Source organism: Pinus tabuliformis, chromosome 5_2, assembly GCF_031772625.1.
Source record: "Pinus tabuliformis cultivar Carrire ecotype Pingquan chromosome 5_2, CPIR1, whole genome shotgun sequence".
Taxonomy (NCBI): domain Eukaryota; kingdom Viridiplantae; phylum Streptophyta; class Pinopsida; order Pinales; family Pinaceae; genus Pinus; species Pinus tabuliformis.
In genome coordinates this window covers 75474843-75619021 of record NC_142306.1, presented here as the reverse complement: position 1 = coordinate 75619021, position 144179 = coordinate 75474843, and the positions used below count along the sequence as shown (strand labels likewise).

The 144179-nt window shown below is 40.1% G+C and overlaps 1 pseudogene; it reads right to left on the bottom strand.

Moving 5' to 3' along the window:
- Nucleotides 1-34806: 34806 nt before the first annotated feature.
- LOC149157616 (homeobox-leucine zipper protein HOX9-like) lies at nt 34807-143779 on the bottom strand (annotated as a pseudogene).
- Nucleotides 143780-144179: the final 400 nt, after the last annotated feature.

Below are 144179 nucleotides of genomic sequence, written 5' to 3'. Positions count from 1 at the left end.
TACAAATGAATTCTCTATGGTTTTGTTGAGGCCTCATATTTTTGCTGCTCCAACATGGGGGATAACCACCCAGTCCGGACTTTAAGACAACTCCTTTTCTGTTTAAAGTAGTGGCTCCGACTGGGGATGATGGGACTAGTTTCCCAAAATGGGTTTTAAAATGAGAGTGGGTGGTTTTTGAGTGATTGCAATAGAATAATGATAACTAAATGACCTATTCTATCATTCAAATCTCTAGCTAACTTAATCTAATATAAACCCGGGTATTTTTGTATAATATGTGATCTACAAATATATCTGCTTGACATATGATAATAAAGATCAATCACATTAAAACAAAAATGATAACGTGTAGAGATAATTTGTTTGATTAAATAGGTAGTCAAAGAAAGGTATGAACTATATCCCATATATGATGATTTATATATGAAAATAAACAATCTTAGCTAGGCATCATACAATAGTGCAATAAATGCTTAACAGAAAGAACATATCTCATATACAATTCATGAAACGAACGTGTTGTCACTAATTAAACAGAAACAATACTAATCATACAAGATAGAAGTACCATATATGTGAAGTTCTGCTCATTTGACTAATGACATAGATTTAATCCTTTCTTCAAATCAAATTATCTTCCAAGTGTACAATAGTGCATCAAGAAAGGAATGTAGTCTGATATTTAAAAGAAACGATCATGTTCCATAATTTCACCAAAGCATTCACAAACTTACAAAAGTGCATTCTTTGCAAATGTTTTTGATAAAATTCTAGACCCTTATCTAAATGGATGAGAAGGGTATAAATACTATTCTAACTAATGTTCAAAGATAGATTATACAAAAATTTGAGGAGTTTTCAAACAACCTTCCTCCTAACTAGTTAACTAAATCTAAAAATAAAAAATGACTTGATGAATAGAGGCTATGATGATGATTTGATGTTTTCCATCTTGTCTTTCAAATCGCATATATCGGCCATTAGTCTGACTTGATGAGATGCCCCTAAACTATGTTCTGACCTATCCTACGAAAATATCGTCTGTGAGAGGTGGAAGCATCCATTGAGTTGAATGGAGTGAGAAGTTAAGGGTCATGATTTGACTGTGTGATTTGAAGAGGTATTGCAAATACGACTCCCAATTAGTCTTTGCTAACTTTGCGATTGCTTCCCTTTGAGTTTTTGCTCCTTCCTTCCAGCTTTTATGCAAGTCATTTAAATCAGACGACACTTTTGGGTTTCCTTCTCTCACCAGGTTGGTGGCATACAAAGTGTGGTTTACCACATTCACTATGTTCTTCGACACCCCAACTACTCTTGCCACTACTAGTTCAGCTTGTTTCATCCTTGCATCCCAATCAATGAAAAGAATTTCCTTGTGTGTATCCTCGATCTCAAACAGATTAGCCTTCCTCCCCTCTTCTATTTATTTCCATTCAATGAACTCTGAGATTCTTATGTTTATATCAGTAAACTCAGTTCTCTAGTCAATCGCTTTATCCATTAGTTGGTCACTAGTGATTAGATGAGGAGCAATATGTGATATATTTTGGCAAAATTGTTCTTGATGTTTTAATAGGAGGGAATTTAGTTCTAGTGCCTCTTTGATGAATTCCTCAATAGTAGGAACATCCTTATATTTTGCAATGGCTTGCTGCAATTCTTTGAGTTGCATGATTTTGGCTGATATGTCTGCTTTATGGCTTATCTTCATCACCTCCATCTTCTATTGTAATTGGGCTAGTTCCTCAATGGCCTGCCTATTCACACTTACCTTCTCTGTTTCAAGTTGTTTCTTGAGCTCTGCAATCTTCTCTTCCTTTTCCTTTAACAAAACAGATATCTCAGTAGCTTTGTCCATGGTGGCAGTTGCATACGCTCTCATAAACTATGACAATCTGGTCAAGTTTTCAACTGGGTTGGAAGGGATGTCCTTCCAGACTATGTCCATCAGCTCATTCCCAGGTGGGAGCTTGGGTGTTTCTATCCTTCTCCTTTTCCTCTGTCTCCTTACTACAGCCTTATGCAACAGGCTGTAGAACACATGAAGAGGAGGTATTTCAGTCACCTTTAAGATAATTTCAATGTGGGAAGAGCAGGAATGATTTCACTCTACTGAGACGTCGTTGCTTTCTCATCCATTGGTTCAGACACTGTGTTTTTCTGAACATGCAGAGGAGTTTGATACTCCATAGTTTCCTGGGAATCTATTGTCTTGGGAGTGTCTTGTAGTTTCTTATTGAATTGATCCCACTCCTGCTCCAAACTGCTGCTTTTGATCTCTAAACTGATATCTTTAGGTAGGGTGCTCATACCCTACTTTTCGACTGACTTTTTGTTGGATTCTGTTGTATTCTTGGTGTCTTGGGCCTTCCCTGTATCCACTTGAGACTCTATGCGAGAATTAGGTCCCTCGTTGTTGACAGTCACACTAGGCGTAGGCTTGTCCTCAATTTTTAACAAATGCAGTGGAATTATTTTGAGCCTTTTGTTTCTAAACTCCTGAAAGCTTTCAAAATTTTCAGGACTCAGATTTGTCCTTGCCCATTCGAACAATTTTTCGAAGGATTCAACCGACTATAAAAGGTCTTCAAAATAATTAGCCTCATGGTTATAAGGCTTAATCTTTACTGCAATAGTGATGTTATATGCTATCTTGTCTGGATCAAATTTCCTTTTTGGCAAAGTATGGAGCCTGAGGCTTTCTAGTCTTACTGACTCCTTGATTGCATGGTTAAAATTTGCTAATGAAAAGGAACCGCACCTAATAGGAAAATATGGCTATAATAACTTCTTGTTATCTTTTAGGAGCTTGTTCAAGCCTTTTCCCACAGTCTAGTGGGCTATTTCTCTTACTAATAATTTATTAGAGACATACAAAGGGAGGACATGTGGGTCTATTGTACTACCAAAAACACTAATGTATGTAAACCATTCTTCAACAAAATATTTTCCAACTGCGAGAAGGTCTGTAGCGACTTCTTTGGAAAAAATGGGGACTTTCTTATAGAAAATTAATTGATGCAATGACAAAATAACAACATGGCATATTTTATAAAAATGGGGTATATAATGGGATTCCCAAATTTGTTTATGGTTGAAATGGATAGGGTAGGGGTCCTACAAGGTCCATTTCCAACCCATGATTGGAAATTTAGTGCAGAAACAAATGGAATCCATGATGTAGGCATTGAAATAGAATGGAGGAAGATTCTTTCGAGAGGAGGATCTCTTCTGTCGATATTCAGTGATGACAGTGCCTAGGTTATCAAATAGGATGGTGGCCCAATTCATAATGTGGGAAATGACACAGGCATCAATCAAAGGAATCCATTCTATGGAAAACTTAACATTATTATGTAACCCGTATAGTCTACATAACATAACAGTTGCATAGTTGTAGGGGTTTGCCAAAGAGGATATAGGATACATACCTATTTTATCAAATTTGAACTTGTTCTCCAGTACCCTCCAGCCCTGGATCATCTTGAAAGGTTCTTCATTCTTTTTTGTGAAGTTGCCCACGTATGATTTATCATATATGTCATAAGGGTCAGGTATATGGTACATTTTCTTCAGATCTTCCACTTTGAATGACCCCATGAGTTCCATTCTCAAGTTCCTGAATTGCCTATCTTCAATAGTGAGGTTTTCCACCACCCACCTAATCATATCAGTGTATGGGAGGATTTTTTTCTCTTGCTCCTATTCTTTGAAGGAAAGAATAGGCAGCATCCTTGAATTGGAATCTTGAAGGTTTTATTGAGTTAGTCGTCACTTTTGTGAAAGTAACCTTGTGACGCTCATCCTCAAGCCTGTTGTATATGACCTCCTAAGTTGTTTCTCCTCCATCGGTGCTACAGACCATATCAGAGAATATAAGAGACATTTTTGATGGCTCAGACTGTGTAATGCTCTACTTTTCCTGTTTCTACATCACTTTCCGCAATGACATGTCTTTTGTAGCTTTCCATAAATGGAAGAGATGTATTCAATGCAGACGGTATAAGGAAATTAAGGTTGAAAACTCTCTAAAATGACTTTGAATCGTGGGAGGATTTCGAATGAGATATTCAGCGTTAACTAGCCATAACTTGAAACATCATTACCTCTCCTCGGGCTGCTAAACATTAATTACCCTGTCAAACAATTCATTATTATATTAAAAAACAATTACTTCCCACGCTTGGTGCTTTATTCCCACATCGAACTCTTTAAATGATGTCATATAGCGTTTCATGTTTATAATGTGAAATGCAATTGCGAATATCGCATTTCGCAAATCATTAATGGATGACACAATGGAATGGCTTATTTATTTGCAACTCCTATGAAATGCAATTGTGAATTGTTAAGGCATTTTGATTGGAATGTCACAGCAGGGGGGTTGATTGCATATCGCAATTTCTTTCAGGTGTTTATGATTATCACTTGGAAAAGTACGATTTGCGATTTGCGATGAGGATCCTAAAATTGGGTTGTTTTCTAAGAGTTTTCAAGGCAATTTCTTAGAGTTAGGATTTATTTTTCAAAGACTAAAAATTTAGAAAGGATCCCCATTTATACGTCTAATATTAGCTATTACTATATATAAATGGGGGGGTTGTTACATAGTACAACAATTGGCGATTCACTTGGCAGAACTAGTTATCTTTGATTGGTTTTATGAAGAGTTATAGGAATAATAATTACATGAGTTATAAAGTAAACAACATTTCTCTAGAATCATAATCACTTACTCAATCTGTTTATTCAACTACTTTACTATTGTAGTGATAAAAAATTGCAAATGCTTGCATCAGTCAATATTAAGATTTAAAGAGATATAGCAGGTGTATTCTACATATTAGTTTTTGGTGTTTTCTCATTTATCACAGATAGATCCTCTACTGCCAGTAGGTGTTCATAGCCTCAACAGGGTTATCTTTTAACCAAAAATGATTCATTTTCCCATTTGAAGCAATTTTCAAAATTCAAAATGATATTCACTCGCTTTCAATCTCATTTGGATCTTGTCTTATTTCCTTTTATATAATATTTCCTTTTAAGTTTCTTAAAAGACATTGTCTAGGCTTGGTAACCTAATAATGACAATGCCACTCACTGGTTGTAATTAAATTGAACAAGATGGCTCTTGATGAGACCCCTTGTCCTTTGATTGATTAGATCATTGGCTATTACCCTGTTTTGGTATGTAGTTTTGGTAATATCAGTTTAATTATTTCCCTATGATCATGGTAAACAAGCTCGTAATGAGACTTATTATCTTCTAAGTTTTGCATATTTTAGAATTACACTCTGAAAAAGGAAAATTTTATTAGATGGGGTGAATCATTGGCTCTTTTAAGAGTTTTGGATGATAATGATAGAGTTTTAAGATACTCATATGCAAAAAGTCCTTAGTAGGTTAAAGATTTTTTTCTTGACTGAAAACAAAACATCTATACTTAGCAAAGGTAAGAGCTTGTTCATAGAATAAATGTTTCAACAAGATAAATTCTTTCCAAAGAACTTAGGTTTACTTTGATACTCAAATGTCCTAATTATTTCTTCAACTTTTCCTACTTATAGAAGCGAAAAATCAAAAATATTATCAAATATTTGATTTTGAAAAGCCAAAAGTAAATACTACTTAACCTTTATTTTCTTAAGAATTTTAAAGGCTATATGATACAAAATTAGAAGAGATTATCTTCTAGGAAAAGTTTCAGAATTTTCCTATTAACGGGCAAGGAATCTATCCTTCCTAATAAGTCTTGTAAAAGAAATTTTGACTGACCAATTTTCTCAATGATTTGGAAAGGGCCAAGCCATAGTATTTGGAATTTGGTATGTTTAGCTTTTTCCTCATGTGCTTTGCCCCATTTCAAAACAAGGTCACCTACTTCAAGAGTTTTATGACTGGCAGAAGTTGTGTCAAAAGAGGCTATGACTAATTGTTGATCATGGAAGTGGGTTGCTTTAGCCTTTTCTCGTTCTTCTTCGAGCTTAAGAATCTGGAATTGTCTTGCTAGGAGAGAAGAGGAAGGGTTTTCATCAATGAATTGCAATAGGGTGAGAGATGGAATTTCTATGTTTGTGGCGAGAATAACTTCTTTTCAATAAACTAAAGAAAAAGGAGAAGAACTGATGGAGGCCTTCTATGTAATTTTGCCTGCCCAAAGAGCAAATGTCAATGCCTTGTGCCAATTCCTATGATTTTGTTCAATAGTCCTTTTGATGATTTTGATGAGGTTTTTGTTTGTTGATTATGCTAATCCATTACCTTGTGGATAATACTTGGCTGAATACTTTAATTTAAAGCCTCACTTTAAAGAAAATTCTACCATTGTATTTCCAAAAAAATAAGATGTATTGTCAAACATTAAAGATGTAGGTAAGCCAAACTTGGTAATTATGTACTGATCAATGAAGTCTATTACACTTTTTGTATTAGCTACCTTTAGTGGGATAGCTTCAACCCATTTTTTAAAATAATCAGTAGTTGTAAGGATGTATTTGTGTTTCTTGGAAGAGTTAGGAACAATCTCACGAATTATATCTAAGCCCCATTGTTCGAATGTTTGTTGGATGTTTACTGGTTGTAGAGGGAATGCTAGCTTCTTTTCTCTTTCGGCTACAGTTTGACAAGTTTTACACTTTCTTGCATATTCATGTGCATCCTTGAATAGTGTTGTCTAATAATGACCTACATGCAAGATTTTGTGAGTTATGGTGTTTCCTCTGAAATGTCCTCCAGCTGGTCCATCATGTAATTCCTACATGACCTTTTCAGCTTCAGGTTTTTCTAGGCATCTTAACAATACCGAATCATAATTTTTCCTAAACAATACATCATTGATTAATTCATACTGATTTGATTTCAACCTTAAAGCATGCTTTGTTTTATAATTGAGATGCATAGGAGCATATCCATTCTTCAAATAAAACTTCAAATCAACATATTGCGATTGTGCATCATTGAGGCTTACCTCTAATATTTTCACTTCATTACCTTGGTCTTCTTCTACTGATAAGTGGGAAGCTCCAGTTAGCATCCTGCAAAAACCTTGGCCCCTAACAATTTTAGCTGGCCAGATTTCTACATCGTACTCTTGAAGCGCAGTAACCCAATTGGCTCTTTTCTCCCCTACTTCTCTTTGAATCAATAATTGCCTTACTACAAGGTAAGGTACTACTATCTTTGTATGGGTTTTGAGAAGAAAAGGTCTGAAATGTTTCAAGGTTTTAAAAATAACAAAATCTTGTTTCTCAACAGTTGAATAATTTAACTCGGCACCTTGCAAGTTGGAACTAAAAAAAGAGATGGGTGCCTTGATATTTTGATCATTCAGTTGTGTTAAAACTATTGCATATGATGTATCGGATGAAAAAGTGTACAACACAAAAGGTTTGAGAAAGTCAGGAGTTGTTAAAGAAGGAGCATTGATAATGGCTTTTTTAATCAACTCAAATGACTCTCTTTCATCTTTACCCCACTTGAAGACTGCATTTTTTCTTATCATTTCTTGAAGGGGTAGGACAATCTATGAAAAATCTGGAACAAATCTTTTTACAAAATTAATTTGGCCTAGGAACGATTGCATGGTATTTTTGTTATGTGGGATAGGAATCTTTTCAATCTCTTGGACTCTATCAAGATCAATGTAAATCTCTTTCTTGGACACTATAAATCCAAGGAGTTTTCCTTCTGGTAAAGTGAAATAAGTTTTTTTCGGATTTAAAGGAATGCCATATTTCTTGCATCTTTCAAAAATGTGCTTTAGGTCATTTAAATGATTGTTTCTATCCTTAGAATAGTCTGTGATGTCATCTAGGTAAATAATAATTGATTTATTAATCAAACCTTTGAAAGAAATATCTATAGCACGTTGAAATGTAGCACCTACATTTATGAGTCCAAAAGGCATCTTCTGATAAGCGTATGTCCCCCACTTGGTCCTGAATGTTGTCTTCAATATGTCATTTGGATGTACAACGATTTGATTGTATCCTAAAAATCCATGTAGAAAAGACATTAATTTGGAACCTGCAACTGATTGCAATATTTGCTCCATAGTAGGCAGAGGAAAGTTATCCTTTTGACAAGCTCTATTCAGGATTCTAAAATCAATACAAATCCTAATATCACCGTTCGTTTTCCTCACAGAGACCATATTTGATACCCACTTTGAGTGTCTAATAGGAAAGATTATTTTGGCTTTGAGAAACTTGTTCAATTCAGATTTGATTTGACTTTCAAGGTTTGGGTGAATTTTCCTAAGCCTCTGCTTTATTGTCTTTTAATTCGAATTCATTGGTATGGTATGTTGAATTACAAAGGTATCATAGGTCTTGAGATCTGCATAATCCTAGGCAAAGACACCTTTATATGTTTTTAAAAACTTAATGAATGATATCCTTTCTTCAGATGATAAACCAAGACCTAGGTTGACATTCTGAGGTTTTTCAATTGAACCTAGGTTTACTACTTCAAATCTCAGAGTGGAACTTTGAGTTTTGGAGTTGGTAGTCTTCTTGAATCTATCCTTTAAATCATAGAAACCTTCCATGTTAACAACAGACTTCAAGATTGGGTTTTGATCTTGTTTATGGTCTATTTGTAGATCATGCTCATGTTCATCTATGATCTGTTCCTCATAAGACCCTTCTAATGTAATGAAATTCATTATATTAGCATCATTATTAAACACTCTCCAATTTGTTACATTATCGGGAATGGATGGCCTAAAAACTAAATCTATTGAAAATCTAGTTGGACTAAATTCTTTTGAAGGTATAAGGTTGGATGCCACATTAGCAAGTAAATCAACACTTGCGTTTTGCAATCTAGGAACTAAAGAAATGTTAAAAAGCAGTGAAATGAGAAGTAAGATTCTAGGCTAGAGATTGATAATGTTTAAGGTGCCCAGACACACAATGAATTGTGTTTCTTACCTATTTAACGATTATTTCATAATATCCATATACTTGTAAATATTTGACATTAAGGCCAATGTATTTATACATCCGTTGAAACAATGATTCATATTATATGGTTTTGTTAGTGCATTGAAATTCAAGTCTACAGGCCAACATGGTTTTCTCTCCTTGTGGGTTGATTAAAATGCATCCTGCACCTGCATCATCTTCAGATTTGGAACCATCAAAATAGAGAGTCCAAAATAATGAATTATCTAAAATCTTATCTACTATATTTACACACTTGGAAGCATCTGTTTGTGAAAAATTCTCTATTTTAGACACTACAACATCATTCAGAAAGGGAGACCTTTGAGCATTAAAGGATCCTAGGAATGACTCAGCTGAATAATTTCCAATGATATTATTGGTGAAAGCAACAGGTTCATTTCTTCCCTCGAGATCAGTGACTTTGTATTTCATGAGATTTTCTCGGTCTACTTTGATTTGGTTTGGTTTACCATTGTGTGGCAACCACATGTGAGACCAATCAGTTGTGAAGTATCCGTGCGACTTTTCAGACCAATCCCTAGTTAGAAATAAACCATAAAATTCAGCGATATCAGCCACTAGAATATCGATTATCTACGAAACTTTTGGATTAGAGGAAAGCCTAATTGAAATTGATGCTATTTCTCCAAGTACCTCTACTTTTGTCCTGCCTAATTAAACTATGTGTACTACGTATTTTTGAGGTGTAATATTCAATTTGGTGCACACGGTCCTTAGCATAATATCTAAAGAGGCTCCTGAATCAACAAGGAAATTGTGGAAATTTATGTTGAAAATATCATAAGTAAGAGGAAATGGAGGTGTATGAGAGATAGACCTATCACCTATTAGGACTAAATCTGTCGGATTTAATTTATTTGAAGAAGAGGGAGGTTTTCCCATATCGTAGGCAGCTTGAGTAACTACAGCAAATGGTAGAGGGGATACGGGAACTTCTTTTAACTCTCTTAATAGAATTTTCTGTTGTTTCTTGAGTTTAGTGAGTTCATGTAATGAAATGTTTTCTCTCATCTTTTTCATATCTTTGACTATCTTATATTCCATTGTATCCGAGATTACCATGTTTTGGAAGCATTTGGAGGATCTAGTGGAATAGCATTAGTTTGACTAGTCTTAGACTTATTACTTACTGTTTTCTCCTTTACAGGAGTAGTAGTTTTTTGTTTTTGATTTGTTATAGACATATAAGGAGAGTTTTTACTTCTTGTAGTTACTGGGATAGCTTGTGCTTCTTCTTCAGTTGGAAGAATGAAATCCCGCATTCCATTTAATTCAAATTCGTCTTCCATTTTAGCTTCCTCTTTGGATGGTGAGTATTATTTTGTTTCTTGATCAGATTCGGCATTTGAAATAGTATTCAGTGGTTGTGATGCAGAAGAAAGGTTTCTTTCAAATGAGTGAAAAGGTTTCTTGGGAGCAGAGGATTCTACGACCTGCTTCTTGACTTCGACCATTTCATTGGACATGGTTTTTATCACTTTCTGAAGGCCTTTGAGATCGAAAGGGTACTTGGAAGCTTTCTTTTTTGAATCATCCTTAAATGTTACTCTCTTTGACTTCCTTTTGTCTGTCTGTGATCTTTTTTCTAAAGCTATAATTCTTCTTTCTACACATAGGGCTTCTTTCATGTTTTCAACAAGGGTAGCCCTATTGACTCTATCTACAAAAATTGCAATATTAGAAGGAAGGGAGGATATGTATGATTCTATTTGTACATCTACTGCAGGTTTTGAGGCAGCTAGGATTTTGTTTAGTAACTTGTTAAATCTAGAGTTGAAGTCCTTGATCCTTTCATCTGAATTTTCTTTTATGTTAGAAAGATCATTTATTAAGGATGCTATGGTCCTATCATCACCAAATTTTGCAAGAAATACTTCTTGAAAAGTTTCCCAGTCTCTTATTGAACCTGCTAGAAGGGAAAAGTACTAAGACCCAGTAGATCCTTGGAATTTATAAGGAATAGTCTGATTACAACCTCTTCATGTGCAACTCCATTAAGATTCATGGCTAACATAAAGTTATTTAGATGTTCTTTAGCTAGAAGACCATCATCAGGATCTTACTTAGGTAACCATTTTGCTGGGTTTGCTGGGAGAGAATTTGGATTAGCAACCAGAACAGCACCAGGATTTGTCCAAGGTTGAGCAGGTTGATTGGCCATAACTTGAGTCGGATACTAGGAATATGCGAATGCTGGTCTAGAAGTAGGTATAGATGGCGAAGAACTTACTATTGGGTTAGTACTACTAGTAGCAATACTAACCAGAGAAGTGGATAGTTGAGAAGAAGTGGATTGAGTAGAAATGAATGGAGAAGTGAATGGATGGAAGGGTGATGTGATCTCATTGGTATCTAATTCAGACCTTGATGTGATAACTTTCCTACATCGTGGAGGGATGGGAAACTCAAAAGGAGTTATTGTGAGCCTTTCACTTTGCAATCTAGTTAATACACCAGTTTCTAATAATAAGGAAGCAACATTTTCTTCAGAAGCTTCGGGCCTCTCTGGTTTCTCGGCAGAAATGGATATCTATTCCAATTTTTGTATCAAAGAATGGAATTGAGGAGACTCGAGAGTGTAATCTAGAGAAGGTTGTTATATTACTACTTTAGGAGATGAGGGAGATGTTTCTACAACTTCATATTTCTGATCCAGAGATTTTGAACAAGCTCTAGAAGGTGTAGAAGTGGTGGAGGGGTTTTGACTCTTATGAATGTTTGTCGATTGATCTTTAGGTTTATATGTCACTCATAATCGGATGGCCCTCCTTCTAGCACCAAAATGTTGAGGCCTCAAATTTCTATTACTCCAACATGGGGGATAACCATCCAGTTTGGACCTTAAGACAACTCCTTTTCCGTTTAAAGTGGTGGCTCTGACTGGGGATGATGGGACTAGTTTCCCAGAATGGGTTTGAAAATGAGAATGGGTGGTTTCCAAGTGATTGAAATATAATAATGATAACTAAATGACCTATTTTATCATGCAAATCTCTAGCTAACTTAATCTAATATAAATCCAGGTATTTTTGTATAAAATACGATCTAAAAAGATATCTGCTTGACATGTGATAATAAAGATCAATCACGTATAAAACAAAGATTATAACGTGTAGAGATAATGTCTTTGACTAAAGAGTTAGTCAAAGAAATGTATAAACTATATCGCATATATGATGATTTATATATGAAAATAAACAATCTCAGCTAGGCATCATATAATAGTGCAATTAACGCTTAACAGAAAGAACACATCTCATATATAATTCATGAAAATAAAGTGTTGTCACTAATTAAATAGAAACAAGACTAATCATACAAGATAGAAGTACCATATATGTGAAGTACTGCTCATTTTGCTAATGACATAGATTGACTTCTTTCTTCAAATCAAATTATCTTCAAAGTATACAATAGTGCATCAACAAAGGAAAGTAGTCTGATATTTAAAAGAAATGATCATGTTCCATAATTTCACCAAAGCATTCACAAACTTACAAAAGTGCATTCTTTGCAAATGTTTTTGATAAAAGTTTGGACCTTTCTCTAAATGCATGAGAAGGGTATAAATAATATTCTAACTAATTTTCAAAAATAGATTATACAAAAATTTGAGGAGGTTGCAAACAACCTTCCTCCTAACTATTTAAATAACACCAAAAATAAAAAGTGACTTGATGAGCAAAGGCTATGATGATAATTTGATGTCTGTTAGCTTGTCTTTCAAATCACATATATCGGCCATCAGTTTGACTTAAGGAAGTGCCCCAAACTATGTGCTGACCTATCCTGCGAAAATAGGGTCTGTGAGAGGTGGCAACATCCACTGAGTTGAATGGAGTGAGCAATTAAGGGTCATGATTTGACTATGAGGCTTGACGAGGTATTGCAAATACGACTCCCAATCAGTCTTTTCTAACTTTGTGATTTCTTCCCTTTGAGTTTCTACTCTTTCCTTCAAGCTTTTATGCAAGTCTTTTAAATCGGGCAGTTCTTTTGGGTTTCCTTCTCTCACCAGGTTGGTGGCATACAAAGTGTGATTTACTACCTTCACTATGTTCTTCAACACCCCATTTGCTCTTGCCACTACTAGTTTGGCTTGTTTGATCCTTGCATCCCAATCCGTGAAAATAATGTCCTTGTGTGTCTCCTCGATCTCAGGTAGATTAGCCTTCCTCCCCTCTTATGTTTCTTTCCATTCGTTGAACTCTGAGATTCTTGTGTTTAGATCAATAAACTCAGTTCTCTAGTCAATCGCTTTATTTGTTAGCTGGTCACTAGTGATCAAATAAGGAGCAATGTGTGACATCTTTTGGAAATATTGTTCTTGTTGTTTTAACAGGAGGGAATTTAGTTCTAACGCCTCCTTGGTAAATTCCTCGATAGTAGGAACATCCTTATATTTTTCCATGGCTTGCTACAAGTCTTGGAGTTGCATGTTTTTGGCCAATATGTCTTCTTTATTGCTTATCTTTAGCACCTCCATTTTATGTTATAATTGAGATAGCTTCTCAGTGGCCTGCCTGTTCACACTTTCCTTCTCTATTTCGAGTTGTTGCTTGAGCTGTGAAATATTCTCTTCCTTTTCCTTTAACAAAACAAATATCTTGGTAGCTTTGTCCATGGTGGCAGTTGCATACACTACTATAAACTTTGACAATTTGGTCAAGTTTTCAGCTGGGTTGGAAGGGATGTTCTTCCAGATTATGTCCATCGGCTCATTCCCAGGTGAGGGCTCGGGTGTTTCTATCCTTCTCCTTTTCCTTTGTCTCCTTACTACAGCCTTATGCATCGAGTTGTAGAACACATCAAGAGGAGGGATTTTAGTCACCTTTAAGACAATTTCTGATGTGGGCAAAGAAGTAATGATTTCAGTCTACTGAGACATTGTCACTTGCTCATCCATTAGTTCAGACTCTATATTTTTTTGAACATGCAGAGGAGTTTGATATTCCATAGTTTCTTGGCCATCTGTTTTCTTTGAAATGTCTTGTAGTTTCTTATCGAATTGATCCCACTCCTGCTCCAAACTGTAGCTTTTGATCTCTGAATTGATATCTTTAGGTGGGGTGCTCATACCCTGATTTTCAACTAACTTCTTCTTGAATTCTGCTATATTCTTGATGCCTTGGGCCTTCCCTGTATCCAGTGTTTTCCTTGTATCCACTTGACACTCTATGTGATAATTAGGTCCCTCATTGTTGATAGTCACAATGGGTGTAGTCTTTTCCTTGATTTTTAACAAATGCAGTGGCTTCTTTGGAGAAACTGGGGGCTTTCTTATTGAAAATTAATTGATGCAATGGAAATATAACAACATGGCATATTTATAAAAATGAGGTATATAAGGGGATTCCCAAATTTGTTTATGGTTGAGATGGATAGGGTAGGGGTCCTGCAAGGTCCATTTCCAACCTATGATTGGAAATTTAGTGCAGAAACAAATGGAATCCATGATGTATGCACTGAAATAGAATGGAGGAAGGTTCTCTGGAGAGGAGGATCTCTTCTGTCAATATTCAGTGATGACAGTAGCTTGGTTATTAGATAGGATGGTGGTCCAATTCATAATGTGGGAATTGACACATGAATCAATCAAAGGAATCCATTCTATGGAAAACTTAGCATTATTAGGTAACCCGTATAGTCTACATAACATAACAGCTGCATAGTTGTATGGGTTTTCCAAAGAGGCTACACGATACATACCCCTTTTATCAAATTTGAACTTGTTCTCCAGTACCCTCGAGCCCTAGATCATCTTGAATGGTTCTTCATTCTTCTTTGCGGAGTTGGCTACATATGATTTATCATATATGTCCTGAGGGTCAGGTATATGGTACATTTGCTTCAGGTCTTCTACTTTGAATGACCCCATTAGTTCCATTCTCGAGTTCCTGAATTTCCTATCTTCAATAGTGAGGTTTTCCACCAGCCACCTAATCATATCAGTGTATGGGGGGATTTTATCTCTCACTCCTATTCTGTGAAGGAAATAACAAGAATCATCCTTGAATTGGAGTCCCGAAGGTTTTATTGAATCAATTGTCACTTTTGTGATAGTAACCTTGGGATGCTCATCCTCAAGCCTGTTGTATATGACCTCCCAAGTCGTTTCTCCCCCATTGGTGTTGTAGACCGTATTAGAGAATATAAGAGATATTTATAATAGCTTGGACTATCTAATGCTTTGATTTTTTTGTTTCTGCATCACTTTCCACAACGACATGTCTTTTGTAGCTTGCCTGAAATGGAAGAGATATATTCAATGCAGACGATATAAGGAAATTAAGGCTGAAAACTCTTTGCAATGACTTTGAATCATGGGAGGATTTCAAATGAGATATTCAGTGTTAACTAGCCATAACTTGAAACATCATTACCTCTCCTTGGGTTGCTAAACATTAATTTCCTTGTCAAAACTTTCATTATTATATTAAAACACAGTTACTTGCCAAGCTTGGTGCTTTATTCGTGCATCGCATCTCTTTAAACAATGTCATATAGCGTTGCCTATTTATAATGCAAAATGTGATTGCGAATTGTTAAGGTGTTTTGATTGGAATGGTGCAGCGGGGGGGTTGATCATATATTGCAATTTCTTTAAGGTGTTTATGATTATCACATGGAAAAATTTGATTTGTGATTTGCAATGACGATCCTAAACTTGGGTTGCTTTCTAAGAGTTTTCAAGGCAATTTCTTAGAGTTAGGATTCTTTTCAAAGACTAAAAAATTAAAAAGGGTCCCCATTTATATGTCTAATATTATCTATTACTATATATAAATCGGGGGGTTGTTACATAGTACAATAAGTTCCAAATGATCAACAAAAAAGATATCACTTTGCATGAAATTGTATAATGAGCATGCAAAATCAAAACTTGAATGCACAATCTCCACATTCAAACAGAATATAAGAAAACTAATCAGACTTATTCAACATATTTAGCCAAGGCAATCCTATATTCCATCTTTAATGTATGAGCCTTCGTAAAGTAAGGTTTTTTTATCCTATCATTAGAAAACAATGAAATCATTAGAGAATCCCATCAAAACATGCCAAAATTGGGAAATAGAATGAGCCCTATGGTTTACCAAAAGGCATTTCTCTTTAAAAAAAAAAAAAAAAAAAACCAAAACTTTATTCAGGTGAAGGTGGTTTTTTTTAATCGGGAGAATTGATAGACCTACTTGTCATTGTGAAGTCTTGGATCAAGTCAATGAGACTACCACTATACTCTTGAGCCTAGAGCAACTGCCCACAAGCCTATCTAAAGAGATAAGCTAAGTTTGAACGTAAGTGAGGAAGCCCTTTATTGGTTGGGAAAAACCTTGGATTTTATTCAATTGAAGGCTATTATTCAAAATCCACACAATGCTAAAGACTTTATATATGAAAGTTATACATGACAGTGTTTTAGTCAATGTTTATATTATGATTGCCAATAAAATCAACCATTCATTTTTGTCAAAGGCCTTTAATTTTGGACATCATTCTAATAGGCATTGAATGTCATAAATTGGTTTTGTATAATACAAAAAATTATTCGCAAATTACTTTAAAAGAGACTGTTGTAGTGGCTACAACCACCCTCCAAAATTTTCCCTCGGCTTCGTTTTGGAGCCTCCCTTCCAACCTTCACAACAACATGTCTTTCTTCGTCAAGTGCACAAGCTTCATTGTTTCTCTTGCACAAAGGCAGCCTGTCGATGAGAGCTCGATGCATTCCCCTCACAGGCTGATCACCTAGACTTGGTCCAGTTGCAGGTTGAGCATCTCCCATAAGAAATTGCACAATTCTAGAGGAAAATGAGCCTTCCCTCCAGAAATTGTGCAATCCTGACTGGCAGCCTACTGGGCACCAAAATTACGCAATTCTGGCAGTCAACACTCATAGTGAAAATTGGACAATTTTCCCCAGCAGGATTGCTCAGCGCATAATTTGCACAAATATGGGAAGCAGTAAGCTTCTCTACCCAGAAATTGCGCAAATCCCCTAGGAAGCCAACCAGCTCCCAGCTAGAAATTTTCATTTTCTCCCAGAAGTCGAGCAATGTCTTGCATGTGCAGCTGAGTTGACCGATTCCCTCTAGGACCAAGAAAAAATGACTTGCATGCATGGGTTTCTTCTCCCATGGAAGCATGCAAAGGCATCCCTTGTTTCAAGGATATATTTTTAGAAGTTGGAGGTTACATGCAAGGATCATTTCAGAAGCCTCCCACCGAGTGTCACCTTCCCTAGATTTGTGGCATGCACGTCACAACCTTGATGTTATCAAAACTCATCAACAAGACTTTGTAGAGCTCATTCCTCACATCAACCTTGTAGCTTTGACATCCCACATCACATCTAGGAGTTGTCAGAACACTCATCTCATTTGTTTTGGGGTAAGCCCTCTTTCCATGACTTGTGTTGCATTTCTGGCACTTTTTGTGTTTCTCTTCATATGAATGTTGTCTACTTGATTTCAGTGAGTGCTTGCTGTCATTTTGATACATTCTAGCTTGTTCTAGCACCGTTTCAATTTTCGTCAACATCTCACTGCTGTCGCATGCATGAAACTATTTTTCATGAATGGCCGCTGATTCGGAGACTTGCCTCATCTCATGCGGAAAGAGTCGATAGTGCGGACACAACTGACCTCCCTAGAAGCAAAAGCTTTCTAGTGACAAACAAGACAAATAAACACTACCTTTCTCTAAACATGCATTGCGAATACAAGTAATCAAGGGATCTTTAACATACCTTTAGTCCAATGCTTTGTAGTAGTCCAGCCTCGCCGATCTGGATGAGCTCCTCCTTCTCTTCGAAACCTGCATTCACTAACAAGCCAAAAGATTAAATAGCACCTGATAAACTCATAAAACAATACATATCCAACATACAGACCAAGGAGTATATGAAACAAATCATGAATAACAATATGTTGAGAAAAATGAGTTCATTTGTATTAAGAGGAAACAAAAGGAACCATTACAACCTGAGCCTTGGTGTTGTGCAAGTCCCTCCTAGGGTCCAGCAAGAGTTTTCCTTTACTTTGATCAGCTCACCCACTCTCAAATAAGGCTAGAAAAGGATGGGAATCTCTCCTCTCAAGCTTTACAAGGGAGTCCTAATTCCAGCAACATCTACCCTTAGAAATGTTTAGCTTTCAACCTCCCCTCCCTCTGGCCCAATGCCTGTATTTATAGTGCTCTAGAGGAAGTTATTCAGGTCCACCATCAATGGGATAAGCCCCTCTTTGGATGGGATAGCTCCCCTCTTGCTGGGATAAGTTCCTCTTAGGTAGGGATACATGAACCATCTAGAGGCGCTTCATACACGTCAAACAAGCTTCTAGAATGCTCTAGAAATGACCACAAGTAACTTTTTTGGAGTGAAACTTGTGCCTTTTGACCTTTACAGGAGTACGCACCCTCCTCTTTACATACAGAGCGTACAAGTATGCAGGTATTGTGAACTTGGGGTGCGTACAAGCAGGTAAGGCTAAGAGAAACTGCGTACCCAGAGATATATAGATTTTTAATGACTTTCTCTCTTTCTTGGAGTTTGACATGGAGAGCAGAGGTATGAGGCTTGCCAAGGAGGATAGTATGACAGTTGATGGAGCCATACTAACTGCAAATAGTCATGGTGACAAATTTTAGTGTAACAGATTGCCCCCTAAAGTGTGAAGCCTGTAGTAGATTAGGGTTTCATATCATCTAGGAAGGGTGAAGTACTTTATCATTTCAAGGATTATCTTGTGGAGAGCCCAGTCGGAACCTGCAAGTATTCAACACAAAATACATATATAAGATTATATCATCACTGAGGTAGGCATTCCCATACTCAGATTGAAAACTTTAACTAATTAACTATCTACTGCTCTGATACAGGAATGATTTTGCAGTACATCATAATCATAAACTTTTTGTAGACACAAGTATGGACGCAGCCATTTGTTTATAGTTGGTCTACTATATAATGAATACAAAACTCCTCGCAGCCTGGATGGTGGAAGCTAGATCCAGGGTCTTCATTTCTACTTCCCGAACAGGTACGATTCTATCCATGCGAATAAATGAGTTGATGTCGAACATGGTAGAAACCACTTGATTACCAGTCGATGATGTAAACTGTTAACAAGTGTGAGAGAGACCACCAGTGATGTCAATGGTTCTCAAAGTACCCAGTACAATCCATGAGATGTGAATGAATGAGTTGATGTCGAACATTTCACGGAATCCTTCGATCGAAAGTCAATGATGTAAACCGTCGTCAAAGGCGAGAAACCTGCCATTGATGCATGCAGATTTCAAGGCACTGACGATTCCTAGGTCATCTTTCTAGATAATGTGCTGATGTCGATAGAAAGCGACCCGTTGCAGGCAAGCCCACAACACGAAATCATAGATCAAGTTGAAGAAATGTAGCTGTAAGGACTGACTCAGGGATGGTCAAGATGGATGACGGGTATTTTGCAGATGAATGGTTTATATGCAGAGACCTCTTGAACACATAACGACACGACAGATGGCTTGGTGACATTTGACCCAAAGTTAATACCCGGTTGAAGACTTTCAATGTGGTTTAATCAACTGTGAAGCAAAGGATTTCCCAACCCAGGTAAATGCAAAGTGTCATGTTCAAGGGTGGTAATAAGGCTTCTTTTGAGACAAAGGATAACAAATGGGCTCATTTTTCTCTCTTTTCCCCCACCATTTCTGGCAAGTACCTCTTTATTTTTTACAAGCTTGAGGAGGATAACATATGCTTGATTATAAGCTCATCCTTCGGATGAGTCCAACTTAGTTTTGATTCGAACCCTAAGAAGGAGTGGTCTGTTCCTGTTTGTAATCGAACAGGTCCTTTACTGTGAAATTTTAACAAGTCTAGTATAGGAGAAACTCGGCGTTTTTCATTTTTAGAGAGTCTGAAAAAACTTAAGAAGACTCCAGGTTGAACTTTTCCGTAAAGTTGTGTCTCCCAAGCCCGAAAAAGTATAAAATAATACTTGAGAGAAACACTTAGTCTTGCGACCAAGGAGTACTTTCATGATTAGTGCCTCTGACCTGAAAAGTAAAAAGCGATCAAGGACACATCGTTTTATTTCCAGTATCGAGTTTGAAACGACAAAAACCCAGCAATATTTTCTTGTTTTTACGGTCAAAAAAGAGCTATAAGGGGACCGTCTTTTAATTCCGTTTTAACGAGTGTAAAAGAAATGCTCGGCAATCTTTTCATATTTTAGGAGTCTGAAAAGGGCTTAAAAGAGAACTCCAAGGTTTCACTTTTTCGTAAGTTTTAACGAGTTCGAAAAAATGATAAAAATGTACTCATGGTTTTCACTTTTTCATAAGTTTTAATGAGGTCAAAAAAATGATAAAAATGTACTCATATGGCCGACTTTCAATTTAATTTACAAGCAGGAAAAGACGGAAAGAACTCGGCATTTTCATTTGTTTTACGAGAATGAAAAATAGCAAAATAATCTCGGGATTTTCATGAGTTTAACGAGTCTTGAAAATAACTGAAATTGACTCGAGATAGGTTTCATTTTTACAAAAGCTTGAAACAGAGAAAAACTATGCTTCAAAGTAGTTTCATTTTTACACAAGCTTGAAACAGAGAGAAAATTGTGCTTGATGCCTCCTAAGCATAACTGCTAGAGCGCATGCCCCCCAGCTTCATTTCATTCAACTAAGTACAAGCTGGATGGAATGAAGGTTCATGTACGAGATCATTTGAAAGACTCGACCTAACACTATAAGAAAATTATGCAAAACACTGAAACAACTAACCTAAAAATACAACTTAACATTTAGGAGATCTAGCCAAACTCTCGACTCAATTAGAGGAGGATTTGTTTCATTTTTTAATGAGCTTGACACAGGAAAAGGACTATGCTCGGATTCAGTTTCATGTTTACACAAGCTTGAAACGAAAAACTATGCTTGTTATAAGTTCACATGCCCCCAGCATAATGACGCAAAACGAGGTACATGCCCCCCAAGCTTCATTGCATTCAATAAGGTGGATGGAATGAAGCTTTACTTTCAAGATCTTGGAAAGACTTGTGGGAGTTGTTTCATTTTTTAGTGAGGTTGACACAGGAAAAGAACTATCCTCAAAACCCTTGTTTCATTTTTTAAACGAGCTTCACACAAGATAAGGAACTATGCTCATAACTACACTCTACAATCTACCTAACAAAAATTCTACTCTAAAAACTTTGATTCATTTTTTAACGAGCTTGACACAAGATAAGGAACTATGCTCGAAAATCCTTGATTCATTTTTTAATGAGCTTGACACAAGACAAGGAACTATGCTTATGACTACTCTCTACAATCTACCTACTTAACCTACCCTTGTTTCATTTTTAACGAGCTTGACACAAGACAATGAACTATGCTCAAAAAGTTCGTGTGCCCCCAATATAATGATGCAAAGCGAGGTACATGCCCCCCAGGCTTCATTGCATTCAACCAGATGGATGGAATGAAGGTTTACTTTCAATATTTAACTTGAAAAGGGAGTTGTTTCATTTTTAAGGAGGTTGACACAAGAAAAGAACTATCCTCAAACCTGATTCATTTTTTAACGAGGTTGACTCAGTAACAGGAACTATCCTCAAAACCCTACTTTCTACAATCTACCTACATATCCTAAAATCTAGCTGATTCATTTTTTAATGAGGTTGACTCAGTAAAATAACTATCCTCATACTAGCCTGTTTCATTTTTTAACGAGGTTGATACAGGAAAAAACTTTCCTCGTTCCTGATTCATTTTTTAACGAGGTTGACTCAGTAAAAAGAACTTTCCTCGTACTAGCCTGTTTCATTTTTTAACAAGGTTGATACAGGAAAAAACTATCCTCGTTCCTGATTCATTTTTTAACGAGGTTGACTCAGTAAAAAGAACTTTCCTCGTAGCCTGTTTCATTTTTTAACAAGGTTGATACAGGAAAAAACTTTCCTCGCACACACTGATTCATTTTTTAACGAGGTTGACACAGTAAAAGGAACTTTCCTTGAAGCATTGATCATGGCTTCCAACTGGAAGAAAGACATCTCAATGGACACACCTTGATCATGGCTTCCAAGAGGTCTTCATCAGAAGGAAGAATACTTCTCTGGAAGGAACACATGTCAAGGGACTCAAAAGGGATAAGAACATCGTGTTCAAGTAATCCCATAGAGTTTTCCATGTCAATTACCGGATCTAAATCAAAGGAAGATGAGCAAACAGTGAGAGGCTCACTTACATCGGTAACTGAAAACATGGGACCAGTTGCCACATAATTAACCCGTGGCAGGGTAGATACCACTTTAGAATCAGGAACTTTTAGGGGTGTCATATTATTGGTAGTTGAAACAAGACTAGGGAACGACAGCTGGTCTACAGTCACAATACTTCCATTGTGAGGGAAAGACATCACGCGAAAGAGTGTCGATACGACAGCTTTCATTGCATAAACATAGTCTCTCCCAAGGAGTAAATTGAAATCCAAGGGACCTCGAACTACCATAAGATCAATACAGACAGTTTTACCTTCCAAGGTAATAGAAAACTTAGGAAGGATCCCTAAAGGTTCACTAATGGTTCTGTTAAAAGCTTTCAGATTCTGCGTAATAGGCACAAGATGAGGGGAACCCAAAGCTTTCCAAACAGTTGAGGATAAAATACTAACAGAAGCACCTTCATCTACCTGAGTACGATGTATGTCCCTACCACCAGCCTTGACAATGATTTGGAAAGGGATGGAGGAAGGAAGACGAGGTTCTATCAGTCTATTCCAATCAAAGGAAAAGACCTTAGTACTTGGAGGGGGTTCTGTAGAAACAGGTGAAATGCCCCTCGGAATAGAAGAATCTGATGTAACAAGAAGAACCTGAGCGGTATGAAGTTCACTCTCTAAATGGAAAGTGGGATCGACCGAATGTGAAATTGAATCGACCACTTGATCAACTAATGGATCATCAACCTGAGTGACATGAGTTTCACTCTCCAATGGGAGAGTGTGATCGACTGTACTTGAATTTAAATCAATCACTCTGTCAGTTGACAGTAGGTTGGGAGAAAGTTTACGGTAACCAGTTGGAAATTCTTGCTGTGGAACAGTAAGGTTTTCCAACAATATTGAGGCTTCATCCATGTGAGGGCAAATGTGAGTTTGATGACTCCCTTTTCATAACTTACAAGGAAACCTAACTTTACCCTTTTTCCTCGGAACCTGACTATCACTGGTTGATGGATCAATGGTAAGTTGATGAGATTTGTCTGACCATACTTCTAAGACCTTTGGAATACCAGGACAATTGATAAGGAAGTGGTCACCCTTACAAAGCCTGCAAGGGTATTTGGGTTTACGATGCATGTCGGAGTTTTCCTCTACACAACTAACACTTACAGTTGTGGTTGGTTGGTTGACTTCTTTCTTATCTTGCTTCTTCTTCTTCTTCTTCTTCTTCCCTTTCTTCTTCTTCTTAGCCTCCTGGTTACTAGCATCAAGGCTTTTACCAGGCGAAGAGGAAGAAATGGAGGAAGAAAAATTAGGTGAAGAAGGTAAAGGGTCAACAGAAGGTTGGTGATGTTGAGATGGTGAACTCTGTTGAGGCGAAGCATCCGGTTGAGATGGAACAATTGGAGTATTTTGGGCCAACGAAGTTGAAAATAACCATATCGGTAAACCTATTGTAAATCCAGGTAATGACAAAGTAGCCATATAAGGAGGACCAACATTTCCAAAGTAAGAAAAAGTACTAGGATTCTCGTTAGGAGGGGTTCCTAGGTTGGTAAATTCCGGAACATTTTCCATTATATTCAACTTCAGTGAATTTTATTAACAATTTTTAAAACTAAAATTAACAATTCACAATTCACACCTAACAATTAAAATTCACAATTCACACCTATGGTCTCTAAATGTAAAAACAAACAAATTAACACGCGCTATCAAATCTAGGAGTCAAACCACACACAAACAGTAGCCTTCCGGACCGAAAACAGTAGTTGGTGATGAAATCCAACATCGCAGAATTCAGTACAGAAGTGGCGGGTGGAACAGTTACCCCGGCAACCTGCTTAATGAATAGACTGGACCAAGTTCCTCCACTTTAACCGTCTCGAGTCAAGTGAACCCCCAGAAAATCCAAGTGAGTCTAGCCGACGTCTGCTCCAGGTACAGTGGGATCTTCCCTCCACCGTCACCTTGGGTAGAACCCTAAAGATAATGGTCACTAAGGTCACCAACAGCAACAAATACACCTGGGGGAACAGTCTACGACCCGATAGCACGCAAGGGCAGAGTAACAAGCTCAATCCCCTTGCCGGCTCCTTGACAATAATCCAAGGTTTACCGACAAGTGACCCCAGGCTCCTCGACAATAATCCGAGGTTTACCGTTTGTAGTACATGCGTATCTGGCGTCTTTCCCAATGAAGGAGGATTGATCCCCTCACTAGTTCGGACACGGTCTCGTGCTTCTCCTTTAAGAGGAGCTTTCCCAGAGTATAAATGTAACAGTTGGATTTATCCTACCACAAGATGAGCTACTTGTTTGGTTTTGCTGTTTTGGAGAGTTAATTACTCTCCTACTCCAAGACACTAGCCTAAGCTATATTGGTGTTTCAGAGCCCTAGAAATGTAAAAATTACTAGATGAATTTTAATTAAGCACTGTGTTATCAAGGCTGTTATTACTCAAATGGGTAAATGGATATGAAACCAATGGTGTTATGACCCGACTCAACTGAATGCAATCGAATATGATAATGCAATCTTCTCAATTCGATGAATCCTAACTAAAGTAAGGAGAGAGTTTCCATTCACTTCCAACAATGAAAAAAATTGATCACTAAGAGAAAATACAACAAATTCTCTAATGCACTAATTTTATCAAGAAAAACCAATGCAAATCAATTCCAAACCATTTTTTTTATTTTTATTTTTGTGTAAATTCAAATCAAAGAAAGCTGATCTAAATCTACGATTGATTTTTCAGAATGTAAACTATGCAATTGTAATCTAAGCACAATTCACTCGAAAAGTATGCAAATGTAATCTATGCACATTTTCCATTCATATTCTGAAAATGAGAATTCTAATTATGCAAATGTGATCTATGCAAGAGAATTCTCAAACACAACACAATTCTAATGTAATCTAAGAACCAATCAAGTGCAAGTCGAGAAAATTGGGTGAGAGTTCCAAAGATCAAAAAATAAAAACACTCAAAGGCGATTAACACTCAAACACAATTTAGCCCCCCCCCCGGCGAATGAGGGGGAAATTGTTTTTGCAAAAACAAAAGCAAAAAGATGCAAAATTGTGAAAAGACTGAGACAAACCTCCAAGTAATGACCAAAGGAAATCAAATCAAGAATTTCTCGAAAAGAGACTCAAAACACCCAATTGATGAAAGCTTAGAGTAGGAATGCCAATGAAATTAGCCAAGATGAAAGCTTCTGACAGGTGAACAGTGGATCTGGCCAGCAAAAATAAGCTATAAACAAAATCTAATAGGAGAAAAAAGGAAAAATGGAAATTTTCTAAGCTTTTGACAGGGGTACGCAGGCAGCCTGCTTGCACAGGTGCGGGTATGCTCTGTGTACAAAGTTGTAGTGCGTACAGGTACGCACTGTGCTCAACGTAGAGGCTGCGTACTTCTAGCAAAACTAAGAAAAAGTAAAATCTAATTTAACCCTAAGCTAGCCCACCCAAACACACAGTTAGACAGCCAAAAACCAGAAAAAAAACGACTTTTCTCAGATCAAAGTTTCACACAAACGAAAAATCATTCACATCAATGGATTCCCCAGTGGAGTTGCCATTTTTTCATGCGGAAAGAATCGATAGTGTGGACACAACCAACCTCCCTAGAAGCAAAATCTTTCTAGTGACAAACAAGACAAATAAACACTACCTTTCTCTAAACATGCATTGCGAATACAAGTAATCAAGGGATCTTTAACATACCTTTAGTCCAACGCTTTGTAGTAGTCCGGCCTCACCGATCCGGATGAGCTCCTCCTTCTCTTCGAAACCTGCATTCACTAACAAGCCAAAATATTAAATAGCACCTGATAAACTCATAAAACAATACATATCCAACATACAGACCAAGGAGTATATGAAACAAATCATGAATAACAATATGTTGAGAAAAATGAGTTCATTTGTATTAACAGGAAACAAAAGGAACCATTACAACCTGAGCCTTGGTGTTGTGCAAGTCCCTCCTAGGGTCCAGCAAGAGTTTTCCTTTACTTTGATCAGCTCACCCACTCTCAAATAAGGCTAGAAAAGGATGGGAATCTCTCCTCTCAAGCTTTACAAGGGAGTCCTAATTCCAGTAGCATCTACCCTTAGGAATGTTCAGCTTTCAACCTCCCCTCCCTCTGGCCCAATCCCTGTATTTATAGTCCTCTAGAGGAAGTTATTCAGGTCCACCATCAATGGGATAAGCCCCTCTTTGGATGGGATAGCTCCCCTCTTGATGGGATAAGTTCCTCTTAGGTAGGGATACATGAACCATCTGGAGGCACTTCATACACGTCAAACAAGCTTCTAGAATGCTCTAGAAATGACCACAAGTAACTTTTTTGGAGTGTAACTTGCGCCTTTTGACCTTTACAGGAGTACGCACCCTCCTCTTTACATACAGAGCGTACAAGTACACAGGTATTGTGAACTTGGGGTGCGTACACGCAGGTAAGGCTAAGAGAAACTGCGTACCCAGAGATATATAGATTTTTAATGACTTTCTCTCTTTCTTGGAGTTTGACATGGAGAGCAGAGGTATGAGGCTTGCCAAGGAGGATAGTATGACAGTTGATGGAGCCATACTAACTGCAAATAGTCATGGTGACAAATTTTAGTGTAACACCTCACCCACAAATGGTTTTGTTCCATTGCATATCGTTGAACGTAGTGACCAAGGTATCACATTGCAAATAGTAGAGTGCGTGATTCCAATCACCACAATGGAAGATAGGGATTCTTCGCGAACTATGATAGAGGACAGGATGGAGCCCCGCAAGGGTGGTGCGACCACCTGACTAGCCGTAGGAAGAACAGTCTTAGCACTCTAGGCAGTTGCAAGGGAGCACGAGATTGTAAAATATTCTACCTAGGAGCTGCACAATATTGGAAATGCGAGTAGAATCAGAACGTCAGAGGTTTCGTGACCGCGCATGGAGGGTTGCGCTATCGCATGGGTTCACTGGGAAATGACTGTTGGTGTCATTATTCATGATGGGATGTTCAATTTGAGGCCAAATGGAGAGGGCGACAGGCAATTAAGATGCTAGTTATGGGCAAGATTTGTGAAAATCTGCAGCCAAGAAAGCATTAATGGCCCGAAATTGGGGGGAACGGTCAAATTCAAATTCGAAAGGCACTATGAAACTCAAAGGGCTAGCCAGCAAACAACACTTGGTCATTTCAGAATTGAACGCTTGAGCAGAGGACAGAGCATTGAGAGCTGAGCGAAAATTGAGCCCCTAAGTTCACGAGAGACAGCATACAGCCTAGAGATGATGACATCCACAAAGGATGGGTTGGGAATTGAAGAGGTAACCACCAGCAAGGCCACGTAGATGTTGATCTCTTTTTCAGCCTGAGATTGTATCAGGTCTAGTTCCTTACTTATCTTCCTATTGGTTTACTTCTGGTTTTGCACTCTTACCGGAGGAACAAAATCTACCTACACGCACTCTTACCTGACATGGGAATAAGGTTATTGGGCCAGAACTCTACTCTCGCCTACCCCATTGTGTGAAACATAAAGCAGTAGAACCTGAACCATGCTGTTTGAACTGTACCTCGTCCCCCCCATGCATGTTGTGGGGGAATTGAACCTCATGCATGGTATGGGAAACACCAATTAGTAGAACCCACTAGACAAGCGGTGTGGGAGTGATTATATATAGATCTCTTATGGTAAGGTAAGCTAAGGCAAGCAGCTACCGTTTCACCAATGGATCTCAAAGTTTCAGTTCTCATTTGGGATAAAGAGCTAGCAGCTAGAGACCGAGTTGACCCAGTATAATAAACACCGTCTTTTCGATAGCCCCCGCCCTGACTTGCCATACACCCACTTTCCGTACTGAATTTCCCATAATAGAACATCGCGCCATTCATTATTTCTATATGTAATTACGCCACTACTTTGGGGTTTTCAAAGCTTAGCGATTGAATGAAAGCGATCGGATATGGAATGACTCAAATGGTGGATGATGTTCCAGAAGGTGTCAGGGTGGTGGCAGAAATTCCCAAATCACCACGAATGCCGAGGCCCAAGAAAGATAAACAGGCAATGGCTCCATTACACGTGTCCCCAAGAAACCCACTGCGCAGGAAACTAACCATGGCAGAGAAGGGGAAAGTAGTCACAATAGAAACAGATGAGGAAGAAGAAGACTTGTAGGTCCTGATCGCTATAGAAGAAGAAGACGAAGACATGGAGGAGGATATCTAGCCATTACGCTCTACAATAGAACTACTCACATATGTCCCCCCATGGGAAAGGAAAACCAAAGTACCGAAGGATCTAGACGAGACGAAGAGTTCACTCCAGAACATGCTCCTCTCAGATGGCATTATATTTGAGGGCACGAACCTAGGCTGCGTGCCAACCATGAAGTTTGAAGACTGGGACCTAGCTGACTGCGAGAAGTTCCCTCATCTGGAGACTGTAACTCTAATGAAGCATAATACTGAGGGGCACTGATAACATTAGAGCCGTGGAAATGGCTGTGTGGTGTGGAAAAGGCCGGGTTACTGCACTTATTATGGATACCACATTTCCACCGTGCGCCCATCACCATTTTCGTCATCAGGTAGCTGCTCTGCCTAGTGCATGATGGGTATCTATAGCTGGAGGAGCTTATTCCCATCACGAAAAACCTCATTTACCGGATTTCTCGACTCCCCTGTAAAGGAAAGGACACCCGCAACTATAGCTGGAAAAGGTAGTGATTTGGCTCTTGCAGAAGCCATGAAGGCAAAATATAAGTTGGAGAAGAAGAAGAGGGGCTATGCCATCTCCAGCATCAAGGATAAAAGGCTGCACATAGAAACCCAACTCCTGGCCAAAAAAATTATGACAAAGTGTTGCGTTGATGAGGTACCAGCGTCGGTGGTCGCATTGGTCGAGAAGTGGGCGGAGGGGGTCCAGTTCAACTGGGCTAAATTCCTCTACGAGGAATTTTTGACAAATTATTGTAAAGCCCAGGAACGGGGTAAAACCTTCCACTATGCATGGTTGCTATTATCCATATTGCTAGTAGCGGGAGAACTACCGGAGGACAGTCAATTCCCCAACATTGACAGAGAGTTACCGGAGGCCATGAAGTACGCTTTGCTCTAGGCTACAAAGGACATGAAATGGATTCGCGACACCAAAATTTTTTGGGTGATCATGGAGGTGAGTATCCAGATGTGGATCAATAGGAGGTCATGCCTGTCACCTATGGTGCACAATAGTCTGCAGAGTTTTGCAGACTTCAAAGTTGATATGCACAACATCTATATTAGGGCGTGAAAGGATCCAGCAAAGTAGTGGACAAAGCTACCATTTGTAGCCACTGACGATGTGATTTTTACTGTCTTGGAGACATGGCCTCCCAAATGGCACACCTTGAACTTGGGCAGAACGGGAGAAGGCAGTAGCCCAGAAGAAAAAGGACGATGTGAAGCTACACGTCACTCAACTGGTAGAGAAATGGCAGAACGAAAAAGAAGCAGCTGAGGTAAGGGTAGTGTGAGAAGTGTCACAAAAAGTTGCGAATCTAAAGAAGGCCACAAAAGTGAAGTGCAGGCAGTAGAGGCAGCAACGACATAGGTAGATGAGGGCCAAGCAACATCCTCAGGGCAGGAGGTAGAGGAAATAGAAACAGAAGAAGGGAGAGTGGACCCAGGGACTGTGTCCACACAGTGAAAGCACCCATGCATCACAGAGAGATTGGAGCCAAGGAAAAAGGTCAAGGCCTTGAAGTTGGCCATTGACCCGATCACATTAACTAAAGGTGATCTCCATGACATCGGTGAGACGGTTCACGATGTCAAAATTGAAGCACTTCAGGAGTTCATGCAGGAGCATCATATTGTGTTGGGGGCCCTCAGAGCATAGCTACAGGAGTTACAGGTGCGACCCCCTCAGGAAGGTACCCTGTCAACACACATCACAGCAAGAACTTCAGTAGCAGAGTAGATGTTGCGCACAAGGATGGAAAACACAATAGTGTTGCTAGAGGGAGCTCTAGCGTTGTCCAGTGCCATGCATGGGTTGTCACTTAGCATGATGAAAGACCTTGGCCTTAACCTGGCTGGCCTTCCCTGTGAAACGTTATATCAGTTATAGGATGGGATAACGACAGAGCTGCAAGTGAGGGAGAGCCATGTGATCCAGGCTCTTGGCGAGCAGAAAATAAACATAGAACATCTCAACTTGTAGTGCGACAAGTTGGTGTCATAGAATCAAAATTTGGTGCACACGGTAGATGACGCTTGCCGCCATGTCCCGGAGCTGGCCATCCTAACAGATTTATCAGTAGAAGTGCAGATCCACGGTTTGGAAACTGGAGTCCATGAGGCCAAAGAAGAGACAAAAAAGGTTCAGCTGGAGCTGAATCTTCAGATCGCCGAGCTATGGTTGAAGGTGTAGCCTTCCAATCCCCCAGAAATCAGAGAATAGTGCATCGGCGCTATTGCAGCAAGGTTGGAATAAATTGGAGGTGCAGTGCACAACTGTACCAACATGTCAGAACAAGCACTTGTGGTCCTCGTGACTTTGTAGGACGACCCCAACATCCAGTGGCTAGAGACAGAGGCGCATGAACTCCAGTAACAGTACAACAGTATTAGAGGAACTGTGCAAACAATAGTCCTCACTCAATGTCTTTCGAGGATGCAGTAAGACAGGGCATTAAAGGAGAAGGTGGATGCGGCACACCATAAGGAAGCAGTTCTCAAAGCACGCATTCTGCCATGGATTGATGAGGTCTTCACAATCACAGTGAATATTGAAGGGAAGCTCGCGCACATTCAGGGGATTCATGCACAGATACAGGGCAGCACACCGGAAATAAAGGTCTCAGAAGAATGGATGCAGCAGGTTCAACAAGTAGTAGCTCAGTGCGCTACCAAAATTAGTACCGTTCGAGCAATTGGAGGGACTCTGCACCAAGATTGTCGCGCCGACAGAGTGACTAGAGGGCAAGTTACGATGTTTGCGTTGGGGACCTATTGGGCATGGAATCCCCCCACAGCATGTTTTGGGGCTCAAAGCCCATGTTTTGAGTGATATTATTGTAAAGCTCCACGAATTGTGAGCGCGAAATGTATGTTAGAGTCATAGGGCTATCTACCCTAAGTGTTGAATGTAATGTCGGCCTGCCCATGGTCCGTGGACCATGGGATTATATAAATAGAGCGAAGCTCTAAGTGTAAAAGGGAGTCAAGAAGTTAGAGTGAAGTACAGATAGAAGTACAGAGCAAGTGTCTAAGTGTATCTTGGGTCATAGAGTAGGAAAAGGCTCTACAGTTGAGTGCACAGAGGCCTAGCTGTCTGCAGTTGAGTGCACAAACCCCTGCAGCTGAGTGCGCAGGGAAAGATAGAGTTTGTAACTGAAGGAAGAGAATAATAAAGAGAAGTTTTATCTGAACTTTTTGTATACGTTCTTGAATTATTACATGTTTGATATCAGTTGCTAATGTATTATTTATTTACCGTGCGCACTTGTATGAATGATTTGTATTGCTAAGTATACTTTTCACATGACAGTAAGCTAAGTTAATGAACTAATATCGGGTTACTAGTAAGGACTTGGGTAATAACATTGTTCGGCCCCCGAATAGGGGTGCGCAAAGGTGTCATCACAGGCTGCGAGGTACAGGAAAGTGTAGTAGCAACATGCGCAACTGCAGACCACTTGAAAACCATTAGACATCTCCAAGGTGCGGAAACCTAGTTCTAGCACCCTTCCATACTACTTCGGTTGAGACCTCAGTCCGCGCTCCCGAGACTATTGTCGAAAGGGCCAGTAGTACCAAGATTTGTTTGGATAAATGATCTCCGAACATGGGTCAGGCCCCAACAAGCCAACAACGAGTTTGGGCAACTTCGACCCAGACTCTGCCTTCATTGAGACAACATTGAAGGATCTATCTCCCCCTCATAAAATGCGCATTTCTTGCCAGCCACTTGTTGGGCACCAAATTGGCCTATCTTTTCCCTACATTTCCACTCCTCTTCTCATCCTTTTTGCATTCTTTTGCATATATTTACTATGTAACATTATGAGGTAGTTCCCCTTTATCGTCTCTTGGGATATTTAATTAATGAAGTAGAGTCATGAAGGTTTCTACCTACACAAACCACTAAAACCTGTGATGACCACAGATTATGGAGCACAGGTGTTGACCGCGCAACGTATTGCAGCAGTTCCATGATTCACAGTAATTGATCTTCCAAGATGAAGTAGCATAACTAATTGTAGCTACTCTCAACCCATTTTTGACCATTCCTATTCTTGCTCTCTCAGCGCTAGTGCTATGATACAACTGATGTATATCTTTGGGCATATAATTGCTAGGTTTTAGGGAGAATTATTCTCCTTTGTATTATATAAAATACGGGTCATTCCTGTATCAAGGGGAGACCCTATATGGGATTGTAACAACATTATTTAGATTAATAAGATATAAACCCTTTTGCGGATCTATCGCTCGCTGTGAGTAACGCATCCCTGATCAGAGAGCTGGGCTCGCTCTTCTGATTAGGTGTTGCGTGTTTCCTTGTGTTGTGTGTATTTTCTATTGTTGTGTTTATTTCTTGTCGATGTTACAGATCTCTTAGATCACTGTGAATACCTTTTTACATTCTGCAGTTGAGCTTTACTTTTGTTTCAACAATTTTTTGATTATCAATCACAAACCCTTGGTTGAGGGCAGATCGTAACCTTGCCCCTGCATATACCTTGCATGTTGCCTTGAAAAGAATACGCACTCGGATTGATACATTAATGTAGGAAAAGGAGTGGATAATTTGTTCATACCTGGACACCAACATTTTGGCGCCATTTTTGGGGAGGCTAATGAGGTGCAAGACACGATCTGTGTTAACCAGAGGATCAATCTCTCATCCTGGGGAGAGAACAAGCTTTCTCACTCTACTCCAGGTCCTGAGTGCAAGTATTTCATTTAGTTTGAGCTTTTATTGTTTTTTGTTTTAGTAGGGCCAATCTCTTGCCCTGGGGAGGGAGGAGTCCTTTGACACCCTGCTCTAGGCTCTGAGCTTAGATTTTTCCCTAGCATTTTTGTTTTGATTTCGAGAAACCTAATCTCTCGCCCTACGGAGGGAGGGTTCCTCTGATGCCCTACTTCAGGTCTTGAAGTGTTAAGGTTTTCTCATGTGTTTGTTATTTCTTGATTGGGGGTCTTGTTCCAAGGAGGGAGGAGTCTTTTGATGCCCTGCTCTAGGTCCTGAACCCTAGGTTCCTTTGTTCTTTTCTTTTCTTTTTTTTCTTTCGTCAACTGCCCTCTCTTCAATGTGATCTCTTGTCCTAGGGAGGGAATGGTATTTTGACACCCTAATCCAAGTCTTGAGCATTATGGTTTGATTTCTGCCACCACACCAACTTGTATGAAGAGAGAGCCAAATAAAATGGGTAGAGGGAGAGCCCTAAAAAATGGAAGACAAGATTTTGGAAGGAACACCTACATCCAACAAATCATTGCAAAAGCTAAGTCGGAGGCGTCTTCCCATGCAGCCGTGAGGCCAGGTGCACGAACAAAATCGGAGGGACAATCTATAGATCAACCAGTGCTGTTCACATCACCCCCTGCTGGTTCAATACAACGGACCCTTCCAGCAGCTGGAGAGACAAGAAACAGCACGCCTGCTAAAGGAATCTCATTGCTTGTAACAAAAGAAGAAGACATTACAAGTAAAGAATCTGGGGGAACTGTCCAACCCAGTAGGGAAGAAGGAATTACAGAGAGGAGATCTAAAGTGTCCAGCAATGGTGACAGGGAGGAAGAGATTGTAGAAACATTTCTATCACCAAAGGATAGAGGAAGCACTATTAAGGCAACTTGAACCCCTGTGATAAAAACCCTTCTCGTGGAGCCAACTGAAATCCCTAGTGAGTATTGGAGGATATTCATGGCACCTACAACCTCTACTATTGACTTCCCAATTGGGGATTTAGGGACTGGTGCACCAATAAATCCCATCCCTTTAACAGCTTTACCCAGTTTCCATGGGCTTACTTTAGAATACCCTGACACGTTTTTGTTTGAATTTGACATTATGTGTCGAGGGTATGATTACATAATGGATGCTCAGAAATTGAAAATCTTCCCTGCTACGCTAAAAGGGATAGCCCTATGGTGGTTTATGGGTCTTGGGGGAAGGTCTATCACCACATGGGAAGCAATGAGAACTGCTTTCTTGGAGAAATACCAAGACTACTGTAAATCACAGAATATTAAGGAAGAGCTTTTTAAATTTATACAGAAAGAGGACAAAAATACGGAAGACTATGTTGAACGCTTTAAATACACATTGTGGAGGTCAGGTCACTCTGACCTAGATAAATACATTTTGAAAATTATCCTTCTCCAGACCTTCCGAGAAGACTCTTTGGAATTGTTGAATATAGTCGAAAAGGGAGATATATCAAAGGAGGACTTTGATACCATCTATGAGTTGTGTATTCAATGCTCAAGAGGAGTTACAAGAAATAAACAAGGGATTCAATCAACGAAGGTATCTGGCAGAGGTGTTACAAAAGCGAAAATTGGGAACCTGCTAGACAGCATGAGGATTGATATCCTAAGCACCTTGTCTGAATAGATAGACACACTGCAAGTAAAATAGAAACAGCTAGAATTGGAAAGAACTATGGCCATATTTTTCCCCACATACAGAAAGAAACGCCCACAAAGGGAATGTCCATTTAACTCTATAGAGGAGTGTGCAATTTGCGAACTGAAGCATGCGACAAGTTCATGCCCATCTTTTCCAGGGCTAAAAGTGGGTTTTCAAGGGATAGGAGAAGATATGGAGTAGTTATACTTTATGGGACCTAAAAAGCCATGGAAACCTCAACCTTCAAAGGGAAATCAAGGTATGTTTCTAGATCCATCTCAATATTTTAACAATTTCAATATGGGTCCCCAGACTATGCCTTATCCGCTCGTATGGCCCCAATACCAGTTTCCACCTTGGCAGCAGTTGGCTCCTCAAGCTAGTTCAATCTCCTCGTGGGCTCCGAACTAGTGGGGACCTTCCCCTCTTGGTCAGTTTTCCTAGTCAATGCCACAATAGCAACTTCAGTTTCCCTCTAATGTGGCCCCTAGTAATCAGCCTATTCATCCTCAACTCCCTATCCAACCCAATCCAAATCTTAACAATAAAGGGGCTTAGCAAGCTGACGCCCTCAACCTGCCTTCATACAGCATCTCCACTGTAGAATTCTATGAGATGCATTTACGATCTAGGTGGCCCGTAGGCGCTCAACGCTCACCAGTTATCATTGAGCAAATTGACAGTGAGGAGAAGGAACCGGAAATGGTCAGAGAGGAACCAAATCGAGTTAACAAAAATCATTCACCTCCTCAATCGTTAGCTACTAAAAAACACCAAGCTGAACCACCCTATCCAGAAAGGTTTGTTGTAAGTAAACCAACCCCTCAAACTAAGTTTGACTTGTTAGGGGAGTTACAAAATTTATTTTTCAATATTCCCCTGCTTCAAGCCATGAAGGACGTACCTATATATGCGAACTCTTAGGGAATATTGTGCTAGGAAGCCTAAAAGGAACTCAAGAGATCTACTCACCATTCACGTAATGGGGAAACTATCAGATTTCATGATGGGAAGGTCCATGCCTGTAAAGTATGGGGATCCCGGGAACCCAATTTTGACCATGCACATTAATGGGGTAGAAATTCCAAATGTATTGGTAGATTTGGGTGCTGCCATAAATGTCATCACTGCTGAAACCATGCATGCATTAGGACTTCATAACTTGAAACACACACCTATGGTGTTAGAACTAGTAGATCGATCTACAGTAAAACCAGTAGGGAAATTAGAATATATCACGATTTCAGTAGATTCATGGCACTATCCTGTGGACTTCCTAGTACTCCAAACACAATCTCCAGCTGGAGGCCATCCCTTGATTCTGGGAAGACTGTGGTTGGAAACTGCAGACGCTTATATTGGGTGTCGGTCTGGGCATATGATCATCTCAAATGGACAAAACACTAAGAATCTAGTGTTATATCTTCCTATGGAACCTAACCCATTAGCAAAATCAGTGGACCACAAGAAATATGTACACAAGAAAGAGTTCAAATTAGAAAATGAGGGGTTAAGACCTGTTATCACTATTGGGTAGGCCCTCCAGTTGAAAGACGAAATAGAAGATTACATAATTACTACCTTTATCAATGATCCTTGTTCTGTTTTAGATCTGAATCAACAAATCCTAGAGTCCCTCTTTAGCTGTGAGACTCAGGAAAGTATTGGAACAGCAGATGGATTCAAGGAGCTAGCTACAGCTATGCCCCATGACAATGTTTCCATGGAAATGGAACTGGGAAAAACCTTGAATATCAATCCAGAGTTGTCGGATTCCCAGAAAAAACAACTCTTGCATGTTCTTTGTGTTATAGACATTTTTGTGCCTCAGCTATAAGCATGAAATGTCCATAATTCAAGGGATCCAAAGTCCCTAAAGATTTTGTTACAGCTCCTAAAGGAACAAGGTCAACCAATGATAGCTTCTCCCAGAAGTTCTCCACCAAAAACCACTCAGAAATAGTCAATTCAGGATCAATTCAGAGGCTCCACTAGCTTCCTGCGTTGAAATGCAGAGTCTATACTGTCTAGGTGCACTGCAACGCAGGTGGAAGCACTACCAGGGTGCGCTGAGCAGGAAATGACAAATGGCAAGCTCAATCAACGAGGTGGAAAGACCCTGGAAGCTTCCAGAATCTTCTCCAATGACACTTGCCTCAATGAATTCGACTAGTGATGAGTAAGAGGTTCTCAACCTCCAAGTGGAAGCAAGAACTGACAGAGAGAAGCCACAAGTCAAAACATAAGCTGACTCATCCTCTCTGCTTACATATATATATGGATCTCTCACCCAGAGGTTGAGGAGGCTGGAATTTTGTACTTTGCAGAGAATCGCTGTTGGTTTGAGATTGAGATTAGCACATTGGGTGATTTATGCTTTGTTGGAGGAGAGGAAGGGATTCCTTTGCTGGGAGGTAGATGCTGGATCGGAGCTCACTTGGTTGTATCTCCTCTTGGACTTTATTATCATATCAATAAACTATTTGAGGTTATCCTACATGTTGTGTACCAATGATGTTTTGTTATGCTTACATGTTTAGCTTAATCTGATCTTGAGCTTTTTATGAATGTATATCTGTATCTTCGTGTAGTTTCTCTCTCTTGTGATCTTGCAGGAATTCGGTAAAGCTGGGTCGGTGAAGGAGCAAGAAGCTGGGAGCTACTGAAGAGAGGAGTGATTTGGATCGACAAACTAGCGGAAGACACAGGTTAGTTAGATCCTTCTTCCTTATTTACATTTCATAAAGAAGAATACTCAATTAGTTTACCTCGTTTGTTGCTAAGGCACTATCACACCTTAGAGTGGGATAGGGGCATTCCGAATTGGATAATTTTCCCAACAACAAATTGGCGACTCCGCTGGGGAAAGTATCTTGTTAGTTTATTTGTGTTTCTATTGTTGTTCTTCTCATAAACTCAGGAGTGCCAAATCGAAATGCATTTGCCATTTTCAAATGCAAAGTAGAGATCTGCCACTCTAGTCCACTCACTGGGCCTGTTTTTATGATCTGAACAAACTGATCCACAAGTGCTCTAACAGCCCTTTGTGATAGATCTTAGTCCTCCTTTAAATCATCCTCCTAATTGTACCTAATTTATAGCTTTGATCCGGCCAAAAACTGTAGATTTAACTGCAAACCGTGACCTAGAACCCAGAAACAACTCTCGTTTCTGCTTCAGCGCAGACTTTGTGAAGAGGTTCTGCATTTCAACGCAGGTCCCATGAAGGCTACCTGTGCTGAAGTTTAGTTTCTCTGTGCTAAGGGCGCGTTGATCAGCCCTTGCCTTGTGCAGCTGTGGTTCCCTGCTTCCTTTTGCTCAGTTTCATCTCTGTTTTTTGCAGCCTGTTATCAGTCAGTGTACCTATCTGAAACCCCTTTTCTTTGCCTCAATTCCACCTCAGTTGTATAAAGAAACTGTATTTGTTCTTTGTGTATTTGTTACATCATTTGCAGTTTCCCATTACAAAAGTAAACTAGTCATACTATCGCCCTTAGATCTAGACCTGTCGTAAGTGTCGTTTTGATCTTAGGAGTGAGTTTGTTTGCTGTTCACAGTTGATTGAGCTTTTACTTTTGTCGTTTGGTTTGAATTTAAGCATTTCTAGTGTCGAAACAAGTAAATCATAAAGTGTCGTAATCGTCTTTTTGATTTTGAAAAAGGAACTTGTTTATGTTTTCACTCGAAATCGAATTCAAATTTGTACAACAGCTTTCTTTTTAGGCATCAATATTAAGAAAGTGAAAACAAATACATGCATATGTGCATTTGCATTTTGATAGTTTGCATGCTTTGATTTAGGGAAAAGTGCATTACAGTGTGCTCTATGCTCTTTGAGAAAAGTTTGTGTCTTCCTTTTCCCCTTGTAGCTAGGATTTTCATTGTTGAAAAGATATAAAAGTTTGCTTATCATCTTTAGACTGCATTTAGGAATTGTATCATACATCTCATGGTGATCCAAAAAGGAAAACTTCTAAGAAAGATCAACCTAAAATAAATTGAATGAACTTAACAACGCTTTGTAACTTAATGCACAACATAGAGGTCTAGGCTAAAGACGTGTTCCGGCGTCGTAAAACCTGGTGACTGTCGATCTCACTGATGGTTGGGTGATTCCTCCTGAGGGACGATAGCGCTAGTACGGATTGTGCTCCCACGTATCGTCGAGTATATATTGGGAGACCCCTATAGGCATAAAACCTTTATCCTTAGGAAGCCATGTCGGCCGCCCTACTGATCGCAATGCACTGAACACAGCATTCGGGAAGATTGACCGCCCGTACCTTAAAAAGTATTCTGCAGTTTTGTGAAAAGTTTGGCACACCCTCTACCTAGAACTCTAGAGCAGTTCCTTTTGGCCTTTTTCAGACTCTATAATGGAAAAAGTCCATCCGAGCATTTGTCACTTCGGGCTCGTTAAAACATTGAAGGAGACTAGAGTCATGTTTAGCTTTTTCTCGACTCTTTAAAATTGAAAAAGCAAGTTGTGTCTAAAGCGTCGTCAAAATTTATTTTAAACAGAACAATCACCCCTTTTTTTTCCTGCGTTGATCTTTAGGTTGAGAAAATGGAACCCACCAACCAAGGAATTCCCCTTGGTGGAAATCCTAGTCCCTTCTCCTCTTGGGGAGATGTTGGTGCGCCCCATATGGCCACATTGTCACTTCCAGGACTGACAATTGGCTTGCCGATCTGGCTCTTCTCAACCAATGTCGTTCAGAACACCACTATTCCTGAACAGTCGAATCAACAGTTAGACCAGTCCAGAGTTGCCCACCAGCCTTCTACTTCCTCTAATTCTTCCTCTCCTCCTTCCTCTTCGCTTGACGGAACTGGTAAAACAAAAAACCAAGTTCCTAAGGAGAAGAAGGAAAAGAAGAAGAAAGAGAAGAAGAAGAAGGAGCCAAAAGCGACTAGGGGCAAACAAGTGTCATCTGACAAAAATCCACACACAGCACTGACTAGGCCTAAATTGCCATGTGTCATATGCAAGGGAGACCACTTCCACAGAGATTGTCCCTGGATCCCTCGGATACTAAGGGACTGGTCTCCCCGTTTGCACAATCCGGTGGCATCAACCTCTGATAGCCATGTTGAATGCATACCGTCAACTAGCGAAAGTGAAGTCCTTGGACAAAAAGGGAGAGCTAGATCTCCCTGTAGACTGTGCGAAGGCGATCACGCCATCCACCGTTGTCCCTTCTTAGACGAAGCGAAAAGAGTTTTGGATGATCGTCCGGTTTCACCATTACGACTTCCTCCTGGATATAAAAAACTCTTGCCGAGTCCTTCGTTAGTTGAAAATCCAGCTGGCCCGCTCAAGTGGTCAGCTGAAGCGCCGGTCATTGAAGATGAACCAGTTGAATCCATACCCAACGAAAGTCAAAAGGCCGAGGCGGCAGTTGACCCGGTCTTGCCTTCAGAGGATTTATCTTCAAATGCTACAGTCACTGAAGAGGATAAAGATGACACCATCCAAATTCTCTTCATCAACACAGACTCCGACGAGCACGGGGGCACTCCCCCCATTCCTTTATCGCAGGAGGGAAGTTCATCAGAGCGATACCCGGCCGTTTACTCGGTCCCACCACCAAGCAACCTAGTTGTCTCCTTCGAATGGAACCAACTAGGCAGACCCCGTTTGCCAGCAAGCATACCATTCAGAATTATCGTCCAAATATACAGAATGGTCATGGCTGGCACCATCATTGATGAAGGGGCATCTGTGAGTATCCTTTCCTCCATTTCTTGGAAAGCGCTTGGTTTGCCAGCGCTTTTGCCTGAAATGAGAAATCTGACAGGCTTTGATAAAGGAACCAGTCGACCTTTAGGGATCCTACCCAATGTGCCTATCACATTGAAAGGGAAGACCGTTCAAATGAACGTGATGGTCGTTCAAGGACCCTTGGATTATAACCTACTCCTTGGACGAGACTATATATATTGCATGGGAGCCATCGTCTCCTCACTCTTTAGAGTAATGTGTTTTCCGCACGAAGGAAGAGTGGTCAAGCTCGTGGACCAGCTTTCATTTCCCGGATCACACATCGCAAATAGTCATATACCATCCCTAAATGGTCTCTTCACACAAGAAATGTCTCAACCCACGGTCCATCCTCCCGATGAGCGCGAGTAATTCGGAAGGATATGACTGGAACCCAGGGGGCATGCGTCCTGGTCTGCTTCGGCAGGAAAACTTTGGGTATAGGGTAGGTTTCCGCGGGAGAATATGACTAGTCTGTACCCCGTCTGTCTTGGAAGAGGGGTTATTCTAGAATAAGATTCTTTTGTCAAAGTTATGTGTTTGGCGCTCGTTATCACTCACCTTTGTCTATCTTGGTAGACACCGCCGAAGAAATGTTTTCTTTGAAAGATTAATAGAACAATCTTTGGGTAACCTGAAAGAGGTAGGCCTTTCCTGGTAGAACAAATGTTTTATCTGCAAATTGAGAGGTAACCTTGAAATCGTACTTTATGCCTGGGGGCATGCAAACCTTTTTGAGTGCAAGCAAGGGGTGGCTATTTATTTTTTAAATTTTTAGGTCCTCCCTTTAAACTTGTAGGTCTAACCCTTTAAACTCGTAGGATTAGTCGTTTCCGAACTTGCATAACGAAAGGATGCGGGGCATAGCTTTGGTAAGGCGCAAGCTCCATAAAAAATGGCATCTTACATGAGACATTCTTATCATATGACTGGATAATCGAGTAGTTTTAGCACATAGTTCATGCTCGTTAAAAAATAAACATAAGATCGAGCAGTTTTAACACATAGTTCATGCTCGCTAAAAAATAAACATAAGACTGAGCAGTGTTTTTCCGCGTTCAAGCTCGTTAAAAAAATGAACTACCCTCTGGTAAATAACCACCGTGAATGTAACATTATCAGCCATTAAAGCCTTGGTCGTGTTTGCACCGTCACCTCCACTTTTCCATTGGCCGATCATTCACCTCCATTTGATTGTTTACCCATTTTGAGGAACAGCTGCGAAGAGTGATTTCACTAGCCATCCTTGTGACACTGCCGTGATTGGAAAGTTCCAACCCTTACCTGGAATCAGCTGCTACCCGTTTTACCACTCGTTCCTCAAAAGATGAGTCTTCTTTAAGCTCTTTTCATCTAACTCGTAAAATATGAAAAGATTGCCGAGTTTTGGCCTTCTAGCTCGTTAAAGCGACCGGAAGTGCTATCCCTCCTCTAGATTTTAATCTTTTTGGACCTGAGGGATTATTGCACAAAAAGATCGAGCGCTTGTTTTGTTCGACTCGTTAAAACTATCGAAAACTCATCCCTTCTGTATTGTTTTATACTTTTTCAGACTTAAGGGATTAGATGACGAAAAAGGACTTTCGGAGTTGACTTTACGTACCTTTTCAGACTCTCTAAAAATGAAAAGGGACCGAGTTATCTTTGTCGTTAAACTCGTTAAAAAACGTAAAATAGCGACAAACTTGTCTTTAGATGAGAACGAGTTTCACTATCGCTAGGCTCGTTAAAACATAGCGATGGGTTTGCCCGAAGGGAAAATTATAGAACAAGCACATGTTATCCTCCTCAAGCTTGACAAAAATAAAGAGGTACTGGTCAGCAATGACTGGGGAAAAATTGGGAAGAAACTCAAAGAAGTTTATTGGTAGCAAGTCGCTCTTGAACATGACACTTCCACTCTGTGCCTGAGTCGGGTTGGGTTGTTTCATTCACCGGTCACATCGCCATGGTCTCGCCATACCATCCACCTTTGGGGTAAATGCTACCAATCCATCACACAAGTGTCGCCGATATGTTCAAGAGAAGTCATCCAGAGAAGTCAACCGTGTCCCATCCACTACTATACATTATCCTTCATTCTTTCATGACCGCCACCCTGAACTATATATCATCAGATCGTTTTCACCTCCATCAAAATCATTTGCTCCGTTCCGTGTCAATGATGTGGGATACATTAAGGCCCTCCTTTGATGGATCGCTTCTTGTCAACATCAGCTCATTATCCAAGAAGTTGATCTAGGGACACCCCCTTCAGTACTTTGAAGCTTGCATGCCTCAATGGCAAGTTTCTCACTTCCGGCGACAGGTATACATCAATGACCTTCGACTGAAAGATTTTGCGTGGTGTTCGACGCCAAGTCCTTTATTCACACCACGTGAAATGTACTGCAGTACCTTGAGGGTCATTATCATTATCGGTGATTCCTCTCGCGCTTGTTAACGGTTTACATCATTGACCGGTAATCAAGCGATGTCTTTCCATGTTCGACTCCAGAACATTTCTCACATGGATCGACTTGTACTTAGAGTGAAGATCGAACGAGTTTGAAGACCCCGGATCTAGTTTCATCCATCTAGGATGCGATATATATTCAGGAAAAATAAAGACATTGACATGTACAGCATTGCAGCACAGACAATCATCCTACCAAAGGATGATGATTTCAGCAGGATCATCAGTCTATCATCAGACAATTGTCTGTCCTATGTACACAAAAATGAATTTATAAAGCTGAGCATGGGAATGCCCGCCTCAGCTAGATCATGAAAACAGTATGAAAAATAATGTATTGTATTGTATCTTATTACAGGTCTCCCCCAGCATTGAATGAACTTTGGATCCTCCTAATAAAGCATTTCACCCGATAAACGGCCTCATACTTTAGGGGGCAACTGTTATAGACATTTTTGTGCCTTATAGCTATAAGCATGAAATGTCCATAATTCAAGGGATCCAAAGTCCCTAAAGATGTTGTTACAGCTCCTAAAGGAACAAGGTCAACCAATGACAGCTTCTCCCAGAATTTCTCCACCAAAAACCACTCAGAAATAGTCAATTCAGGATCAATTCAGAGGCTCCACTAGCTGCCTGCGTTGAAATGCAGAGTCTACACTGGCTAGGTGCACTGCAACGCAGGTGGAAGCACTACCAGGGTGCGCTGAGCGGGAAATCACAAATGGCAAGCTCATTCAACGAGGTGGAAAGACCTTGGAAGCTTCCAGAATCTTCTCCAATGACACTTGCCTCAATGAATTCGACTAGTGATGAGTAAGAGGTTCTCAACCTCCAAGTGGAAGCAAGAACTGACAGAGAGAAGCCACAAGTCAAAACATAAGCTGACTCATCCTCTCTGCTTACATCTATATATGGATCTCTCACCCAGAGGTTGAGGAGGCTGGAATTTTGTACTTTGCAGAGAATTGCTGTTGGTTTGAGATTGAGATTAGCACATTGGGTGATTTATGCTTTGTTGGAGGAGAGGAAGGGATTCCTTTGCTGGGAGGTAGATGCTGGATCGGAGCTCACTTGGTTGTATCTCCTCTTGGACTTTATTATCATATCAATAAACTATTTGAGGTTCTCCTACATGTTGTGTACCAATGATGTTTTGTTATGCTTACATGTTTAGCTTAATCTGATCTTGAGCTTTTTATGAATGTATATCTGTATCTTCGTGTAGTTTCTCTCTCTTGTGATCTTGCAGGAATTCGGTAAAGCTGGGCCGGTGAAGGAGCAGGAAGTTGGGAGCTACTGAAGAGAGGAGTGATTTGGATCGACAAACTAGCGGAAGACACAGGTTAGTTAGATCCTTCTTCCTTATTTACATTTCATAAAGAAGAATACTCAATTAGTTTACCTCGTTTGTTGCTAAGGCACTATCACACCTTAGAGTGGGATAGGGGCATTCCGAATTGGATACTTTTCCCAACAACACTTTGGAAACACAAAGAAGCCTTTGCCTAGGACTACTCAGATATGAAGGGAATTCCTGCTAATCTGTGCACTCATCACATATACATTAAGGAGGATTGTCATTTTCTAAGGCAACCCCAGAGAAGAATGAACCCTGCCCTAAAAAACATTGTTAAGGAAGAGCTCCAAAAGTTGCTGGACGTGGGATTTATCTACCCTATTTCAGACAACCAATGGGTTTCCCCATTGGTAATGGTCCCTAATAAAAACAATAAATGGAAAATATGCATGGACTACAAAGAATTAAACAAGGCAACTTAGAAAGACCATTTTTTGTTACCATCCATTGACCAAGCCTTGGATACATTAGTGGTAATGAAGGTTTTTTCCTTCCAGGACAGATTTAGTGGGTACAATCAGATACAAATAGCTCCTGGAGATCAGGATAAGACCACATTTACATGCCCTCGGGGAACATTTGCATACAGAGTCCTCCCATTTGGTCTCTGTAATGCACCTGCAATGTTTCAAAGGGAAATTTTGTGGATCTTCTCTAATCTGATGGATGATAGTGTCAAAATCTACATGGACGATTTCATGGCATATGGAGATTCATTTGAAGAACCATTAGGGAAGCTAGAAAAAGTTCTTGAAAGATGCAAGCAGGTGCATGTCTCCTTAAGTATGGAAAAATGCCTTATGATGATGAATGAAGCAATAGTCCTAGGACACTTGCTTTCAACTACAAGAATCCAGATGGATCCAGCCAAGATAAAGGTAATACAACATTTTCCAATACCCAAAACACCCACTCAGGTACGTAGCTTTATCGATTGTGCTGGTTATTACAGGCGCTTTATAGAAAATTTTGCTAAAATAGTACATCCGCTTTTTCAATTACTGACAAAAGATGCAGACTTTGTGTGGATAGATGACTGTGATGCAACCTTTGTGAAGATCAAGGAACTGGTCCATAATGCTCTGATACTTAAAGGACCAGACTAGGCATTACCATTCCATATTCATGTTGATGCTTCCCAAACAGCAGCTGGGGCAGTTTTGGGGTAGCAGGTGGATAAGGTACCATATGCAGTTTACTATGTTAGCAAGAACTTGGCCTCTGCTGAGTTAAACTACACAACGACTGAAAAATAATTCCTTGTTGTCATCTACGCCATCAACAAGTTCTGACACTATATCACTAGTTACCCCACCTTTCTACACATGGATCATCCAGCCATTAGGTATCTGATGAATAAACCCGTTACTCTTGGTCGTATTACAAGATGGCTTTTACTACTTCAAGAATTGGATATTACCATAGTAGACAAACAAGGAAAGGACAACGTGGTTGCTGATTTTCTGTCTAGATTAGAAAACAATACCGAAGGTACACCTATCGAAGATAGCTTTCCAGATGAATATCTTTTTACAATTTCCACTAACACTCCGTGGTACATAGATATTACTAACTATCTTGCTACAGGAAAGGTACCTCGTCATTTTTCATATAAGGACCAATAGAAAATTATTCATCATAGTACCCGATATTCATGGATGGCGGGATACCTCTTTCATATGGGGGTGGATCAAAATATTCAGCGCTGTGTATCAGAGGATGATATCTATGTGATATTGAAGGCCGCCCATAGTGGGCCTTGTGGAGGACATTTTGCAGATAAAAGAATAGGCCACAAGGTGCTGCAAATGGGATACTATTGGCCTTCTATCTTTCGAGATGCTAGAGATTATGTCCAAAGATGTGACAACTATCAACAGATGGGACAACATAGAAATTAGATGAAATGCCATTACAGCCCCAGATGGTCCTGGAACCTTTTGAGAAATGGGCCATTGATTTTTTTGGACCCATCAACCCACCTTCCCATCAGAAGGTTCACATCTTGGTCTGTACTAATTATGTGACTAAGTGGGTGGAAGCCAGAGCGATTATGAAAGCAACATAACAGGTGGTGGTAGACTTTCTTTTTGAAGATATTTTTGCCCGATATGGTACCTCGAGAGAAATTGTTTCAGATGGAGGAGCACAGTTCACATCCCACATGATAGAGAGGCTTATGCATAAATATGGGGTCAAACACAGAGTGACAACTCCTTGCCATCCCCAAGCGAATGAACAGTTAGAAAGTACAAACAAGGTATTGGAGAATATATTGACAAAAACTATAGCAAGTCATCGCCAAGATTGGTCACAGAAACTCCGAGAAGCTCTTTGGATGTATAGGACGACATGGAGAAATACAACTGGGTTTTCACCATTTGAGCTAGTCTATGGGAAATCTCCCTTGTTTCTGGTTGAATTCAAGATCAATATGCTCAGAACATCTTTAGAAGTAGGATTAAACTTATTAGAGGCATAGAAACACCAGCTGGAACAACTCAATGAATTAGATGAGATTCGTTCAGTAGTTGTCCAGAGAACTACTACTATCCAACAACAGAGAATGAAATGGCATGATAAATTTATCAAGAATAAGGTGTTTCATATAGGGGACTGGGCATTGTTATATGACTCCCGGTTCAAATATTTTAAAGGAAATATTCACATTCATTGCATGGTACCCTATGAAGTGGACGTTGTATTCACCAATGGCACAGTTAGATTGGTTACAGTAGATGAAAATTGTACTTCCTTCCTAGTGAATGGACACCGTCTGAAGTTATACCACCATCCAACTTCTAAAGATGCCTTCTTAAAACATCTTTCTGATACATCTGGTTTGATGGTTTTTGGTGTAGAGAATGCTCCCTCTACCATATCTATATATATATATATATATATATATATATATATATATATATATATATATATATATATATATATATATATATATATATATATATATATATATATATATATATATATAGTTTTGTTGAGGGCCCCGAAATCGGGTCAACAACAAGGGGGATACCCACCCGGTCGGGAACCTGGTTGGCAGCTCCTTGCCCATTTGGTGTAGCGGGTCCGACTGGGGATGATGGGACCAACTTACCAATCTAAAAGATGTGTGTGTGTGTGTAGATTTTGAAGATACTAATCAAAAGGTAATTTTAAACTAATTTAATTCTAGACTCTAAACTGACTCTATGCTATTGTAATCTAACAAAAACAGCACATCTAATCTATACTAACCCGGGGTAAAATTCTTTCATTATGCGATCTAAAAAGATTTCATACAACAACTGGTAATAAAGATCATTCAGCTATCATAAGAATATAAATCAATTAAGATGAACCATTCTGCATAAGAAGTTAGGCAAAACAGTTGTGAACAGCATATCGCATAATCAGTTGTTCATATGTCAAGCACAAAAAAATGATTCCACCGTACAAAAGTGCCAAATGGTAATCCAGACATTCATACATTAACATATAAACAAATCAGTTGTATATCACTCTAAGAATATGAGCAGAAATTAATCAAGAGATAAAAGTACCATTTATGACTGATTTCACTCACAAACTTCAAGCAATAACGATTTATATCTACTTACTTATAACATCTACTAAGAGTACAGAAGTGCAACATCAGTAGCAGACATTAAAATGCAAACATAAATAAATCTCGATCCATCCATTCATCAAAAACCCCCTCCGAGGGTGCAAAAGTGCATGTTCTGAGGACATGTTTTTTGACAAATTTCCGGACCCTTCTCCAAATTCCATGAGAAGGGTTAAATACTACTAACTAACTAATCTTAATTACACAAATTTAGGGAACGGCTTCAAATGACCGCCGTTTCACTAAAGAAAATTTATTTCTAAAAATTGAATCTAATTTCTAACCGTTTCTGTATCTACTCCTTAGTGCTGTAAGCAATGTGATGTTCGCCTGGAAAGAGTCAGCTGGTTGTCTTTTCATTTTGCTCGGGCGATGAAAGTAGAAATAACAAAAGCTGGCACCTCTTTCTGACAACTTAGAATATATTTTTGAAAATCTCCCTCTGACTGGGTGTTTTTTGCTGTGTGTATACTTAGTATAACCCAGATTTCTTTCAAACTGATTGTGTTGTTGCTATTTCGGTTTCCGGCCGTGTGAATGACTCAATGAGTTAGGGATTTCGTTGCCTGAACAATCTTAAGTATTGAAAATTGCTTCCATTCTTTGTTCCAAGCTTTTCTGAAGCATCATCCCTTTTCAGCGTTTTTCTTTTTGCTTTACCCAATCTGAGCTTCAGGATCTTTTGCAAACATGCTACTTTTGTGCGCCTTTGACTCTGAGCCTTTGATAGTCTATTTTCATCAGTGTTTTTGGAGTGATACTCTAGATTCTGCGGCTCTGCTGCATGCGGCATTCATTTGCGAAGGCATCTCCTCTCTGTTCTTCAAGTATTGGCGTTCTCCCCTTTTCCTTGGATGTTTCCTGCATATAGATTTATATCAGTTACTGCCTTACAGTTTACGCAAAGGAAAAGAGACATGACAAAAAGATTGACATGAAAGCTTTAAACTCTAATGAATGCATAATCATGACACTCATAATGACTTGACTCTTCGAAAAATGCAACATGATCATCTTTGGATATTCAGGCGTGCAATCATTAATTTCCCTTAGGGTGAGCGCTCGATTTTGGGTTTACAGATCATGCCGAAGAAACTTTGCGATGAGTGGTTTTTGCGATTCGTATCGCAGCAATTAATAGTCTCATTCGTCGCAGGTCGCAAATCGCAAAATCGCAGTTTGTAGGATCGCAGATCGCAAATCGCAATATCGCAATTTTCATTTGCTCGTTGTGTGCTGCTTTTGCGACATTTGCGATATGCGACGTCGCATATCGGCCGTCGGCGATTCCTTTTTATTTTCCTTTAAGGGCGCTTTCAAAGTATGCGATGCGATGAATTTCGCATCGCTTCTTTGCAGCTTATTTACGCGCATAGGAAAACTCTTCACTCTCTCTCTGTGACGCGATATAGCTTTTAGGGAGTTAAATACAAAAATTTGGATAAAAATATTTTTGGGATTTTTTGTTAAGGGTCCCCCTTTGCTTGATATTATTGCTAATACTAAACAAAGAGGGGGTTTGTTGTTGACCACAACAATGGCGATTCACTATGAAGAACTAGTTATCTCTGCTTTTCTATTGACATTTCCACTTCCGAAACAGAAAAGTTTTCATATGTCTAAATTTTGTTATGGACAGATAGAGTAGATTACCCCTCATCCTGTCAATGATACTTTGCTTCAACCCTTCTTTTATTCCAATTGTCTGCTTCCCTAGGCTTAGTTCTTGCATTCATACCAGACATTACTCGGTCCTTTTTAAAAGATAAAATAAGGTCTTCTCTGCATGCTGGCTTTAAAGTATGCTCATTTGTCGTAGGTAGAGCCTCTGCTGCCCGCAAGCGTCCATAGCCTCGACAGCGTTACCATGTTATCCAGCAATGATCCTTTTTCCTGCTTGAGGTTATTTACAAAATTTCAAAGAAAAATCCTTTTTGGCACTTTTTCCTTATTTACTCTCTAAAGAACAATGTCTTGGTTTGGTGGCCAAATTATGACACAGTCATTCACTTGATTTACACTTTTGCTGAACAAGCTGGCTCGTGATGAGACCCCTTGTCTTTTGATTGCAACAATCTTGAGTCGTTGCCCTGTTTTGATAGACAGTATTGGCAAAGTCAGCAAGTTATAATATCTGTGATCATGATAAGCCGGCTCGTGATGAGACCTCTTATTCTTTGAGATATAGTGCTTTCTCGGATTGTTTCTCTGAATGCTGCGGTTTCCTTTGGCAGGGAGGAAGTCATTGTTTTTCCTTAAGAAAGCTCTGGACGACAATAATAGAGTTTTGAAAGTAACATCTTTGCAGAGAATATTTATTTTATTATTGATGATACCTTTCATTATGTTGGGATAAAACAATTTTTAACCAAAGGTTGATTTCATCAAAGTCTTTCGAAAGGTTGAAACTAATATCATTATTCAGGCTAAAGTTAACTCTATTTGTCAATAATAAAAATCAGATTTTTCGAAAAGTTTTGCTATTTGTACAAGTGAAATCAAAATCTGATAGAGAGTAGTGTGCTCTTTCATGAATCTTATTCAATGATCATTTACAACCGGTTTTATTTATACGAAAGAGAAAAAATAAATAAAAGAAACTAAAACTATCCTACAAAAAATAGAAGAGTGATCTTCTATGGAAAATACATTTTAAGAATCTGTCCATTCACAGGCAAAGAATCTCTTCTACCTGCCAAATCCTGCAACACAAACGTCGATGGGCCTATGACTTCTACAATCTGAAAATGACCAAGCCACAACTTCTGAAATTTCGTATATTTGCCCTTTTCTTCATGTGCCTTATCCCATTTCAAAACTAAATCTCCCATCTGAAAGTTCTTTCTGGTTATGATGGCCGAGTCAAAAGAGGATTTTATTAGCGCTTGGTGGTAAGCATGGGTTTTCTTAGCTTGCTCTCGGCATTCTTCTAGTTTGATTATTTCCATCTGTCTTAATTGTAAAGAGGAAGTAGATACCTCATCGATGTGTTGTACTAGAGACAAAGAGGGAATGACTAAGTGAGTTGGAAGAACCACTTCTTTCCCATAAACTAAATCAAAGGGAGAAGTGCCGATTGAAGCTTTCTTCGTGATTCTATCTGCCCATAAAGCATTTACCAACGCTTTGTGCCAATTCTTTTGGTTTTGGTCGACTGTTCTTTTGATAATCCTGATTAGGTTTTTGTTTGTTGATTCAGCCAACCCATTACCTTGCGGATAGTAATTAGCAGAATATTTCAATTTGAACCCTCTTTTTAATGCAAACTCAGTCATTGCATTTCCAGAAAAGTATGATGCATTATCAAACATTAAGGCCGTTGGCAACCCAAACCTAGTGATGATAAATTGATCTATGAATTCAATAATGTTTTCAGAATTAACTGTCTTGAGAGGAACTGCTTCTACCCATTTAGTAAAATAATCTGTTGCCGTGAGGATATACCTATGCTGCTTAGAAGAGTGAGGAACGATCTCACCTATTATGTCCAAGCCCCATTGGTTGAATGGTTGCTCGATGTTGACCGGCTGTAGTGGCATGGACGATTTCCTTTGTTTCCCTGCAGCAGTCTAGCAGATTTGGCATTTCCTTACGTAATTGTATGAGTCTTTGAACAGTGTGGGCCAATAATATCCTACACGTAAGATCTTATGCACAGTAGTCTCTCCAGCATAGTGTCCACCTGCTGGTCCATCGTGGAGTTCCTGCAAAACCTTTTCGGCTTCAGTTTTCTCAAGACACCTAAGAAGTACAGAATCGTAATTCTTTTTAAACAGAACATCATTTATGAGCTGGTATTGTTTAGCTTTCAATATTAGAGCTCTTTTCTTGGTGTGATCCAAATGCGATGGAGCATACCCGTTCTTAAGATAATAAATGGTGTCCGCATATAAGATTCTGCGTCGTTTAGTCTTACCTCATACGTGTGTACCTCTTCAGATGAGTTCTCAGGAATTTGCGATGCTCCAGCTAACATCTTGCAGAAGCCTTGACCTCTTACGATGTTTTCTAGTTTGATCTCAAGATTGTATTCTTGTAGAGCGGTAATCCAATTTGCTCTCTTTTCGCCCACATCCTTCTGTACCAAAAGGTTTCTTACCGTTGGAAACGGTACTACGACTTTGGTATGGGCTTTAAGTAAGAAAGGTCTGAAATATTTGATCGCTTTGAAAACAGCATAAGCTTGTTTCTCCACGTATGAGTAATTGAGTTTAGCACCTTGTAAGTTCGAGCTAAAGAATGCGATTGGAGCTTCTGCCTTTTCTTGATTTACTTGAGTCAAAATCGCGGCATAAGATTTCTCTGAGGCAAAAGTGTATAAGATGAAGGATTCTGAAAATTTTGGGGTAGCTAAAGATGGAGCGTTGATGATAGTTTGTTTGATCAAGTTGAATGCTTCGTGCTCATCTATGCCCCATTTAAAATTTGAATTCTTTTTTATCATATTTTGTAAAGGAGAAATAATACGTGAAAAATAGGGGACAAACCTTTTTACAAAATTGATTTGTCCAAGGAAAGATTGCATGGCTTTTTTGTTATGGGGTATGGATATTTCAGAAATTTCTTTGATTCTGTCAGGTTCAATGTGAATACTAGATTTCGACACTATGAATTCGAGCAATTTCCCTTCACTTAATGCGAAAAAAGATTTCTTTGGGTTAAGTGAAATTCCATACCTTAAGCATCTTTGAAAGATCTGTTTCAAATCTTTGAGATGGTCGCTTCGCTTCTTGGAGTACACTGTTATATCATCCAGGTAAATCACTACCGATTTATTGACCAAACCTTTAAACGCGATGTCCATGGCTCTCTGAAAGGTAGCGCCGGCATTGATCAGACCCAATGGCATCTTCCGATATGCGTATGTGCCCCACTTGGTTCGGAATGTGGTTTTCAACTGATGTACCAGCACTTGATTGTATCCTGAAAATCCATCCAGGAAAGACATTAATTCTGAGCCCGCTACTATCTGTAGTATTTGCTCCATAGGTGGGAGGGGAAAATTGTCTTTCTGACAGGCTTTGTTGAGATTCCAGAAATCAATACAGATTCTAATATCTCTGTTTTTCTTCCTAACAGGCACCATATTGGATACCCATTTGGAGTGTCTGACGGGGAAAATTATTCCGGCTCTCAATAATTTATTTAGCTCAGTCTTTATCTGATTTTCTAAGTTGGGGTGGATTTTTCTGAGCTTCCGCTGGACAGGTTTTTCATTGTCAATCATAGGGATAGTGTGTTGAATGATAGAAGTGTTGTATGTTTTCAGCTCATCGTAATTCCACGCAAAAAAGTTTTTGAATTGTCTCAGAAGACGGATATATGCTGATTTTTCTTCAGAGGCCAGGCCGTGGCCTAGATTAACGTTTTGTGGCTTCTGATCGGTTCCTAGGTTCACTAATTCATAGTTCAGAGTTGAACTGTAGAGTTTAGAATTGGCAGACCTTTTAAACCGACTTTTCAAATCATATAAATCTTCTAACTTAACCACCGATTTAGGTATAGCATTATCAGTGCTATTTTGCTGAATTTGGTGATCATGATGGTCTTCGTCAATTATTTGATTTGAGTAGGATCCTTCAGAAGTGAGGAAATTTACGATGTCTGGATCGTCATTGAATACTCTCCAGTTGGTGATGTTGTCAGGGATGGATGGTTTAAAGATTAATTCTATTGAAAACCTATTGGGACTAAAATCTTCGGAGGGAATCAGTCTAGAGGCTACGTTAGCTAACAGGTCTGCGCTCGCATTTTGGAGTCTTGGGATTGACGAAATATTGAATGCTATGAAATGTGAAGTCAGATCTTGTACTAAAGATTGATAGTGCTTTAAATGACTTGACAAGCAATGTATGGTGTAACGTACCTGTTTGACGACAATTTTGGGATCTCCAAAGACTTGAAGATACTTAACATTCAAGCCGATTGCTTTGTATAGGCCTTGCACCAAGGCTTCGTATTTCGCTGTATTGTTTGTGCAATCGAACTCAAGTCTGCATGTAAGCATGGTCTTGTTCCCATCTGGGTTAATCAGAACGCATCCTGCTCCTGCTCCCTCGTTAGATTTAGAGCCATCAAAATATAATTTCCAAAATAAAGATGTATTTACAGAACTATCTAAAAAATTAAAACACCTTGAATCATCAGTTTGGGAAAAGTTTTCAACTTGGGACACAACTGAATTTTCTAAGTAAGGTGAAGTGTGAGCATTGAAATTGCCGAGGAAAGAATCTACCGAGTAATTGCCTATGATACTACTGTTGTATGCTATTGCTTCGTTCTCTCCTTCCAATTCTGTCACTATGTACTTTTGGTGCAATTCTCGTTCAACCTTTATTTGATTGGGTTTGCCGTTGTAGGGTAACCACATGTGCGACCAGTCGGTTGAGAAATATCCGTGGAGTTTCTCGGACCAATCCCTGCTAAGAATTAAACCATAGAATTCAGGGATATCAGCCACTAGAATGTCGATAACCTGACATACTTTCGGGTTAGACGACAATCTTATGGTCACCTGGTTAAGTTCACCAATCACTTCGACTTGAGATCGATCAAGTTGAACTATGCGCACTGCAGATTTCTGAGGCTGAACATTCAATTTGGCACATATTGATCTGGGTAGAATATTCGTTGAAGCACCAGAATCAATCAGGCAATTGTGCACGTTTTTATTGAAAATTTCATAAGTGAGGAGAAAAGGAGGAGTATGGGATCTTGACCTTCCTCCAATCAAGGCAATGTCATTCGGATCAATCTTATTGATCATGTTGGTCGGAGATCTTCCCATGTTGTGGGAAGCTACAGCTGTAGGTAAAGATGTAGTAGGCACAGCATGTAATTCCTTCATCATTATTTTCTGTTGATGTTTCAATTTGCTCAATTCGTAGAGAGTGATATTAGCCCTAGTCTTTTTCATGTCATCGATAATGTTATACTCCATTTCATCCGACACTATCAGTGTTCTTGATGGAGGTGCTTGATCTGATTAGACTGGGCTAAATTGGGTCGCTCTAGCAGTTGTTTTCTTTGTTGCGACCTTATCTTTTCTTGCAGGGCTTGCGCCCTTCTGTTTAGGGGTAGTTTGGGGAGGATCAAGTTGATTTTTGCTTCGTGTGCTAACCGGAAATGCTTCTTGATCCTCTTCTTGTGGGAGGATGAAATCCCACATTCCTTGTAGTTCCACAACTTCTTCATCATCGGTCTGCCCTTCAGTGGTATTCTCTTCTTCTTCTTCTTCTTCTTCAAATTCGACGTTTGAGACAGCATTGGGTGGTTTCACCTCCATGGGAAGATTTCTTTTAAAAGATCTGTAGGGATTTTTTGAAGAAGTTTCTGCTACTTGCTTTCTTATATCAATCATCTCGTTGGACATGGCCTTTAACACCTTTTGTAATCCTTCCATATCGAAAGGATCTTTCGTTTTCTTCTTCTTGGTGTCTTCTTTGAAAGAGATCTTCTTAGATTTACGTTCTTCTATTGCAGATCTCTTTTCTAGGGCGACTACGTGTTTTTCTACTGCTAACGCCTCAGTTAAGTTTTCAACTAAAGTCATCTTGTTTGCCCTATCTACGAAGATAGCCAAGTTAGACGGTAAGGCCGTGATGTACCATTCACATCTTACTTCCTCGCTGGGTTGAGAAGCAGCGGGAATCTTGTTGAGGATCTTGTTGAACCGTAAATTGAAATCTTTAATGGGTTCTCTAGCCTCAGCTTTAAGATTAGATAGGTCATTGATCAATGTCGCTGTTGATCTGTCATCGCCAAACTTGGTGAGGAATTGACTTTGAAAAATGTCCCAACTTGTGATGGACCCAGAAGGTAACGAAAAGTACCATGACCCGGCTGTTCCTTGCATTGTGTAAGGAAAAAGTTGGACGATAGCATCTTCGTTGGTAACTCCGTTGAGATTAACAGAAAGCATGAAATTATTGATATGCTCTTCAGCTAGCATGCATGTTTCTGGATTGAATTTAGGTAGCCACTTCTCAGGATGGGCTGGTATTGGGCTCAGGGGTGGAGGCATTAAAACTGCCCCAGGATTGTTTCATGGAGACTGGGCCATCGTTGAGCCGCTAGTTAATGAGAGTGGAGAAGACGGTCCCTGATGCTGAGAAGATGAAGGTATTATGATTGTTGATGATTGAAGAGGAAGTGTGGAAGATGGATGAGTGATTTGGGATGAGGATGTGGGTGGTTGACTTCGCGGTGAGGGTGTTGAAATGGACGAAGTGGATGAAAGAGTCTCACGGTCAGACTCTGGTGGTGCTTTCCTTGCTCTTTTCCTAGTAGGAAGAGGGAGTTCACTTAGTTGAATACCAATTTTTTCACTCTTCAATCTGGTCAGAGGGTGAGCAGGATCGTACTGCGAAGTCACGCTGCTGTTAGATTTATCAGACCTCTGAGAAAAAATAGAGAATCCCTGGAGTTTACGAATCAAAGTTTGAATTTCAGGGGGTTAAATAATGACTTGGTCTGATATATTGGAGTAGGTAGCAGCGGTGGATACTCGAGCGACTTGTAACTCCGGGTTTAACCGTAGTGGAGAAGTCGGGGGAGTTGATGAGGGTGATTTACTCTCAGAATGTCATTTAGATTTTGATTTAGTTGCCATTCATAGTTCGGGCCCTCCTTCTAGCGCCAAATATGTTGAGAGCCCCGAAAGCGGGTCAACAACAAGGGGGATACCCACCCGGTCGGGAACCTGGTTGGCGGCTCCTTGCCCGTTTGGTGTAGGAGGTCCGACTGGGGATGATGGGACCAGCTTCCCAATCTAAAAGATGTGTGTGTGTGTGTGTAGATTTTGAAGATACTAATCGAAAGGTAATTTTAAACTAATTTAATTCTAGACTCTAAACTGACTCTATGCTACTGTAATCTAACAAAAACAACACATCTAATCTATACTAACCCGGGGTAAAATTCTTTCATTATGCGATCTAAAAAGATTTCATACAACAACTGGTAATAAAGATCATTCAGCTATCATAAGAATATAAATCAATTAAGATGAACCATTCTGCATAAGAAGTTAGGCAAAACAGTTGTGAACAGCATATCGCATAATCAGTTGTTCATATGTCAAGCACAAACAAATGATTCCACCGTACAAAAGTGCCAAATGGTAATCCAGACATTCATACATTAACATATAAACAAATCAGCTATATATCACTCTAAGAATATGAACAGAAATTAATCAAGAGATAAAAGTACCATTTATGACTGATTTCACTCACAAACTTCAAGCAATAACGATTTATCTCTACTTACTTCTAACATCTACTAAGAGTACAGAAGTGCAACATCAGTAGCAGATATTAAAATGCAAACATAAATAAATCTCGATCCATCCATTCATCAAAACCCCCTCCGAGGGTGCAAAAGTGCATGTTCTGAGGACAAGTTTTTTGACAAATTTCCGGACCCTTCTCCAAATGCCATGAGAAGGGTTAAATACTACTAACTAACTAATCTTAATTACACAAATTTAGGGAACGACTTCAAATGACCGCCCTTTCACTAACGCAAATTTATTTCTAAAAATTGAATCTAATTTCTAACCGTTTCTGTATCTGCTCCTTAGTGCTGTAAGCAATGTGAGGTTCGCCTGGAAAGAGTCGGATGGTTGTCTTTTCCTTTTGCTCGGGCGATGAAAGTAGAAATAACAAAAGCTGGCACCTCTTTTTGACAACTTAGAAGATATTTTTGAAAATCTCCCTCTGACTGGGTGTTTTTTGCTGTGTGTATACTTAGTATAACCCAGATTTCTTTCAAACTGATTGTGTTGTTGCTATTTCGGTTTCCGGCCGTGTGAATGACTCAATGAGTTAGGGATTTCATTGCCTAAACAATCTTACGTATTGAAAATTGCTTCCATTCTTTGTTCCAGGCTTTTCTGAAGCATCATCCCTTTTCAGCATTTTTCTTTTTGCTTTACCCAATCTGAGCTTCAGGATCTTTTGCAAACATGCTGCTTTTGTGTGCCTTTGACTCTGAGTCTTGGATAGTCTATTTTCATCAGTGTCTGTGGATTGATACTCTGGACTTCGCGGCTCTGCTACATGCGGCATTCATTTGCGAAGGCATCTCCTCTCTGTTCTTCAAGTATTGGCGTTCTCCCCTTTTCCTTCGATGTTTCCTGCATATAGATTTATATCAGTTACTGCCTTACAGTTTACGCAAAGGAAAAGAGACATGATGAAAAGATTGACATGAAAGCTTTAAACTCTAATGAATGCATAATCATGACACTCATAATGACTTGACTCTTCGAAAAACGCAACATGATCATCTTTGGATATTCAGGCGTGCAATAATTAATTTCCCTTAAGGTGAGCGCTCGATTTTGGGTTTACAGATCATGCCGAAGAAACTTTGCGATGAGTGGTTTCTGCGATTCGTATCACAGCAATTAATAGTCTCATTCGTCGCAGGTCGCAAATCACAAAATCGCAGTTTGTAGGATCGCAGATCGCAAATCGCAATATCGCAATTTTCATTTGCTCGTTGTGTGCTGCTTTTGCGACGTTTGCGATATGCGATGTCGCATATCGGCCGTCGGCGATTCCTTTTATTTTCCTTTAAGGGCGCTTTCAAAGTATGTGATGCAATGAATTTCGCATCGCTTCCTTGCAGCTTATTTACGCGCATAGGAAAACTCTTCACTCTCTCTCTGCGACGTGATATAGCTTTTAGGGAGTTAAATACAAAAATTTGGATAAAAATATTTTTGGGATTTTTTGTTAAGGGTCCCCCTTTGCTTGATATTATTGCTAATACTAAACAAAGAGGGGGGTTGTTGTTGACCACAACAAGTTTCTACTTACTTGTTTGTCTTTTTGCAGGAATAAGAACTGAATTATGTAAAGCAGAAACAAAGAAATCTTTCAAGTAACAGTCATTGTTGTTACTTTGCCAGTGTTGTTACTCCACTGTTGCTGTTACTTTGTTGGTGTTGTTACTCCACTATTGTTTTTACTCCGTTGATTGTTGTTACTCCATCGGTGCTTGTTACACAGCAATTTGTCACCGTTTGTCATCGTCCCTGTTACCCCTCACCCGCACACTGGAGGACTCATTCTGGGACCTGTGAGAAGTGACATGACCTGAAACCACTTGCATCATATTCCTCTAAGTATGAGCTTCATATGCCCTGAAGACATCTCCTGCAAAATACTCATGAAAACAACTCTTTTTGCATTAGCGCGGGTCCGCAGTTCATTGCCCGCGCCAATGATGGAAATCCTCTAAAAAGGGCACGCCATTGGCGCTCTGTCTCAAAGTTGCTCTCGCGCCAACCGAATTGAGTAAAGTTTTCAACCAACAAGCTCCCGAAGGTTCTCTTCAACCCATTCACCAACTGAATCTATGTTGAGCTAGGATGGTTTGGCTTCGAATCTCCATAGAAGGGAAAGTGGTTTGCCACCTTTCATGGAAGTTTCCAAGTGATAAATCCAATCCCATGAATAATGTGGTTGATCCTATCTCTTTCTTCTCTATCTATAAAAGCTTGCCTCTATGCCTTGAGCAAGCTAGTCATAATAGTCAATAGTTCCAGGAGTTCAAGAGTTTGAAGCTGCAAGAGCCTTCTTTGCACCCATAAGGCCAAATCTAAGTAAGGAGATTCTTGTCACCCAAAGAGAGAGAGGCTTGTTCCTCATCCCAACAAGCTTTGCAAGACTTGTGTAGCTGACTACCCAGCCAAAGGAGGATTTGACGTCAGAACAATGGTTGTATTCTTCTTTGTTATTTATTAATAATAGATGACTATCATTATGGTTCCACTCTCACTGTCTTATGTTTGATGTTGAGTTATATCTTTTCTGACTGATATATAATTGCATCTACTAGATTTTATGCTTGTTTTCGTGTTGTTCTTTGCATGTGCAGGTGTCCAATCACGGAGATCGTGGGGATCGTGACTGGCCAAGGCAAAGGAACGAGGGCAATATCTCTTCGACGAACACTAGCGTTGGAATCCAAGTAGGTTCTCACCATCTACTTTTTATTTGCAATTAGGAACTTGCGTGATAGCATTGTGTGATTGTTGCTAGACACGGTCTGGGCTAGTAGGGATCGGCTCTGTCCGCAGAGAGGATTTACCTCCACAACAATTTGGCGACTCCGCTGGGGAGATCTTGTTGTTTGATTTGTAAACTTTAGACGGAGCCTGAAGTACGGCCAAGCAGCCTTCCAAACGCTATTTCTTTGCATTAGCGAAGTAGATCAACGCCACTTCAGTCAATCTCCGGTTTGGTTTACGGACTAAACAACTTGGAGTTTGTCTTGTCTCTTTGGTTTTTCTTGCTTTGATTGCTTAGATAGCTTTCTGGGTTGGAATTCTTGTTGTTTCTTGCTTCCTGGTTTGCCTAGATACTGTTCTCAAGCCCTGGGTTGCTTTCTTTTGTTTTTGATTTAGCAAACTTGATTAGCGCGCTTTTTAGCCTTACAGTCGTGCTATTGGCGCAAGTTGATCAAAGACAACCCACGCCAATCCTATAAAAGCACGAGTTGCAGCCTGACAGTCACACCAGGCCTGTCAAATTTTCAGTTCGCTTGTCCTTAAGCCCTCTGAGCTTGGATTTGTATCTTGTTGTGTCTTTTTCAATTACTGGAGTGTGTTTGATCCTGGTTTGACTGGTTTTAGACCTTCATCATTCGGGTGTCCGCCTCTTTCTATAGATTTCACATTTTATCCCTAGGGCATCTAGTGGCTTTGTGCGTCGAGCCTCCCGTAGGTGTTTTGTGTTCTTTGATCATCCGGTCAACATTGTGATTATCCTTTTGCATTTGCTCAGTAGTTGTCAAAGTTTTTTCTTGTTATTCAAGTGATTTGCTTCTTTTTCACTTGGGTTTCACTTGGCTTCGTTTGGGCTTAGATCACATAGCTCATAGAGGTCTTTGTGCTTTCTTCTTGGTTTGAAGGATTGTTTTGGTGTTTTGGGGATTCGATTGTGTTCTCATTGAGTGAAATTGATCTTTTGCTTGGTGTTACTATCTCTCAAATTTTGTTTAGTGCACTTTTCCATTGAAAAGAAAAACGAATAATCTCTTTTGTGTTGCATTAGTTAATTGAAATTAGAAGCTTTTCATTGATTAAGTGATTTAAAACAAAGAAAAGTTTCGTTTATTTGTCATTAGCTAAATTAGAGTGCTTCTTGATTGTTTGTGGTCATTTTGTTTGAAAAATTCTCAACTCTCTCGTAGTTAGTATTCATCGAACGAAATGATATTCTTTGGCATATAGTTTGCATTTAGGGAATTGTGAGAAATTACATACGGTAGGACCTGGGAATTGAAACTTAACTAAAGATCAACCATAAAATGAACTGAATGAACTTAAAAACACATTGGAACATAACGCTCACTAATTTGAGGTCTAGGCTAGAGACGTGCTCCGGCGTCGTTAAACCTAGTCACTGTTGTTTCACACTACGGTTGGGTGATTCCTCCTTTTGTGACTCGATAGTGGTCTAGCACGGACTTGAGCTCCCACGTACCGTCACGTATATAGGGGAGACACCACTAGGTTATCATCCTTTATCCACAGGAAGCTGTGTCTGCTGCCTTACAAGCCGTAACGCACCGAACACAGCATTTGGGAAGATTGACTGTCGTACGGGAAGTCCTTGGTTTTCATATGACAGCCAAGGTGTATATGCAGTTTTACGGATTTGTTTGGTAAACCCTTTGCCTAGTCTCTCCAGAGTGGTCATTTTTGATCCTTTTCGGACTCCTTAAAAGAAAAGGTTCACTTGAGCAGTTTGTCACTTCAGGCTCACAAAACATTCGAAGGCGACTAGAGTCACCTTTTTGTCCTTTTCTCAACTCTTAAAACATGAAAAGGTCAAGTTGTGTCCTTGCGTCTTAAAATTTATTTGGCCGCAATAAACATTACCTGGTTAGATCTTGTGTGCGTTAGTTTGAGTAGGGTCCTTTATCGTTAGATTCCCTTAGGTTTTGTTTGAAGTTTGTCATCCTGCCTGAACCGTCGACTCCCGTTCCAAGTCATCAAGGGTCTCCGTCTTTCATTTCTCCTGAGGTACCGGTTGTAAGCGATACTCTTCCTGTTATCCCGAGTATCCAACTGATCAACTCTCGCGCTCCCGATGACGAAGGTTACGAAATTCATTGGAACCCCATCTGGGAACCTGAAGAGGACGATATTCCTTTTACCCCCTCTGGTGTTTTGTCTCCAATGTCTACCTCTCACATGGATGAGACATCTCCTAGAGTGAGTGAGACACCTGTTTTATTGAATATCGACACTCCCATCCCAGCTACTTCTCCGCTCCCCCCACGCTACCAGTCGTTGAGGGATAGGGTAAGTGCCAGGACCCCTGCTTCGACTATGAGGGACCCCCATATCACTCCCACCATGGGATCTTTTGTTTCACATGTCCACACTACACCTGTCACTTTAGTTCCGACAAATCCAACTGTTTTTGTAGCACATTCAACTCCGATTGTTAGTGCCATTACAACTTCTTCAGCTTTGGATACTGGAGCTGGTCCCCCTCACGGTCAAGTGAGTAGTGGCCAGCCGGCACACTCACCCAAAGTTGTTCACCATGCACAAAGTGCTCCACCCTCTTCTGGTCCCGTCCCAGGAGGGGGGCCATATGATGCCTATGGACAAGCTGTTCAGGATCTGAATGCGTAAGGTCCATTCTTTTATTACGATTCTACTGGTCAATACCTTCAGCTTTCTCAACCCTTGCCTACTCAACCTTTTGTTGAGGTTTCGGTACCATTATCCGTTGCTTGGAATGCCACCACTTTCCATGGGGGCCAAGCGATGCCTGCACAGCTTCAAGGACCGCCTAACCAAGGCCAGCCATATTATGTGCAAACCCCCCAAGGGCAGCAATATTATAGCTAGTCTTACCCAGGACAATCTGGGGGCCCACAAGGACAACCCTATCAGGGACAACCTTCGGCCACTGGTGGTCCATCTTTTACTTATCTGAATCAACCTTCGGGTTATTCGGGGCAACGTGGTACCAAGCAAGGTTACCCGTCTGGACAACTAGGACAACCTTACATCCAACAAGGCCAACCTGGTATCCAGCAGGGTTATCCCTCTGGACAAACTGGACAAACTTATATTCCACAAGGTCAACCTGCAGTCCAACAGGGGTATCCTTCTGGGCAAGGGGGGCAGCCTTACGTACAGCAGGGCCAACCCACTGCTCAGACTAGTCATCCTTTTGGGCAAGCAGGTCAACTTTCTGCACAGTAAGGCCAATCCACTGCCCAGCCTAGTCATCCTTCTGGATAGGCTGGCCAACCTCAAGGTCAACCGGTCGTTCAGCCCGCTCAACCATCTGTTCCGCAAGGACAACCTGGTACCCAACAAGCACATCCTTCTGGGCAAACAGGTCCGTCCCAAACCCAACCAGGCCAACCTTCCGGCTAGATGGTCCAAGCTCAACCTTTTCAAGGACATCCTCCTGGGCCCCAGACTCAAATTGGTTATCAAATGCAAGGTGGGCCACGACCCCAACCTTCTTACCAAGCGCAACCTTCTTATCAGGCTAAGTATGGAGCTCAGCAAACGTATGGCTACCAGCAACCCCAGGGGAAAACTCAGTTTACCCCTTATCAAAATTATCAACAAATGCAAGTCACTCCTTACCAGAATTATTAGCAACAGTACGTTGCACCTGCAGGTCAAGTTGCTAATCCATGGGGTGCTGGGGGGTAGACCCAGGGTCAACTGTCTGCTTATGGACAGAATCCTTATGGACAGAACCCCTATGGGCAAAATCCCTATGGGCAGAACCCTTATGGGCCAGGCCCATCCGGACAAAGTCCATGGGGGCAACCACCACCTGGTTGGAACCCTGGTACTACCTCCCTTCCGCAACCACAAATGTCCTTTAATCCTCAATTGCCTTTCTTAGCGACGTTGGAACTTCCAGATGTGTCCAAGTTGACGAATGATCCCATTCTTCATAATCCATATTGGCCACCAATTCCAACTAAGATACCCGGTGATCGCCCAAAATCCGATGGCAAAGCTGGCGAGGACCCTCAAGCCCATGTCATGACCTATCACCTTTGGTGCTCATCCAACTCATGGCTTGATGACTCCATCCGGCTCCGCCTCTTCCAAAGGACTCTCACCGGCTCGGCCGCTAAGTGGTATATTGAGTTGAATCGCGGAACATTTCAAGATTTCAACTCGCTGGCTATGCCATTCCTAACTCATTTTCAGTTACCCATTCGGTATGAGACAGGGACACATCTCCTTACGTCTCTCAAACAGGACACGGCCACGCATATATCCGATCATATACATGAATGGAGACGGCATCGTCGCTTGATTAAATTTTGCATTCCTAATCAACTCCTGACCGATTGGTTCATGACTTCCTTTGTCCTTGCAATTGCGCAAGACATTGCCATGGGAGCTTGTGTAACTAAAGAGCAAGCTATCGTGCGTGCTCAGTACCTTGACTTGGTATATTCTCAGTCAGGTACTTTATATGATTATTTGCCAGACGCCCCAAGACCCGGAACATCCAAAGCTCCGCCAAAACCATCTGTTGACGGTGTTATTGGCTCTGTAAATGCATCTTCAAAGAAATCATCCGCGAACCCTGGGAAGAAAAAATAGAATGCTTCTAATGGAAACACTTCTCAGGGTCAATCTAATTCTGGAAGTACCTTCAAGGTAAACGTCGTTTAGTCCACCACAGCAGATAAATCCTCAAAAGGGAAAACGAAAGGGAAAGCCAAGAATAAATCCAAACAGCCCAAACAGGACTCCCCTAAACCTCCACCCGAGGAAGGAGCCAAACGTAAACCTAAGTATCCTTGTCTTATCTGTGATGAGGATCACTACACTAAAGACTGCCCTAGGTGGTCCGAAGTTAGTCGATTATTGAAAGGTGCTCCTGGGACTCCTACTGTGCTTAAAGAACCTTTCGCTTCATAGCAAACTCAAATGGTGGCAGATCCATCGCAACCCTCTTCTTCATTCGGCTCTCAAGTCTTCATGGCTGGGACGATTCCCATCCATGTCACTACTCAAGCAAAAGAATATCCATCTCATGCCGGGAAAGATCCGGAGGTCCCCTCCAGCGCTCCTCCGTCCAGTTCTGGTCCTCTCCACATCGAAAGACCTAGAATTTAGACGATGATCCGACCCCCTCCAAAAGGTGTACTCCGAAAGTCTTCTTACAACTCGAATGCTCATGCTGCTCAGCACTATAGCATCGTTGAGGACTTAGCCCAGGCTCCATCTGCTATGTCCACTCTAGAAGTCCTCCAGAGCTGCCCCTCCCAGAGGAAGTCCTTGCTATCGGCCATCGGTGGCATAGACCCGGCTGACTCGGATCTGATTTCCTTTGATCTCGAGGGCTATACGCCTAGACTACCTCACCAAATCGCTTTCCTTATACAGGTCATCATCAATGGTAAAACGATTCATCGTACAGTCATTGATGAAGGTGCCTTAACTTGCATCATGTCTGTTGCTTACTGGAAAGCTATTGGTTCTCCAACATTGAGCCAGTCTCCTACGACATTAGAAGCCTTTGATGGAAGAGAGTCCCGTCCTTACGGTATCCTCCAACGCTTGCCCATCTCCTTGGAAGGGAAGACGGTAGAAGTGGAGGTCGAAGTTGTCGACGCTAATCTTACCTACAACCTCCTCCTCTGACGTAGCTGGACATACGCCATGTAAGCCATGGCTTCCTCCCTTTTCCATCTCATTTGTTTCCCTCATCAAGTGAAGATTGTCACGGTGGACCAGCTCTCCTTCTTCGCCTCTTCTTCCGAAGGTATTGTGCCATTCGTGGAGCATACCTCTAAATCATTCGAGAGTGTGGGAGCTGGACTCTTTAAGGATCCCGCTCTAATGGGTGTCTTTCCCCTTCCACCTCCGAGTCTCACCCCTATTAACATGATTTCCATGCATTCTGATCCGTGGGTCCTTCCTCCTGCTAATCAGGTAGAATCCTCTGGCGATATGATGCCATTGAGTCCTGCCGAGCTTAACTACGTCGAAATCATTGCTGTATCGGCTCCCCCTCCCGAACCTGCTCTTCTGAGCGGTGTTCCTGATTTGTATGTTCATTTCCCTTGGCTTGGAAATGATGCTACTTCAGATCCATTAAAGGAAATATTTCCTTCCGATGAAGCCATCATAGAGACCATGTCTCTTGAGGAGCCCCCCTGGTCAGATCATCACCACCGTTCCTTGTTTCTCCTTGCCCATCAGGAAATGATCACATGTCTCGAGCGGTTTGCTTCGTGTATCCCATCCTCGCCCCTTCAAACACCTATTCAAATCTACCAAGTAACTTCTGAGGGCAATATGGGAAACATTACGCAAACCCAACCCATCGACATCTCTGTGAACCAGGGATTGTTGAGCACATTTACATTGGAGTCACTTGCACTCCAGAGGAAGTTCAACTCTACACTGACCTATTTCGCGAATTTCGTGATGTCTTTGCTTGGTCCTACAAAGAGATGCCCGGCATCGACCCTAGTATAGTGGTGCATGAGATACCTACGTATCCAGGTGCTAAGCCTGTTCGTCAGCGCCTATGCCCTGTGCACCCCCGAAAGGCCGTAGCTATCAAAGCAGAAGTCAAAAAGCTTCTCAAGGCCGGTTTCATTTACCCCATTCCACTGACGGATTGGGTTTCTAATATAGTCCCTGTGAACAAAAAGCAGGGCACTATTCGAGTCTGTGTTGATTACCATGATATCAATCGTGCTTGTCCTAAGGATAACTTCCCTACACCCTTCATCAATCAGCTTATTGATGAGTGTGCAGGAAGTGAAATTTACTCGTTTATGGACAGTTTTTCTGGATATAACCAGATCAATATCGCGCCCGCTGATCAGCATAAGACGGCTTTTATCTGTCCTTGGGGCACTTTTGCCTATAAGAAGCTCCCCTTCGGTTTAAAGAATGTGAGCACTACCTTCCAACGTGCAATGTCCTATGCCTTTCATGACATTCTTCACATTGTACAGCCATACCTGGATGATCTTCCAGCTCATTCAGTCAAGCGTCAGGACCATCCTTCCCATCTTCGCGAAATTTTTCTCCGCTGTCGACACTACCGTATTAGGCTCAATCCTCATAAATGTGTCTTCTGCGTTGAATCAGGCCGACTACTCGGGTTTATCGTCTCCCGAGAAGGCATCCGTCTGGATCCCCTCAAAGTCGAGGCCATTCTGAATCTTCCTCCCCCTGCTTCTTTGCAGTAGTTGCAGAGCTTGCAGGGCAAAGCAAATTTCCTCAGACGATTCATTCTGAATTATGTCAAGGTGGCTAAGGGTTTTACACGGTTACTGAAGCGAGAAACACCCTTTCATTGGGATGCTACTGCTCAGGAGTCTTTCGAGCATCTCAAGGGTCTCCTTGTTTCCGCTCCATTATTGACACCTCCGAACTACCATCGTGATTATACTCTCTATCTGGCCGCCGCTGATACCACTATCGGCATGGTTCTAGTGCAGGATGATGATGACTACAATGAGCATGTTATCTATTACCTCAGCCGCAACCTCCTGGATATGGAAACTCACTACGCTTACGTTGAGAAGTTGGCATTGGCCGCTGTGTGCGCCGTCCAACGTTTCCAGCATTATATCCTGTTGCGCACCACAATCGTGATTTTTGACTTCAACCCAATGACGTACATTTTATCGCGCCAGTTGCTGGGGGGAAAATACTCAAAATGGATCGTAATCCTCCAAGAGTTTGACTTGGAATTTACTGCTGCCAAGTCTAAGAAGTCTCTGGTCTTTGCTGAATTGCTCTGTTCTTTGCCATCTCCTTCTACACCCTCTCTTTTAGAGGATCATATCCCGGACGAAACTCTTTTTCTGATTAGCACCCTTGATCCCTGGTATAGGGATATTATTGTTTATTTACAAACCTCCTCTTTCCGCCCCGCTGTATCCAAAGATGCTCAGCGGCGGATCTGCCATCGATATCAACCCTATCGGATCATAGGGGACACCCTGTACCGCCTCGGCATTGACTCCATTCTTCGCCGATGTCTTACCCTCGAGGAAGCTGAGAGAGTCCTGAATGACTGCCACTCTGGCGCCTGTGGTGGCCACATGTCCGGATATGCCACAGCTCAAAAAATCCTTCGCGTTGGTTATTTCTGGCCCTCCATTTTTAAGGATTGCATTCTTGCTGTCCGCTCATGTCATGCATGCCAGATATACCAGCGGAAGATGCGTGCGCCACCGGCCCCGCTGCACCCTGTAGTGACCGTAGGCCCTTTTGCAAAATGGGGCATTGATTATACAACCTGTAAGCCTCGCTCGGCCAGGGGGCATGGATTTATTATCGTTTTCGTCAATTACTTTACAAAATGGGTCAAGGCGATGCCCACATTAACTGAAGACGATCATACAGCAACGCAGTTTTTGTTCAATCATGTTATTACGTGGTTCGGAGTTCCACAGGCCATCGTCACAGATCATGGAAAGCATTTTCGTAATCACATGATGACCGAGCTGACAAACCAACTAGGCTTATGACACGATAGTCCAACCCCGTATTATCCTCAGTCTAACGGTCAGGTTGAAGCTGTTAACAAGATTTTGGTTATGATGCTTCAACGTACTGTCGACATGCATAAGTCTAATTGGCATCTGATGTTGTTTCCCGCCTTGTGGGCCTACCGAACCTCTGTGAAGGACGCCACCGGTTTCACTTCATTTCAACTAGTTTATGGACTGGAGGCTACCCTTCCTATAGAATGTGAAATTCCTTCGTTGAAAATAGTTGTCGAGTTGCTTCCCAACACTACTCCGGTAGAGGAACGGCTTCTTTATCTAGAATGGTTAGACAAGACCCATCGTTTAGCCTCTCTAGCTATCGAAGCTCAAAAGAAGATAGTCAAAACTCATTTTGACCATACCATTCATCCTCGTTCCTTTGTTGAGGGAGACCTTGTCCTGCTATACGACCAAGCCAATGACAAGCTGGGGGCAGGCAAACTCGAGCCCATGTGGCTAGGCCCTTACATTGTAAGGAGAGTATTGCAAAAAGGGGCATATGAGCTAACTGACTACGAAGGTAATCCTCTTGATAATCCCCGCAATGGGCTGTACTTGAAAAAGTACTATGCATGAATCATGCGCTTCGATTTGTACATGCGTGTGTGTGTGTGTGAGTTTTCATGTTTTTGGTTTGATGTGAAAGCGTGATTCCCCCTTATTGTGTCTTTTTGCTTCTTGTGCAGATGTCGGGTGCACCTTACATTGGTTTCGCTGATGGTGCCTGCCGCAGCACTTGTAATTTGTCCTCTGCGGCGTGGGTGATCTATGATCCTCACAGTGAGTTGATAGACCTTCAAGGTGTCTGTTTAGGCTGTACTACAAACAATGTTGCTGAATATAGCGTTGTTATTGAATTATTAGCCGAGGCAATTAATCTCGGTATTCGTACATTGCTTGTTAACCTAGACTCTCAACTTGTCGTCCATCAGCTCAATGGGCGATATTCCGTCAGAGACCGTCACATTTTAAGGTTGTACTTACATGTTAAATTGTTAGAAAGGAATTTTGACTTTATCACATATCAGCATATCCCACGACGATTAAACACATTATCTGATGCATTGGCCAATCATGTATTAGATAGACATTTGCGTAATTTATAATCAAATCATCATACAAGCAAGCACATAAAAGCACAATAATAAACCATAGGCATATGTATATATATATATATATGTGTGTGTGTGTGTGTGTGTGTGTGTGTGTGTGTGTGTGTGTCATAATGTTTGCACTGCGTGCGTTACAAAACCCAAAAAATAATACTTGTTCATCCTGATACATCCTTGGACAACATGTCCCTCAAAAAATATGCATGAAAGAAGCCTAGGAGTCTATTCGTGGTGGTGCTCATGATAGCACGCCACCGTGCACACCAAGCGTCTCAACAGACGATGGATGCGGGTCGGCACCCCCACTGTGTGTCTCTGGTATGCAAAGCGCACGTCCGCCAATCTAGCGTAGCCTGGAATCCCTTGGGTGAGTCCCTCGAGATTCTGCACCAGCTCTTCCCCCACGGCACCCCTTGCCTGAGGGTCAGCTGCAGGTTGGTCCCTCTGCGCTATAGGAGACAAGCCGGCTGGTCGCTCTGGGCCCACATCTGCATATACATACAACTGTCATTAGAACATGCATGTATTGACAAAAAAAATGAAAATACATAAAATACCAAAAAGAGAAGATCATACCTAACTCCTCTTCCCACTCCTCTCCCTCTGGTAGTGGGAGGTATGGGTCCCCCATGAAGTTGGTTCCCGCGTATGGCCAATCCTCTACCACGATCAGCTGACAGCGAAGCCATATGAAGAACTCGAGCTGCCAAGGCATCTGCTGGCCCCCTCCTCCTCTGGGCATCAATGCTTCCCAGCAAGCCATCCTAGGCTCTCGCGGAAATGTGTCTGCACTACAGCTCCCTGGTACTGGAAGAGGGGTAATCATTCCAAGAAGAACGACACCACAATCGAGCCATACCCGAACTGTTTCACTCCCTCGCGCTTACACTTTGTAAGCTGCCTTTTGATATTTGTAGTCACCGCTGTAGCCCAGTCAAAAATGGTGGGGCTAAGGCATTATGTCGCTAGTAACAGATGATTCTTGCTTGCCTCATGGGGTGCCTGTACCCCAGCTACACACGTGATGGTGAATAGTATCACCCTAAGAGCCAAGTCATGGATGGTGGCGATATCCACCTTAGCACTGTTTTTCCCAAATTGTGCCTCTGGGCACACACGAGCCTTCACTTCACCTATCTTCTCCGTGGAAGGCCTGCTTCCGGTCAAAATGGGGCTCGCCCCTCTCCGTGACAGCCCAGTAATGAAGTACACAATAGATACATCCAGCTCCAAGGTCTGATCTCGTAAGCGAAATACTTGGTCATTGACATCCCAAGCATCCACTATGAACTGTAATAGCTTCGGTTGAGCTCGTAGATAAGAGGTGAGGAAGAACTTCTTGAGACCATAGTCTCTCAAAGCATTCATGCATCCCTCATTCGCTATGGCCAAGGCATCTACGGCATCATGCTCCCGTTCTTTCCATTCCACCACCATTTTTGCATGTTTCCTGCACCCACAAGGATGAATAAATCATTAATGAAACCCTGGTAGGCTTACACACCGGATAAATTTCAAAAATGATGAAAAAATTCAAGTAAAAAGTTAGGTCGCGCGGTTGGTGCGACTGTTTCTAAAACAGTCGCGCCAATAGTGCGGCACCTTTGGGTAAATCACCCCATTGGCATGGACCCGTGCCGGATACCTGCGCCAATGGGGCGCAACCCTAAATTTTAAAATCCTCCTTGCGAAGCCTCAATCTGGGAACAAAATGCATAAAAAGAGTATGAAAATGGAGCTAAGGGAAGCGCCTCTTACCTGGAACTGGCGGAACCTCAAATGGTTGCATGGATTGGTGGTAATCACTGCTCGAAGTTTGCTCCCCAAATGGACCACCACTATTATGCAAGAGGTAAAAAGTAAAAGTAATTCTATTTTTTACATTTTCACCATATTTATAGACTTTTTGACTTGTAATTAGGGTTAAAAAGTTCTTTTTTGAATATTTTAATATATTTTTGGTCGAAAATGGATTTTACGCTTGTTTTTGGTGCTATGACAAGTCCTTTTTGCAACTTCGATGGTGAAACGAGTTGTATTTTATACTTTTTCGGACTCGGTAAATACATGAAAAAGTCACTATGGAGTCATCTTTCAGCTCTTTTCTGACTCGCTAAAAATGAAAAGATTGCCGATTTTCCCCTCTTGACTCATTAAACATAAATAAGAGGCGGTTGTCTTTAAACCCTTTTCCAACCGTGTAAAAATGAAAAGATCGTCGGACCCTTGTCGTTTCAGGTTCGTTAATTGTTACGAAATGATGTGATGTTGATCGCTTTTTTACTTTTTTAGATCGATATCACTACTCATGAAAAGTACTCCTCGATCGTAATGGTCAGGAGGTTCTTTCGAGCATTGTTTTATACTTTTTCGGGCTCGGGAGACACAACTTTACGAAAAAGGACCCCCCTGGAGTTTTCTTTTTTTCTATCTTTTCAGAGTCTTTAAATAGGAAAAGTCGCCGAGTTCTTCCTTTTGTTAGACTCGTTAAAACTTAATGACATCGGATTTCGTCGTAATGACGCTCACAAGCATATGCTATCCCCGTCAAGCTTGTTAAAAATAACTGGGGTACTCGCCAGAAATGGTGGGGAAAATGGACCCATAATCATTGTCATGTCAGCAGTATGTCGCTCTTGAACATGGCACTAATCTGCATTCGTGTCTGGGTGGGAACATCTCATCTTGTTTTACACTAGCCTCCGTGGGTTTGGGTGATCCTATTTGACCTCTCATCTACTCATTGCCTTGTCACCATGACCTCTGCTCATTTGATGTCAAATACTGCCAAGTCCACTGTCGTGCCGCCGATATGTTCAAGAGAAGTTGACCTTTGCAGAATTACAACCTCCCTCTGATACCTCACATAATTCTGAATCACCACAACATCTTTCCTCTGTCTCGTGTCAATGATGTGGGAAACACCATGGCCCACCTTTGATCAAGGTCACTTCCTATCGACTTCAGCTCATTATCCAGGAAGCTGATCTAGAGACTCCCTTCGGTGCCTTGGAGCCTGCATGCCTTAATGGCAAGTTCTTCGTGTTTGACAAGAGGTTTTCATCATTGGCCTCCGATCGAATGATTCTACGGGTGTTCGACGCCAGCTCATTGATTCACACGCCGTAGATTGTACCTATAGTACCTTGAGGGCCATTGTCATTATTGGTGGTACCTCTCGCATCTGTTAACAGTTTTCATCATTGACTGGTAATCAGACGATGTTCATGCATGTTCGACTTCAACTCATGCATTCGCATGCTTGAACTTGTACTCTGTTCGGGTTGAGATGGAGCGCAAGACACTGGATTCTGTCTATTGGAATCTAGGCTGCGATTTGTGGCTTATTATGATTATTACATGACTCATTCACTGGATGGCTGCGGCCATGCCTGAGTCTACTTTTCGATCCTCTCTGGATGGCTGCGTCCATGCCTTGGATCTAGATTATTATATACTCTCTTATGGATGGCTACGCCCATACCACATACATCATGTACTTGAGATATCAGTTGTACTTCTTTACGCAGGTTCTCCGGCGGTCGTGTTTTTAGTCACGCATGTTCTTGTAAAGCATTTCACCCCTCTCTCTCTCGGGCCTCATGCTTTAGGGGGCATCTGCTACACAGCAATTTGTCACCATTTGTCACCGTCCCTGTTACCCCTCACCCACACACTGGAGGACTCATTCCGGGACCTGTGAGAAGTGACATGACCTGAAACCACTTGCATCATATTCCTCTAAGTATGAGCTTCATATGCCCTGAAGACATCTCCTGCAAAATACTCATGAAAACATTTCTTTTTGCATTAGCGCGGGTCCACAATTGACTGCCTGTGCCAATGAGGGAAATCCTCTAAAAAGGGCGCGCCATTGGCGCTCTGTCTCAGAGTCGCACTTGCGCCAACCGAATTGAGTAAAGTTTTCGACCAACAAGCTCCCGAAGGTTCTCTTCAACCCATTCACCAACTGAATCTATGTTGAGCTAGGATGGTTTGGCTTCGAATATCCATAGAAGGGAAAGTGGTTTGCCACCTTTCATGGAAGTTTCCAAGTGATAAAGCCAATCCCATGAATAATGTGGTTGATCCTATCTCTTTCTTCTCTATCTATAAAAGCTTGCCTCTATGCCTTGAGCAAACTAGTCATAATAGTCAGTAGTTCCAGGAGTTCAAGAGTTTGAAGCTGCAAGAGCCTTCTTTGCACCCATAAGGCCAAATCTAAGTAAGGAGATTCTTGTCACCCAAAGAGAGAGAGGCTTGTTCCTCATCCCAACAAGCTTTGCAAGACTTGTGTAGCTAACTACCCAGCCAAAGGAGGATTTGACGTCAGAACAATGGTTGTATTCTTCTTTGTTATTTATTAATAATAGATGACTATCATTATGGTTCCACTCTCATTGTCTTATGTTTGATGTTGAGTTATATCTTTTCTGACTGATATATAATTGCATCTACTAGATTTTATGCTTGTTTTCGTGTTGTTCTTTGCATGTGCAGGTGTCCAATCACGGAGATCGTGGGGATCGTGACCAGCCAAGGCAAAGGAACGAGGGCGATATCTCTTCGACGAACACTAGCATTGGAATCCAAGTAGGTTCTCACCATCTACTTTTTATTTGCAATTAGGAACTTGCGTGATAGCATTGTGTGACTGTTGCTAGACACGGTCTGGGTTAGTAGGGATTGTCTCTGTCCGCAGAGAGGATTTACCTCCACAACAATTTCCTCTGTCTCGTGTCAATGATGTGGGAAACACCATGGCCCACCTTTGATCAAGGTCACTTCCTTTCGACTTCAGCTCATTATCTAGGAAGCTGATCTAGAGACTCCCTTCAGTGCCTTGGAGCCTGCATGCCTCAATGGCAGGTTCTTCATGTTCGACGAGAGGTTTTCATCATTGGCCTCCGATCGAATGATTCTACGGGCGTTCGACGCCAGCTCATTGATTCACATGCCGTAGATTGTACCTGTAGTACCTTGAGGGCCATTGTCATTATTTGTGGTACCTCTCGCGTCTGTTAACAGTTTTCATCATTGACTGGTAATCAGATGATGTTCATGCATGTTCGACTTCAACTCATGCATTCGCATGCTTGAACTTGTACTCTATTCGGGTCGAGATGGAGCGCAAGACCCTGGATTCTGTCTATTGGAATCCAGGATGTGATTTGTGGATTATTATGATTATTACATGACTCATTCACTGGATGGTTGTGACCATGCCTGAGTCTAATTTTCGATCCTCTCCGGATGGCTGTGTCCATGCCTTGGATCTAGATTATTATATACTCTCTTATGGATGGCTGCGCCCATACCACATACATCATGTACTTGAGATATTAGCTGTACTTCTTTACGCAGGTTCTCCGGCGGCCGTGTTTTCAGTCACGCATGTTCTTGTAAATCGTTTCACCCCTCTCTCTCTCGGGCCTCATGCTTTAGGGGGCATCTGTTACACAGAAATTTGTCACCGTTTTTCACCATCCCTGTTACCCCTCACCCGCACACTCGAGGACTCATTCCGGGACCTGTGAGAAGTGACATGACCTGAAACCAATTGCATCATATTCCTCTAAGTATGAGCTTCATATGCCCTGAAGACTTCTCCTGCAAAATACTCATGAAAACAACTCTTTTTGCATTAGACCGGGTCCACAGTTCACTACCCACGCCAATGAGGGAAATCCTCTAAAAAGAGTGCGCCATTGGCACTCTGTCTCAGAGTCGCACTGGCGCCAACCGAATTGAGTAAAGTTTTCAACCAACAAGCTCCCAAAGGTTCTCTTCAACCCATTCACCAACTGAATCTATGTTGAGCTAGGATGGTTTGGCTTCGAATCTCCATAGAAGGGAAAGTGGTTTGCCACCTTTCATGGAAGTTTCCAAGTGATAAAGCCAATCCCATGAATAATGTGGTTGATCCTATCTCTTTCTTCTCTATCTATAAAAGCTTGCCTCTATGCCTTGAGCAAGCTAGTCATAATAGTCAGTAGTTCTAGGAGTTCAAGAGTTTGAAGCTGCAAGAGCCTTCTTTGCACCCATAAGGCCAAATCTAAGTAAGGAGATTCTTGTCACCCAAAGAGACAGAGGCTTGCTCCTCATCCCAACAAGCTTTGCAAGACTTGTGTAGCTGACTACCCAGCCAAAGGAGGATTTGACGTTAGAACAATGGTTGTATTCTTCTTTGTTATTTATTAATAATAGATGACTATCATTATGGTTCCACTCTCATTGTCTTATGTTTGATGTTGAGTTATATCTTTTCTGATTGATATATAATTGCATCTACTAGATTTTATGCTTGTTTTCGTGTTGTTCTTTGCATGTGCAGGTGTCCAATCACGGAGATCGTGGGGATCGTGACCGGCCAAGGCAAAGGAACGAGGGCGATATCTCTTCGACGAACACTAGCGTTGGAATCCAAGTAGGTTCTCACCATCTACTTTTTATTTGCAATTAGGAACTTGCGTGATAGCATTATGTGATTGTTGCTAGACCCGGTCTGGGATAGTAGGGATCGTCTCTGTCTGCAGAGAGGATTTACCTCGACAACAATTTCCTCTATCTCGTGTCAATGATGTGGGAAACACCATGGCCCACCTTTGATCAAGGTCACTTCCTGTCGACTTCAGCTCATTATCCAGGAAGCTGATCTAGAGACTCCCTTCGGTGCCTGGAGCCTACATGCCTCAATGGCAGGTTCTTCATGTTCGACTAGAGGTTTTCATCATTGGCCTCTGATCGAATGATTCTACGGGTGTTCGACACCAGCTCATTGATTCACATGCCGTAGATTGTACCTATAGTACCTTGAGGGCCATTGTCATTATTGGTGGTACCTCTCGCGTCTGTTAATAGTTTTCATCATTGACTGGTAATTAGACAATGTTCATGCATGTTCGACTTCAACTCATGCATTCGCATGCTTGAACTTGTACTCTATTCGGGTCGAGATGGAGCGCAAGACCCTGGATTCTGTCTATTGGAATCTAGGTTGCGATTTGTGGCTTATTATGATTATTACATGACTCATTCACTGGATGGCTGCAACCATGCCTGAGTCTACTTTTTGATCCTCTCTGGATGGCTGCGTCCATGCCTTGGATCTAGATTATTATATACTCTCTTATGGATGGTTGTGCCCATACCACATACATCATGTACTTGAGATATCAGTTGTACTTCTTTATGCAGGTTCTCCGGCAGCCGTGTTTTCAGTCACGCATGTTCTTGTAAAGCATTTCACCCCTCTCTCTCGGGCCTCATGCTTTAGGGGGCATCTGCTACACAGCAATTTGTCACCGTTTGTCACCGTCCCTGTTACCCCTCACCCGCACACTGGAGGACTCATTCGGGGACCTGTGAGAAGTGACATGACCTGAAACCACTTGCATCATATTCCTCTAAGTATGAGCTTCATATGCCCTGAAGACATCTCCTGCAAAATACTCATGAAAACATTTCTTTTTGCATTAGGGTCCACAGTTGATTGCCCGCGCCAATGAGGGAAATCCTCTAAAAAGGGCGCACCATTGGCACTCTGTCTCAGAGTCGCACTCGCGCCAACCGAATTGAGTAAAGTTTTCAACCAACAAGCTCCTGAAGGTTCTCTTCAACCCATTCACCAACTGAATCTATGTTGAGCTAGGATGGTTTGGCTTCGAATATCCATAGAAGGGAAAGTGGTTTGCCACCTTTCATGGAAGTTTCCAAGTGATAAAGCCAATCCCATGAATAATGTGGTTTATCCTATCTCTTTCTTCTCTATCTATAAAAGCTTGCCTCTATGCCTTGAGCAAGCTAGTCATAATAGTCAGTAGTTCCAGGAGTTCAAGAGTTTGAAGCTGCAAGAGCCTTCTTTGCACCCATAAGGCCAAATCTAAGTAAGGAGATTCTTGTCACCCAAAAGAGAGAGGCTTGTTCCTCATCCCAACAAGCTTTGCAAGACTTGTGTAGCTGACTACCCAGCCAAAGGAGGATTTGACATCAGAACAATGGTTGTATTCTTCTTTGTTATTTATTAATAATAGATGACTATCATTATGGTTCCACTCTCATTGTCTTATGTTTGATGTTGAGTTATATCTTTTCTGACTAATATATAATTGCATCTACTAGATTTTATGCTTGTTTTCGTGTTGTTCTTTGCATGTGCAGGTGTCCAATCACGGAGATCATGGGGATCGTGACCGGCCAAGGCAAAGGAACGAGGGCGATATCTCTTCGACAAACACTAGCGTTGGAATCCAAGTAGGTTCTCACCATCTAGTTTTTATTTGCAATTAGGAACTTGCGTGATAGCATTGTGTGATTGTTGCTAGACCCGGTCTGGGCTAGTAGGGATCGTCTCTGTGCGAAGAGAGGATTTACCTCCACAATAGTGTTGTTACTCCACTGTTTATGTTACTTTATCGGTGTTGTAACTCCATTGTTGTTGTTACTCCGCTAGTGCTATTACTTCACCGGTGTTGTAACTCCGCCATTGTTGTTACTTCGCCAGTGTTGTTACTCTGCCATTGTTGTTACTCTGTCGTTGCTATTACTCCAACGATGTTGTTACTTTGTGGTTGTTGTTACTCCGCCATGCTGTTACTCCACCAACGTTGTTACTCCATCGACCTTGTTACTCCACTATTGCTATTACTCCACCAGTTTAGTTATCTTTGCTGCTACTCCATCGCCAGGTAGGTCGCCAGGTATGCCTTCATTGACTCTTACAGATTTAATTAAAATATTCCTAAAAGAGACTAGTACGTGCGGCGGACGGCCGCATTTAAGTTTGGGGGGGGGGGGGGGGGGGGCATCATAAAGAAACAACGGCGTACCTAAAATTGTAATCATATCACATCATTACCAAATCCAATGAAAACAAAAACAAAAATATTGTGTGATTTTGTAATCATGATTCCCACGCATTGGAATTTGAAATCGTATGCCAAGAACTTTACTGGTCATTTCCCTAGTATGCTGTATTCAATTTTCATAATCATTCACTTGTACTGCCACACCTTGCCATTAATTGATGTGCTTTTCGAGGCGTACCAGTCATTATTATCATCCTTTCACCCTACGGCCACCATGCTAATAATATTTTCATCGTAATTTGGGTTGATGTTACTCTCCCCCTACCAGCCGACTTTACCCATCGTATTGATCCAGTTCTTACAACGATGGGTGGATTGGCTGTGCACCATGAGTCGGAGGGCATGACAATGGTCAGAAAAAATCCAGAGTCATGGAAGGCCTTCAAAAATGCAAGGTGGAATGTCTATTTTGACAGGCTGCAAGGATTAATGAGGCCATTGTGATTGAATTTGCACTCAATTTAGAAGAAGAGAGCTCTCATGTCTAGGGGATAGAAATCCCTGTTATAGAAGAAACTATTGTAGAGGTCAGCGGGCTACCCCAGCAGGGGTAGAAATGGTTTTCATGAAGAACCGCCCTTCCGTAGTTCCCTGAAGAATGCTTACAATTTGGAGAAAATTTTGTTCAAAGGGTTGGGGGTAAGACTGAAATTCATTACCACACCCATGGGGTGAGGTAGTAGGTTTTGTAATGAGATACATAACCTGCGAGGGGAGGTATACCACCATGTTTAAATACCATTTCAGAATATTAGCTCACCTCCAGTTCCCATAGGCAGAAGCCTTCTCATTGAATATGCCTTTCTTCCTGTCAAGAAGTCTCCAGCTGATGGCGCACTCTGCTCGATGTTCACAACAAATGGCAGTAGTCATTACCAACCATGGCCTGGTCCGGCTGCTAGTCATGCATGCAATTGGTCGATTTCAAATCTCATGGGAAACATTTTAGGATTCTATAGAGGAAGAAATAACGGCTACTAGAGTTGCTATATAGGAAGAGATGGAAGCGATGGAGGAAGGAACCGGAGCAGAGGATGAATACATAGATCAAGAGGAACCAGAGGAAATGGAGATGGAACTTGAAGAGTGAGAATAGAATCAAGAGCGTGAACCAGGGAGGACAGTCGAGGCTACTCCATAAGAACTAGCCTCAACCTCGGAACCAATGGAAGAAGAAGTGCTACAATAAGGGGCCAATATAGAAAGGGCCACTAGCACCACGACCCAGGTTGTCCTTCAAGAATCAGCCTCGACTATAGAGCCAGTTAAGCAAATCAGTAGCACTATAATAAGTGAAGAGGGACCACATCAGGCTGAGGTGGAGGAATTCATTAATATTGTAGCTGAGGGTGTCCCACAAGAACCACCCTCGACTATATAACAAATGGAGGAAGACGAACCAGAACGAGAAGGGCCTGAAGCTGAAAGAACTGTGGGGCCAACAAAAGAAGAGGATAGGGGTTTAATGGATGGAATCGATGTGATTATGCAAGAATCCATCTGGATCAATGCCATTCTAGAAGAAACAGTGCCAACATCATCTATTTAAGAAATGTTGGACATGGAAGGTGGTGTCCCACAAGAACCACCATCAACCTGTCTGACATTGGAGACCACAGAGGAATTAAATGTCGGGATTGATGTTGTTCCACAGGAACCAGTGTCAACCTCAGAACAAGGGACTGCATAGGCAGGGGTTTTAACTTAGAGCGAAGACATTGCAGACAGAGGGAAAGATCTGAAGACCACAACCAGGGCTGAGATAGACCAGGTAGGAGAATTCTTTCAATTTTCCTCTTACTTCTCCATTCTGAAAGGGGCAAGGGTGTCTCGCTCTGCCCGACATACAGAAGAGGAGGTGGTTGTTCTGTTTATTTTGACATATGATGGGTCCAAGAAGGGACCAACTACCACAGGCTTGTTGGCCACAGATCCCCATAGAGACCAATCTCAAGAACCCAGAATAGAGGAAGAGGCAGATGTTTTTGAAATGTGGGAACCTGGAAGGGAAAGTTTGTTTGAACCACGGATGGATGTTCACGGAGTGATCCCGCCATCTATCGAGATAGCTTCACAATAGGACGAGGTAAGAGACAGTAAGGAAATGGTTGCTCCCTAGGAAGAGAAACCAAGCAAAGAAGCCCCGTCGAGTAACCCTGTGGATACTCCCTCAGGTAAATCACCACTTGTCGAACCAGCTGCAATACTAGATGAGGTGGTGGTTAAACAAGAATGGGTGGAGTTGTGTGAACAATGAAGGCTACCTATGAAGCAGAAATAGCAGCTTCAATTTAAAGAAACGATGCGACTCAAAATAAAGGTTAAGATGCTAAGGAAACAGATGCACCAGTTGAAGAACCATGTGAATAAATATAAGTGGCAGGCTAAGAAGCCCAAAACCATGACAACTGAAGTAGGTACGCAGGTAGATGAAGTGGCAACAACTTCTATTGCCACTCAAACAGACCCGATAGAATAATTTTTTGAAGCCCGTGAGTTTTCTTTGTCGGCTAAGGTACAAACCTGGAAATCCACCATGGTGCGATATCGGAATGAAGCTAAGAAAGCCCAAGAGCGAGCATCCACGGCTATCTTTGAATATGTAGAGCACATTGAGATAATGTGAATGAGGCATGAAAAGCATCAATTCAAGGTGGAGCAGCTCGAGAGGCAAGTAGCAGAGTTAAAAATATATAAAGAGCAGATGCTCCATTCAGCACAGGAAGTGATGGCATGTCACCCTCCTGCTTCCTGTTACTCTTTATTTTTACACGAGTGATTTCTTTTATTTTGTTTGGAAAGCATCCAAAAAGAAATTAGTCACGAGATTGAGGACAATCTATAGTTCCTCCAGATATTGAGAGCCCATGATGTGCCAACTCAACACTTGATGTGTGAGCTTTATATGCATGGGTATCTCTTGTGTGTTGAGAGAGAATTTAATCTGGTTCCATATGTGGGGGACATTCATTTAAGGGCCCTCGCCTCTTAGACTTTTAATCAGATAAGTTGGCAGAAGGCTTCTGACACGTTCGAGTCAAATCAGGCCACGAAGCCTTTTCTGGTAAGAGGAGAACTCGAGAGATCAATGACTATGTATAATAAGCACACTACATTTTTGGAAATTATGGGAAACAAGGAATGGATGCTGAGGACACAAAAGTGGTGCATCGATCTCTGCGTCAAAAAATTGGTCACGTTTCAGGCTGAGGCCCTGGATAGTTGTCAAAAGAGGTAGATGATGTCACCCACATCTGTCCAGAACAGAGAACCGTTTAGAGCACCAAATTTTTCATGGGAACTCAGTAGGGTGCCAAGATATGAACCGTGCATCCAAACATGTGGGGTCTAATGGATGGGAATTATATTCCAGTACCCTATTCTATGGCTACTAGCAGAACACTACACCCCAACCTATAATATACCAAATGATTGGTGGAAGGAAGTTCTCCTCTCAGAATGGTTCAAGGTTCCAGGAACAAAATTGGCTGAGGAATATGATCGTGCTTAGCTTCAGGAAGCACATAGCCTATCTAACCCGGACCTGCAGAGACAGTGAGCCGCACGAGGGCATGCAGAACGCTAGTTGGGGGGAGATGTTGGGCACCAAATTGGCCTATCTTTTCCCTGCATTTCCACTCCTCTTTTCATCCCTTTTGCATTCATTCGCATATATTTATTGTGTAACATTATGAGGTAATTACCCTTTATTGTCTCTTGGGATATTTAATTTCTACCTACACAAACCACTAAAACTTGTGATGACTGTAGATTATGGATCGCAGGTGTTGATCGCGTAGCATATCGCAGCAGTTTCATGATTCACAGCAGCTGATCAACCACGATGAAGTATCATAACTGATTACAGCTGCTCTCAACCCATTTTTTACCATTCTCGTTCTTGCTCTCTGAGCGTTGCTACTGCGATACAACTGATGTATATCTTTGGGCATATAGTTGCCAGGTTTGGGGTAGAATTATTCTCCTTTGTATTGTATAAAAGACGGGTCATTCCTGTATCAAGAGGAGACCCTGTATGGGATTGTAACAACATTATTCAAATTAATAAGATATAAACTCTTTTGTTGATCTATCGCTCGTTGTGAGTAATGCAACCCTGATCAGAGAGTTGGGCCTGCTCTTCTGATCAAGTGCTATGTGTTTCCTTATGTTGTGTGTATTTTCTATTGCCGTGTTTATTTCTTGTCGCTGTTACAGATCTCTTAGATAATTGTGAATACCTTTTTATGCTCTGTAGATGAGCTTTACTTCTGTTTCAACAGTGTTTTGATTGTAAATCATGAACCCTTGGTTGAGGGTAGATCGTAACCTTGCCCCTGCATATACCTTGTGTGTTGCCTTCAAAAGAATATGCACCCGGATTGATACATTAATGTACGAAAAGGAGTGGATAATTTGTTCATACCTGGAAACCAACACCACAACCCTCCATGAATGTTTTGTGCATTTCTGAGGGACAGTGGCTCCTAGCCTAGAAAATTGTGCAATGCAGTCACTGAGCCTACAACCATTGCTAGCTGAGATTGCACATTGCACAATTCCAGCAGTCAACAGCCATACTAGACTGTGCATTGTACAATTCCAGGAGTCATTACGTCTCCCAGAATCCCTGACTATGCCTTGCGTAGTCTTGGCAGTCAGTCTCTCGACCTCCCGGCTGAAATTACACAACCTTTATGATCAGTCACATAGGTATGTTGCAAGTCAGTTCTCAAGTTCATTTTAGTTTTCAACTGATAGATTGCTTGTCATGAGTGTTGCCATGTCTCTAGGTATCGTAGGTGTTCATTTTCCTCTCAGCAGTATAAGTACAATGGTTTCCAAGAGAGTAGAGTCAAAGACACCGTTCAAAGCACACTTGGGGATGCAATTGATCAAGTGTCTATGGACTTTCCTTCCCACGAAAACATCAAGTTGTTCGTAGAGAAGGACATCAACATATGATAGCAGCAACATCATAGCGAGAAACATCATGAACAATAGCTGAAGGCAACATACAAAATGAAATGAATGCAAGAGGAAGGTTGTTGACAACACATAGGTGGAAAAAAGTTGTGAGCTCAAGAAGATCCACTAATGATGAAAGAAACATTGCAGACTCAGGCTATGAGGTGACGACGGGACATTGAAGATCGCGCGAAGACATAGAATGGAACATAGAAGGATTTGCATGTGCTGAAGCAACAACTCAAGGAAGAACATGAAGCTACACAGATAGATGAATAAGTTACATCAGGAATAAGAATAGCAGTGGGCGCAACATGCACTCATGAATGAAAGTGCACTCGTACATGTTAGAGACCCATCCTAGCAACTGGCATGGAGTAGACATGGTGAGCAGTGTTTTTGGTCACGTTAGTGTTAGTGTCTTCATACTGCCATCAGTGATCAAAATCTGCTCTTTCGCATTTCATAGTAGGAGTCTCATTTTGATGAGGTTGCATTCCATTAGGTCATGGATCCACTGATGGTAGGGTTTGCCTTAGTTTTTCCCTCATTTTATGTACTTTCTAATCTACTTCCATACTTTTCAATCATGATTCATTTTCATTTTGCAGTTCATTCCATCAATTACATAGGGTTTGGTCTCATTAGGTTTTAGGGTCCCACCATGGTCAAAATTTGATGATTACATGCCAATAATGATCAGAAAGGACATGAGGTGGCCAATAATGATTGTTGCTCCTAAGCATCTAATGATGTTGCCAAGCACCTGCCACTGCAAAAAATCAAGTCATCATGAGCACCAATTCACCTGCAAAAGCAAAAGAGAAATAAGCACTAAAACCCTAAATTCCTCTCCCACTGAGCTAGGGTTGGCTATGGGATCAGAGATATTTGAGTAGAGGAGGCATAAGGGATATTAGAAGGTATGAGTCCATTTCATATCATCAAACGTCAGGTCTCCATCATTTGTCGCGAAGTCATTCCAAGGAACAAGCAATTCACCACACATAAGGGATGATTTTTCTTCAAACAATGTTTTTGAGAAAGAAAAGATGAATTTGACAAAAGTGAGAGATACTTTTGTCCATCATTGAACCAAGAAGAAAAACCTCTTTTATTATTTACACAGGTTTCATGGTTTGGGAGAAATGTCGAAAACATCATCTTCCTCAGGAGGGTTGATGCACCTCTAGAGTGACCTTGGTAAAATAATTTTTTCTCCTAGATGGAATGACCAAATGACTTTCTTGATGTGTCAAATGATAATTAGACACAAATATATTTCCAATAAGCTATCATGAGTGTAATTTGGAGTTGAGGAAGACCTTCAAAAGTTGATTGCAACAACACTATGCATTTTGGCAGCCTCTTTCTACACATTTTGACCAGTCTTGGGAGATTGGACTTTTGACAGGGAAAATGAACTCCAAATTGAAACATTCAAGATGTTCTGGAAAGTAGACTTGACATGCTTTACAAAGTGCTAACCCATTCCCAATTTTGACACCGAGAAGGCCTTCAAAAGTGTCCTGAAAAGATGTGCTATGCATTAGAGGCCAGCGCTATGCACCTGGCAGACTTCCTCAGTGGTAATTTGAACGAGCGCTATGCACCGGGGAGGTGCTACACACCTGGAAGCCAAGCCCCAAGTTGCTCCAGAACTCCTAATTCACCTCAAAATCTTCATTTTCTCCCTCTTGCAAGTAAGTACAACTATCATATCTATTGTTTTAGGGTTTTCGTTGACAACTTTGGTGTTTTGCATTTTTCAAATCTAAAACCCTAGCTTCTAGGGTGCAACCCTAGTTTTCCTCCTATCACTAGTGTATATACCCTATCTACTTGACATTGTTCACTAAACCCCATTCCTACATATCATATTTCCTAAATCCCATTTCCCCTCATACATTTTCCCTAATTCCTATTTACACTCTCCATCAACCCTACAAACCCTACCCACTCTCCCTAAAACCCTGCTCATCCCTATACTCTGTTCAACATACATTTTCACACTCCCTCTTTCATACCCTTTTCCCATTTAATTCCTTCACCTTATTTCCACACTATTATCCATAAAACATCTATATACAACCACAATTTTGCAAAACTAAAGGAGAACAATGGAAAGAGACGCTCATTGATAGTTCCATGGAGAGACATAAGCAGCAAAAGCAAAAGCAAAGAGAAGATGCACGAGGATGATATAGTATTGTCACATATCTAGAGCAAGAGAACAAATAGTTGGAGGATAAGCAGGGCCTAATGGAACTTGAAATGTTGAAACTGAAAAGGCAAAGTGAAAAAAGGCATCCTGTCACTTTGACTCTTATTGAGCAAGAGATTGAACATGACTGGGAAACTTGGCTTGAGAGGGTACTTGCATCTTGAAGGACTGATCAGCAAGACCAATAGGGACAATAGAATGATCTGGCACATGTCATATCATTATATGACTCAAAACAAAATTTGCAATATCAGAATCAGGAAGCTTAAGCCTAGGTTGAGAAAGGCCTTAGAGAGAAAAAAGGAGCAAGATAAATTGAAAATCTTGGCTGAAGCCCCACTAGACCATCAAAGAAACTAATGGTGGTGCCTTGTGACAAATCTAGGCAAGTTTTGACAAATTTTGGTCATTTTCAAATTTTGGAATTTTCCAACACAGAAAATTTCCCTAGGTGCATAGCGCCACCGGTGCTACGCTTTTCACTAGAGGACTTCTTGAAGAAATGGCTTACATATTTGGATTTAGCATGATGAGAACATCAAACCAAGAAAATCTCAGCAATTTTGGAGCAAAACTTGGTCACCAAAAGGTCAAAAAACTATCAAAAAAATGACCTCTTTTCCTCTTTTTGGACACACAGAAGCAGCCTTGGGAGATTTCACTTTTGAGGGGGAAAATGACATCCAAATGAAAAAATTCAAGATGTTCCGGAAACGTGACAAGAAGAAATTTCCAATGAGCTATCTTGGGCTCAATTTGGCTAAGGTAAAGGCGTCCAAAAGTGGCTGTGAAGCGGCACTACGCACCTGGCCAGTGGCGCTACGCATAGAGCCAGTTTGCCCAAAAATCCAGTTTTCGCCTAGTTTCTCTGCAAATTGACTTTTTTTCTCTTCATGGATGAAATTATGATTGTAACTAATGCCATGGTATGTAAATTTAATTTTGAAATGACCTTAGAGGGTAGATTCATTATTTTGAGGTGGTTTGGGGGTCAATGAATCAGTTTCATGCTTATAGAGGCAAGTTGTTTGACTGCCTATATTCTAGTTCTTAGTTGGGAAATGGTTGAAACTGCCCCTCTTCTCATGTATTCGACCCCTGATGGCTAGCATAGGTGGTTTGATGTCTATATTATGTATTTTTTCTATCATTAGCAAAGGTTGGACTCTCTTGGATGCTCTGAGCTACATTGTACATCTTTACAGCAGTTTGGCAAGGAAATAAAACAGGATTTGCAGCTATTTTTGTGGGATACTTGTGGTAAAGTGTTTTTGCATAGTTTCTTCTTCTATTATTATTTTTTCTCATGTGTTATGTGTGTCACAATCTTATTCATTCTTCTAACTAAATGAAATCAAGATAGATAGGTAGAATACATTGGTTATAGTGCTCTCCCGACCTGATAGGCCTAGCTACCAGGTTAAGCTTGGTTTGTAGTTATCCTAGGATTGCCTCCCTTCAGCCTGAGGTCAATCTAGGCTCTAACATAGTGGTGACCATACTGGGGAACGTAGTGTTATGTTCCTCAGAAAAATGTATCAAGTTCAAATCTGATTGTTGATGGTGGACAATGATCAAACACAGGAAGGCTAAAATGATTCACCTAGAGATTCCAAATCAGTTTCGATATCAGATCCAAGGACTCCACTGGAGGATGAAGCTGACTAACAAAAACATGAAAGGACAATATAGAAAGATCTTGTATTCAAGTTGGAATTTCATCCAAGACATTATGTTATTTGTTATAAATTACTTCTTCTCTTTGCCCAAGAATTTCAAGAAGGCTTTGCAAAGTATACTGTATTTGAGAAAAGATCCTAGTCCTGCATTTGATTCTTTCCCTTTGAAGATTGTGAATACAAAATGTTTGCATGCCTTTGATCTTGATCAATACCGTTCTTTCGAATCTTATGATGACCGTCTTCAAACTAATGAGCCTAAAGAGAACAAGACTGATTATACACCTTTTGTACATACCCCTATACCCTTTAAAATTTTAGATAAATGCAAGCCTCTGATTTTACCTCCCATATCCCATGCTTTCCCTAAAAATAATTATCTATATCTACCAAGATTTGACAGTGACTTTGACAACATCACTACTGAGAGACATGCACTGAATGTTGAGTCTTTTCTCAACCATTTTGAAGATGATGAAGAGGATGTCAATGTTAGGCTTTTTGCTCTTTATTTGCAAGGAAAAGTCAAGAATTGGTTCAAAACCCTGCCTGATGCGAGCATCTCATATTTCCAGCAGTTCGTCAAAGTTTTCCTCGACAAGTGGGTGGTTAGACAGAACCCTTTCTTGATTATAGAAGAGTATAACCAGCTGAAAAGACTGTCAAGGGAGACAGTACAACAGGTTTTTGCCAGATTTAACCAAGTTTATTGTTTGATGCCTATTACTATAAGACCTCCTCATAGATCTGCTCTCTTACACTACCCTAGTGCCTTTGATCCGATATTGAGTTTAATTTGAGGGAAAGGAACCTTTCAACACATGAAGAGATGCAGAATAGTGTAGTAGATGTAGAGGCTAATTTTCTTATCAAAAGGGAAAAGTTGAAGGAAGAAGAGATGAAGAACATAGATCCAGAGGAATCAACACCATTAGAGGTAAAGCTCGACATTTTGGTAAGTTCAGTGGAAGAGATGATGCAAAAGATCACCACAAGGAATGAGTATGATGCTCAAGACCATGGCTCGCTGATTGAAGAAGAACAAGTGGCTCATCCAAAATATTTTCTTTCTTATCCCAGTTGTCATAGATCTGATAATAATCATTTTATAGATCAACCTGGATAAGAGAGATCTGTTGATATGACATGTATGCTTGATGATGTGTTTTATACTGATGATTTCCCTAAGTTTGATCAGTATGATGATGATTATGTTCTCCAAACATAAGCTAATCTTGTAGACAAATCAGCAGTTGGTTTGCAGAAGGAGGAAGTTCATTTTTAGCAGCTCAAATATAGTGATCAGTCGTTACATATCAGCTATGGAAGTGAGGAGGAAAGTGTAGCAAATTTTGAAGTAAGTGAAGCATCTTTGCCTTTTTGTTTTACTTCATTTCAGATCATCAAAGACAACTTTCATTCAATCAGAAATCAACCATCAATAAGTTTTGATCTGGACCATCTTAAGAGTAATGAAATCCTTGTTCAAGACTTCTCATATCCAGATTTGCAGCCTCCAAATGCCATTGAAGGTCAGGTTGCAGATGAAGACTTGGAAGTTGGAACATATGATCAAATGATGCAAGATGATTCCGTACCATTTTGTTTTGAATAATTTTAGTTTTTGAAGGGAAATTTGCATAGTATATCTTCAAATGAGCTGCCTATCAAAAATCATGCAATCTCATTAGAACCAATAGAAAATGGGTTGCAACAGTCCATTCAAGTTTTTCATGATCCAATAGCTGATGTGTTGGATGATGTCTGTAGTCAAACTCCTTTTCCATTAGCTACCTATGAGCTTGAAACAAGTATTGATACAAATTTGATCTGGTAGCTAGTTTCTTTGTCATTTCTAGCAAGAGTCTCATCACAAAGCTCAGATGAAAGTTTGCATTCATGGTATGAGGAGAAGAAAAGTAATCCATTGGATGAGCTAAACCCCAGTGCACATGAATTTCAAGATCCTTATGGACTGTTTTTGGAGTCGAATAGAGAATCCTTATTATTCAACATATATGTTTACAAGTTTTCATTGGAGTTGCCTTTCATTAGTTCTCTCTTGTTGTTCATAAGCAAGCACTTGCGAAGAATGAAAACAGCAGCTAGAATGCTTACTTGGTTGCATTGGTTGTTTCATTACACCTGATCAGGTGATGAATGGAAAGTTAGAGTAGGTTTTATTGAATAATCTCCATTTTGATCATATTTTCCAGTTTGTCAGTTGTGTTATAGTATTGTGTCAATTTCAAATTAGTTTGTGTTGTCAAGTCATCAGTTTTTAGTCATGCATTTTAGTTGGAGTTTTTGACTCCTTTACCCAATGGATGAGGCACTAGTCTACATGTTCCCAGAGGCCTATGGTTCTTGGCACCTCCAAGGAGCTACCATCCCCATTGGAGCCAATGCTAGTGTTAGTGTCTTCATACTGCCATCAGTGATCAAAATCTGCTCTTTTGCATTTCATAGTAGGAGTCTCATTCTAATGAGGTTGCATTCCATTAGGTCATGGATCCACTGATGGTAGGGTTTACCTCATTTTTTCCCTCATGGTATGTATTTTCTGATCTACTTCCATACTTTCAATCATTATTCATGTTCATTTTGCAGTTCATTCCATCAATTACATAGGGTTTGGTCTCATTAGGTTTTAGGGTCCCACCATGGTCAAAATTTGATGATTACATGCCAATAATGATCAACAAGGACATGAGGTGGCCAATAATTAATTTTTTTCCTAAGCATCTAATGATGTTTCCAAGCGCCTGCCACTGCAAAAAATCAAGTCATCATGAGCACCAATTCACCTGCAAAAGCAAAAGAGAAATAAGCACTAAAACCCTAAATTCCTCTCCCACTGAGCTAGGGTTGGCTATGGGATCAGAAATATCTGAGTAGAGGAGGCATAAGGGATATCAGAAGGTATGAGGCCATTTCATATCATCAAACATTAGGCCTCCATCATTTGTCGCGAAGTCAGTCCAAGGAACAAGCCATTCACCACACATAAGGGATGATTTTTCTTCAAACTATGTTTCTGAGTGAGAAACGATGAATTTGACAAACATGAGAGAGGTTTTTGTCCATCATTGATCCAAGAAGAAAAACCTCCTTCACGTTTTACACAAGTTTCATGGTTTGGGAGAAATGTCGAAAGCATCATTTTCCTCAAGAGGGTTGATGCACCTCAGGAGTGACCTTGGTAAAATCAATTTTTCTCCTAGATGGAATGACTAAATGACCTTCTTGATGATTCAAATCATAACTAGACACAAATAGATTTCCAATGAGCTATCATGAGCTTAATTTGGAGTTGAGGAAGACTTTAGAAAGTTGATTGCAACAACACTATGCATTTTGGCAACCTCTTTCTGCACATTTTGACCAGTCTTGGGAGATTGGACTTTTGATAGGGTAAATGAACTCCAAATTGAAACATTCAAGATGTTCTAGAAAAGAGACTCGACAAGATTTCTAATGAGATATCTTGCACCCAATTTGGACATAGGGAAGGCCTTCAAAAGTGTCCTGCAAAAAGGTGTTATGCACTAGAGGCTGGCGCTACGCACCTGGCAAACTTCCTCAGTGGTAATTTGAATGGGCGCTATGCACCTAGGTGAGGCGCTTCGCACCTGGAAGCCAAGCCCCAAATTTCTCTAGAACTCCTAATTCACCTCAAAATATTCATTTTCTCCCTCTTGCAAGTAAGTACAACTATCATATCTAATGTTTTAGGGTTTTGGTTGCCAAGTTTGGTGTTTTACATTTTTCAAATCTAAAACCCTAGCTTCTAGGGTGCAACCCTAGTTTTCCTCCTATCACTAGTGTATATATACTATCTACTTGACATTTTTCACTAAAACCCATTCCTACATATCATATTTCCTAAATCACATTTCCCCTCATACATTTTCCCTAATTCCTATTTACACTCTCCATCAACCCTACAAACCCTAACCACTCTCCCTAAAACCATACTCATCCCTAAACTTTGTTCAACATACATTTTCACACTCCCTCTTTCATATCCTTTGCCCATTTCATTGCTTCACCTTATTTCCACACTATTATCCATAAAACATCTATATACAAACATATTTTGCAAAGCCAAAGGGGAACAATGGAAAGAGACACTCAGTGATAGTTCCATGGAGACACATAAGCAGCAAAAGAAAAAGCAAAGAGAAGATGTACGAGGATGATATAGTATTGTCACATATCTAGAGAAAGAGAACAAACAGTTGGAGGATCAGCATGGCCTAATGGAACTTGAAATGTTGAAACTGAAAAGGCAAAGTGACAAAAAGCATCCTGTCACTTTGACTCCCATTGAGCAAGAGATTGAACATGACCAAGGAACTTGGCTTGAGAGGGTACTTGAATCTTAAAGGGTTGATCAACAAGGCCAACAGGGACAATAGAATGCTCTAGCACATGTCATATCATTATATGACTCGAAACAAAATTTTCACTATGAGAATCAAGAAGCTTAAGGCTAGGTTGAGAAAGGCCTTAGAGAGCAAAAAGGAGCAAGATAAATTGAAAATCTTGGATGAAGCCTCACTAGCCCATCAATGCAATTAATGGTGGTACCTTGTGCCAAATCTGGCCAAGTTTTGACAAATTTTGGTCATTTTCAAATTTTGAAATTTTCCAACACAGAAAATTGCCCTAGGTGCGTAGCGCCACCAGCGCTACGCTTTTCACTGGAGGATTTTTTAAGAAATGACTTACATATCAAGATTCATCATGATGAGAACATCAAACCCAGAAAATCTCAGCAATTTTGGAGCAAAACTTGGTCACCAAAAGGTCAAAAAACTATCAAAAAATGACCTCTTTGCCTCTTTTTGGACACACAGAAGTAGCCTTGGGAAATTTCACTTTTGAGGGGGCAAATGACATCCACATGAAAACATTCAAGATGTTACAGAAAATAGATAGGAAGACCTTTCCAATGAGCTATCGTGGGCTCAATTTTGCTAACGGGAATGCCTACAAAAGTGGTTGTGAAGTAGCGCTACGCACCTGGCTAGTGGCGCTACGCATAGAGCCAGTTTGCCCAAAAATCCAATTTTCACCTAGTTTCTCTACAAATTGACTTTTTCTCTCTTCATGGATGAAATTAAAATTGTAATTAGTGACATGGTATGTAAATTTATTTTTGAAATGACCTTAGAGGGTAGATTCATTATTTTGAGGTGTTTTGGGGGTCAATGAATCAGTTTCCATCCTTATAGAGACAAGCTGTTTGACTGCCTATATTCCAGTTCTTAGTTGGGAAATGGTTGAAACTACCCCTCTTCTCATGGATTCGACCCCTGATGGATAGCATAGGTGGTTTGATGTCTATATTACATATTTTTTCTATCATTAGCAAAGGTTGGACTCTCTTGGATGCTCTAAGCTACATTGTACATCTTTACAGCAGTTTGGCGAGGAAATAAAACAAGATTTGCAGCTATTTTTGTGGGATACTTGTTGTAAAGTGTTTCTGCATAGTTTCTTCTTCTCTTATTAGTTTTTATCATGTGTTATGTGTGCCAAAATCGTATTCATTCTTCTAACTAAATGAAATCAAGATAGATAGGTAGAATACATTGGATATAGTGCTATGCCTTGGGAATCCATTTAGTTTTTTATGTTTTCTACTAATTGAAGAGGACTCATGATATTTGCATTCCCTCCTCAACTCCTCACCAGTACTAGACCTACCATCTCACTCAGTTTCAAGTGCTAAAACACCTACCTACCTCACCCCATAGAACACCTTGCATCCTAACTTGATTTATGGGACCCAAAGCTGCCTGCTCCATTTGATCCAGCAACAAAACCCCAAAAAATCAACCAAAAACCCTAGAGCTACTATACCTAGCCTAAAATCCATATTTGATTCAGTCATCTTGACTAATATTTCATAATGAGAGAGCCCTCTCCCAACCTGGTAGGGCTAGCTACCAAGTTAAGCTTGGTTTGTGGTTATCTTAAGATCGCCTCCCTTTAGCCTAAGGTCAATCTAGGCTCTAATAGGTCGCATGCAAGGGATTCAGTAGTATGAATGTCATTGTGCACACGCACGCGATCCAACCCATTCAACACAATCACCAAGGCGAAGACAATAAAAAATTCCAACTAGAGTTGAACATGTACTTCGGCAAGTTGATGCGCATGACCACTAGCACACACTTGAAGATTGTCACGGACACTACGCATTATTGTGTTGTCAGTTCAGTCGCACCCAAGAAGACCATGCACATGTTATTGGATGAGTTGGACAAAGAAACCATACCAATGCACCAAATGCAATGGAGGCAAGAGTTCACTTCGGCAAGATGTCACCATGGGGTGTATGCACACCATCACGGATGACCAAGCTTGGCATCAGCTCACCACCTTCACCATCACAAGCATGTCAAAGAGTTGGTCTCACCTTAATGGACTGAGTGTCAATGATGTCTTGCATGGCTTGCTCAAGCCATTTTGTCTCCCATGAGCACATGTGCATTTTAATGTAACATCATGTCAAGTGGAAGTTCAAGTGTCAATAGTTGGATTTAACAGACATAGAGTAGATGAAGAGTCATGAGGGTAGATGAACTGTCACAAAGGGGAATTTCAAGGGTCACCCCACCCTTTGCTATAAATAGAACCTCATAACTCATTGTAAAGGCTTTTGGTAATCCAAGATTCCAAAGGAGTATATTAGAGAAAGCTTGGACAGTACTGTAACGAGCCTTGGCTTCTCCACTACACAGAGCTAGTACATCTCTTTAGAGGAGCAAGCATTTGTGGCTGCAACGTTACACTATTGGGACTAGTAGTTGGACATGGATGTATTGTATGACCGTAACTTACACTTCTTTATATAATAAGAGCCAACACGTTTCATGCATATGTTGTATTGTATTCTAGCTATCTTGTTTACTCTAAATGGCATATGTATTTTCTTCTTACGCATGCATGTATGGACTATTATGTATGAGTATGTATGAATCTTTCTGAAATATGTTGTTGGTTTAACCATCACTTTGGATTGCCAGGTAACTTGCTTTCTAGCTTGTGATGCATCTTTTCTCGTGTGTTCCCTTCCCACCCAAGTACTATTACAGGTTTCCAAGGGGCGCACTCATCTCAACCCCCATGTGTTAGAACCTCTTATGCACCTTCCTTGAATCACTATAGCTGTCACACCCTTGCTACCAATGGAGTCATCCTACTTGCCTTTGTGTGAAATTGTGGTCAAGGAATTACCATATGACCCACTGTTGGGACTTCTACACCAAACAGTCTGAGGTCTAATTGGAACTTCTTATCGGGGAGATCCCCTTACATGTTGGTGGGTCTAGCAACGTCAACATTTTGGCACCAGAAGGAGGGCCAAATGACAAGCTGATTCCTCACATCTATTTTGAATCTCTACACATCTATCATGACTAATTACCGAGTTTCTCTTTGGGAGTGCATGTCCTATGGAAATTACTTCATTATCTCGAAAAATATCTTGAATAACTTGTCTTATAAAACATTTTATGGTGGAGGCTATGTAGCCTTGGTTAGGCACGCGGTCGGCATTGTAGGCTCATGCAAAAGACATGGTTTCTTTGAAGAATACATGAGTTGCACGCTATTTGTCTACAAGCTTCGAGGGCACCCAATGCACTGGTGTGCCATGCTGGCCGAAAAATATATTCATTTTCTTGCTCATCTGGTCGCAAAGATAGACCATAATTTCAATCACTTCGACTATAAAGAACTCAATAAAGAAATTCTAGAATTATAGAAATCACTTGATGAAGCCGTTGAATAGTTTAACACACGCTTTTGTAATCTTGCATACTGGTTCCTCAAAGTTGATATTGATTGGGAATTCCTCGATGGGAGATTTTAGTATCCTCTTCACATATCTGAAAATCCATAATTCTTGAAATCATTCAAATCCCACTCATACTCCATTGATGGAACTGCGCAATCACGAGTAGGCACGGTCGCTGCCACAAGTGATTGTCTACCTTCACCTCATCAGACATCTCCACCATCGTGGAGTGATGTGAGAGATCATATACGTACCTCTATTGAATTGTCACATCCTCCCACCTCACCTACTCTTTATATCCACAGAGCTTGCAAGACTGTTGGTTGTCACATGGATTCGTCCCCGCGACCTTCGTCCCCACATTTTGTTGATCCTCTGAATTGCACTATCCTGTGTTCTTCCATTCCAAACTCCTCACCTGTTGTGAATGAGGATCAAGTTGTTGATGGATTTGGTGTTATGCAGCCGACCTATGCCATCATTCATGATGAGTGTGTGCAGGAATCTAAAGGAGAACTCGTGGTGAAGGATGACTCCTTTTCAAACGCACCTCATTTGCTTTATCCTGACATACCTTGGGATTCTGCCACTACTGATTTCCCCTGTGAAAATTCTTTTTCACAACGCTGCTTTACACAGTAAAATCAAATTTACAGATATTTACAAATACTTTGTTTTACGCACAGTGAATACTCTATTTTTATGTGCACCACCCAATTCTTTAGATTTCCAGATGCTTCTACTTTCGATCATTCACAAGACACGTCGGATGTTGGTCTATCATTACAGTGTGGACAGGACACATCTTCCTCAAGAAATTCATCCAATCTATCATTTATCTTTATTGAAAACACAAAGGATGAGAATCTTTGTTTCCCATCTACCCCTCTGCCTGATTCATCAAATCATGAGGATGTCGACGAACATCTCGAATTTTTTAATCTTGGTTGTCGTGATGTATTCACTTCCTCATATGATCACAATGTTGATTCAATCATTGTTAATCTATCTAAGACACTGGTCTATGATGATCTATCTGTCAACAAAGTCGAACCCCCCTAGACTGTCGAGGCACTTCATCCCGAGCTGATGGTTATGCCAGGCCCTTGTTGTCCGGGGGTTGGTTTCATTTCCGGTCAAGAAATTGTTGAAACACTCAAGCTTCCTCATCACTCTCTGCTTTGCATAGAAGATCAACCAAACACCTAGATTTCACTTCCTCCACTCAAACTACATGATCTCATCAATCATACGTTGGGGCAATCTTACACAACAAGCACACATGCACAACAAAAGTGGTCTACCTTTCTCACGTTTTCTTGCATGTCACAGTAAAGAGAATGCATACACTTAACATTTGCATGTAGTGTAGCACAACATCATTGCAGCTCCACAGAATGCATGTCATGTACTTTCACTCATCTTTGTTCTGTGGTCACTTCTAAGCTCGGAGTGTGTTTGTCTTCACTGTTACATCTTTCTTGTTTTCTGGTTCACAAATCTATCTTCTTCTCGAACCATGCCTTCACCAACACGATTCAACCAATGCACCGTGGCTGCATTGGAATTCTCACTTCACGTGGGATGGCCCATGCAATGTTAGCTTAGGGGCAGGAGTAGTGTTTTCTTATGAGTTGTTCGCGTGCATGCTTGTTTGCTTACTTGCTTTGTTTACTTGTTTGTTTTCTTACTTGTTTTCTCATTTTCTTTGCTTTCCCTTTTTCTTCTGCTCTTGCTTTTCTTGTTGTTTGTTAGTTTGTTAATTTTTTTGTTTTGTTTGTAGGTTAGTTTCACATGAAACCATGTATGACTCTTGAAGCAAGCTGGGTAAAGTACAAGAGACCTTGTTTTTCTATCACTACTTGGTTATCTGTCACCCTGCCTCTGTATGAAGAACTTGTTACTTTTAGTCCTTGTCAGCTCAGTCAAGTAGAGCAAGGTGAGGGGGAAAAACTTAACAAGAACGTCAAAGGTATAATAAACTACTTCTCTATAGGAAAAACCTCTTCTAGTCTCAATAATTCGGAATCCCTCTTCCACCTCTGGAATAAATAAGTTCTATGCACAATTACGAAGATGAAAAATGAAAAAGTGAAAAAGTGAAAAAAGTTTGAAAAAATGAAAATGAATAAGGTGAAAGAAGAGAAAATCTTCCTGTGTAGAGAGGTGATGAAAGTAACTCCGCTTGGGTACTGACCTAGCTCGCTAGCAACGAATCCATGCTTGTGTTCCTATGTGACTCCGACGGGGTATTGTCTAGGCTTGCTAGCAGCGGAGCAACACCAGAGATGAAACTGAGACTCTTACGACTATACTGCTTGTGCACCGATATACCCTCAACCCCAATAAAAAAAACTATGTTTCCTTGGCTTGGAATGTGTGTCAATCAACCAAGAGCTTGGTAGATGCTAAATCTGACAATCAAGCTAGTGTGGAAACCAAGAGGAGCTGAGAACTAAACAATACTTTCAGAGGTGTTAGACTTGCTTTTCATGAAAAAGGTCCATTTATAGAGTTGGAGTTCTACCAGTGTGTCGCCAAGTGTTGTAGCGGCTACAAACACCCTCCAAAATTTTTCCTCAGCTTCGTTTTGGAGCCTCCCTTCCAAACTTCACAGCAGCATGTCTTGCTTCATCAAGTACATAAGCTTCAGTGTTTTTCTTGCACAAAGGCAGCCTGTCGATCATAGATCGATTCATTTCCCTCAGGCTGATCACCTGGACTTGGTCCAGCTGCAGGTTGAGCATCTCCCTTAAGAAAATGCATAATTCTAGAGGGAAACCATCCCTCCCTCCAAAAATTGTGCAATCCATATTGGTAGCCTACTGGGCTCCAAAATTGTGCAATTCTGGCAGTCAACACTCAGAGTGAAAATTGTGCAATTTTCCCGAGCAGGGCTACTCATCCCAAAATTTGTGAAAATCTAGGCAGCCGTCAGCTGCTCTGCCCAGAAATTATGCAAATCCCCTAGGCAGCCAGCCCAGCTCCTAGCGAGAAATGCACATTTTCTCCCAGAAATCGAGCAGTCTCTTGCATGTGCATCTGAGTTGACTAGTTCCCTCTGGGACCGATAAAAATTTACTTGCATGCATGGGCTACTTATCCCAAGGCAGCATGCAAAGGCATCCCTTGTTTCAGAGATCTATTTTTAGCAGTTGGAGGTTACATGCAAGGATCATTTCAGAAGCCTCCCACCAAGTGTCGCTTTCCCTAGATTTATGGCATGCACGTCACAACATCAATGTTATCAAAACTCATCAACCAGATGTTGCAGAGCTCATTCCTCACATCAACCTTACAGTTCTGACATCCCACATCACATTTAGGAGTTGTCGACACACTCAGCACTGTTGTTTTGGGGTAAGGCCATTTTCCATGACTTGTGTTGCATTTCAGGCACTTTTTATGTTTCTCTTCATATGAATGATGTCTTCTTTATTTTAGTGAGCACTTGTTGTCGTTTTGATACATTCTATCTTGTACTAGCACCGTTTCAATTTTCGTCAACATCTCACTATTATCACATGCATGAAACTGTTTTTCACAAACGGTCACCGATTCAGTGACTCGCCTCACCCACATGCATGTTTTTCCATTTTTTGAATCCTTCATTCACCATTTGCATGCATTATCATTCACTTATACTTATACTCAGTATCACCATGAATTTTCATTCACAGTCGTGTATAGATGCCTGTCAGTGAGTTTGGGCAACCTCGGCCCGAAATCTACCTTCGCTGAGATAGTATTGCGCAATATGGGGAAGGAAGGCTCTATGTCCCACTCCAAAAATGCACATTTATACCTAGCCACTACCCTCCAGGACTGTTTTTCCATTTCTGAGGGATAGTGGTTGCCGGCCCAGAAAATTGCATAATGCAGTCACTAAGCCTGCAACCATTTCCAGTTGAGATTATGCATTGCGCAATTCCAGCAGTCAGTAGCCAGACTAGACTATGCATTGCACAATTCTAGTAGTCAGTCAGTCTCCCAGTAGCCCAGACTGTGCCTTGCACAATCTTGGCAGTCAGTCTCCCAACCTCAAGATCGAAATTACGCAACCTTCATGATCAGTCACACAGGCATGTTGCAAGTCAGTTCTCAAGTTAATTTTGGTTTTCGACTAACAAATTACTTTCCATGAGTGTTTCCATGTCTCCAGGTATCGTAGGTGTTCATCTACCTCTCAGTAGTATACGTACAATGGTTTCCAAGAGAGAAGAGTCGAAGACACCATTCAGAGCACCCTTGGGGATGCAGTTGATCAAGTGTCTATGGACTTGCCTACCTATGAAGACATCAAATTGTTATTAGACAAGGACATCAAGATATGATAGTAGCAGCATCATAGAAAGCAACATCTTGAATAGAAGCTGAAGACAGCATACCGAATGCAACGTATGCAAGAGGAAGGTTGTTGACAACATAGAGGCAGAACAAAGTTGTGAGCTCAAGCAGATCCACTGATGATGAAAGAAACTTTGGAGACTCAGGCTATGAGGTGACGATGCGACATGGAAGATCATGTGAAGACAGAGAATGGAACAAAGAAGGAATTGCATGTGCCGAAGCAGCAACTCAAGGAAGAACATGAAGTTGCACAGATAGACAAATGAGTTGCAGCAGGAACAATAATAGTAGTTGGGCACAACATGCCTCACAAATGAAACTGCACCCGTACATGTTAAAGATCAATCACAACATCTGGCATGTAGCAGACATGGTGATCAATGTTGTTAGTCGCATGCAAGGGATTCAATAGTATGCATGTCATTTTTCACACGCGTGTGTTCCAACCCATGAAGCACACTCACCAAGGCGAAGACAATAAGCAAGTCCAACAGGAGCTAAACATGTACTTCGGCAAGTCGATGTGCATGACCACCAGCACACACTTGAAGATCAGCACAGACACTATGTATCATTGTGTTTCTAGTTCAATCACACCCAAGAAGACCATGTGCATGTTAGCGGATGAGTTGGATGAATAAGCCATAGCAATGCACCAGATGCAATGGAGGCAAGAGTTCACTTCGGCAAGATGTCACCATGGGGTGCATGCACACCATCACAAACGACCAAGCTTGGCATCAACTCACCACCTTCACCACCACAATCATGTCAAAGATTTGGTCTCACCTCAACAAACCAAGTGTCAATGATGTCTTGCTTGGCTTGCTCAAGCCATTTTGTTTCCCATGAGAACATGTGCATTGTAATGTCATGTCAAGTGGAAGTTCAAGTGTCAATAGTTAGATGTAACAGTCATATAGTAGATGAAGAGTCATGAGGGTGCATGAACTGTCACAAATGGGAATGTGAAGGGTAACCCCACCCTTTGCTATAAATAGAACCTCATAACTCATTATAAAGGCTTTTGGTCAGCCAAGATTCAATAGGAGTATCTTAGAGGAAGCTTGGACAAAATTGTAATGAGCCTTGGCTTCTCCACTGCGCAGAGCTAGTACATCTCTTTGGAGGAGTAGGTGGTTGTGGCTGTAACGTTCCAGTATTGGGAGTAGTGGTTGGATATGGATGTATTGTATGACTAGAACTTACACTTCTTTATATAATAAGAGCCAACACGTTTCATACATATGTTGTATTGTATTCTAGCTATCTTGTTTACTCTAAATGGAATATGCATTTTCTTTCTTACGCATGCATGTATGGACTCTTCTGTATGAGTATGTATGAATATTTTTGAAATGTGTTGTTTGTTTAACCATCACTTTGGATTGCCAGCTAACTTTCTTTCCAGCTTGTGATTCATCTTCGCTCTTGTGTTCCCTTCTCATCTAAGTACTATTACATGTTGCCAAGGGGTGCACTCATCTCAACCCCCATGTGTTAGAACCTTTCATGCACCTTCCTTGACTCATTGTAGCTGTAACACCCTTGCTACCCATAGAGGCATCTTACTTGCCTCTGTACGAAATCATGGTCAAGGCATTACCATACGACCCACTGTTGGAACTCCTACACCAAATGGTCTGAGGTCTGATTGGAAATTCTTACCGAGGAGATCCCCTTACATGTTAGCGGGTCTAGCACTGTCAACAGAGACTTAAAAGGGAGCCAAACAACACCCAAACCAAGATCCAACCATTAAAAATAAAAAATTAGCAATCATTCTTTAAAAGTGTACCCTTACCTCTTTTCTCATTGCTTCCATTTATCCGCTCCTTGTCTATTAACCTGCATGAAACGGTTCATACTTCAGTTCCTACAAATTCACATCACACATGAAAAACATATCCAATGGCCAATAAGACCAGGTTTACCATATCTTCTTTGTCTAAATATGACATATCACACAACAAAAAAGATAACTTATAACTATGGGTTTTGAATCTAGCATACCCCTTTGGCATCAACATTATCCTCTTTGTATTTTTTTCTGAACTCCTCCCTTCCATGAAAAATTTTGTAAGCAAGCAAACATGGATTTTATTTAAAGAGTCAAAAATAATACAAATAATTGAGTCTTCTAGGTATTCATGCTTCTATGTGTACACATGCATATTCCTCCATGTTGCATGAACATAATGCCTAATAGAGGTATGCTAAGTTCATAATCAAGGACCTCAACACTACAACGTGTAAACTTCAGTATATATTTTGACAGTTGGTAAAGCATATATAAAACATATATAATATATTTTTTCCCATAATAGCAGCAGAAATTACAATTCAACGTATTAAACCATTTAACTAATTGATTAAATTTTGAAAAGTCTTATGGAATGATTCATATTCTCAAAATTGTAAAATAACTAAATCAAAACCAATTTTATTAGAAAAATTGCACAATATTCTAGTTTTGTTTCTTAATTCTCCACGAAATATAGAATATAATAGCTTAACTTAAATCGGTTTCAAATTCTAGGAATCTATCAGACAGGAGTGAAGTCAATTATTTGACCTCATTCCTATCTGTTAGATTCTAAAATATTCCTAGAATCTGCAATCTAGCTAAAATTTATGAATACAATGGCAATGCACTTCCATATGCTTTGTCCACTCCTTAAAAAAATAAGATTATTTGTGAGTTTTGAAATGCTCCACTTATCCTTGTGAAGTGTAGTACTACACTTTGTGTGACTTGCAAGTATCCTCCTCAACCAAACTATATTACAAGCTACAATGATTGTTACCTTATACTTTGTTTTAGTAGAGGAAAGAAATGCTTTCATTGGTTTCTGATGATAGGATAAAATACCTTACTCAGTGACCAAAGATATATACCTTGTAAGTTAGAAAGCCTCTCATCTACCATATAATGTGATTGATTTTATACTCTAAAGTACCCTTCACATATGTCAAAATTCTCCTGATTGTCACTCAATGATCAATCTTGGTAGTTGTAATAAATTTAGAAATGTGATTTGCTAAAATCCCATTTAATGGTTGTCATATAAATCAAACTCCGTATCAATTATTTATATAGAGATGAATTTGTTATTTTAGATTAAAATGTGGTTAATAGCTTCAAGTTAACCTCTATAGATTTGGATGTTGCCCTGCAACCAACCATCTTGAATTTTTCTAACAAACTTTTAACATATTTTGTGTGTAATGCACATTAGAGAAATTTGAGAACTAAAATAATACACAACCACAAGTTAAGGTTTTGAAGTGTTCTTAAGGGCAAGTTGTTTCCCATATATTTTCTTTGGATGAATACGCAACCACAAAGAAAGTTGTTGCTGCCCAAACCAATTTTTCTGCCCTAAAACTACTTGAGCCAGACCTTTGTGCCAAAATATTGCTCCATTGTTGCCCTGAACTAGCCTTAATAGGGTTATGCTACAACCAAACAACTACCTACTGCCCAAAATAATGTTTTTGTTGCCCTAAACTATCTTAGACAAACCTTGGTGCCACCAAATTTCTCCTCAGATTAATCACTCCACAAAAACCCACCCTTGCTTTCCAAATTAGATGAAAGGTGCCTTAGAAAATTAAGCCAAACAAATTAGAGAGAGAGAAGAGAGATTGGCTAGGGTAGGATCTTTCACCACCAAAACCAATAAAAGAAAAAAGGGGTCTTAAACCCTTAGAACCTCAACTCATAAATCAGAAAGATCCACAATCCATGATGTGAGAAATGATTCTCCTCTCTGTTATTTATAGATTACCTTTAGGGTCGCTTTTCCTAAATTTAATTTAAGGGTCTAACAAGTTTCCCTCCACTTTGCCCCAATTATGGCTTATTTGACAAATTTTCCTCCAAATTACCTTAATTTACTCAATGTTAACCCAAAACACTGAATAATGGGTTCCCCATTTATAATTGACTATAGCCTATGGGGTTGGATGGGCTACTTTGTCCTCCCTTTAGAAATTAATTAGAAGAGAACAGCAGGGGCCCTAACTTGTTGGTCATGCATTTTTCTGCATAGAATCATAATTACAAGTCCAAACAAATAAGCAAAAGCGTTGTTTACAATCATATATCAAAGGCATAATCAACGCTAATCATTATCCTAATTGGTTAGGGTTGTCTTACAGTCAATTAGTGCATTTGCAAGGCTTATTTCACTATTTTATTGTGTCCTCATTGCAATTTGCTATTGTAGAATATCATATTTACGTTTTTCAATCATCTACACTAACTCTTAATCTCAATCATCCAATAAATATTTATAGGCACTAGTATATTAATCTTGTGGTAGAGTGTTTTGATAGTGTAGGAAGCATCCCATCACATTTTAGGAGTTGGCCTGAAGAGTGGAGACTCATGTTGAGGTGACAATGTGTAATTTTCCTATGTGGTGTTCCTCTAACATCTTGCTAAACCTTTGGAAGACTGATTATCTGTGCGGTAACAATTCTCACAAAAAGATTTATTGACTAGGGATATTGTCTACTCTAAAGTTGCTTTGCCAGAAACCATGGTCTCATCCCTCCATTTATGTCCCAACTCATGGGTGAAAATGTAATAGAGATGTTGATCTAAGCCCAATGGAGAGTACTCCTTTATTATTTTTTATGGAATGTTTGAGAATACACTCCATTATGCCTTCATTGATTTGAATTTTGATGTTTCAAACTTTCATTTCATGTTTATTGTATTTGAATGATTTTCATTTTTTTTAAACATACTTAAGCTATTTATGGATTAGTGATTGATCATAAAACATAAATGAAAAATGGATCTTCTGAGCATGCAAATGGTGTCCTATGGTTCAGGTGTGAGTAGCATAGGTTTTTTTTTAGGGGCCAAATATACATTAAGCATACTAGAAACCTATGCATGTATTTTGAACACCAAGAAGACATCAACTGAAATAGAATTGAAGCTTTCACTACTCAACCATTGAGCAACACCACCCATATGCAGGTATCTGGTTCCATTGTCCAAACTCAACTTCACTTTCTAGTTGTTTCACTGGCACTCCTACATTGTATTCATACCGGTTGTACTCTTTAGTCCCATTGACCTACTTTTGTGGCCATTAATCGGACATTAATAAAACTATCTTATCTTTAAACTTTACATATATCTTACCTAAGATTCTATCCCACTCATGCAATATTTCCTACTAATGAGACTCAAATCAATTTATCAAAAATAATTGTAAAGTAATTTGAATGACATGGCATCCCCCATAGTACATCAAAGGCTTTCAGTATTTTTTTGTTCCACTTACCAAACATATCTCGATGGCACAAGTGATTCAGTCTTTAGATGTAGCCAAGGGTTATTTTATGGACACATGTTTTCCCTAGCATTACCCTTATGGTATTGTATTATTGACCAACTACTCAACAGTGGGTATGCAATGTCTAGAGGAAAATGAACAGTGCAAAGTCTAGAACAGATTTATACATTTTCTAGTGGTTGAACCTCATAATAGCATATGTCTAGAACAAATTTATACATTTTCTAATCTTCCCTTTATGCTGGAAATCATTTCCAAATATAGTTGTCTTTTATCCACTTGTGAATCACTTTCTAAATCTAGATATTCATGGTTTAATACAGCTTTCAATTCATTGTTTGCCAAGGCTGAAATCATATATGAAAAGAGATATAAAAGTCTACCTTTTTTTACCCTAGAAATACTTTGTAAGAGTAGATTTATATGTGTAGTAATCTGCTACAAACAGTCAATCAAACCTAGAAATCAGACTTATTACCCTTGGTAATTTACAGTCCATGAATAGTCTAGATTATACATTTCACCCCATCTGAAATTAGACTAAATAGGTCGTGTGTGTGTGTGGAGAGAGAGAGAGAGAGATTCTTGATTATTCCATGATCCAGCCTCTATGTCATACACTCCTAGATTGGCTATAGGGAAGCACCTTGTGGTGATTGTAAGTCAACCTAGAGGAAATAGGGTGCCAAGGTGGGAGTGGTAACTCTTCCAAGTTTCATTTTTCCTTTCAATCGGTAAAGGCTTTGCATCCAATGCAAGATATTAAGTGGTGACATGCCACATGGAGACATCAAAAGCAATTGAATTTGATGATAATAATTAATCAAGGACATGGTAAAAACAAGAAAAAAGTGCAAGGATAGCTGACTCAAGACAACATATGAAAAATAAATTACAGTTCTTAATGAACACATTTTAGCATATGTCAGACTTACCGATAAGATCAAACCTAGGAATTGAATAGATGTCGTGTATGTATCAGCTAACAACGAACATACTTCTTTCAAGCCAACTTTCGAGATAATAAATAATCGGGAAAATGGTAAAAATAAGAAAGAAGGGCAAGGATACTTGACTCAAAACAACATATAATGAATGCATTACATTTCCTTAATGAAAAAATTCTAGTATGTCAGTCTGCCCCATAAGGTCAATCCTAGGGATTGGATAGACAACATGTGTATATAGTGGATAAAAAAGAAAATGTTGCTTCACAGGCAAGTTTTGAGACAATAATAATGTATCGCACACATGGTAAAAGCAAGAGAAAATGGTAAGGACAATTGACTGAAAACAAAATATAATGAATGCATTATAGTTCCATGATGAACATATTTTAACATATGTCAGTCTGCCCTATAAGATCAATCCTAGGGATTGGACAAACATCATGTGTGTATGTAGCAGCTAGCAAAGAAAATATTGCTTCCAAGGCAAATTTCAAGATGAAAAATAGAGATTAAAATATTTTTATGTCAAATTCCTGGAGCTAGACTTGGCTTGTGACATGGAAACTATGTTGTCTTCATACTTTCTCTAAAACTTTCACAGACTAAGATTCTGTACAAGGCAGCTCTCATGCAAATTTTAGACAATCAATCAAATATCAAAATCCAAAACATTCTAAAGGTTCACAACCAACCTTTCCATACTTTTCAACCCTCTTAAAGGCACATCCTCCTTATTTTCCTCATCCACACTGCCGCAGGTCTCTTTTTCTTTATTTTCTTCCTTTTCCTTGATTCCAAATTCACAAGCCCTTCATGCAATTTTTCTTGCTTGGATTTTCTCATTTCCGAAACAAAACAAAAACAATATAAAAATACAGCTAAAGACATTGTATTGTCAATAGTATAAGATACACTTTATGCTTTTTTCTCCCAAGCTTATTTCCATTTACCAAGGTCATATAAATAATAAATATGATAGGATAACAATAACAAACTAATGCAACTTTCCACAGACAATGCTATTTTATGAGAAACTTCAACTACAGAGGGAAAATTCTTGACCTAAAAATGATGTTACTAAACTTCAATTTCAACACACTATACATTGAAAATGTCAACAATCCAGAAATCAGGGTACTATGTCCCTCCCTCTTAATAATAGAAACATTTACAATAGAAATCAAAGTTGTTAAAGGAAAAATTTATTCCAGACCCTGATAATATTAAAATTTATCTTAATATAACTATTAGTAGGAACACGAGCAAAGGGAAGGCATGGGTGATGGCTCCTAGTGTCTGTTATAGATGTTTACCTATCATGTCCATTACATTGGAAGGCTCTGACCATCTGACTTACAAATATGCTTGCAACAAGTTCCCCTCTACAATCAGACAGATTCTTTGATTTTATTCATGAGTCTGATTAACTAGCAAGTGAACAAATGAGACTCCTAATGAAAATATGGATACCTTACATCAACTTAAAATATGGCATGAAGTTATAGCTTTCAAACTCTCACCAGTCCTTGCACAAAATCTGGCCCCCAATCTCACTGATTATGCCCTGGTTGGAAAGTTCTCTTGCCCCTAGCCAACCCAACCATTTTATATTCATGGAACTTGATCTCATTGGGATAAGGCTCTATCTCTTCCTTCCTCTGTAGAAGAGAATTTCATATTACTTTATTTTCTCACAAAGAGGATTGAGACCAAATTTTCGAAAGGGAGCCTTGGTTTAGACTCAAGGCACCTACTATACTTAAATTAATGGGATATGAATTTTAACCCAATAGATATACCACTATATGGATCCATCTCCCATATCCTTTAATTCCATTTACCAAAAAAGCAACACCTTGGCTCTGACTGGAAACAAAATCAGAGGTTCACAAATTGTGCAGACCCATGAGACAGATATTATTCATATGCCAGAATTTGTGTCAAAAAAGGATGTAGAATAAGATCTACCAGAAACTATCATTCTTAAGTACTTATATTGGGGAAACACACAAATGTTAAATTATAAGCATATTCCCTTCAAATGAAATTGTTAGGAACATGCAATAGGAAAATGGAAGGTGGATGCCTTGGCTCCTGGTGTCTGATAGAAACCTCTCATCTCCAACTTCTCATATCTGTTCCAGAGTCCCTATGCCTAACTACAGTAAGAATATGCAATGGGAAGGTAGGTGTCTTTTCTCCTCGTGTCTGATAGTGAACTCTAATCTCTGACCTGTCATGTCCATTCTAGAAGAGAGCTCCAGCCCCCCATCCCAGAAATATGTTTGTGAACTGATCCCTCTACAATCAAAGTCCAGACAGATAATCGGATTTTATGCAAGACATTGATTTCCTAGCAAGCAAAAAACAATACTCCTAAAAAGAGAACATTCACATCTAGTTAAAATATGGCATGAATTTCCAAGTTTAGATTTTGATTCTCTTGGAGGGATTGTTCAAAGCCTGGCCATCAATCTATTTGAACTTGTGAAGGATAGATACCCCTATCTCACTCTCTACTCTTCCAATAAGATTACTCTTTTTGGTTGTGGATAGATATGGTTTTCCAAGGTCACTTCACTTCTATAGATAAGTGGCATTTATAAAGAACACCTCCTTCCTTTTAAGTACTCTTTGGATGCCTCCTGGTCATCTCCTTCCTATAAAAGAGAGATCAATAAGCCTGTTAGAGATGAAAACTATTGGACATACATTCAAAGTACTTGGGCCTCCCCACCTTTAGATGCTAGGGATCAAGATGACCTTTCATTATGAGAAGTTCATATACTTTCAGGATGGCCTCACTATTTTTCCTTACTACATTCAACACCATTGGGTTCAGGCCTCAAAATCCCCCTTTCTCCCACAACCTATGGATCAATAATAACCCACCACATCCCATAGTTTAAGAGAATTTTCTAGTTGTACCATCTCCAAATATCAAGTCTAAAGAATATTTTTTTTCAAATGCCACATATACTACAAGATTCAAGAGAGGCTCCACTAGTTCCAGGATACAATGGATTTTCCTTACAATTTTCTTTCACTACCCCAACAAAGATTACTTGCATTCTACTTCCATAAGGAGAAAACCCAAAGCAGAAAACTTTGCATGACCTCTCCAAACCAAGAAAAAACGAACAACCAAGCTCATCACTTCTTTCTTTCAATCTTATATGCTTTTAGCTATAAGAGGCAATTGGACTATCCAATTCTTGAGTCCATTTACTGCAAATTTAGTGAGAGAGCAAACTTCCCCCCACGTAAAAAATAGGCACCCTTCACCTCAACACTAGGTATGTGCCATGTGAAATACTACCATCAGGTTTATTTGAGCAAACCAAACTTCTAGCTAGAGGTTTTTTCCCTTGGTTGAAAGGATTTGCATGGGAATTGATCCACACCTCCAAATCCATATGGTCAATAATATGGATTAAAGAACCTCCACATTCAGAGGGCCAAATCAAATATCCATTAGGTTGCATTTTTGTTCTAACAAGCTTCTACACTGCGGGCATGTTGAGACCTCCCTGAGTTCCACTCAAGGATCTCTCGCAAACCATTAAGGAAGGTTTTGGAAATTTTCCAAAGTTAGAAATTTAGCTAATAAAATTATTCAAGAATAAATGCTTTATAAATGTGATTGAAACAAGAAAAACTACATTTGGGGAAGAAATAAAGATAGAATAGGAACATGCCAACAAAAGAAAAGTACATGAAAATAAGAAAGGAAAATAGGCCAGAACTCTTGATTCTTTCTAAGAAATCCCCAAGTTACTGCAAGAAGTATCCAATGTACCATAAGACTACCATCTTCCAATACATAAGTGTATCTAAGAGTCCAGAAAACTCGGGTAGAAGCTAGAGTAGTTGGCACATACATCTGCAATTAATAGTAGCATTCAAATTAGACATTCATGAACACTTCACAAATTTTATATGGCTAAAAACCTCTCATCTTACAATTCATTTCACCTGCATGTATAAAAGCTTAATTGTTCCTCCATTTCCAGTTGAGAAAGCAGTAAGAACATCCACACTTTCGCAATCCTAAAGCCAAGACGTGTGCTCTTTGAGAATATCTTCAACTTGAATCAAACAACAAAAAATAAGCACCCATTCATCTATCAGCCTGAAGTGAAGACAAAGATCCATGTAAATTTGGATATTTTTACCTTTTTAGGGTCTATACGAATAAGAGAACAAGCTCGTGCAACTACTCTAGTACACCCATGTGAAATAGTGACAATTCCAATACCATCCGGACCAGGCTGTACAAAATAACCAACTCTCATTATTAACTATCATTAGAAAAACAGTAACATAAAATATTGTTCAGCCAAAAATTGGAGAACAAACCTTCATCCTAGGCATATGGATCCACTCAACAACATTTCCTTTAGCCTTTGAAAGGAACTTTGTTAAAGTCTCCTCTGCAATATAAATGAGTCTGTAGAGACAGGAGGAAGAAAAAACATACCCTAGTCATAACTGAAACATTTTGCAAGTGTAAAATGTAGATAACAATTTTACAGGACTCAAGACAAAAAACACAATCAATTCCTAACTGCATAACAAATTTAAGTATTCTATGCATAGAAAAAATATCAGCACCCATTACAAGCCTAAAACAAAATCCATCTCCTACGCAAATTTTTTGTTTTAGTTTTGAGATGGTGAAGTTCAGGGCTATAACACATCTCCATGCTTATTAGGCCCTCACATTCTCACCATTGCCTACTCAAGAAAAAATGGACAAGTTGGAGGTTGAAGTCAAGAAGTACCCCCGGCTGCTCTGTCATTGAACTACATGTCCTTTTTATTCTAGAAAACCTTACCAGTTCCAGATCAAGGTTTGGATTGAAAAATCCAACAACTTTTTATACTCGAAGTTATTTACATGGGAGAGATGGGTAGGATTTTGTAGGGTAGATACAATTTCAATCTCAAAATATTCTTCAAAAATCCTTTAACCCTTTCCTTTCAACATCAAGAGACTAATTTATATCACTTTACGTATCAGAGGAATAGAGAAGAAGGACACTACTATCGAGATCATTAGGAAGCCAAAATTGTTTGGGCTGATGTAGAATTTCAAATCACTGATACTAACTCATAACATATGAATCAAGCTATTATGGCCTAAATCTACCTCAGGCTGAGAAAGGCAGGTCTAGGGTAACATCAAACCACACTTAACCTGGTAGCTAGGCCTACCAGGTCGGGAGAGGGCTCTCTCCTTGTCAATCTCAAGAAAAATATAGAAAATGAAGCTTGAGATGACTTATGTAAAGACTAATTTTAGGCAACGTATATGCTCAGAGGAGTTTGATTGAGTTTTATGTTGATTTGCTAGATCATATGTGAAGGGCAGTTTTGGGTCCGGGGAATGGAATCATTCTTGCAGAGGTTTCTGTGGGGCAAGGTAGGAAAATGCTTTAGTACTTTGAAATTAAGTGAAATGGAGATTCTTAATACTGGTGAGGAGCTATAGAGGGCATGGAAATGTCATGACTCCTCTTCAAACAACAAAAAACATGTAAAGCTAAACAAACCCTAAGGTAGAGCACTGCAACATCAATGATTTCCACCTTTATACTTGATTCATTTAGTTAAGATGAAAAGAGAGAGATGATGGCACACATAAACATATGATAACTTGAATCACAGAAGGAAAAACAATACTAAATCACCTTTCCACAAGAATCCCACAAAATGCTGCAAACCCTGGTCTATTTCCTTGCCAAGCTGCAGAGATGAATGTACAATAATGCTCAAAGCATTAACAAGAGTCCAACCTTGACAAATGACTAATAAAGTACTAGATATAGGCAAAAAATCACCCATGCTATGCTTTAGGGGTCGAATCCATGAGTCTAGGAGCTGTTTCTACTAGATCTAAACTAGGAACTGAAAAATAGGCAGTGGAACAGCTTGCCTCTAAAACTATGGAAACTTATTCATTCAGTTCAAAACCACCTATATACGATGTATCTACCTCCTTGAGTCAATTTTCATCATTTTTACATCAAATTACATCAATTTACATCATGAGTTTGACCATGAGAGAGAAAAAGTCAAACTGAGAAAAAACTAGGCGAAAATTTTGAGTTTTGAGCAAAATTGAGCAAATTGTGCCTGATGTGCAACGCCATCTGCCTGATGCACAACACCTTTTCCTAGTTGAATTTGGAGGCCTTCCCCTTCACCAAATTTGCTCCAAGTTGGCTTGTTGGAAAGGTCTATCTGTCTACTTTCTAGGAAAAGTGGAATTTTTAATTTGGTGTCCATTTTCCCCTCCAAAAATCAGTTCTCCCAACACTACTTCCTGTGGGTCCAAAAAGTGGCAGAAAGGGCAATTTTGAGGTGTTTTTTGCCCTTTTGGTGACCCAAAACTCCTCCAAAATTCATGAAATTTTCTGGGTTTTCATATTTTTTCATGAAAAATTCAAAAATATAAGCCATTCTTCAAAATTCCTTACCATCTCAATGCACAGCGCCAATGGCGTTGCGCATCAGAGGAAAATCCCTGTGTATTGCAATTAAAAATTTGAAAATGACAAAAAGTTCTCCAAACTTCTTCAAAATTGGCATGAGGCAAGCTGATCAACTACTTTGCTGAGCCAAGGAAGCTTCAGCCAAGATTCTAAGTTTGTCTTGCTCCTTTTTGGCCTTTAAGGCTCTCCCTAGCTTGGCTTTTAGTCTTCTTATTCGTGCCTTACAAATTTTGTTCCGGGCCAAATAGTGATAGGCCATGTGTCACAACATTTTATTCTCCTTATTAGCCTTGTCAAGAAGCTTCTCAAGGTGGACATTCACTCTTTCCAACCATGATTCTCGGTCAGCTTCTATTTCTTGCTCTAGTGAAGTCAGCTTGACTTTCCTCCTTTTTGCCATCTGTTGGTTTTCCCTGATAGTTTGCAGCTCCATGATCATCTGTTTATCCTCCAATTTCTTGTTTTGTTGCTTAAGGTATTTAATGATCCACTTAGCCCTCTCAAGGTTGATGGATAAGGCATTGATATGAGCTTCTTGTTCTCTAATGACCTCCTTGAGCCTTGAGTTTTGGGAGATCAAATTAGTACCCTCCCCCTGAATCAAAACAAAGTCTCTCTCTTGACCTTCAAAAGGCCCTTGATCATGCAATGGTTTCTTTCCTCTATCCTATACCTGCTCTACTGAAGAAGTAGGCAAAGCCCCTTTTACCCTGGGTGAAGATAACATTTTCCTGTTGTCTGGTGAAGAGAACAAGACCCCTTCCACCCCTGGTGGTGATAATACTCGTTTTGCAGCTGCAAAAAGTCTTCTTGTCCCCTTTTCATAAGTGATAAATACAGGAATGTGAGCCTCTTTAGTTTTGATTTCATGCTCTCTTTGTTGCCCGGAAGGTCCAGCTTCCTCTTGAGGTTCTGAAAACATTTTAGGTCCCTTGAAAATCTCATGGGCAATGAAGGTTTCCCATGGCACTCCCAACTGAGTCAACTAGTGCAAAACAACAATTTTGATGACAGCAAAGTGATATATGCTATTGAGCTGCTATGGGTAGGGTTTCCTCTTTGCAATTACAGTCATCCTCTTTATGTTTTTGCAAATGAAGTATTGTATGCTCATCATTCTAACCCTAGTAAAATGCATAAGAAAAATGATATGATAAGCATAGATTCGGGAGAACTTTCCATCACATGCGAATTATTTAATGATGAGTTTCATTAATGGCACATACCGGTCCTCCAAAAACTTGAAAGGAAACACCCTGCCCAATTAGCTATGATATCTAGCTTTAATGTAGGGTTCATAGTTCTGTTTGCTGATATTTTGTCTCTTATTCCATCTTTCCCACACATCTAGCATCTTAGTTGCTTCTGCAATAATGGCTGGTGAAAGAGTGAAGTTGATGCCATCAAGTTGTACCATATTGTCCTCCATGTTGATGACAAATTGCCTAGCCAATTCATGATGATACCTAACCCTCTCTACCATCTCACAAAACTCAAAGAAAGATTGGTATCTAAAACAAGCGATGGCAAGAGGACAAGCAAGAATTTCAGCAATACTAATAGGCTCCTCTCTGATGATCTTCCCACGCTTGTGAGGTCTCCTAGGCTGCAAATTTCTGTCTCCTAAACTGTCACTTTGTGTTTCTTGCTCATAGCTTCAATCAATGTTTCTTGCCATTGTGCTTGTTTTAGGGAAAGTGATGAAATAAAGGTATGATGAAAAATGGTGATGAAAGAGGACAATAGTGATGAGTATGAAGAGATTTTACTCTTGTGAGATGAATTTGGGGAGTGAAAGAAATGATTTTAGGAAATTAGGGTTTAGTGAGGGATTTAGGGTTTGGCGAGGGAAATTCTTGCTTTCGGGGAGTGGTGTATGAGAAAATGAGATGAATGAAGTGTAATAGGGTAAATAAAGAGTGAAAATAGTTTTGTTGAAGTTTTTGTGAGCGTGAGATGAAAATTTCACAATTGGATGGCAAATACTGAAGAGAAACTAGGGTTTCATTCTTCACATGCAAGATCTATGGAAAACACCATTGTGACTTCAATTTCAACCTGAGGATGAATAATTACTTGTAGAGAGAAAATGTAGCAAATTTGAGGTTTGTTGAGCAATTTGGCACGTTTTGGGATGATTTGGAGCAAACTGGACTGATGCACAGCGCACTGGGCCCAATGCACAGCGCACTGCCTCTGATGCGCAGCGCCAGGCCAAGTTGCCTTGAAAACAGGGTTTTTGCTTCTTTGACTCCCAAATCGCTATTTTTGACTTTCCAAGAGTAAATTTGCATAATGAAATGACCAAGAGCAACCTTTTCACTTTAAATATGAATGACTTTAATTTTTCACTCATCTCAAACCCACTTTTCTAATGTTAAAGTCACTTTTGGTTTTGAACTTTGTTTTTCCATTGAAATTGACTTTTCTTAATCATTTGAAAAACTGATGCTTTGATGCTTGTGTTCTTGCTTGCCATGGATGGAGTTGGCAAGCTGACCAAGGGTAGCAATTTTGAACTTATTACATATAGGACAATTAAAATTACATGAAATTTTTATACATAGAACATAAAACTCTGTTTTGCCTCAAAACAGGGTTTTGAGGGAAAATAAATTATTGAGTATATAATTATTGAAATTTTGACCTTGAGACCTTATTAGACCTCCTCATGTGCCTGCTGACCATTATTGAGCTTTTACATGACTATGGTGGCAAACCCTAGACCTAATGAGACCTAAAACCCTAAAAATGGCTTTTGCAAATGTAATGACAAAAGATGACTGTAAATGACCTAAACTTGTGAAAATAGGCCAGCAAGTAAAGATCATGAGGGAAATTTGATAATGAACCACTACCATCAGATGATCCATGATCCTAATGGAATGCAGCTAATCAGATGAGACACCTAGAATGCATGCAAAAAAAGAATTTTGATCACTGATGCTAACACAAGCCATTACATAAACAATAACCTACTTAGAACATATCTAATGAATACAATAGAACGAAAATAAAACTTATAACCAAGCCACAAAACATACAAAAAGGAACGTTGGTGCAGAAAAAGACAAAACCCAACTCTGAAAATAAATGCATTTTTAGGGGTAAAGGCATTTACATACCGAGTAGGTTTGGAATCCTTGGGGGCATCCTGGGGCGTCAAGTTATTTTTTTGTTGATGTTTTACACTTATGACCATAAAATCACAAGTAGTGTCTGTAGTTGCTATGGAGGCTTGTAATAACCCCCACCCCAAAAAATATCTCAAACTTAGTATCCAGAAGCATCTAATCCAACAAAAACCTTTTGTGAAACCTCAAAAACAAAACAAGGATTTAAAAGAACTGTTACATTCTGCAACTGCTACCTGAAATAACCATTCTCGTACACCAACTGCGATTCACATCAGTCCTTTCCATATTATTAAAGTTAATGTGCCAATCATTCCTACGAAATAGTAAAAATATGACATCCTCTAAGTCAGATTGCAGAAATATCTTAGCATATTCACAAGTCTGCAAAATATATTCTTTAGAATTTTAGAAAAAAAGACAATATTACAAAGAAAACATGATATATATCCATATGGTTAAACTAGAAAGAAAATTAATTAAAGTTGATAAATGACCACCCTAGGTCAATGGTACTGGAAAAATACATCAAATAATAACAACAGGAATTCCTAGGGAATTTCGTCAATATATGGATAAAGATAATTTAACATAATATAATTTTATTAATGTCCAACAAATGACTACAAATGTAACTCAATGGAACTAGAGGATACATCATACATCCAATGTGAACACAATATGGGAGTGCAAACGCAGCTCATATATAATGTTAGAAAGAAAGATACAAGAAAACCAAAAGTAAATTCCAAGTAAATAATTGACACGGCTAAGAACTAAGTCTACCTAATACTAAAAAAAATGGAGTGTATATAACTGTAGCATAGGTGTAGTGATATTAAGTGAGAATGTCCAAGGTAATAGTTGGAAAACTCAATACTAGTCAAGAAGGTGAGAGAAATATTTCATGATGAAGTGAATGGGATCAAAGTCTCATGGATTTGATGATCAATGGCAAGGGGGGAAATCGAGGTTACATTGGTTCACTGTAGGAGTCCTCGAGTACCATAGGGGAATCCATCTATATGACATTAGGGCTGATGCAGGAGTAAGGAAGCTTAGATCTCCTCCCATCCAAGATCAAAGGAAAGAAACTCTAAATAGATCATTGACTGCTTTGTTGGGGTTGGGAGGTAATCCAATAGGTGAGAGGTGCCTTTTTTTATTCCATTTGGAGCTAAACCCTGTCAATATGAGGATGTATGGTCCTGCACCTTCAAGCCAATCTCAAACATATCAGTCAATCTTCCATGGGGAGGTTAAGAGGAGACTTGAGGTCTCACCACTCTACGATCTAGAGTACTTTAGAACTCAGTCTGTCACTTGTTGCTCGAACCTAATGGAAGGGCATGAATAAACTTAAATTAAATATAAATAGTAATATAATACCATATTGGAGGTGAATCCATAATGGATCAACCCTATGCGATATAGTATAACCTTGAAGGTAGAGATACTGAGATCAAATGACACCATAGAAAAGAGAGAGTGGAGCCACTGGAGAATAAATAATGTGGTGATTTCCTTTCAACTCTCAAACACACTTTCCAACATATATAGATATTCCATTCTCCTCTTCCAAAGTAAAAAGGAATTTTTCATCTCATAGTAAATATGAGTTTTCTACTAGACTTAACTCTTGACATCACTTGCACTATTTTAAGCTTTAACCTTTACCATGAAGACGTCCTATGCACCTTAAAAAAGAATCAGTAAATTTGTACAAGGAAGGAAAACTCAAGCTGCTTGTGGAACTTCATGCATTGATTAAGCCAAAAAAATTGTACATATCACTAGGATTTTCCCAATGGTTCTTTAGCATGACTTTAAACTTTTCATCAATTTTCTCACAATTTTACCAAGAAAGACACATTGTGAAAAATTAGAAGACCATTAAATCTTCTTCAAATAGGACTGTCTAGCTAGCTAGAAGGGAACTTATTGAACTTTATGAGGCTTGATTGAATGTGATTAAACCTACATAAATCCAGCAGATAGTGTTATGAAACCAACTCAAGAAAAAGATAGAAAAGATAGATCAATGCCTTAAAATTCAGCCTCTTTGAGGGGGAAACCTCCTTTACATTACATAAATGAACAATTCTTGGATGATTCAAATGACAAAACCTCCTTTCTATATATAGGAGTCTAAGGAGTCACAATATAACCTAGCCGACCTAACAATAATAATATAAAGCCACAAAAATAACAATAGAGGGATTCTATGGGGCACAGTAATAACAATATGGGGACGATAGGGGCACAACAATATTAATAAGGGGTACAACTACAATAGTAATGGGGTAATCACTAGTATTATAGGGACCCAACATGCCCCTCTCCTTCAAAAAAGTATTGTCCTCAACGCTTGAGTAGTTCTGGATGCTTCTGTATAAAATTCTCATCCTCCCATGTGGAATCTTCAGTAGATAAGTTCTTCCACTTGATAAGATACTTTGAAATTGATCGATTTCGTAGCTGTCGAGTTCTTGTTTCTGTGACTACTTCTAGTTCCAATATAATTTTTCCTTCCTTGTTAAGTTTTGGCAATATTGTTTGAATTGGGAACTTATCGCCTATAACCTTCTTTAAACATGAAACATGGAAAACTGGGTGCAATCGAGAAGCTGCAGGAAGCTCCAATGTGTATGCCATTGTACCAATCTTTTGCAACACCTTGTACGGACCATAATACTTTGGTGATAATTTATTATCCTTCTTAGCTTGCTTGAGGGACATTTTCTTATATGGTTGTAGCCATAGGAATACCCAATCACCTACATCAAAACTTCTTTCGTTGCGTTGTTGATCTGCCTGTTGTTTCATTCTATTTTGTGCCAACATGAGGTTATCCTTTAAGAGCTGGAGGACTTGTTGTTGATGTTCGATGTGATGTTCCACTGCTTGAACCTTAGAATTTTCTCTTAAATATGATGTGATGGATGGTGGCTAATACCCATAAAGTGCCATAAATGGGATCATTTTTGTTGCTGTATGGAAGGAAGTGTTATACCACCATTCAGCCAGAGGCAACCATTTGACCCATTGTGTCTGTTTATCAGATACGAAGCAACAAATATATCCTTCCAAACATTTGTTTACTATCTCAGTTTGCCCATCAGATTGAGGATGATAAGATGAGCTGTGAGCTAACTGAGTACCAAGAAAAGAAAATAATTCTGTCTAAAAAGTTCCAGTGAAAACAGGATCTTTGTCACTTACAATAATCTTTGGGTTTCCATGTAGCTTTTGAATTGTTTCCATAAATGCAGTAGAAACTGTACTGGCTTTAAATGGATGTTATAATGCACAAAAGTGTGCATACTTGGTAAGTCTGTCAACTACCACCATGATGACACTCTTTCCCTCAGACTTGGGTAAACCTGTGATAAAATCCATTGAAACATCCTCCCAACGTTGGCTTGGAATGGATAAAGGTTGTAATAGACCCAGTGTCTTAATTGTTTCAACTTTATTTTGTTGGCAAACCAAACATTCCGCCACAAACTTTTGAATATCTGATTTAAGGCCATCCCAAAAAAACTCCTTCTTAACCCTGTAGTAAGTTTTTAAAAATCCCGAGTGCCCTCCTAAGGGAGAAGTGTGCAATTCCATAAGAATATTTTGTTTTAGCTGGGAATTCTTACATAGGTATAAGCGATCTTTGTACCATAACAAATCATTTTTCTAGCTAAATGTATCTGACGTACTGGAATCTTGTTGTAATTCAAATAAGTGCCCACACTTCTTCGTCATTCTTCCATTCCTCCCTTGCTTCGTTTATCCAATCTGGTTGGATAATAGAAATGGCGCACAACAATGCTTCCACATCCTCATCCTTTCTTGAGAGTGCATCTGCCACCACATTTTGCTTCCCTTTTTTGTAGATGATTTCAAAGTCATAACCGAACATCTTTGTGACCCACTTTTGTTGCTCTTCAAAGGATAATCTTTGTTCTAAAAAGTATTTAAGGCTATCATGATCATTTTTTACCTTGAAGTGTCTTCCCATTATGTAGGGTCGCCATTTCTTAAGTGCATGGAGTATTGCCAACATTTCCTTCTCATAAACAACTTTGTGTAAAAACTTTCCCTTGATTGGACGACTTTCAAAAGCAATGGGTCTTTCATCTTGCATTAAAACAGCACCAATTCCATTTCCTGAAGCATCACATTCCACAATAAAGGTTTTTGTGAAGTCCGGTGTAGCTAAGACAGGTTCTTGGCACATTGCCTCTTTAATATGTTCGAAGGCCTTTATTGCTTCTAGAGTCCATGAAAATGCATCTTTCTTCAATAGTGTTGTTAGAGGTGTTTCTATTCTCCCATAATTCTTAACAAACTTGCGATAATACCCTGTCAACCCAAGAAATCCTCGCAGATGCTTTATGGATGTGGGAATTTTCCATTCCTTAATGGCTTTAATTTTGCTAGGGTCTACCTTAGCTCCTTCATGAGATACAATATGACCCAGATATTCCACCTCTTGTACTCCAAAGAAACATTTGGATCTTTTTGCATATAATTGTTTCTCCTCTAATAGTTGTAGCACCCTGTCAACATGTTCAACATGATCCTTCCAAGACTTGTTGTAGATTAGTATATCATCAAAAAATACTAACACAAATTTTCTAAGGAATGGTTTGAAAATTGAATTCATCAAACCTTGAAATGTTGAGGGTGCATTGGTAAGGCCAAAAGGCATGACCAAAAATTCATAATGACCCTCATGAGTTCTAAATGTTGTTTTCGGAATTTCTTCAGTCTTCATTCTGATTTGATGATATCCTGAATGAAGATCCAACTTGGTGAAGTAAATTGATCCATGCAATTCATCCAGTAATTCGTCGATGACAGGAATGGGAAACTTATCTTTACTAGTGAGCTTTTTGAGCTCCCTATAATCCGGACACATGCGCCATGATCCATCCTTCTTGTGAACTAATACTACTAGAGCAGAGAAAGAACTTTGACTCGGTTGAATTATACCAGCCTCTAGCATTTCTGCAACCATACGTTCAATTTCACTCTTTTGGGCATAGGGATATTTGTATGGCCTGATGTTTGGAGGAACACTTCTTGGAATCAGATGAATAGCATGATCATGATCACGAATAGGTGGTAGACCTTTGGGAGTCTCAAATACCTAGGAATGATTGTCCAAGACTTTTTGGAGATTTGGATAAATAGATGATTCCAATGTGGAAACATCTAGCGAACATAATTGTGCAATTACACCTTTTCGTTCCTTTTTTAGAAGCTTTGTCATAGTGTTAGAGATGATTATCTTTCCCGGTTTCCCTGCAATACCCCTTAATTCAACTTCCTTTCCTTCCACAGAAAATTTCATGAAATTTTCTTGAAAATTAAAACCTATTGTACCCAAGGATTGTAGCCATTGTACTCCTAGTACAACATCAGCACCTCCCATTGGAATGGAAAGCATTGGGCTAGTCAATACATATTCTCCCATGGATAGCTTGATATTATGGCACTTTCCAGAGTAATTTATTGTTCCTCTATTTGCAACCATCACTTGACACTCTGGTGCTGGATATAAGAAGCAATTCAATTCTTTTGCTACCTTACAATGAATAAAATTATGGGTACTTCCTGAACCAATCAACACTATTACCTTTTTCTTCTTGATTTTTCCTTCTATCTTAATGGTTTGAGGAGTGGTAATTCCCACCAATGCATTACAAGATATGGTCAGATTCATTTCTTCTTCATCTAGGATTTGTTTCTAGAGTATACCCTCTTCTTTTGACCTTTCTTGCTCCTTTTCTTCTTCCTCTTCACAATCTATGTAGAATAATTTCTTCTCAGCACACTTATGACCTTTAGTGTATTTGCTATCACAATTGTAACAAAGCCCTTTTGCTCTTTTTCTTCCAATTGTTGTGGTGTCAACCTTATAGGTTGTGGAAGACTAGCGGCAACAACACTTCCATCTTTATAGTTGTGAGTGGTATGCTTCCTGGTTGCCATAATTTTTCTCTAATGAATCAGGTTCCTAAAGGCGAACATCATGTTGGATATTATCCTTTAAAGACCCTATGAACACATCAATCCTATGCTCCTCTGGAATATTTTTTACCCTTATGTTCAATTTTTGGAACTCCTCAATGTGCTCCATTATTGAACCCTTTTGTTTGAGACTTATCAATTGGCTAAAAAAAGTGTTGCTTTTTGTATCCTCATAATGTGCTATCAATTCTTCCATAAAAATTGCCCAAGTGATAAATTGTTTACGATAGCAAAGCCATTGATACCATACAAACTGATTTGGTTCCAAATATAAAGCTACAATACATACCTTTTGTGTGTTTTGCACATTATTGAGATCGAAAAATCGCTCCATTTGTAATATCCATGTTGCGGGATCCTTGCCATCAATCTTCCTCGTATCGATTTTTGGAATATGGTGTGTCTTCGATCCAACATTAGAGTCTATGAAATCATGATTAACATTTCCTTTGTTTGCATCATGAGTTTCCTTTCCTCCCCTTTCACCATTAGTAAGTATTTCTTGTAGAAAAATTTTCAAATTTTCCTTCAAATCTATCTTCAAATCGTCAATCTTCGCTTCCATGCCCTTTATCTTAGATTCCACTCCATTTATCTTAGCTTCTGTTAGCTTTTGTGAGAGTGAAATTTGTTGCACTTGGTCTTGTAATTTTGATATATCATGTAGCATTTCTTCCTCTTCTTCATGAGTCATGCTAGAGCTTTCAGATTGCTTACTAGGTGTTTGTATTTTCTTTCCTCAGGGCATCAGTTACCGATACTAATGCTCTACTATGCCCTTTGAATTCCATCAAAATAATTTTCCAAACCAAGCTTAAGCAAAAATTTAAAAAATCTACACACCTTTTTTCACTTTGTAGGAGCTCGATATTGCCTCTGATGTATCTCTGTAATTTCATATCATCCAATTCTGAAATTGCGACCTGTGGTAGCCCTCTGTGTCCTTTTTCCAATGCCACTAGTCTAACTCCAATTGGATTCTCCAATGAAGAGTTATGCCAAATCTCCCATAGTGACCTGATTATAGACTAATTCAGTAGAGCGAACTTGTACGACGTGCCACGTGTCCCTGTTTTGACCTTTGGCCTTGAAAAATATATACAAGAAACTAAAATCCATCCTCTTTTTGTAACTTCTTACAAAATTTCAATTTGATACTCAGAGAGAAAGTTATGATGATTTTCCCCAGGTCACCTGTTTGGAATGTAATTCAGGAGTCTGCAAAAAGACCAACTTCCTCAGATCATATCTCTACAAATATAGCACGAAAAACTCTGAAATTCGGACCCGAGCTTCAGCGCGATGTATTCTCAAATGGGTTTTATTTTTTAGCTTCTGAAAAGTTGCAAAGAAAACGTTATAGAAAAAATTCCACAATGGCATGTTTGGAGCAGCAAAACCCTAGAATCCAAAGCTCTAATACCAAATGTTATGAAACCAGCTCAAGAAAAAGATAGAAAAGATAGATCAACGCCTTAAAATTCAGCCTCTTCGATGGGGAAACCTCCTTTAAACATAAATGAACAATTCCTGGATGATTCAAATGACAAAACCTCCTTTCTATATATAGGAGTCTAAGGAGTCACAATATAACCCAGCTGACCTAACAATAATAATATAAAGCCACAAAAATAACAATAGAGGGATTCTATGGGGCACAGTAATAACAATATGGGGACAATAGGGGCACAAAAATATTAATAAGGGGTACAACTACAATAGTAATGGGGTAATCACTAGTATTATAGGGACCCATCAGATAGGCACTTTCAAATCTACCCAGGCCCTACCCTTATTGTATGCCACACCCCTCTTGATATCTAGATTAAGAGGGCCAACAAAGAAAATAAAAATTCATAGACCGCATGATTAATATATATTGATTAGGGAAGATAAGAAAAATTGTTGGGAAATTCAACTATCTTAAGAATCCTAAACAATAGAGTTGTATTCACAAAGGCCGAAGCAGGGGGAAACCAACCATTCAACAAGCACCAAGCTCTAGTGCATCCACTAGACCAAACTTAGCAATTTAGTAATCAACCACTTTAGTTTACCACTTGAAATAGATACATGACCTTGACAACCAACGATGCATCTTCCATATCATCCCTCACTTTGAACCTATCACTTTGAAATATTTTCTCTCCCTTGATGTTAAGACTTTCACAGAATTTGTAACAAAGCGCTATCTATTATGATTTATGTAGGTGACGACAATTTCCAGAACTCGATGTTCCTTTTTATAAATTATTTATAGAAACACACTATGAGGTGGAATGTTGCATCACATAATATATTTCCTATAGTTATTATGCCATGTTTGAAATGTAAGTACTTTTCAAATGCCACCCAATGTAAGAAAGACACATTATGAAAAAATAGAAAACCATTAAATCTTCTTCAAATAGGACTATCTAGCTAGATGGAAGGGAGCTTATTGAACTTTATGAGGCTTGATTAAAATGTCATTACACCTACAGAAGCCAGCAGATAGGACCTTTCTAATCTACCCAGGCCCTACCCTTACCATATGCAACACCCCTCTTGATATCTAGATTAAGAGGGCCAGTAGAAAAAATTCAAATTCATAGACCACATTATCAATATAGATTGATTAGAGAAGATAAGAAAAATTATTAGCAAATTCAACTATATTAAGAATCTGAAACAAAAGAGTTGTATTCACAAAGTCCAAAGTAGGGGGAAACCAACTATTCAACAATAACCAAGCTCTAATGCATCCACTAGACCAAACATAGCAAGTTAGAAATCAATCACTTTACTTTACCACTTGCAATTGATATATGAACTTGACAACCAACGACGCATCTTCCATATCATCCCTCAATTTGAACCTACCACTTTGAAAGATTTTGTCTCCCTTGGTGTTAAGACTTTCATAGAATTTATAACAAAGAACTATCTCTTATGATAATGTAAGTATTGACAATTTCCAGAACTCGATTTTCCATTTTATAAATTATTTTGAGAAACACACAATGAGGTAGCAAGCTTGTCAGGCGGAAAGAGTCGATTGTGCGGACACAACCAACCTCCCTAGGAGCCTAAGACTCTCTAGTGACAAACAAGACAAACAAGAGCAATCCTTCCCTAAACATGCATTTACTATATAAGAAATCAAGTGTTTAGATCCTACCTGTAGTCCAACGCTGTTGTAGCAGTCCAGCCTCACTGATCCGGATGAGCTCCTCCTTCACTTTGAAACCTGCATCCACTAACAATCAAACGATTAAAGAGCACTTGATAATCTCATAAAATAAAACATATTTAACACGTAGACCAAGGAGTACATGAAAAAACTCATAAATAACAAGTTATTGAGAAGAATGGACTCATTTGCATTAATAGGTAACAAAAGGAACAAATACAACCTAAGCCTTGGTGTTGTGCAAGTCCCTCCCAGGGTCCATCAAGAGTTCTCCTTTACTTTGACAAAGCTCACCCATTTCCAAATAGAACAAGCAAAGATGGTAATCTCTCCTCACAAGCTTCTAAATTGGAGTCCTAATTCCAGCAGCATCTACCCTTAGAAATGTATAGCTTCCAACCTCCCCTCCTTCTGGCCCAATGCCTGTATTTATAGTGCTCAAGAGGAAGTTATTCATGTCCACCATCAATGGGATAATCCCCTCTTTGGATGGGATAGCTCCCTTATTGATGGGATAAGTTCCTCTTTGGTAGGGGTACATGAACCATCTGGAGGTGCTCAATACACGTCGAACAACCTTCTAGAATGCTCTAGAAATGACCACAAGTAACTTTTTAAAGATGAAACTTGCGCATTTTGACCTTTACAGGGGGACTCACCTGCCCCTTTACATACAGAGCGTCCAAGGACGCAGCTTTTGTGAACATTGGGTGCGTACCCGCAGGTAAGGTTGAGAGAACCTGCGTACCCAGAGATAAATACATTTATAAGGACTTTCTCTCTTTTTGGAGTTTGACATGGAGAGCAGAGGCATAAGACTTGCCTAAGAGGATAGCATGACTGTTGATAGAGCCATACTAACTGTAAATAGCCATGGTGACATTTTTTAGTGTAACAGATTGCCCCCTAAAGTGCGAAGCCTGTAATAGATTAGGGTTTTGTATTATCTAGGAAGGGTGAAGCGCTTTATCATTTCAAGGATTATCTCGTGGAGAGCCTGGTCAGAACCTGCAATTTTCAACACAAAATACATGTATAAGATTATATCATGACTGAGGTAGGCATTCCCATACTCAGATCAAAACTTTAACTAACAGACTAACTACTCTGATACAGGAATGATCTTGCAGTACATCATAATCATAGACTTTTGTAGACACAGTATGGACGCAGCCATCTGTTTATGATTAGTCTACTTAGATAATGAATACAAAACTCCTCATAGTCTGGATGGTGGAAACTAGATCCAGGGTCTTCATTTCTACTTCCCGAATTGATACGATTCTAGCCATGCGAATAAATGAGTTGATGTCGAACATGGTAGAAACCACTTGATTACCAGTCGATGATGTAAACTGTTAACAAGTGTGAGAGAGACCACCAGTAATGTCAATGGTTCTCAAAGTACCCAGTACAATCCATTAGATGTGAATGAATGAGTTGATGTCGAACATTTCACGGAATCCTTCGATCGAGAGTCAATGATGTAAACTGACGTCAAAGGCGAGAAACCTGCCATTGATGCATGCAGACTTCAAGGTACTGACGATTTCTAAGTCATCTCTCTACATAATGTGCTGATGTCGATAGAAAGCGACCCGTTGCAGGGCAGGCCCACAACACGAAATCCTTTGTTCAAGTTGAAGAAATGTCGCTGTAAGGACTGACTCAGGGATGGTCGAATGGATGACAAGTATTTTGCAGATAAAAGTTTTGCTTGCAGACCTCTTGAACACATAATGACACAACAGATGGCTTGGTGATAAACGACTCAAAGTTAATCCCCGAAACCCGGCTGAAGACTTTCAATGTGGTTTGATCAACTGTGAGGTAAAGGATTTCCCAACCCAGGTGAATGAAAAGTGTCGTGTCCAAGAGTGGTAATAAAGTTTCTTCTGAGACAAAAGATAACAAATAGGCTCATTCTTCTCTCTTTTCCCCCACCATTTCTAGCAAGTACCTCTTTATTTTTAACAAGCTTGAGGAGGATAACATATGCTTGATTATAAGCTCATCCTTCGGATGAGTCCAACCTAGTTTTGATTCGAACCCTAGGAAGGAGTGGTTCGTTCCTGTTTGTAATTGAACAGGTCCTTTACTGTGAAATTTTAACGAGTCCAGTATAGGAGAAACTCGGCGTTTTTCAATTTTAGAGAGTTTGAAAAACTTAAGAAGACTCCAGGTTGAACTTTTTCGTAAATTTGTGTCCCCCAAGCCTGAAAAAGTATAAAATAATACTTGGGAGAACCGCTTGATCTTGCAACCAAGGAGTACTTTCATGATTAGTGCCACTGACCTGAAAAGTAAAAAGCGATCAAGGACACGTCGTTTTATTTCCAGTCTCGAGTTTGAAACGAAAAAAACCCGGCAATCTTTTCATGTTTTTACGGTCAGAAAAGGGCTATAAGGGGACCTTCTTTTAATTTTGTTTTAACGAGTGTAAAAGAAACGCTCGGCAATCTTTTCATGTTTTAGGAGTCAAAAAAAGGCTTAAAAGATGACTCTGAGGTTTCACTTTTTCGTAAGTTTTAACGAGTTCGAAAAAATGATAAAAATGTACTCATGGTTTTCACTTTTTCGTAAGTTTTAATGAGTTCGAAAAAATGATAAAAATGTACTCATAGTTTTCACTTTTTCGTAAGTTTTAATGAGTTCGAAAAAATGATAAAAATGTACTCATATGGCCGACTTTCAATTTAATTTACGAGCAGGAAAAGACGGAAAGAACTCGGCATTTTCATTTGTTTTACGAGAATGAAAGATAGCAAAATAATCTCGGGATTTTCATGAGTTTAACGAGTCTTGAAAATAACTGAAACTGACTCGAGATAGGTTTCATTTTTACAAAAGCTTGAAACAGAGAAAAACTATGCTTCAAAGTAGTTTCATTTTTACACAAGCTTGAAATAGAGATAAAACTGTGCTTGATGCCCCCTAAGCATAACTGCTAGAGCGCATGCCCCCCCAGCTTCATTTCATTCAACCAATATGAAATGAAGGTTGAGTTACGAGATCATTTGAAAGACTCGACCTAAAACTGTAAGAAAATTATGCAAAAAACTGAAATAACTAACCTAAAAAATACACCCTAACATTTATGAGGTCTAGTCAAAATCTCGACTCAAGTAGAGGAGGATTTGTTTCATTTTTTAACGAGCTTGACACAGGAAAAGAACTATGCTCGGATTCGGTTTCATGTTTACACAAGCTTGAAACGAAAAACTATGCTTGTTATAAGTTCACATGGCCCCAGCATAATGACGCAAGACGAGGTACATGCCCCCCAAGCTTCATTGCTTTCAATGAGGTGGATGGAATGAAGCTTTACTTTCAAGATCTTGGAAAGACTCGTGGGAGTTGTTTCATTTTTTAAACGAGCTTGACACAAGATAAGGAACTATGCTCGTAACTACTCTCTACAATCTACCTAACAAAAAAGCCTACTCTAAAAACCTTGATTCATTTTTTAACGAGCTTGACACAAGACAGGGAACTATGCTCTTAAAATCCTTGATTCATTTTTTAACGAGCTTGACACAAGATAGGAACTTTTCTCGTGACTACTCTCTAAAATCTACTTATCTAACCTATCCTTGTTTCATTTTTTAACGAGCTTGACACAAGATAAGGAAATATGCTCAAGAAGTTCGCATGCCCCCAGCATAATGACGCAAATCAAGGTACATGCCCCCCAGGCTTCATTGCATTCAACCAGATGGATGAAATGAAGGTTTACTTTCAATATTTAACTTGAAAAGGGAGTTGTTTCATTTTTAAGGAGGTTGACACAAGAAAAGAACTATCCTCATTCCTGATTCTTTTTTTAACGAGGTTGACTCAGTAACAGGAACTGTCCTCAAAATCCTACTTTCTACAATCTACCTATATATCCTAAAATCTACCTGATTCATTTTTTAAGGAGGTTGACTCAGTAACAGGAACTGTCCTCATACTCACTGATTCATTTTTTAACGAGGTTGACACAGTAAAAGGAACTTTCCTCGTTCCAGCCTGTTTCATCTTTTAACGAGGTTGATACAGGAAAAAACTATCCTCGCACTCACTGATTCATTTTTTAACGAGGTTGACACAGTAAAAGGAACTTTCCTCACAACTCCTTGTTTCATTTTTTAATGAGCTTGACACAAGACAAGGAACTATGCTCATGACTTCCAGTTTCATTTTTTAATGAGGTTGAGACTAGAAGAAACTATCCTCACTACAGCCTATTTCATTTTTTAACGAGGTTGATATAGGAAAAAACTATCCTCGCAACTCCTTGTTTCATTTTTTAATGAGCTTGACACAAGACAAGGAACTATGCTCATGACTTCCAGTTTCATTTTTTAACGAGGTTGAGACTAGAAGAAACTATCCTCACTACAGCCTATTTCATTTTTTAACTAGGTTGATATAGGAAAAAACTATCCTCGCAACTCCTTGTTTCATTTTTTAATGAGCTTGACACAAGACAAGGAACTATGCTCATGACTTCCAGTTTCATTTTTTAACGAGGTTGAGACTAGAAGAAACTATCCTCACTATAGCCTATTTCATTTTTTAACGAGGTTGATATAGGAAAAAACTATCCTCGCCACATTGATCATGGCTTCCAACTGGAGGAAAGACATGTCAATGGACACACCTTGATCATGGCTTCCAAGAGGTCTTCATCTAAAGGAAGAATACTTCTCGGGAAGAAACACATGTCAAGGGACTCAAAAGGGATAAGAACATCGTGTTCAAGTAATCCCATAGAGTTTTCCATGTCAATTACCGGAGCTAAATCAAAGGAAGATGAGCAAATAGTGAGAGGCTCACTTACATCGGTAACTGAAATCATGGGACCGGTTGCCACATAATTAACCCGTGGCAGGGTAGATACCACTTTAGAATCAGGAACATTTAAGGATGTCATATTATTGGTAGTTGAAACAAGACTAGGGAACGAAAGCTGGTCTACAGTCACAATACTGCCATTGTGAGGGAAAGACATCACGCGAAAGAGTGTCGATACGACAGCTTTCATTGCATAAACATAGTCTCGCCCAAGGAGTAAATTGAAATCCAAGGGACCTCGAACTACCATAAGATCAATACAGACCGTTTTACCTTCCAAGGTAATAGAAAACTTAGGAAGGATCCCTAAAGGTTCACTAATGGTTTTGTTAAAAGCTTTCAGATTCTGCGTAATAGGCGCAAGCTGAGGGGAACCCAAAGCTTTCCAAACAGTTGAGGATAAAATACTAACAGAAGAACCTTCATCTACCTGAGTACGATGTATGTCCCTACCACCCGCCTTGACAATGATTTGGAAAGGGATGGAGGAAGGAAGACGAGGTTCTGTCAGTCTATTCCAATCAAAGGAAAAGACCTCAGTGCTTGGAGGGGGTTCTGTAGAAACAGGTGAAATGCCCCCCGGCATAGAAGAATCTGATGTAACTAGAAGAACCTGAGTGGTATGAAGTTCACTCTCTAAAGGGAAAGTGGGATCGACCGAATGTGAAATTGAATCGACCACTTGATCAACTAATTGATCATCAACCTGAGTGACATGAGTTTCACTCTCCAATGGGAGAGTGTGATCGACTGTACTTGAATTTAAATCAATCACTCCGTCAGTTGACAGTAGGTTGGGAGAAAGTTTACGGTAACCAGTTGGAAATTCTTGCTGTGGAACAGTAAGGTTTTCCAACAATATTGAGGCTTCATCCATGTGAGGGCAAATGTGAGTTTGATGACTCCCTTTGCATAACTTACAAGGAAACCTAACTTTACCCTTTTTCCCAGGAACCTGACTATCACTGGTTGATGGATCAATGGAAAGTTGATGAGATTTTTCTGACCATACTTCCAAGACCTTTGGAATACCAGGACAATTGACAAGGAAGTGGTCACCCTTACAAATCCTGCAAGGGTATTTTGGTTTACGATGCATGTCGGAGTTTTCCTCAACACAACTAACATTCACAGCCATGGTTGGTTGGTTGACTTCTTTCTTATCTTGCTTCTTCTTCTTCTTCTTCTTCTTCCCTTTCTTCTTCTTCTTAGCCTCCTGGTTACTAGCATCAAGGCTTTTACCAGGCCAAGAGGAAGAAATGGAGGAAGAAAAATTAGGCGAAGAAGGTAAAGGGTCAAGAGAAGGTTGGTGATGTTGAGATGGTGAACTCTGTTGAGGTGAAGCATCCGGTTGAGATGGAACAATTGGAGTACTTTGGGCCAACGAAGTTGAAAATAACCATATCGGTAATCCTATTGTAAATCCAGGTAATGACAAAGTAGCCATATAAGGAGGACCAACATTTCCAAAGTAAGGAAAAGTACTAGGATTCTCATTAGGAGGGGTTCCTAGGTTGGTAAATTCCGGAACATTTGCCATTATATTCAACTTCAGTGAATTTTATTAACAATTTTTAAAACTAAAATTAACAATTCACAATTCACACCTAACAATTAAAATTCACAATTCACACATATGGTCTCTAAAAGTAAAAACAAACAAATTAACATGCGCTATCAAATCTAGGAGTCAAACCAGACACAAACAGTAGCCTTCCGGACCGAAAACACTAGTTGGTGATGAAGCCCAACATCGCCGAATTCAGTACAGAAGTGGTGGGTGGAACAGTTACCCCGGCAGCCTGCTTAATGAATAGACTGGACCAAGTTCCTCCACTTTTAACCGTCTCGAGTGAAGTGAACCCCCCAGAAAATCCAAGTGAGTCTAGCCGACGTCTGCTCCAGGTACAGTGGGATCTTCCCTCCACCGTCACCTTGGGTAGAACCCTAAATATAATGGTCACTAAGGTTACCAACAACAACAAATGCACCTGGGGGAACAGTCTACACTCCGACAGCACACAAGGGCAGAGTATCAAGCTCAATCCCCTTGCCGGCTCCTTGACAATAATCCAAGGTTTACCGACAAGTGACCCCTGGCTCCTCGACAATGGTTAATCCGAGGTTTACCGTTTGTAATACGTGCGTGTCTGGCGTCGTTCCCAAAGAGGGAGGATTGATCCCCTCACTGGTTCGGACACGAGCTCGTGCTTCTCCTTTAAGAGGAGCTTTCCCAGAGTACAAATGAAACAGTCGGATTTATCCTACCACAAGATGAGCTACCTGTTTGGTTTTGTTGTCTTGGAGAGTTAATTACTCTCCTACTCCAAGACACTAGCCTAAGCTATGTTGGTGTTTCAGAGCCCTAGAAATGTAAAAATTACTAGATGAATTTTAATTAAGCACTGTGTTATTAAGGCTGTTATTACTCAAATGGGTAAATGGAGATGAAACCAATGGTGTTATGACCCGAATCAACTGAATGCAATCGAATATGATAATGCAATCCTTTCAATTCGATGAATCCTAACTAGAGTAAGGAGAGAGTTTCCATTCACTTCCAACAATTCAAAAAATTGATCACTAAGAGAAAATATAACAAATTCTCTAATGCACTAATTTCATCAAGAAAAACTAATGCAAATCAATTCCAAACCATTTTTTTATTTTTATTTTGTGTAAATTCAAATCAAAGAAAACTGATCTAAATCTACGATTGATTTTTCAGAACGTAAACTATGCAATGGTAATCTAAGCACAATTCACTTGAAAAGTATGCAAATGTAATCTATGCACATTTTTCATTCATATTCTGAAAATGAGAATTCTAATTATACAAATGTGATCTATGCAAGAGAATTCTCAAACACAAGACGATTCTAATGTGATCTAAGAACCAATCAAGTGCAAGTTGAGAAAATTGGGTGAGAGTTCCAAAGATCAGAAAATAAGAACACTCAAAGGTGATTAACACTCATACACAATTTAGCCCCCCCCCCCCCCCCCCCGGCGAATGAGGGGGAATTTTTTTTGCAAAAATGAAAGCAAAAAGATGCAAAATTGTGAAAGGACTGAGAGAAACCTCCAAGTAATGACCAAAGGAAATCAAATCAAGAATTTCTCAAGAAAGAGACTCAAAACACCCAATTGATGAAAGCTTAGAACAGGAATGCTAATGGAACAAGCTTAGGTGAATATCTTTGACAAGAGACTAATGGATTTGGGCAGTAAAAACTAAGAAAAAGCAAAATCTAAGAGAAAAAATGCAAAAAATGGAATTTTCTTAAATTTTAGCAGGGGACGCAGGCAACCCGTTAAGACAGGTGCGGGCCCGCTCTGTGCACACAGCGACAATGGGTACAGGGACGCACTGTGCAATACTCAGAGGGTGCGTCCTACTGGAAAATTCAAGAAAAACTAAATCTAATTTAATCCTAAGCTAATCCACCCAAATACAAGTTCACACAGCCAAAAACTAGAAAAATAAACCAATTTTCTCAGATCAAAGTTCATTCAAAGGAAAAGACTTTCACATCAATGGAGTCCCCAGCGGAGTCGCCAATTTGTCAGGCGGAAAGAGTCGATTGTGCGGACACAACCAACCTCCCTAGGAGCCTAAGACTCTCTAGTGACAAACAAGACAAACAAGAGCAATCCTTCCCTAAACATGCATTTACTATATAAGAAATCAAGTGTTTAGATCCTACCTGTAATCCAACGTTGTTGTAGCAGTCCAACCTCACTGATCCAGATGAGCTCCTCCTTCACTTTGAAACCTGCATCCACTAACAATCAAACGATTAAATAGCACTTGATAATATCATAAAATAAAACATATTTAACACATAGACCAAGGAGTACATGAAACAACTCATAAATAACAAGTTATTGAGAAGAATGGACTCATTTGCATTAATAGGTAACAAAAGGAACAAATACAACCTGAGCCTTGGTGTTGTGCAAGTCCCTCCCAGGGTCCATCAAGAGTTCTCCTTTACTTTGACAAAGCTCACCCACTTCCAAATAGAACAAGCAAAGATGGCAATCTCTCCTCACAAGCTTCTAAATGGGAGTCCTAATTCCAGCAGCATCTACCCTTAGAAATGTATAGCTTCCAACCTCCCCTCCTTCTGGCCCAATGCCTGTATTTATAGTGCTCAAGACGAAGTTATTCATGTCCACCATCAATGGGATAATCCCCTCTTTGGATGGGATAGCTCCCTTATTGATGGGATAAGTTCCTCTTTGGTAGGGGTACATGAACCATCTGGAGGTGCTCAATACACGTCGAACAACCTTCTAGAATGCTCTAGAAATGACCACAAGTAACTTTTTAAAGATGAAACTTGCGCATTTTGACCTTTACAGGGGGACGCACCTGCCCCTTTACATATAGAGCGTCCAAGGAGGAGCTTTTGTGAACCTGCGTACCCAGAGATAAATACATTTATAAGGACTTTCTCTCTTTTTGGAGTTTGACATGGAGAGCAGAGGCATAAGACTTGCCTAAGAGGATAGCATGACTGTTGATAGAGCCATACTAACTGTAAATAGCCATGGTGACATTTTTTAGTGTAACAAAGCTGCACCACATAATAGAGTTCTTGGAGTTTATATGCCAAATTTGAGATGTAAGTACTTTGCAAATGCCACCTTATGCTTTCACTTCATCCATACCTTTTTTACATGCCATTATGGTGGCCTAGACCACACATATGGACACTAGTGGATGGCTTAGCAATGGTGAAGCCTAATTGTTCTACGTTTTGACTTTTTTCGTTGGAATTCGACTATAGAATTTTGATCAAGATTCTAATTTTTCATTGTTTAAAATGTGATTTTTAATGTATAAATGGGTTCAACACTCTAAAATAACTAAGGCACTCATATTTTTGTAGTGTACCAACCTCCTATCCCTCCAAGATTTGGAAACTTCTCACTATTTTTGCAAAATTGTTGGTTTTGGCATTTCATCAAACAATTTGACTATTTGCTCTGTTTTTTTCTTTTTTTTTTTATTATTGTGGGTTTCAACTTATATTTTGGTGTTTTTGACATGTAATGGCATTGAAAATACAAGATAAATAAAATCCAACAATAATACAACAACACAACATCAATTTGCGCAAAGATAATGGTCAAGTCTTTGTTATAAACCAATGCATTACAAGTTGCCCTCTTCTTTTTTGTATGGATGTGGAAATATGGGCTATTGTAGATCACTGTATTGGTCCAAATCACACCCAAACTTAGACTAAGGCCCTGTTCCTCTATTCTCTGCCACTTTCCAGCCCTAAAACACACATATGTTCCTCCCACAATAGGTACCTATAGTAGCGGCTACAACCACCATCCAAAATTTTGGCCTGCACCAAATTTGGAGCCTCCCTTGAAGAGTTTTATTTGATGACTGCACACACTCAAGTTCACTCTGTGAGCTCTTGTGAGTCTATATATCTTCCTAGCCTTTTTATTGCATTCAGGTCTCTACATGTTGATGTCTAAGTCATGCTTGTGACCATGTTATGGTTATGCTCAAATTCTTCGCTTCGTATGTGCTTGTGGTGTTTGCTATGAAAACATCTGTCGCACTCACACACAGAGTCACATTCACTGTCGTGCAAGCGTCAAATCGATCAATGAATGATCAATTATGAGTGTCACACTTGTCACTTACACTGTTGGTCATTATTATTGAATGTGTGTCTGGATGGTTTAGTCATTTCATTGTCAAGTCATGTGAGTGTGTGTTTGTATGATCACCTATACATATTTCAATTGTTCACACACTTAGCCATTTTTACTGAAATTTATGACGACCAGACTCCCCTCTGATAGCCGGACCATCACCCCACCATCAACGTGATCGACTGTCAACCAGAACAACATAGAAGCACCAAGCTAACATCTTCAATCTGCGTTCCCCGCAAGCAATCCAATCAACTCTCATGCTGGCCACCTAGACAATCAGACCCAGCAGTCACCCTGGGAATGACTCCCCTCAAAAACTACGCAGAGGCCACTAACCTCACCTACTCAACTCACCAAGGAAATTGTGCAGATAGGCCAAACAAAGACCAAGTGCCCATCCCTATCACCCTCAGAAAATTGTTCAATTTTCCCAGTGAGACGCGTCGATAGTCGACCGACTGTTCGTCTCAAAAATTTTGCAGTTCTCATGAGAAGGCCTTCCACTGCCCATCAGCCAACTCAACTCAAAAATTACAACGAGATGATTAGCAGGCTTGCCTCCCAGCCTAAGTTCAGTTTTCCTAGCCAACAACTCCTAGCAGCGGAATTCCGGTTCCCTCCAGGAAATGCGCAGTTTCTACTACAAATGACTGAGCAACCGACTGCTAGTTCCCTTTGGGAATTGCGTAGTTTTGGTTGCCAGTGACCCCAGTAGCCAATTGGAAGTTCCCTCTGTGAATTGCACAGTTTTGGCTACCAGTCTCTCGGGCAGTTGAATCCCTAGAAAAACTGCGCAATCCCTGCCTCCTGACCCTTCATGCAGCCCAGCCCGCTCCTTTGGAAAATTGTGAAAATATGGCTTTCCAGCCTCGTTGCCCATTCATTCTAAAAAAAATGCACAGAGCATGCCTGCCTTTCCTTCCAACAGCCCAAACGGCTCCTCCCAAAATTTGTGCAACTTTGCCCCCTAGCCAACCCATACTTTGCAGACAGTCATTGTCGACTGAGATTTCTTGTCTCCATCTCTCAGTGACTCTTGTGTAGCTTTCATCATCAATTTCCCAGAGCAATCATCTTGCACCACGGCCTTGCTGCCTCTCCCAGTCACCTACATCCGAATGATCATGTGTCAAGGTAGACTAGGAGGTTTTGGATTTGATGTCGTCTCGTCATGAGTGACTACAGGTACAGGTACACCAATGAACATGGCAAGACAATGAATGGGATGAATGAAGGGAGCACATGCAGAATGACAGGCTCACCAACGAACAAACAAATGAATCATGTGAAGCAAATGAATTTGATGAACATGCACCTTCGCGGACAGATGAGCCTTTCAAGCCTTCTAGCATGCAAGCAAGGAACAACATGATAAATTTTCATCAAGCGAACCAAGGACCATCGAAGACTCTGCGCACTTCTTCATGCGAAGGTGAAGCTATGATACACTATGAAGACATCCATCACCTAGCAGCACTATTGCTCGACATGCACTCTAGTAGTAGCATGAATGTACCAGCATTGTCATGTAGAGTCACGTCATGAGTCATGTCGCCCACATCTCCACTATGGATTTGTTGTCAATCAATGTGATGTAATGTGGAAATCCAAGAGACCCACTTGTTGAAAAAAGATTCATGTAAGGAGAAAAGTCATGGAAGTTAAACAGTCATGAGGGTAGTTGAACAACCACAAGGGTTTGTTTCACCCTTGGCTATAAATACCCCTTCATTTGTACATGCAAAGCACTTTTCACCTCAGCTCCTCCCACATAGCCAAGAGAGTCTATAATATTTTCTTTGAGGAGTAAGTAGTGGCTCCAACGCCCCACACTTGGGGTTAGTGATGTATGGTGTAATGATCTGTCTTGGAACTTTCACTTAAATTAGAAGCCTGCTAACATGCCAACATGTTTTCACACATGTATTGTATTTCTTGTAAGACTGCTCTTTGACACTTGTAATGAATGTTGCTTTAACCTATGTTCTACATCTGAACTGGTTCATTTGTTGTAATACATAATCTATTAATGGAAATGTTTTATATATGTTGTTAACGTTGTCTCGCACGTGTATACTTCTCTCCCACACATCAGATAGACCTTTCACATGAAGCTTGTTGTAACAACCATCACACTCGTTCAGACTACTCCATGAATGATGTACATGTTATCTCACCTTGTATGTTCTGATTGTCACATCTGTGTGGACTGCTCTGCCAGAAGTTGTGCATGTCCTGTTGTGTTGTGTGTTCTTAGTAGTGTTAGGACTGCTCCCAATCGACTTGGAACTCACTCTCACCCTCTCCCTCAATAGTGAAAGAACCATTGACACAAGTGACACTTACACTCACCAAGCACGCAAACCTCACTTCTCGAAGACAAAGCGAACCACTCTCTTGTGCTAAAAAGCAATATTTGAGGCAAATCCTTAAGAAAATGGCAACCGGGCCATCATACCGGATGGGACTCCCACACCAAATGGTGTGAGGTCTAGTTGGGACTTCATAGTGGGGTGATCCCCTGAATGTTAGCGGGTCCAGCACCATCAACATTTCTGGCGCTAGAAGGAGGGCAGCCAATTGTACATGGTTGAACTTCCCCTCACACTCGCTCATCAATCATCTGGTCAAGGAAGTAACTCACACTCCCTCTCACATGACTCTGTAGTTGGTTACTCCTCACCTCCCAGAATTGAACACGAGATTTCATATCAACACCTTCGCTTTGTCTGTCCTATCACTCACCAGTTTGCAAAAGAAATCAGACTGATCCCAGGCATACAACATCTTCCACACACATCTAGGAAGCCAAAAGCCACTCCCATAGTAGTTGTTGTATCATTGCTAGAAGAAGAAGTCCTTACCAAGCTCGAAGTTATAGAGGAAGCTATTGAAGACATTGAGGAACCTCCAATATTCCTTGAAGACAAATAAGTCACTCTTGTGATCATGGGATCAAACTATGGTATAGGAGGTGGAGGGGAAGGCAATGGAGGAGGTGGAGGTGGAGACAAACCGACAGACTCAGATCCGAAACCATCAGACTCCGAAGGACAGGAAGATGACAAAGATATGGCTGACCCAAATCTTGAATGGATGACTCGGGGACCATTGGCCCTCCCAGTTTTTCTACACAAGATGTCGAGGCGAGCAGAGACGATGAACATCAAGTTCAACCCTGACAATGTGGTGAAGGCAGAAGACCACTTAGACAACTTCTACCTATAGCTGCAGACCCTTGAGGTACGTTATGATGACGTAGCATGTTGAATGTTCCCATGTACCTTGGACGGCCGCGCAGTTGCTTGGTATCACATCCTTCCACCCAAATCCATACAGAAATGGGGTTCTTTCAAACGTATGTTCCTTGAAAATTTTGCTGGTGACAATACCCCAACCATGTTGCTCCAGGAATTGGGAAGCCTCAGGATGGAGGGAAAAGAGAAAGTGAAAGACTTCAATCACACTTTTATTCATATTTTGAATCATTTTGCAGTAGACACCAAACCTCATGACTCCATCATTGTCGACTATTACACGTCTACACTGCCAACCACCATTGTGCAGTTCATCAAGCGAGCTGTGAAGCCAACACTTTTAGGAAGCTGTGAAGAGGCTATTGTTGTTGAAAAATACTTGTGCACAATCGGAGTCAACAAGAATGACGAATCAATGAAAGAATCCAAGGATGCTATCAGAAAGCCCCAAGTAATGGTGAAGAAGGGTAGAGACAAGGAAGCAACTGATATTGAGACCCTCACTCACCTTGTCAAGAACTTGACCACCGAAATGTTCGAACTCAAGCAATGGAAGACGGACACATTCGCAAGAATTCATCCGCCCAGACAAATATAGGCAAGTAGCTCATCAACCAGCTCATCAAGCAACAACCGGTTTAGTTCCAATTTTTCACAGAAGCCTGTGTTCCAAATCGATCAGTGCGTTGATCCTAATTTTTGTTCCTTCCACGAAGAGTTTCACCCCGAGAAATCTTGTTTATATTGCAAGTGAATCATTACCTCTATATGCAGTCATACACTCGATGCAAAAGCAACATGTAGGAGGATCCAGAAGACACTGATGATAACGAAGAGGTTGCACCTAATGAAGAACCAAGTTTTTGGCATGCAGTGAACGCGTATCAGTGCTCTCAATTAATCTCGAAGATGAACATCGAGAAGCAGCCCCAAAAAAAAAATGATCGTTGCAATATTAGGAGTAAAGGGGCTCCCCCTACACTTGGAGAAATACAAGATAAAGTGAGACAATTGATAAAGAAGGTTGATCCACCAGCTGCCTCCAAGCAACAATAAAAAAAGCAAGTCCAGGAAGACATCGGTAGATAAGAATACATCCATGAGCAACAAGTTGCAGAACACTCCACCGGATAGTGTGAACATCCGTTCCACCCCAAACACCTCGATGAGTCTACCATCGCTAGATTACAACATATTCGATGACATGAAGAAAAATCAAGTGAACATTAGTCTGTTTGAGTTAGCCAAAGTCTAGAGTAAGTGAGATATCCTGCTGCGCGCATTGGGACAAACAACACAGCCTCTACCAACAAGGGATCATGCACACCTCCCAGATCCCTTTCCACTATGCTCAATACACTCCAGATGGAAGAAGAAAACTCAGGTTGCCACCCATTCCTATTTTCATTCGAATTTTTCAACTACAATTTCCACAACTGCCTAGTTGATTTTGGCGTGGCAGCCAATGTCATGCCTCTCTCCATTGCTAGAAAGATCAATGCACAATGGAGCGAAACATCTATGAGAATCATCCAACTTGATAGAACATTAGTACCAGTCATTGGTGAACTACAAGACGTGATCATCTGACTATCCCATGATAGTTGAGTCCACCAATGCATCAACATAGTTGTTGTGGATATACCGGAAGCATATGGCCTACTACTCAGCAGAGACTGGTCCAGCAAGCTAGATGGATATTTCACTACACACTGGTCTCACATGTGGCTTTGGTACAAGGGCAGATGCAACCAAATTTGGGCATTATCAGAGAGGTATATGAAACATAATTTCACTCCCCTTAACGGCGAGAATGAACCATTGGCCTTCACATAACTCATGTTTGGCAACTGCCTCCTGGAAAAGACATTAGAGTGTTATCCTACATGGCTAGCTCCAACCTCATCACACAAGAAGTTGGGACTCCTTCCTTGCCCAACTGATGATAATGAAACTTGTACAGTTTGTTTTTCCAATAGTAGTAGTTGTAGAAAAAACAATAGTAGCAGCAGTACCAGCACGCCAAACGGTCCATGTATAGACGAGTTGTGGGCTATGAGCCTTGACAATTCAAGAACACATGATGGCCCAAGGACCGAGTGTATCTCAGTCATCCAAAACAATGGACAATGCATGATTTCGAGCTTTTTTAAGTTCAAAGGCACAAACAATGATGCTAAGTATGAAGCACTCATACTGAACACACAAAGGACCAACACTACAAATGAACAAAGCAAACTGGTAACCTACCACGATCCAAAGATGGCCAATCTCGGTACAAGTTTCACACTACAGCAGCGAAAATTCATTGACCAGTTGACCAAATAATACCGGGATGGGTCTGCACGAGTAGATGATGAACTGAGTACGCACTACGTGCGAGCAATCCAACATGATATTCCAAGTAAAGGAGGAGACAAGCCATTGCATCAAAGAATAGGTAACACATGCACGTTGTTTTCACTCCTTGCACTGAAAAGATTGAGTAACAATTTAAGTGTTTGGATTACTTGCAAATTTCGTCATCATACTTGGTTTTTCAATTTAAATCCTACACGTAAGAAATATGGGAAATTTTGCTTTCGCATTGAATTCAGAAATTTGAATCCTTCCGGGAATAAAAACAACTACCTCATGCCATCATCCGAGCCCATGTTGCACTCAGTACCTGAAATAGTGGCATTATCTTCACTTGAAGGTCTTATGGAATGCCACCAGGTTTTGGTAGCGGAGCCCGGTGGACTTGCACTGGTCTACAAGAAGCTTGGCCCACAAACGTATCATTTGAAATCACTGGGTAGGAGGATTGACAACCTTCCTGCCGATGGCCAAGATATTAAACATTATTCTCAGTGGGTCGAGCCATGCCCGTGCCATGTACATAGTCTTCTTGCTACTTGTTGTTTCATTTTGTTTCTTTTCTTATTTTCTTTTCTTTTGCTTTGTTTGATTTTGCTTACTATTTTTGTTCACGTTCATTTTGCTTGTTTGATATATTACTATTCTTGTTTCCAAAAATAAGTGCTACCAACTACTACATCTTGGATTTGAGTAGAGTATGTGGCTGAAATTTGAGGAAACTTGTGACACTACAACACTTGGCCAATCTTGTGTATTCCTTCTCTATGCTTGGTTGTAACCTCTGGTCGATGAAACCTTGACAGAAAATACGAACCGTCTGCAAGGGAATTTTTGGTCCAACCATGAACCTATGTCCACAGTGGGAATCCCCATGCTTATACTCAGCCTTCTTCTCTATGTGTGCAAGCTCATCCAACTAGTAGAAATAGAGAAGGGGAAAATCTAAACGAGCAAACATATGTCAAAGGTCTTACATGCTTCTCTGAAGGAACAACCTATTCTTCTCTCAATTAGTCGAGATCCCTCTTCCACCCCAAAAATAAATAAGTGCCTATTCACAGTCCTCTTGAAAAATATAAAGGTAAAAGAAGAGAAAGGATTACTGTGCAGAGAGGTGAAGCATGCAACTCCACCGTGGTACTGACCAGGCTCATTGGAAGTGGAGCAATGTGTGTGTTCCTACGTGACTCCACCGAGGTACTCCCTAGGCCTGCTGGCAGTGGAGCAACACCAAAGATGAAAAATTATACTCTGAAAATTTTCAACTTGTCAGCTAAACTACCCTTCCTAGGTTCGAAACGATGAGATTCAAGCTGAACTTTTGATTGTGTTTGACTGAGTTGGCAAAGGGTGAACCACATAGGTCCATGGATTAAGTGGTGAAACTGAAGTAACCCACACAGTGATTCAATACTCCCCCGAAAGAGCAATGCCCTGTGCTAGAAATGAACTGAAACAGAGAAGCTGGAGTTCTACCAGTGTGTAACCAAGTGTTCTAGCAGCTACAACCACCCTCCAAAATTTTCGCCTCCACCAATTTGGAAGCGTCCCTTGAAGAGTTTTAATTGATGAATACACACACTCAAGTTCACTCCATGAGCTCATGTGAGTCTTTACATCTGCCTCGCTTGTTCATTGCATTCAAGTCTCTACATGTTGATGTTTAAGTCATGCTTGCGACCATGTTCTAGTTATGCTCAAAGTCTATGCTTCATATGTTCTTGTTGTGTTCGCTATGAAAGCATCTGTCACACTCACACATGGAGTCACATTCACCGTCACGCAAGTGTCATCTCGATCAGTGAATGTTCAACCATGAGTGTCTCGCTTGTCACTTACACCGTCATTCAGTCTTGTTGAACATGTGTGTCTGGATGGTTTGGTTGTTTCGTCGTCAAGTCATGCGAGTGTGTGTTTGTATGATCACCTATGAAAATTTTGATTGTTCACACACTTAGCCATTTTTGTTGAAAGTTATAATGACTAGATTCCCCTCTGATAGCCATATCATCACCCTGCCATCAACTAGATTGACTGTCAACCAGAACAATGCAGAAGCACAAAACTAGCCTCTTCAAGTTGTACTGCCTGCAAGCAATCCAATCAACTCTCATGCTGGCTACCTCGATAGTCAGACCTGACAGTCACCCCGGGACTGACCCCCCTTAAAAACTACATAGAGGCCACTAACCTCACCTATTCAACTAACCGAGGAAATTGTGAAGACAAGACAGACAGACACCAAGTGCCCGTCCCTATCTCCCTCAGAAAATTGCACAATTTTCCTAGTCAGCCACCCTGACAGTCGACCCATTGTCATCTCAAAAATTGTGCAGTGCTCATGAGCAGGAATTTCTCTTCCCATTAGTCAACTCAACTCAGAAATTTCATAGAGATGATCAGCAGCCTGGCCTCCCGACCTCAGTGCACTTTTCCTAGCCAACAACTCCTAGTAGTGGACTGCCAGTTCCCTCCAAGAATTGCTTAGTTTTTGTTGCTAGTGACTGAGCATCCAACTGCTAGTTACCTCTAGGAATTGCACAGTTTTGGCTGCCAGTGACCCCAACAGCCAACTAGCAGTTCCATCTGGGAATTGGGTAGTTTTGGCTGCCAGTCTCCTGGGCAATTCCCTAGAAAAACTGCGTAATCCCTACCTGCTGACCCTTCATGCAGCCTGGCCCGTCCCTTTGGAAAGTTTCGCAAATATGGTTGTCCAGCCCCATTGCCCATTCATTCTAAAAAATGCACAAAGCATGATTGCCTTGCCTTCCAATAGCCATATTGTTCCTCCCAAAACTTGCGCAATTTTTTTCCCAGCTGAGCCAGAACTTGCAGACAGTCGTTGTCAACCCAGATTACCTGTCTCCATCTCTCAGTGACACTTGTGCAGTTTTCATCAAAAATTGCCCAGAGCCATAATCCCGCATCACAGCCTTGTTGCCTCTCCTGGTCACCTGAATCCAAATGATCATGTGTCATGGTAGACTAGGAGGTTTTGGAATTGATGTCATCTCGTCATGAGTGATTGCAGATACATGTACACCAATGAACATGGTAAGACGACGAATGGGATGAATGAAGGGAGCACATGGAGAATGACACACTCACCAACGGATGAATGAATGAAGAATGCAAAGCGAACGAACGTGATTAACATGCACCTTTGCGAACAGATGAGTCTATCATGCCTTCTAGTATGCAAGCAAGGAACAACATTCTAATGCTTCATCAAGAGAACCAAGGACCATCGAAGATTCCACACACTTTTCCATGCGGAGGTGAAGCTATGATACACCATGAAGACATCCATCACCCACTAGCACTATA